This window comes from Martes martes (genome assembly GCF_963455335.1).
Source record: "Martes martes genome assembly, chromosome: 7".
In the NCBI taxonomy this organism is placed as follows: domain Eukaryota; kingdom Metazoa; phylum Chordata; class Mammalia; order Carnivora; family Mustelidae; genus Martes; species Martes martes.
Window position 1 is genome coordinate 1,298,852 of NC_137894.1, and position 139,511 is coordinate 1,438,362.

Genomic DNA, 139,511 nt, shown 5'->3' on the forward strand with positions numbered 1-139,511 from the left:
TCCACCCGACCTACGTTTTCTTGTCTACACTTCTCACCGTCTCCTAACTCACAACACAAATGCTTATTACGTGTTTTGCCCATTAGAATGAGACCTCGAGGAGGGCGGGCCTCTTTGTTTTACTCACCACGCTTCCTGCATTAATAGAAAATTGAGACCCAGGGAGAATGTGGGTATGGCTCACTGTCACTGAGCCAGAAATGCGTCTCAGTAAGGAGACTAAGGGTGGCCCAAATCCTAAAGTCTTTCCATATAGTTCTACTACCCAGTGATAAGAGAGCAGTGAACAGCTGAGAGGACCCCAGGCTGCGAAATTATCGTGGCACCAGCGGAGCCCACCGCATGGCTATAACCCACCGTGTCGTTCCTTTCCCTTCCATCATGGCTTCCCATTTCCCACCGAGCCGAGTCAAGTACTCAGTCTGGCTTTCAAGACTTGGAGTCCTTGGCCCTGAAACGTTCTCTAGTCTAGTATCACCTGGTCTCCAAGGTCAGAGATGTGACCTTTGGGCAAAGCCCGCCTTCTCTGGGGTTAACCCACCCCTTGCGGTCTGCGTTGAAAATCCAACCTGAGTGCCTGTTACCAACACCCTCCCAGCCCCTTTCGCCTCCCGCGAGCTCCCGCTTACGGCCGTGCCCGTCCTACCGCCGACGCCAGGCTCAGCGGCGCACGGGACGCGCGTCACCCCGCAACACAGGGGACTTCTTCAAACCCCGCGTCCCGCCCGCCCGCCTCTGTAGGACGGCGGGACCCTGCTGCTCTCCGTTCCCGGCACCGCCAGGCCTTACGCGCTCCGCGGCCAAACCCCAAGGCCGCTCCTCCCTGGAGAGCCCCGCGGCCGGTAGCTTCGCCGCGGTTCGCCGCTTCGTACCCCAGGTCTGTCTGCAGAAGACCCGCTCTTCGCGCTGCGGGACCCGCCGAGACCCCCCCCCAAAGCAGGCCGCGCGGGGAGGGCCGGGAGACGCTCCCTCCAGGCACCCGAGAGCTCGGCCGTCGGGACGAGAAGGTCCCGACGCGGTACCGGTCACCGCGAACGAAACATCAGATCCAGCCCCGGCCAGGCCCGGCCGGCTCCTACCTGCCGGCCCGCCCTCCCTCGGGGTGCGACCTCGGCCTCCCGCTGGGGCGCCGCGCGCACGGCTCGGCGGGCCCCGGGTCTCCGGAGGGCGCGGGGCACCGTGCGCGCGCGCTCCCCTCGGCACGCCGGGGCTCCGGAGCGGGAGACGCGGCGGCCCTGGAGCTCGGAGCCTGCGCTCGCCGGCCGGGGACACGGGGTCGCACGTGGGCCGGCTCGGAGCTCCCTCGGGCAAGGCCGACGGGCGCCACGCACGCTTTCCGGCGCGGCAGTCCGGGGCGGGAGCTCGCCGGGCCCGCGAGGGAGCACAGGGGCCGCCCCCCACGGCCACACGACACGCCGCCCGCCCGCAGGCGCCCCCGGCCCGCGCGCCCGTGCCCGCGCGACGCCGGCGGCGAGGGTTGGGAAGCGGCTCCCAGCGCTCCGCCCCGCCCCGCCCCCCGCACGGGGCGCCGGCCAATCGCCGAGCGCCGAGGGTCCCGGCCCCGCCCCCAGCCCGCGCTCCGCCCCGCGGCCCCGCCCCAGCCCGCGCTCCGCCCCGCGGCCCCGCCCGGCCGGTAACAATTAGGCGGCGGGCGGGGCGCCGCGTCAGCGCCGGGCGCGGGCCAATCGCAGAGCTCGGGCCCGGGGCCGCGTCACAGGCCGAACCACCAAACAGAAAAGTTTAATAAACAGCGGACGGAGGCCGGCGGCGGCGGCGGCGGGGCCGAAGCGAGCAGGGGTTCGGCGGCCTCACCTGTCCCCACTCTCCGGCGGCGACCGGCGGCGGCGGGCAGCGCGGCGGGCGGGGAGGGCCGCCGCCAGGTGAGCAGCGCGGCGGGGGCCGGGGGCCGGGGGCCGGGGGCCTGGGGGCGCGGGGGCCGGGGCCGCTCCCTTCCCCCACCGGCTGAGGCGCCGCTGAGGCGCGGCCGCGGCGCTCCCCGCGGGCGGACGGAAGCCAGGGCGGCGGGCGGGGGGCAGGGCGGGCCGGGGGCTGCGCTCGCGGACCCCGGCCCCTGCTCCGAGCAGTTGACAGGCGGGGCGTGGGGGGGCGGGAGCCGGCCTCCACCTGCTGCGCCCGCGGCCCCGGTGGGGCGGTCCCTCCTGTCACGGCGCGTTCCGGCGGCGCGGGTGTGGGCGGGCGGGAGTCCCGCAGGCCCCCACCCCCGTCCGCGGCAGCCGCCCCTCCCGGGGTGTGGGCGGGCGGGGGGGTCCCGAGTGCCCCACGCCCCTCCCCGGCAGCCGCCCCTCCCGGGGTGTGGGGGGGCGGGGGGTCCCGAGCGCCGCACCCCCCTCCCCGGCAGCCGCCCCTCCCGGGGTGTGGGGGGCGGGGGGGTCCCGAGCGCCGCACCCCCCTCCCCGGCAGCCGCCCCTCCCGGGGTGTGGGGGGGCGGGGGGTCCCGAGTGCCCCACGCCCCTCCCCGGCAGCCGCCCCTCCCGGGGTGTGGGGGGGCGGGGGGTCCCGAGCGCCGCACCCCCCTCCCCGGCAGCCGCCCCTCCCGGGGTGTGGGGGGCGGGGGGGTCCCGAGCGCCGCACCCCCCTCCCCGGCAGCCGCCCCTCCCGGGGTGTGGGGGGGCGGGGGGTCCCGAGTGCCCCACGCCCCTCCCCGGCAGCCGCCCCTCCCGGGGTGTGGGGGGGCGGGGGGTCCCGAGTGCCCCACCCCCCTCCGCGGCAGCCGCCCCTCCCGGGGTGTGGGGGGCGGGGGGGTCCCGAGCGCCCCACCCCCCTCCCCGGCAGCCGCCCCTCTCGGGGTGTGGGCGGGCGGGGTGCCGGGCGGGGCCTCCCCGGGACCCAGTGCCCGCTGGAAGTTGGGGGCCGTGGGCGCCCGCCCTGCGTCTGGCGCCGGGGCCCGGAGCGAGGGTTCGGCGGGGTTCGCTTTCCCGACGGAGCTGCGGCGACCTGCGAGGTTAGCCTGGGGGCCCATTGCCTGCCTGCGACTCACGGGCCAGCGCTCCGGGGGAAAAACGCTCTTTTCCTGCCAAAGGTGCCCTTTGCGTTTCTGCAGCGGGTCGCTCCCGCACTCTGCTTCCTGCGCGTCTTCCAGTGCCCGCGGGCGGCGGCGGAGGGGGAGCCCGAGGGCCAGGGAGCGTCCCGGGGGCGGGCCGTCTCCGAACGCGCAGGGGAGCGGACGCGGGTCGGAGACCCGGTGGCGAGAAGGGCCGGGACGGCGGACCCCGCCGCGAGGGCGGCACCAGCCCGCAGCCGGCCTGCGCTCGCGGGGGCCTCCTCGCCCGGCACCTCGGTGCGTCCGGTGCCCCGTGTTTATCACGGGCTCGCGTCGGAGAGAAGACAGGGGTTCGCCCGTACGTGCGTGCGCTCGGGCTGCGGGCTAGGGGTGCTGTCAGCTCGGTCCGGGCCGGGGATTTGGGGGCGGCCTCGCGCTCTGTTCGCCCCTTGTGGCTTGTGCTTTGGGCGATCACAGCCCTCAGCAGCGGGGCCCCGTGGGCGCTGCTGGGCTCCCGCCCCCGGCGCAGGCCTGCCAGGGCTCCCGCCGGCGCGGAGCCGAGCGCGCCCGACACGGTATGGGGCGTCCGGGGGTCCGGGCCACCGCGGCAGGTTCGCAGTGTGCGAGCGCAGGCACGGACCCGGATTCCCGTCGGCGAGCGCGTAGCATGACTCTTTCCTCGGAGGTCACAGCGGGAGACGTGGGGCGCTAGTGGCCGTCTGCTTCCGTGCAAACGCAAATGTAAGTGCAGAAAGCGCTGGGTTGTGTGTGGGGTAAGTCGTGGTCGTGTGCGGCCCCTCTGTCGTGTGGGCGGGTTCCATCCAACTTCTCTTCCTCCTTAGCACGGGTCAGAGAACCCGCCCTCCCTCTGTCCTTACAGCTTTGCACACTTTGGTTACGGGAAGCCCCCATCGAAGGGCAGAGCGTTCAGGGAAGAGCACGAGGACCGAGGTGCTCTTTGTGCAATGACATGGAGGGTGGCCCGGACACTTCTGGAGGAGGACGCGTGGTGGGCTTCAGGATATGCTCAGCACACATCTGAGAGCTTTGTCGTTCCCCAGCCTCAGACTCGGGAGTGCCGGGACAGGTGTGCTCCCAGAGCCGCGCTGCTGACCAGGCCCGCAGCCGCCCCCCTCCGCCGGGCAGCGTTCATTTCCGGAAGCCTGCGTCAGTCCTGGGAGTTTATAGACGGCTTCAGACACCTTGTTTGGAAGGTGCAGGAGTGCAGATGCTTTGTTGCTGTAACGAGCATGGGTAGCTCGCGCACAAACAGGAGGCTGCTTGGTTTTGGTCGGGCTGTTTTATTATCCTGCTTCGAAGCTTTAAAAAAGCCTCAGTTTTGTATTACGGGCGATGTGTTTTTGGTGTGTCCCGCCCTCTCCCCCACTCTTACAAGGAATAGAAGGTTACAGAGAATAAATAACCGTTGTTAAAGTTTCGGCAGGCACACCCCCAGTCTTTCCGTTTGTGTGTATTCTAAGAAATTGGGAGTGGGATTCTGAACGATTTGGGGTTGCCTCTGCCTTCAAAGCTTATCCCGAATATGAACCGTCTCAACACCTTGCTGCACCCCGGATGGTAACAGCAGTCATCTAACCCGTCTCCCTGCCTCCCTGCCTCGCTGTCGCTCTCCTGCAGTCTGTGCTGTTCCTGTGGGGGAGCGACCATTCAGTGGGTGAATTCGAGGCTCAGCACCCTCCGGTGACTTCACAACACGCAAAATGAAATGAGAGCTTTTTACTCTGCTGGCTTTACCCTAGACCTGCAGTGTCCAGTGGAAATGTAATGGGAGTCACATAAGTAACGGAAGATCTTCTGATAGGGGCACCTGGGTGGCTCAGTCAGGCATCTCACTCTTGACTTTGGCTCAGGTCATGATCTCACAGTTGTCAGATTGAGCCCCGCGGAGCGCTGGACCCTCAGCGGAAGTCTGCTTGTGATTCTCTCTCCCCACCGCCTTTCCGCCAGCTCCCAAATACATAAGTCTTTAAAACCTTCTTATAGCCACATTAAAAAGAAAAGAGAGAAACGGGATAATATAAATCCCGATAATAAATAACAATAAAAATTTAAAAAAAGTAATGTTTTGTCCCAAGATATTATTATTTCAATAAGTAATTAGCATAGGGAATTATGAATGGGATATTACACTTTTTCAAACTGTCTTCAAAATCCAATATATATTGTCTGCTGACAGTGCGTTGGGGACTGGCCCTGTTTGAGGTGCCAAATAGCCAGCCACACAGTACTCGTGGCTGTGGGGTGGATGGAGCCGCTCTAGCCTGTCCAGCCTTGCCGGCTTTCCCCTGACTCGGCACCTCCAGCTCTACTGGTCTTTTTGGGATTCTTGAGCATGCCACGCTTATTTCCTTAAAATTGTTGTGCTTTTCTGCCTGTCACATTCAATTGTATGTCTGCTCAGATGTCATGGCTTCAGAGATGCCTTGACCAAGTTCCCTCTCCCTGGGACTCTGCTTCATTTCTTTATGGAACCTGTCATCCAAAGTGGTTTATTGGGTTATTATCGCTCACTTGAGGGCAGAAGTTAGATCCACATACGTAGGATTCTGTAAGGGTGCACAGCATTTCACCTTCCTGTCATGTGTCACTTGTTGCTTCATCCTCTTGTCACTGTTCGAGTGTGGTGAAGAGCTAAATCTTTCTACATATTTCTCATTTCTTTGGGATTCAGTCTGTCTTACAGTAACTGAGTCAAAGCACATGAACATTTTTTTGTCTTTTTATAAACGTTGTCAGATCTTTTTAAAAAAATTTAACTAACATAAAGTTGACCAAATCTGTATGAGGGTTGACAAAAAATGTGAGAGAATACACATTTCTCCCTATCTTTGCCAACACTTGAATACTGTCTTTCTTTTTCATAAGACTGATTATACATTTCTTAGCTTAATTATGATGATGAATGGGGAGATGGGTGTTGTATCTTCTAGTTTGTCTTTTGCTCACTTGGAGCGTTGTTCTATATTTGTGGTACCCTTTTTATTCTTTTATACATTTAGGATAGCAGTCCTTTGTCACATCCCACAGATATCTCCCCTGGCTCTTTGCCTTTTACTTGATTAGGGTATTACTATTTTTTTTTAACTTGAAAGAGTTTTTACCTTTTAAGAAATTTAAGTTAATACCACCTTTCTATGGCTCCTCCTTTACTTTCATATTTAATGGGTTCTCCTTGCCCAGATAACTGTTTTCTTCTAGTTCTTTTATGCTTTCGTTTTTCAGTTCTCTCTCTTCCTGTTCTTCTGGGATTTGTTTTGACATCATACATGAGGTGAAATAACTTCCTTTACTTTTCCTTAATAATTAATCAGTTGTTTTAGCCCCATTAACAAAAATCTTATTTTTGGTGCCTTGAAATAAAGCTACTGTTCTTATATACTAAAAACATATATTTTTATACTTGGTTCTTAGCTTTTATTCAGTATTCATGATTTGATACTAGTGCACATTGTTTTAGTAATTGGGAGTAATAATGTGTTTTCATTTTGTTACTCTATGTCTCCTTCCCTTTTCCTCCCTAAATTTTTGGCTGCTGCTTTGTTCTCAAGTTTTTTTAGTTGATTCCTTAGGGTCCGGTGTTTTTGAGTTTTTAAATTAAAAAACTTTTTTTAAAAAGATTTTATTTATTAATTTGATAGAGAGAGAAACAGCGAGAGAGGGAACACAAGCAGTGGGAGTGGGAGAGGGAGAAGCAGGCTTCCCACTGAGCAGGGAGCCTGATGCGGGGCTCGATCCCAGGACCCCGGGATCATTACCTGAGCCCAAGGCAGACGCTTGATGACTGAGCCACCCAGGTGCCCCTAAAAAATTCTTATTTCTACAACTAATGTTTTATGTATAATAAAAATATTTAGTGCCATTAAATTCTTTTTTGCATGTAGTTTCAGCTATGTTCCTTAAATGTTGACATGTAAAAATATCTGTATTTGCTTGCTTGTCCCTCATAGCTGCCGTTGCTCCTTGCTGCCTGGACTTTGTGCCCAGTGCTGAGGCCTCCTCGGTGAACACACAGGGCCTTTGCTTTCACTGAGTTCAGAGTCTCTGGGAAAGCTAACCGAAGAACAAAGGGTTTTCAAATGTTGACAAGTGCTAAGAAGGAAAGAAATATGATGTGCCAGTAGAGACTGGAACGTGCTAATTGGATGTCCTGAGAACGTTTCTGTGAGGATGTAACATTTAAGCTTAATGGTGGAACCAAGGTTTGTTCGGGGAGTTTCTTTAAGCAAATCCTGGATCTGTCAGAACATTTAAAACAAACAAAACAATGGCACACTGAATTTCTTTTGCAAAATTTTTTTTGTAAAAATTGCCTTGTAAACAGTTTTGAGCCTGAAGCTTCTCCTATGGAAAATTCGAAACTGTGATTTCGAGTTCTAAGATCAAGAAAGAGCCGGGGGAAGTTTTTCAAGCGAAGGGAACTGCTAGCACAAACAGGACAGAAGAGCTTGGCTTGATTTAGGATTTGCCAGTGGAGTAGAATGACCAGGGTTCATCCATTGAGTAGTGTGGGTCCAGCAAGACTCCTTGGGGGGACTTACATTATTTCCCGGAGAACCGGCTGCTTCGACTTCTCTGCCTTCCTACCCTATTTGGATTCTGTGACCCAAATCAATCTCCTACAAATAATTTAAGATGGTTTCACCCCTTGGTACTTCCCTTCATTATTTCTACTGTATTTTCCAGTTTTTCTCCACTCAAGACCTTTGCATACGCTGTGCCCTTTTGCTTAATTGTGATTTCCTTGAAGAATCCTTCCCTAATGCTGGCAAAAGAGGTTAAACCCTCTGTTGGCTATATTTACTCATTTTATATTGGACATTTCTTGTGTAAACACTTGTAATAACTGCAATTCATTAAGTGTATGTGATTTGTTTCTGAGTTTCTTCGGCTAGAGCTGTTACTTCCAAGCTAGCAGATAGCCATTTGTGGCTATTTAAATCCATCAAAATTAAGTAATATTAAAAATTCAGTTTCCCAGTCATGCTTGTACATACCAGTTGCCCAGTAGCCACATGTGGCTGGCGGCTGTTGTACCAGACAGCGGAGATGTAAATTTAAGCAGCCACTGGCTGTTGAAATATCCCAAGTCTGAATGATTCTGTAAGCATAATATGAACTGACTGGATTTCTACTACCAAAAACAGAGTAAAATCTCAATTTAAAAATGATTACATATTGAAGTAATGCTATTTTATATGTTTTGTGTTAAGTAAAATATGTTACGACAATTAATTTAACTATTCAACGTTGTGATGTGGCCACGAGAACATGCAAATTACCCATGGTTCCTATGACATTGCTGTGGGACAACAGCGGTCTGACCCTAAGTCTCCACATTGGGCAGGACAGTGCACCATGATGTCCACAGCAGGTGGCAGTACCCAGCATGCAGGAGGCGTTTCTGAACCTCATAAACTCTTCTGTTGAGTTTGAGCATTACTGTGTGGTCCCGAGAGGGTGTTACCTGTTTAGCTTGTTCTTTTCAAAATTGTTCATTTTCTGTGACTATGATTTTTACAAATTTTCCATGACTGTTGAAAAAAGCAGCTTTTCTTTTGATAGGTATATGAAAAATTCATTTTATTAAATAGAGTGGATCATTTATTTTTTCATCTTTTATTTCTTTCTAGCTTAGGCTGCTAAGGAGAGAGGAGGGAACTTGGAGTCTGCCAGTCTGTTTTCCATCACCTTTCTCTGTCTCAAAGTTTACTTAGATTGACGGGGTATGATACTTGGCACAGGAAAATTTATGGCTATTAAGTCTTAATAATTGAGTATTGGGAGTGCTTTTTCCTTATACTTTGGTCTCAATATTGTGATTCGTGTTCCTTTTCAGTCTGCGTTTGTTGGTGACCTTGTTTATCCCTGTGGACTTAAACCGATTGTCTTATAGAAAGGTACCTCCCCTTGGTTTATGCTTTCTTATCTGTTTGTTTCCTTTGTGCTCAGAATTTTGCTGAATGGGCCCTTACCCTTCGCTCTCGCCCGCAGTGCTCCCCTACTCCCCTTGTGGTGTTCTCCCTTAAGAATTGGCAGACACAGGGCAGGAGTTGCAAACTCAAATACATGCCTCACTTTTGTGAGCAATGTGTATTTGTCAGGGAAATATTTTTCTAAATTTTTTTTCCGCCCTTAGATGGTGGTTTTGGGGCCATATCTTTAGTGATCTGGTCATGCTTCGTTGAATGTCAGGCTGGGCCTTTTATCAATTACTGCATAAACCCACCTGTTAGCACCCAGGGACGATGCCGAGGATTAATTTCTGTTGTGTGAAGAGTAGTGTGAGCTGTTCTCAGTCCTTTACAATTCTGAGGAAGCCTTCACCCTGTTCTGTACCTACAAAAGTTAATCCTAATAGTCTAGGTACTTATTCCTTGTAGAGGGTGTTTTTAAAGTGAGATGAGACCTAGTTAGTTGTTCTGGCTTGTTATCTTCCTCATGGTTAGTTGATGGGTTTGGGAAGGCTTCTGAGCTCATCCCCCTCCAAGAATACACAGTACATCCTTTGGATACTTGAGGTTCAAAACGTGGTGTTGTCACGTGCAGTCAGGGAGCCTTGGAACTTTTGCAGGCTTCCTGTTTCTGTGAAGCAATATTGTTTTCAAATAATCTCGGCTGTGGCGTTGCTTTCCTTTCATTTGTTGTTGCTGTTTTCTTCTGCTACTGATTTAGAAGTAGAATAAAATCCCCTAATTTTTATTCTGTGAGCCGTCTAAAATGATATTTATCGCAGTGATAAATATATATAGGTCCCAGAGATCTGTGAACAATCTGATATAACCACATCTGTATTTCTGTTATAGATTGGGAGTGGGCCTAGTGTTATTTCAGTGGATGTAATGGGATCTGTTTTATACCAATAATTAACTCTGAGGTGAAACACTGATATCGGAGCAAAGGTTTTTTGGGGTCCCGTAACTGTCTACTAATTTTGTGCTGGCCAAATTTTAATATATAAATGCTTGCCATCTCTTTTCCTATGGCCCTGTCACATTTTGGCCATCTTAAACCTTCCCCCCCCCCCCCCCCCCCGCGTTTGGTGCTGTAACTCAAAGTATGTGTTCTTTTTGTTATTTGCCCCCGTCCCTCTTCTGCTTCCAGCGTTGTTTTGGGAGCGTCCTCACAGTGGGAAGAAAACCCGACCTTGACTCGTCGAGTGCTGGGCTTTCAGAGCCGCGAATCCTTGCAAAGCATTTCGGGGCAGAGCGTCTCGGGGCCGGGCCTCTGTGAACCGGCCCTTTCCGGGTGTCCCCTGTGGAGCGCGGATGAGATGCGCGGCCGCCTGGGCTGCCGCGGGTGCTCCTCCGTACTCGCGTCCAGTTGCAGTTCGTGCCTTTTCCGTCTCCTACACACTTCGCTTTGTGTTCGAGACAAATTTGTTGGCCTTGTGTTCTAATATACAGATTTTCTTTCCGGAAAGATGCTTGCAAGGTTTTGAACTTTGAAAACTATACATTTAATTTTAAAAATTTTTATGTAAACGTATTTTAAGTATTTTGCGAAGAAACCACGTTCAGGTGCACTGCGTTTGGATCTGTGTTCGTAAGCCGGGTGACATGTTGGTGGGGGCGACAGCTGGACTCTGCGGAGCGAGCTCCGCGCCCGGCGGTCGGGTGGTCAGCTCGGAGGCCCAGACGGCCGGCCACGGGGACCCGAGCGGGGCTCGCGCGAGGGGCGCGGTGCACGACGGCGCACCCGGCCGGTCTGCAGCCGGAGCGCCCGCGCGGCGGCCTCTCGGATCTCTGCGGGAGGCACCCCTGGCGCCCCGTGTTCTCCGAGGGGTCTCCCCGCCCGTGCGCGCGTCCCCTGAGTCAGCGGACGCCCGGGGAGGCTGCCAAACCGCGCCTACCCTTGAGGAAGCGCCGCGGGAGTCCGAGAAGGGAACGAACGAGCGGGGCCTCCTGAGCCTCACTGACGGCGCGCGGCCGGCGGTCGGTCGGGCAGCGGTGGGCGTGCGCCCCCGGGGCGGACGCGTCAGACCGGGGTGCGGGTGCCCTCGGAGCAGGAGGGTCGGAGTCGGAGGCCTGGTGTTCGCCCCGCGGTGACGCTGGGGACGGAGCAGCCGTGACCTGGACGGCGCGGGCAGGAGCGAGCCGGGGCTGTTGCCCGGGGCGGAGACGGCTCCGGTTTTCCGTCTCGGGGGAGGACGCGCTTCCGTGCGGTCGGCGGGACTTGGCGGGGCGCCGCGGAGAGCGCGCGAACTCTGCTGAAGCCGGGGGTCCTCCCCGACTCCCCGGGGCCCTCCCGGCTGTGCAGAGCCTGCGGGGACGGAGGAGGAGCGCCGTGGGGGACAGGGGGGCCGAGCCGCAGGCGCGCGGGGCCGGCCGGCGGGGGTCCGGCGCCTCGCAGGGCGCGCGCTCCCGCAGACAAAAGAGCGAGCGGGCGCGCCGCCCGGGGAAACCGAAAGCGCGCCTGCTGTCGCTTTAAGAGACCAGCGTCCCCGGGGCTTGCGGCCGCCGCCGCCTAACCTGCTGGCCGGGAAAAGTTCTTTAAAATGACGGACGTCGGCCGCGTCCAACCGCAGCGGCCGGCCGCCTGCGCGGGGCGGGGCGTGTCCTCGGCGGCCAGTAGGCGTGCGGGGGGCGGGGCCTGCCGGTCAGGCTCGGTTGCCGCGGAGCACGGCTTCAAGTGAAGTTACTCTGAGGGGAAGCAAACAGACCCTTGTGGAGGTTTTGGTGGTAGGATTTTTGTTCCGATCTCCTAATTCTCCTTTATCTTACACTTCTGCTCCTCTGTGCTTCCGGGTGCGCCAGGTTCCGCCATCGCGCTCTTTCTGGGCGAAGCGGCCACTGACGGCGAGCAGGGAAGCAGAACAAAAGGGCTGTTTGGACAGGAAATAGGTGTCGGGAGCATCAACTTGACTTTGTGGCTCGGGTCCCCGGCGCGAGCCCCGGCGCTTCTCCGGCCCGGCCTCCTCGCCGCCGGCCCTGGACGGGGCGTGCCCTGACCTCGGGGGTCGCGGAGTCCACGCGAGGGCGGGCGGCGGCGGCGGCCGGGGCGCGAGGGCGGTCGGGGCCCCGGGCTCTCCCCGCGACTCCGACGACCCCCCCGCCCAGGACCCCGCCTCCCAGCTGCTGTGCTGGGGACTCAGCCCGGTACCCCCGTGACGGTGCGCCCCGGGCTCCCCCAGCCCCTCACCCGCGGCGCGCTCCGGCCGGGGCCGCGGGGGTCCGGCGTCCAGGGCCTCGCTGACTTCTTCCGAGCCGCACACGGGGCGGGCTCGCTGCTGCCTTCGGGCGCGTCCGGCGCAGACGTGGGCCCGGGCGTCGGCCGCAGCTGCCGCGGGCCAGGGTGCGGGCCAGGGTGCGGGCTGTGGGTGGGCCGGGCGAGTTCGTGAGGACCGGCTCGGAGCCCGCCGACTCCCCCGTCGCGCCAGACCGTCGCGGTGGGGCCCGCGGCCCGCGCCGTCCCCGGAGACCGCCGTCCGCGCCCTGCTGCGCCTTGACCCGCGGAGGAAGCTGCTCGGAGCTCCCCGAGTCGCCGGCCACGAGCCTGCGCAGCCCTCGAGCCTGCCGCTGCGCGTGCTGGGCCGCGGCTGCGGGCTGCTGCGCGGGGCCTCCGCGCCTGCTTCTCCGCTCTGGGCTTAGACGCCGCGCGGGGACCCAGGAATGCTGAAGTTAGGGAGAGTCACCGTGCGGAGCTCTTGGGTTCTTTCCTGTTCTTACCTCGCCCGGCTCTGCATTTTTCCCGGAATTGTAAATAAGTGCGGTTTTATATTAGGTTTTTCTTTCACTAAACTATGTCGTCTGTTAAAACTGGTTTAGTGGTAACTGGACGGTTCTCCCAAGTCAGTGGGACCTTCATCGGTCTAGTCTTCTGCCTGTATTACATTTAGATTGTTCCCCATTTTTCACTATTGTAAATAGCATTGTGTGAAACAGACTTCTGTGTGTACTTTAAAAATATTTCCTCCTTTTTCCCAAGATTTTTCTTCTTCTGGAAAAATTCCCAGAGTGGGCTGACCTCGATGAAAGGATATGAACACTTCAGTAGCCAAATTGCTTTTTAGGAAGGTTAGACCAGTTCATATTGCCACCAACAGGATGTGCTTCAAGATTGGTCCAAGGGGTACCCCTTCAATGCGCTATTAAAGTGCGCCTCTGGAGCTCTCTGATTGGGTGATCCGTTTTTGCCTAAACTAACAACCTGTTTAAGTCCCATTTCCCAAGATGTAGATGAATATAAAGTCATTTTCTGGACGTTAAAACCCGCTGAAGGAAATTGGAAGAATTTTTACCTGCTTAAGTGAGGGATTACATCTTGGTCGGACGTTGTATTTATTATCCTGCGGTCAGTGAGTCCCGGGCTTCCTGTTTCACCTCAGCCTTGCTGGTTAGCCCAGCTCTTCTGGTACGTGCGGCTTCTAGTAAGCACGGATCGGGAGAAGTATTTTCTTACCGTTTCCATCAGAAACATTTTTAGAGAAGGGCTGCAGTAGGACCACTTAACGTTCCCTGCCTCTGAACAGGTGGGGACAGCCTTTGTCACTGTGCATCTCGGGTTTTTTATATGGTAGAGAAAGAGAATTAGTATTTGTAGATCTACATTTTAAAATGGTACATCAACACCTTTCCAGTATCTCATGGGTTTTCTATGACCGAGCGCTCACACAACAGTGTAGACTGTGTTGTTCTTGTCTTTGAGAGCACTCCGTTTGGCGGTGACGGCTGGTCCTGTGCACTTGACAGCCAGTGTGTTCCGTGGGCTCGGCGGTACCTGCTCAGCTTATGAACTTGTTAACTGATGCTCCAGAATAAACTTAAAAAGTTGTTTTAAAGCAAAATTCAAGACAGAAATACTAGTTTAATTGGTGAAAGGGAGGCAGTGATAAATGGTGGGGAAGCTCTCACTCACTGATGCAGAGGGGCTGAGCACAGCTGCTGTTTCGTTTATTTTCTGTGAAGTTTTTCTTCAATTACTGATAACGTCTTGTCTCCAACTTGCAGAGCTAATGTTGTTGGTCGTTGTGTTTGTTGCAGGGGAACGCTGTTTTAAAATGTCTGTTTTGTTTGCCAACAGGTGAAGAGTTTGAGTTTTTTAGACCCTTGGGTTTTTCTTAATATTTGGAGTGTCGGAGAAGGGCTTGAAACTCATGTGTTGTAATTAGTGAAATAGTTACCTTGAAACACATTTGCCATGCATTTAAATTTTGTGGCTGTATCAGAACTTACACAGGTAAATTCTTCACTCATGACTAGAACAACTGTTTGCTTTTCACTTGAATATTTACAATTTATGTTGGTGCTTAAATATTTACATCACAAATCTTTCCTTTGTTCTGAATTTGAGAAAATGTATTTAATTTTTTTTTCAGTCTTAACAGATGGATCTTGTTGTTACAATAGAAAAGAAGATAATTGTAAATATAACGATTGTAGCTAAAGTCTTCACAGGTTTAGCTATGGGTGATATTTAAAGGCCACCTGCTCCCCTGGGGCTCTAAGGGAATTGCACGTCTGCCCTGTGCGGCTGGACCACTCTCTGATTGACAGCACTAGGGAGTAGCAACATTTCAGTGTGTAGGTTTCATTCAGAGTAGAAGCCAGTTTTCTAGTGGGAGAAGAAAGCGCTTTAAAATGAGCTAAGATGGAGGCCTAAGAATAGTGATAGCTCTATTTTATTCATTAAGGATTAGGAAAAAAGTGATCTAAGAGGGAACATTAAATGCATTCACAGCGTCTGTTGTTAGTCTCCATTCAAGGGGAATACAGGGATTTTTTTTTGTCTAATGACATGAGGTAAAATTATAATGGGCGGTCAGTTGGTAAAACCGGAGAGAACCTAGAACCAGCAGCTTCATGTTTACCAGGTCTCTCCGTTCTGTGTAATAGAGGGGCTGTACAGCTTTGCGGTGTTCTTCGTGTGTGGCTTCTTTATAAAAAGGAGGTAAATGTTTTGGAAGGTATTTTTTCTTGACAGCTTCTAGGAATTGCTCATTTATTAACTGATGTCTGGGAACCTATTTGACTTCAACCTGATTTTTCGTGTTTGGATGTCATTAGAAAAAAATGAATCGAAACTTTTTTCTTTTTCTTTCTTCTTCTTCTTCTTTTTTTTTGTTTTTGGCAAAAAGGAGCAGATCCATCTCTCTCTCTTTATACTTTTACATTTTCTTCCCAGAATAAGCACCGTCTTCCCCCACCAGCGGATTTTTGTTGAGTGTGTACTTGATTTCTTAGTGAAATTTAGCACTGTTAACTACTTTTTTCTTCTTGAAGCTCTTCCCATGAGTTTAATGATACTGCTCTGGCTTCTTTTTGTGATGTCTGTCCTTTGCAAGTGTTTCCTCTTTATAACCATTAAGTATTGAAATTTCGTAGGCTTCTGACCTAACGTTCTTCTCAGGCTGTCCTTCTTGGGTGACCACCTCCAGCACCACATCTTCAGTTAACTGCCTGTGCACAGCAATGGTTCTAAGATCTGTATCTTAAAGCCAGATTGCTTTGAAATCTTGAAACCCGTGTCCATCCAGCTCACAAAGGTCTCTCTTCCATACCTATGTGAAACTCAGCAAGGCTAAATTTTAACTGCCTTTTGTCACCCTCCCAGCAGTATCCTACCATCCTTTCTTCCCTCCTGGACCAGAAAGTGGGAGGTGCGCAGAAGCCGGGTCGGCTCTGGTTCTTCCTTCTTCGTGCCTGGTGAGCCTCCGCCTCCTAATGATTCTATTCAATTATTTTAAAAGATTTTACCTTTTTAAAAACATATTTGCTTATTTATTTATTGGAGAGAGACAGAGACAGAGATAGTGAGAGAGGGCAGGAGCAGGGAGCAGAGGGAGAAGCACAGTACCCCCTGAGCAGGGAGCCCGATGTGGGACTCAGTCCTGGAACTCTGGGATCATGACCTGAGCTGAAGGCAGTTGCTTAACCAGCTAGGCTACCCGGATGCCCAAGTTTTTACCTTTAAGTAGTCTCTGCACCCAACGTGGGGCTCAGACTCAGAACCCTGAGATCAAGAGTCACACACCCCACGGCCTGAGCCCACCATCTCTCTCTCCTGTCAGTTTTAAATTCGTAGGATCTAGAGTCCATGGCTTCTCATTTCGATGACTAAAACAGCCTCAGCTCCTCTTCCCTTCCGGTTTTGGCGTTCTACAGTACACTCCTCACTGCGAGGTGGTGTCTGTTTTTCTCTGCTTACAGTTCTTTAGTGTTCCTTGTTGCCGCTCGAACTTTCTCAGCTACCTGGGACGAGTAACACTACTGGCTAATTCTGTGCTAAGCATTCTCTTACAGCCGGAATAGGTAAGTACTGTTACCTTCACTTCACAAGTGGGACGGTTTGGAAAGGCTGACTAGTGGGATTTGTGCAGGGTTGACTTCGCCGGTGAGCGGCAGCGCGCTTTGAACTCAGGTGCGCGAGGCCAGAGTCCTGCCTCCTGACCGCTGCGCCCGCAGCCTTCCGAAGCCGGCCCTTGCTTCTCTGCCCTTTTCCCCCCACACCGCTTCATTTCATCCTCTCACCAACTATTTGCCGTTCCTTCGTTTAGGGCATGCTCAGAACTTGTTGCCGAGGTCTAAAAGTGCTGTAAGGGTTCTCAAAAAAACATTTTTGACAGTTTTTTGGAACACTCCAAATGTCTGAGACACTTTAGCATGTCCAGAACAGAAGATGATCGAAGAATGAGATGTAGGCAAGATAGAGGTCGTTTTCCATACGTAGTCGGTTTTGAATTTCAAAGCTGTTGCTTTCTTCACATTTAATAAAAGCTCGAGGCCTGCCTGTGGGAGAGGAAGATTAGACCGAGTGCAAACGGGCCTTATCAGAGCCTTTCGAAATCCTAATGACCTTCACGTCGCTGTTCCTGGAGGCCCCTGTGTGCATGTTCTCAGCCGGGGTGGGAGGCTCGTGCCTGTGAACACAGGGGCCGTAAGCCGCTGAGGATGGGCTGTGTGTGTTCTCTTGCACCCAACACTATATTATCACAACAGGTTAAATACAGCAGCTGATTTTTTGTAGAAAGGATATTGAGGTAAATGAAAACATAGTTGATTTGGAATCACTTTCATTTCAAATATGTCACTTCATTTCTCTTTATCTCTCTCCACCACCCCTTCCAACCTGTTTTAAGGCAAAATGACCTTTATTCAATTAAAAAAAAATAAAAAAGCCTTTCCTCTATAGCTTGGAAAGGATGTGGTATTAAAAGAAAAAGATCATATGGATAGAACTTCCGAAAATATAGGTAAATACTTGGTTTTGAAAACGGTTGAATCTATAACTGGACTTGGAAGCTAATGTAATTATACACTTTTAATTAAAATTCATAGTTGTCTGTTATAAAAGCAGGAGTTTTTGTGGGTTGTTTTGTTTTGTGGTGTTTTTACCATTCATGTATTTTAGAGGTAGGGAGTTCCATCCTGCTCTCAAAAGTTCTAATTTGCCATATTATCCAAAATAATCTTTTGCTATTTTCTTAAATAATAAAAATGCAAACTAATAGTTGATTTAATGAATTTTGTGTTATATATTATAGTAACCAAACAATATATGATTTGAAAAGAATGTATAACTTAGTGTTGATGAATAGAATACACAGTAATTTTCCTTAATTTTTTAGGTAATTGCTTAAAAGTGTGTAGTGTATCTCTTTTCAAATCCCAGTAGCTATAGAACTTTATAAAATAGAATCAGTTTTAGTGGGAAAAATTACTCTTGACAGATTATTTAAAATGAAAACCTATACTGAAAAGGTCTCATTAATTGCTTAAAATAATAGTTTCAATAAGCAAATTCTTCTTGGACTGACCCAGTCACCTAGTCAGGTGACTTTGCTAAAGTGCTGAAAGACCCATCCTTTTCAGTTCCCGTACTATTGGAAGAAATTGGGCGATATGAATATTCTGTGTCCTGTAGGTCAGTATTACGGATTACTGAGTGCCAGACTGTGGTTTGTTATAAATGATTGTGGTAGAAACTCAGCAGGGAGAACGGTCACTGTGAGCAAGGATAATCAGGAAACTCTAAGAAAGTAAAATCTGAAGCATGTCTTGAAACTTAGATATGTTTGAGACCACAGCAGTGACAGCCTTCTTTTCTTTTTTCTTCTTCTTTTTTAAAAATTTTGGATAGAGAGCAAAAGTTTTATTCTTTTCACCTGGAAAGGGGTAACCCTGAAATGGTGAAGTGGAGAGTAATGAAAGCAGAGACCCTTAGCTGGCTTCCGCAGACGTTTTCCTGGTTCGGGGGGTGCCACGTGATTTCCCACTTTCCTAGTAAGCTCCGGCTTCCCGGGACTCGTGAGGTGCTGAAGAGGCACAGAGGGTGCTCTGGTTGTGGGAATGGTGTGACTCTGAGCTGTGTGAGGTGTCAGAGGCTTCTATGCAGAGAAGTGGTGAGAGCAGTATTAGGAGGACTAATGCAGTAATCACAACTCACATGAACACTATCAGACACGTTAACTTTTTAAAAAAGGTTTAATATTTTTAGAGGAGCTTTCAGTTCACAGCGACATTACGAGAAAGTTACAGAAATTTCCTGCGTACCCCCGGGGTCTTCACACATGCATATCCTCCCCCATTACCAACATCCCCCACCAGAGTGGTACACTTGTTACAGCGATGAGCCTCCGTTGACATGTCATAGTCACTCAGAGTCCACTGGCGTTCACTCTTGGTAGTGTATATTCTGTAGGTTTGGGCAAACATGAGATGTATGATCATTATAGTATTGTACAGGGTATCTCACTGCAGTGGAAATCCTCTGTAGTCCTTCTGTCCGTCCATGCTCTCATCCTCAGCCCCCGACAACACTGATCTCTTCGTGGTCTCCATAGTTTCGCTTTTTGTACGAGGTCATACAGTTGGAGTCACACCGCATGTAGTGTTTTCCGATTGCCTTTTTTTCACTTAGTAATAATAAGCGTTTAAGTTTCCTCCGTGTCTTTTCATGGCTTGATAGCGCCTTTCTCTTTAGCACGGACTAATATTGTGTGGACGGGTCATAGTTCATTGATCCATCCACCCTGAAAGACATCTTGGTTGCTTCAGAGTTATTATCAGTCAGAATAAAGCTGCTGCAGACCTCCAGGTTTACCTTTGCTTACGTACAAAGACTGTTACGCTGGATTGTAAAGTAGTTGGTACCGAAGAATCCACCAGATAGTCTTCTTCCAAAGCGGGTGTATCGTTTTGCATTCCCATAAGTACAGCTTGAGCGTTCCTGTCGCTCCACATCTTTGCCAGCGTTTCATGGCGTCAGTGGTCCAGATTTCTGCCACTCTCATAGGTGCGTAGTGCTGTCTCATTGTCTTCATTTGTATTTCCCTGATGATGTATGACGTAGAAGCTCTCTCTGTATCTTTACTATGGTATCTGTAAGGTCTTTGGCCCAGTGTTTGAGTTCTTTGTATATTTTGGATCAGTCCTTTATCAGATGTGTCTTTTGTAAATATTTTCTTACAGTCTATGGCTTGTCTACTCCTTCTCCTGACTTTGCCTCTCACAGAGTGGAAGTTCAGTTTATCAGCTATTCTTCTGTGGATCATGCACTTGGTGTTGCATCTAAAAAGTAATCGCCATTCCCAAGGTCAGTGAGATTTTCTCCTTTGTTATCCTCTAGGAGGGCTGTAGTTTTGTGTTTTACATTTAGGTCCATGATACATTTTGTGTTCATTTTTGTGAAGAGTGTAAGGTGTGTGTCTAGATTCATTTTTTTGGCATATAGGTGTCTGATTGTTCCAGCACCATTTGTTGAAAAGACTGTCTTTGCTTTTGCTCAAGATCATTTGGCTGTGTTGGCTATATTTATATGGGTCTTTTGCTGGGTTCTCTTTTATTCTAATGATCTGTTTGTTTGTCTTTACCCAATACCATGCGGCTTGACTATTGTAACTTCATATTAAATCGAAGTTGGGCAGTGTCAGCCCTCAAACTTTGTTCTCCTCGGACATTTATTGGCAATTCTGAGTCTTTTGCCTCTCCATATAAACTTGAGAATCGGTTTGTTGATATCCACAATATAACTTGCTGGAATTTTGATTGGGATTTCATTGCATATGTAGACTAATTTTGGAAGAACTGACATCTGGACAATATTGAGTCTTCCTACCCATAAACATGGAATATCTCTCCATTTATTTAGTTCTTCTTTGATTTTGCTCTTCAGAGTTTTGTAGTTTTCTTCATATGGGTTGTATGCGTATTTTGTTAGGTTTGTACTACCTATGTATTTCATTTTTGGATCCTAATGTAAATGGTATTGTGTTTTTAATTTTAAATTTACTGCTGATATATAAGATAGCAATTGACTTTTATATATTAACCTTATATCCTGCAACTTTGCTATAACCACTTAGTTTCATGAGGGTTTTTTGTAGTTGTTGATTCAGATTTTCCACACAGGCAGTCATGTCGTCTGTGAACAAAGACCATTTAATTTCCGCCTGTGTAATCTGTATACTTTCTATTTCTTTTTCTCGTCTTACTGCATTAGCTGGTACTTTCAGCACCGGGTTGAAAAGAGGGTACATATTTGCCTGTTCCTGATCTTTGTGGGGAAACTTCAAGTTTCTCATCATCAAGTATGATGCCACCCATAGGAATTTTGTAGATTCTCTATCAACTTGAGGAAGTTTCCCTTTGTTCCCATACTAACTTTTCGAGTCCTCACAACAGTTATTATGAGCCGGGCGTTACTGTCTATGTTTCACAGATAATGATACTGACGCATAGAGAGGCCACTTAAAAAGTCACACAGCTGGTAAGGTGACAGTCTCTGTTTAATTTCTCAAGTCTGACACCAGCGCATGGTCTTGCCGTTCAGATTTGCTTGGAGAAGAAAAGATATTCAAGGTGGAGAAACTGCCAGGATTGTTTGGGAAGCTCCATGGTAAATCCGAGTTATTTTCCTGATCTTCCTGAACTTGAGGGTTGTGATCTCGAGGCCGCTTTCAGATAACTTCCTGGGAGAGGTAAGACGGAGTACTCCTTACCCCAGTGAGTTTCAGATGATGGACGTTCCAGTGGAGTTCCCGCGCTCTAGGGTCCTTGCGGGGATGAGACCGTGCCTTCTCCCCATCTTCCGCTGAGTTCACGTCCTCTGGTTCTTTGATTTCCTATGAGCTCAAAACCAGAATTTTTTTTTTTGAGTAGAGATTTATTAATCAGTCACTCTATCTTTACCTTCCTTAATTTTCTTATACAGAAATTTCTGATGTGGATATGGTACAAATAAAAATGGTGGTGTGCCGAATGCTGTGCTTTCTTCTTATGTTTGTTATTTTTAACCTTCTAGCCCTGCGAGCGGTTGGTGGCGGTAGCCACACTGACAAATAGTCCACAGATCTCCTTAGCACCTGCTAGGTGCTATGGCAGGAATTTATGATACCCTGAGGAAACAGACTCAGGATTGAAATATTTAGTGATACAAGGAAAGAAGACATGAAGTTCTAACAGGCACAGAGAATGAGAGAAGACCGTAGAGGAAGGAGGACTCGGACTAAGTTAGGAAGATACTAAAAGCTAGCCAAAGAGAATAAAAGGGGTGGGATCGGGTAGGCCTTGACAGGAGAACAGAGCACGTGCAGGATGATGGTGAGTAGTGTGCAGAGGCTGAGGGCTTCGAGACCCCCAGGAGGCAGAGCGGCAGGAGGGGGAGGCTGGATAGGCAGGCCAGCAGAGCGTCTTCTCTTAGTGCAGGAGAGCCACTGGATTATTGATCTGGGGAGTGGTCTGATCATGGATATTTGCCTGAGTATTTGCTTTGGCAATAAAGTGGTGGCAGTAGGGGTTCAAGGTTATACAGCTAGTAAGAATCAACTGCAGTTTGAATTGAGGTCACTCTGCCTCTCTTTAAATCTGTTCAAGCCTAGACCTTTTAAGATACCGAGCGTTCGCGTTCATTGGTTAGTAACGTAGGCAGGGGAGATGAGGAGAGTACCCAGGTGGTTTACTGGAAATTAGCTCGGAAGACGAGAGATTAGGTGAGCCTTATCAGGAGATCTGTCTAATGATTGAGGTACAACTGGAGAAGATGTGGGAAGATGTAGGCTTAAACCAGGTGTAATTGCATGAAAGGGTGGGGTGTGAGATATCAAATATGTAGGGAACTACTAATTTGCATTTGAAAGAGGTCAGAATTGACTGGAGTTAGTAAGCCAAGTTGGCAAAGCAGCTGAGAGTGCCCTTGAAATAAATTTAGTAAGTTAGGCAAAGGTATTTTTCAGAACGAGTTACTGAGCTATGTTGAATTTTGAAGTAAATCATTGAGGGTTTTTGACACTATTAGCCTGCGGACGTGGCTCTTTATATTAGACTCTGGGAACACAGAGATGAAGGAGAGATGCTAGCCCAGCCCCTGAGGACCACGTCACGGTCCTCTTGTCTCCTTGAGCCTCAGAATACCTCCTGAGCTACGGGCTGAGCTTGCTGGAGAGTCTTCGGGGCAGTTCGCTGCCACCATCCATGCCTGTTTCGCTCCTGTGCTAAGCGCGGTGCGCTCGGCTTGTGCTCTGCAGCACTTTTCTAGAGAGGGCAAGGCCCTTAGCTCTTCCCAGAGTGGCTCTTCGTGGCCTGCCCCAAACCGCAGCCTCCCGGAGGTTACCACCCTCCGTGGTTCCCGCAGGTGACGGCCGCTGACGCCGTACTCAGTACTCCACAGCGAGAGGTTAAAGGGGACGTGAGGCCTGCGTTTTCTGGCTCCTTTTGTTGTTTGCAGACTGTTACTCTTCCTGAGAAGCCCGTGATCTTTCTGCCGTAGTTCCTTTCCTTTTTGTCATCTTCTCCACATCATTCTCATGTTTATTGAGGATCTGGCAGCGGACTTTCCACTTCTGTGAATGTGGGGATTTCGGTTTGTTTTATCTGTTCCTCAGAGCCTAGTACAGTGGCTGGCTCACAGGGAGTGCTGAATTCTTACTGAATATGTGCATTTTTAAAACTCCCTTGACTTACATACCCGCAGAACTTGAGCAGCCCATTCCAAAGACCAAGCCTCACACCTTACTGCTTGAGGCAGCTCCAACACTGAAATTGTTTTCGAGCTGTGGACGTATAATACATGTTGATTATTAGAAATTTAGAAAATGGATAGACCAAAAAAATTTTTTTTTTCACTCAGAATCTAGCTACCTAGAGGTGAAAGTGGGTCTTTTCCATTTATATCTTTCTAGGCTTTTTTTCCTACGCACATGCAAATGTATTTTTAATTTTTTGAGGAATCACAGTTTCATTTTGTGAGATCTTTCCATGCAATTATTTATTCACTTAAAATACGAATGCCTGCTGTGTGTCAGTTGGAAACGGGTCCTGCGGCCGGAGCGCTGCTTGCGAGAGGCCGGTGGGTGAGGGCGTCGGGGCTGATGGCCACGCGGTGCTGCCCTGGGTTGCTCTGGAGTCCGTTCCACCAGCCCGCGTTTTTACTTTGGGACTGATCTTTTTATTGTCAGAACAGTGTGTTGTGATGATGTTCTTCGGGTAGATTCAAAGAAGAGGAATTCTGGGTCGAAGACTATATTTTAGTCTTTTAAACTTGTTCTAGAGAAGAGTTGAACCACTCTGTATTCTCACCAGAAGGGTGAGCTAGTTTGTGTAAACACTAGTTTATCTGTATCCACACAAGAAAGTATGGTAGGTTTTTTTTAATGATTCTAATTTATATACCGTAAAATTCACCCATTTGGTAAGTGTTCAATTCAATAATTTTAAATAAATTCACAAACTTGTGTAATTACTACCAGACTCCACTTAGAACATTTCCTACAGCCTGGAAAGATCCCTCAAGCCTCTTTGTAAACACGTCCCATTCCCAGTGCCAGTCCTCGGCAACCGGTAGACCTGTTCTCTGTCCTGTAGATTTGTTCTTTCTCCACATGTGAATGGAATCATGGATTCTGATGTGGTCTTTCCAGTTTGCCTACTGTCACCAGCATCCCTGTTGCAACATCTGTCATTAGCTTGGTCCATTTTTCTTTTTTTCTTTTATCTCTTATTTATTTTTTATTGTGGTAAAATACACATAAAAATATACCATTTACAGACGCCTGGGTGGCTCATTCGGTTAAGCCGCTGCCTTCGGCTCAGGTCACGATTCCAGGGTGCTGGGATCGAGTCCCACATCGGGCTCTCTGCTTGGTGGGGAATCTGCCTCTCCTGCCTGCCACTCCCCCTGCTTGTGCTTGTGCTCTCTTTCTCTTTGGCGAATAAATAGATAAATAAAATCTTTAAAATGTGTGTGTGTGTGTGTGTGTGTGTGTACGTATACATATATACATACACTGTGTGTGTATATATATGCCATTAAAATTATTTTTAAGTGTAGAGTTGATTGGTATTAAATGCATGACTGATTGGCAACCATCACTGCTGTCCATCTCTAGAACTTTTCTCATCATCTTGAAGCTCTGTGCCCGTTAAACCGTAACTCACCACCCCTGCTGCTCAGGAATTACTATTCTGCTTTGTGTCTGTGTGAATTCCACTATTTGAAGTTCTCTCTTTTTGGTGGTTCTTTTTTTAAAATAAGCAGAGAGCCCGATTTGGGGCTCGATCCCAGGACCCTGAGATCATGACCTGAGCCAAAGGCAGAGGCTTAACCCACTGAGCCCCCCAGGTGCCCCTCCTTTGTCTTTTTGAAGATAGCTGTCCAGATGGTATGGAGTGGTATCTCATTGCGGTTGTGATTTGTTTTTTCTAATGATTAGTGATGTTGAGTGTCTTTTCGTGTGCTTATTGGTCATACACTGGTATGTCTTCTTTGGGGATACGTCTGTCCAAGCTCTTTGCCGGTTACTGGGCTGGATTTTTTGTTGTTGTGTTGTAGGAGTGCTTTATATTTTCTGCATATTAATTCCTTACCCAATAGTAGCACTTGCATATAGTTTTTCCTCCCTCTCTGTGAGTTGGCATTCTACTCTGTTGATTGTGTCCTTTGATGGATAAAATTTTTTATTTTGGTAATACCTAAATTATCTATTATTACCTGTGTTTTTGGTGTCATATCTAAGAAATCATTGCCAAATCCAGTGTCCAATCTTTAGCCCTATGTTTTCTTATAGGAGTTTTTTAGTTTATTTGCTTAGGTCTTTGATCCATCTTAAGTTAGTTTCCGTACGTGGTATAAAGTAAGGGTCAAACTTCATTCCGTGGCATGTGGAGATCCAGTTTTCCTACCGCTGGTGCTTGTAAAGACTGCCCTGTCCCCCATTAAATGGTCTTGACTTGTCCCTTTTTGTTGCCAGTCTGGGTTCGTCATGTACATGTAGACACCACAGTTACTGCTCTGCCTGCCGGGGCGCGCACGGTGGGTTGTTTGCAGCTTTAGGCTCGTCCTCGTGCTGCAGTGAACACGTATGTGTGAGCTTTTGGGTGGCGTCCGTTTTTGTTTCTCTTGTAGACACCCAGAAGAGGAATTCCTCGATCATTGATAACTGCAAGTGTAAGTCTGTAGGAGATGGCAGAGTGTTCTCCTAAACTCCCACAGTCATTTTGTCCCCAGCAGCCGTGCACAAGGACTTGTTTTTCTCTTTACCCTCACCAGCACTTGGTGCGGTCAGTGTCCGTAAGATACGGGGTGGTGTCTGCCCGTGGGGGACTCATACTTCTCAGACAACTGCAGACCCCTCCCCCCCAACACATGGGATGCGAGTGTCGGTCCTCTGGCTGGAGCCTCCTGTCCCTTCCAGCTCTCCTTTTTTTCCCACCGCTCAGTCTGAAGCTTTATCAAGCCCCCGTCTCTTGTTTCTTCCTTCCTTCCGGCCACAGGTCCGTCTTCAACCACTTTCTTTGTTGCTAATCTTGGACGGGGGGCGGGGGGGGGGCAGCCATGTGTACACGCTGCTCGTAAACCTGAGCAGTTGCTACCACCAGAGCAGGTCACGTACGGTTATAGTTTGATACTGCTGTGAGTTTTTCTGTAACTTTTGTTTTGATTGAATTTCAGATTTAACATAGAAGCTGCATGAATCGTACAAGGAGCTCCGGTTTCTTCTTCCCAGCTTCTCAGTCCTTATGCTCTGTCCTATTTATATATCATATTCCTTTTTCGGTCTGTTTTTCTTTCTGTCTGCATTTGTGTATGTATAAATATACGTACACTCTTTCCTGACTCACGGATGTAAGCTGCACACTTACTCAGGTTGCAAAGCTAATAAGGGGTCAGGCAGGGATTTGAATCCAGATAATTGTGTGTGTGAGAGTGTGTGTGTGCGTGCGCACACGCGCGCGGCGTCTGGCACGTACTTTCGGTGCTCAGGAGATGCCTCTTGAATTGACCAGAGAGCGCAGTTCACCTGTCGGAGTCTGCATCCCTTCTCTTCTTGGGGTTTTGGCATGTGCAGGTGCTTGGGATTTGGAGCCCGACTCCCGGGGTTGGGGTCCTTGCTTTCCTGCCTGCTGGAAGTTTGCCCCGAGCGGCTTCCCTTGTCTCCCTCGGGCTCCGTTTCCTCATCTCTGGAGTGGAGGAGTGAGAGCTCCCGCCTGGGAGGGATATTGTGATGATTAGAGGGGACAGTACAGGGAAGGCACTTAGCACGGACCCTCTCACTTCGGTCTGGGCCAGAGTCCTCTTTGGGAGACACTTGCCCCGAGCTCCTAGGTAGCGCTGTGAGACCGAAGCCTCGCACGAAGAGGCAGGTAACAGGTGCAGGGGTTTTGAGATCCGGTTCCCGGAGCCATGGCACTGTTCAAACGCATGAAACTGGCATCCCAGTTTGTGAAGATTTTTAATTGCCCTTCGAAGTCTCTGGAATATTTCAGAATTAGCAGCTCTTTAGGCCCCATAAAGTACAGGGTCACGCATGTGGAAGCAGTACAGAAATTTGAGGTAGCCTGACATGTGTGCGCCTGTCCTGAACGCCTCTCAGAGGTACGTGTTTTCCAGCAAAGTCTTGTGTCTTGTTGTTGGATCACACAATCTAGGTTTTTCTTCAGAGGAGAAGTCTCTGTAACAGGCGTGACCCCGTTTGGCAAGTAGAAGGAAGAGAAAGTCATCAAAGCAAATAATTCCAAAGTAAGATTTCGCTGGTCTTGTCTTTTTAGTCAGTAGAATGTGTATAGTAAACCTATGGGGGTGATGGGGGTTTTTAACAGTGAGGTAAGGGGGTGCACGGGAAACTAGAGGCTGCGTGGAGGGTAAGGGGGAGCAGCACCGGCATCTCTGAGGAATCTGCCCGTCTTTTGCCAGTCTGCGTGTGTCTGAACCCTAAGCCATACTTCACTCTTCTATAACTTAGTTTTCTCGGAATAATTAAATACCTCTTTGAAGGAAATGGTTATGAGCACCTCTTGTCTGATTGTTTTCACCAGATGAGTTTCATTTAGGTGAAATTTTTAATGTTAATGTTTTGTAGTGCCGTCTTAATTTCTTAAGAGAATCAAGAGTGAAATATTTTAGAGAAAAATAGCACTGAGGGTTGCTGATTGGTCATCAGTACCCTTGGTCCTTTTGTCAGCCTCTGCGGAGAAACGGGTCCCAGCTTTCCGTGTGGCATTTTCTGATGCTGTCATCCGTGTATTTGAGAAGCAAGGGTGGAAAGGTTTTATAGGGAAATCGTGTTTGGAGATCAGTTCAGGAGAACTCTTCAAACCTGCTTTTCTCTTGAAATTTTGAATCCTGCTCTCCTTGGGTCTTTGCTTTTGGGCTGACTGAAAGCCAGGTCATGGGGACTCTAACTTCCTAGCGGTATATTGAGGCCAGCGCTGGAGTCAGTTGGACTTTTTAAGATTTAAGACCAAGGAGCTGTTACAGGACCCATCGTTGATGAAGCAGAAACAGTTCTTGGCTGAATGCTCGATGGCTTCAGACTCTGGTGGCGAGCAGTTTATTCTGTGTTTTATAACCACACCAGAAACAGGAAAGTCTGGCCTTGGGATGACGGATTCAGGCCTGCCTAACATTTTCAAGTCGGTATCACGAACATAGGAGCTTCAGTTACCAAGACGATCTCTGCGTGATGCGGAGACCACAGTCGACGCATGTTCTGGGGTCAGTCACTCCTAAGTAGCTCTAAAGCTAATGCGCTCTGCTTTTGTTCTACTTTTGTTCCTAGTTGAGGAAGATCTGACAGTCGAGTCACCGACACTTCCTTTGGCAGTAGAGGTGGCGGCGGTATACACGTGGGTATTTTAATGATGTGGGATAGAGACTGGTACGCAGATCGTGCTTGTGTACAGGGAGCCCTGGGCGCCGTCAGTGCCCTGAAGAGAAGGGTGAGAAGGTAGGAAGCCTTACACACAGGCTCCTCATCTGGCGGGCTATTCGTAGGTTGCTGTAGTTAATCTGCTGACTGTTTAAGGGCCTCAAAGGAGGAAAAGTTGCTAATTCAAATCGGTTTAGTGTGTTCTACACTGTTCAGCCATTCTCCGATTGATCCTGAGCATTAAGATGAAAAAGACTGGTAATTTGGTTTTTACCTGGAGATTGAATTTCCTCTGATGGGTCTGTAAGAGGCTCAGGGTTGGTTCTTGTGGTGTGGATAAGTGCAAGTCACACGTTGATGTGTTATGTGAACATTTGAGGGCCTGGAATACCTGTTTAATGCAGCTGTGTCAGGTGTTAGAAATAGAGTGGAAAGACAGATGGCTTCTAACATTTAGTGTTACCAAATTGTTATGGGCCAAATTAATTACAGGGTTTAACTTTGAGAGGGAAGGTGACTTATGTATTAACATGTGCTGTGTTTCTTAGCAGTGCTGTTTTTGTATTTACTTTTCTCCATATAGTTTACCCTACTTGCAAGAGATAGTATTTATATGCAAGATAATTGTTAACTGGGTTTTGAATGAAAGGCTTTGTAGAAAAAAAGATTTCATGATTGCTGGAAATTAAAAAAAATTCCATCCTGTATTCTCTATGAACAATATAATAAACTAAAAATAGTATTTAAAGCATCAATTATTCAGGGGCACCTGGGTGGCTCAGTCAGTTGAGCGTCTGTCTTTGGCCCAGATCATGATCCCGGGGTCCTGGGATTGAGCCCCCGAGGGGGCTCCCTGCTCAGCGGGGTGTCTGCTCCTTCCTCTCCCACTGCTGCTCCCCCTGCTTGTGCTCACACACTCTCTCTGTCAAATAAATAAATACAGACTTTAAAAATAAATAAAATAAAACATCAGTTATTCAGTAGTAACATTTTTTATTAGATGGGTAGTAACAATTTATTCAGACTTGTAAGTGGTAAGAATTACGGGAGAAAGAAGCCCCCCTAACTCATCGAGGCTGGGTTTGTGTGTTCCATTGTTTCATCCCTCACAGCTCTGCAGAGCAGCGGATGGATGAGTGGGTTCGCGAGAGGTGTATGCCTGGGAGTGTTGTATCTTGGTAATATTGGTCTGACCATTACACTAAGAGAATGGAGAAAAATTGTTTAAGTTGAAAGGCTACTCAAAAAATAGCTATTATTTTGGGCATTTGAACTTCGTGGTAAACAAGTTAAAATGTTTGAAATGAATTACAATTTTTCTTAAAAATACTTTTAAATTCCTTTTAAGTTCCTGAAGAAGTCTCTTGGCTCAAATTACCTAGTTTACTATAAGTTTATCTTTAGGTTTTATATTTGAATACTGGTCACTGATCTTTTTCAAGAGAAAAATCTTTTTTTTTTTTTTTTTTAAATGGAAGCTTTGATTTGAGAAAACTCTTTAGGAACATGAATTATTTTGTAACATAACTTTAATGACTGAGGAAGGCAGTGTGAGGAAACTGCTTTCCCTCTATGTTCTGAAGAATCAGTAAACATTCAGAAGCAATTCCTGATGAAAGGAACGAGCTGTATTGCCTTTATTTGGGAGGCAGCTTTTGTTGAAATGCAGTAAATTCATGTCAGTTGTACTTGAAAATCTAGGACCAGGAAATAATGTTTAGTAGAATTTGTTAGAATTGTAAGCTCCCTCCCCCCAACTTTGAAAATTGATGGTGAATTTGTTCAAGCTTCTATTCATGCCTTATGCTTGTTGTAAAATAATAACGTGTGTTATTTATAAAGCAATCCCAGGGGTGCCTGGCCGGCTCCGTCAATGGAGCATGTGACTTTCAGTCTCAGGGTGGTGAGTTCACGCTTTTTGGGCATAGAACTTACTTTATTTTCCTATTTTTATTTTTATTTTTATTTTTTTAAGTAGGCTCCATGCCCAGCGTAGAGCCCAACACAGGGCATGAACTCATCCCCTGAGCTGAGATCAAGAATCAGATGCTCAACCAACTGAGCCAGCCAGGCACCCTGTGTAGAGCTTACTTTAAAATAAAAATAAAAAATAAATGAAAAGCAGCCCAGGTTGATCTTACTCAAGGTACCAAATCGTTTTCAAGGTAGTGACAAGATAAAAGAAGTGGATAGAGATAGAATAGGGATAGAGATAGAAAAGGAAAGTTTTTTTCTCTGCTTATATCTAAATGAGGACGATTATTTAGAAAGTTTTTTCAAGATATTAAAAAATAAAATAATGACTTAGTAGTACACAGATACTTTCAGGAACTTGAACTCATCAGTTATGTGGCTCCTCTTGGTGTAACTTGAACTCGTAATATTTAATTGTACCCCACAGAGCTATAACTCACTCACGTCTTAAATCAGAATGGCTGTTTCTTTTGTCCTATTTCATGAAATCCGCTCTACTGATGGACGTTTGCATACAGTGACATTTACTAATTTTTAGCATGCAGTTTTAGTTATGACAAATGAATATATTTAAAGCACCACTGTAACAATCATGTTGTGGGGCATTTCTGTTACCCAGAGTGTGTCCTTGGGTCCCTTTGGAGTTAACCTTCTCTCCCACGCCTAGCCCCTGGGTCTCCATTCTGTCTGGTGGCTATTTCTAGCATTTCCTCTGATGTGGATCACATGCTAGGTGGTCCTCTGTCTCTCTTGAACTTAGCATAGTGCCCTAGAGACGCAGCCGCGTGGCCCGCTCGTCAGTGTGTCACTTCTTTTCATTGCTCAGTAGTGTTCCCCAGTGCGCGTGTGTCACAGTTTGTCCGCTCACCACTGGACGGCTGTCTGGACCGTTGCCACCGCCTGCTGGCATAAATAAGGCCGCCGTGAACATTTGAGCGCAAGCCTTTATGTGCACATGCGTGTAGAAACCTAGCGGTCGGGGCTTCACTCAGATGTCAGTCTCCGTCTCATAGTTTTGGGAGGGAAGACAGAAAAACCTTATACAGACCAAAAGATAAAATTTGTCCTTGAGAAAAAGTTGAATTGTCAGCTGTTATTCTCTTATTCTTTATACTTTTGTTATAGTCCTTATCTTCCTTTCCCCGAAAAAGCTACTACCTTTGATCTTCTCTATAAAACCTCTTCTTAACTGGTATTCCTTATTTAAAACTCGCTTAGAAGAATAAGCTGAATTTTAGATGGGCTTGTTGAACCGTGGCTATTTTACAGTACTTCTGTCCCCTACCCCTTTGTATCTCTACCTCATACTAAGTTTTATTTTTTGGAGCCTTTTTTATTTCTTTCTACAGCACCTCCTCTCTGAGAGTTGGGAGCTACATAGTATGGTCTGAGAAGGGTCTACATAAGAAGCTACAGGTAAAGGCTTATGACATTTTATGTATATATGCCTATATATATATATATATATGATGGGGGTTGCTGGAAATTCAGCTGCAGGCTCTGTTGGTCTGACTTAATGACTAATGAAGCGTAATATTTGCTAACAAATGCATGTTATAATCTCCTCAGCGGTGTGGCTCAGAGTCAGTTTAGGAATCAAGGGATGCCTGAAAACTCGCTTCATGCCCTCCCAGATGTGTATGTATATATACAAATGTCCACAGACACATTCCATGCTGCTTTTTTTTTTTTTTTTTTAAGATTTATTTATTTGGGAGTGGGCAGAGGAGAATCTCAAGCAGACTTTACACTGAGCACTCGTGGCCTCAAGATCATGACCCAGGCCAAAACCAGGAGTCAGATGCTCAATGGACTGAGCCACCCATGTTCCCCTCACATCCCATATTTCTTAAATTAGGGATTTGGGGTTCAAAATTGATTTAAATTTTAGGTTTGAGTTAGTCATCTTTCACAAGGTGGATTATTCTGATTCTTTTATTAAAAGGGCATCAACCTGCACCATTCAGAGGCTAGAGTTTGAATTGAGATCAGAGGAAGGTTTAGAAAGCTAGTGCATAGATCGGTGGACAGAGGATTTCCAAACGTGCTGTGTGAGAAAATGGTGTCAAACACAGGGATGGGGTTGGGGTAAAGTACCTTTGCCTGTTTTGCCATTAGGCATCTGTAAGGGCCTGTTAAGTGCTTTCTTTAAACAAGGTGGTGTTTGCTGTTGGGTTACAGAGATTAATCTGATAGAGAGCCTGCCCCAGAGAAGGCCAAGCTCTGTAACAGAGCTGATCTGGAATTAGCTAAAAAACAGTAAAAATACTGTGCACAGGGCACTCCAGTCTGATGGAAAGTATACTGACTGTGAGAGACTAAAATTCATCCCTTCTTCCCAGGTCATCTTTGCTCCACCTTGACTTTCTAAATTTGCTGGTTATCTACCCCTCCGATTCCTGCCTTCTTTGTTCGACTCTGAGCTAGTGATGCCTGCTATCATTCCGCTCCTTTCCCAAGCGAACTGTTGTACGATCTCTCCGAATAGAGAGACTGCTGTTCTGTGGCTCTTGACAAGCGGGGGGGGGGGGTATGGGTATAAGATGTGGATTGTTATACTGAAGTCAGCCGTGCTCCCACAGCTGTGAGTCTCACGAAGACCCTGCAGTAGGCGAGCTAGAGGACAGAGGAGGACTAAACCGAAGTGGAGTGTGGAGGGAGAAATAGGCCAGGACACCGGGGAGGAAGGCGAGTGGGGTGTTGGCAGTGTGCTCGCGTGGGGCCGTTCTCACTTTTCATGTTCCCTCTCGCTGTTTTCTTTTCTCCTTTTTATTTTATGGCTTCACGCCACTGCAGTGTTTGCACATTACCCGTTTGGGGCCTGGCTAGCTTCTCCTTGATGAACGTTCTGTTAGCTTGTCTTTCCAGGTGCTCTGTAGTGAATGTGTCCTTTGTCAGCGTTTTGTTGGCATTATCGCGTTTTATTTGTTTGGGGAGGGACATTTATTCTGCTGTTTTCTTGCATGTTGTCGGTTGCTCATCTCCTCCGCTGGTTCTGCTTTGTAAGCAGAAGTTAACTAATCGTGGAGTTTTCAGCGAGGAGGCATCCCTTCTGTCTTCTGCTATGTTCCCCGTTGAAGAGCAGTCGCTCGGTGGGAGAGGTCTGTTTCCCTCACCGCGCTGTGGTCTGGGGAAGGCCGCGGCAGGCTGACAGGGTCGGGAGGAGGCGGACATGCACAGGGCTCAGATCCATGGAGTCAAACCTGTCATCAGTGTGGAATGGCACGTGTCATGCAGCACTCAACATTGGATGTTTTAAACCCGGGCACTATTACAAGTCACTACCTAGGTCATCAGATGACTTTGGATTGCTGTCGGATTGGACTTCGAGTATATGGAGATCAGATTGGGACGATGACCCACTTGATAGGTATTCAGAATCTTTAGAACATCAGCTTCAGATATTTATTTTTTTCTCAGGTTTTATTTTCACGTTTATAGAAAGTTACACTGATAATACAGATAATTCCCATATACCCCTTGGCAAGATTTGACCACTGTTAACCCTTTGCCACATTCACTCTTACTCTTTATCATATTATTTTTTTCTGAACCGTGTGACCATAGGTAGTGTGCATCCTGTCCCTTTATGACATCATATTTACATATTCTGACAAGGCCAGTCTTGGATTTTCAACAGTAGTTCAGTTATCGAGTAAAGGAAATTTAACACTGATCTGATAGAATTCTCTACTCCAGTCCACTTTTGGATTTCTCTCTTTTTCCCGACATGTCCTTCCTTCATTAATTTTTCTCCAGTCCAGGATCCAGTCCAGGATCCAGCCCAGAATCCCTTACTGCATCTAGTTATCATGCTTCTCCATTCTCCCTGAGTCAGGAGCGTTTCTTTCCCCTTTCCTTGTCTCTTAGGACGCTGGCGTTGTTTGAAGAGTGACCATTTACTGACTGAGTCCCCTCAAGCTGGGCTTGTCCGGCGTATCCTTGTGACTCAGTATAGGGGCTGTGGTGTTGACAGGGTTGTGTCGCTGGCGACGTGTGCTCCTCCGTGCGCCGCGTCGGTGGCAGCATGTCCACCTGTCCCGTCAGCGGTGATGCCCGCTTTTGATCTTTCGGTTGAGGTGGTATCTGCCAGGTTCTTCCGCTGAAAGCATTATTATTTTTCCTTTCCTAATACGCAGTGTGTGGGGAAGTAACTTCGAGACTCGGTGCACACGATTCCCTGTCAAACCTGCACCCACAGCGAGTTTGATCTCGCCGTGGTCGTTGTGTTTGAGCTGATCATTGCGGCGGCCGTTGAGGTTCAAGTACGGAACGGCCGGCGCAGACTCCGTGGTCTGGAGGGCGTCTGCTCCAGCCGTTGGGTTCCTTCGCATCCGAGAGGGTCTCGTGTTGAGCTGGAACCCGTCTTCCGAGACTTGCACGCGCGGCTGCAGGTTCCATACTTTGTACCACGTGAGATAAGGCTGCGCTGTTTCCCTCTTGGACGGCCCTTCAGAACGCGTTCCTTTGTGACTTTTCTCTAGGTTTCTCACAGTCGCGTCTTGTGAGAGAAGAGCTTCCTGAACTTGTAGCCATCCCGTTGGTTGCACGGTGGCATTCATTCATTAGTGTCACCCTTCCTGTGGGGAGCCACGTCCGGGTTCCCGTTCTCGGTGTGGCTCATCAGGACCCGGGACTGCTGTTGCTGTGATCTCAGCTGATACCTGAAGCCCCGGGCTTCGGAGACCAGTTCGGAGACCAGTACGTCTGGATGCAAGGCCTGTCTCTGCTCTTAGCTCTGTGATCTTAAACAAGTTCCTAGCGTCGCCAGGCTCCTCATGTTGCATAATCTAGACAGAGTTGGTAATCACTGCACCCACCTGTTAGGGTGGAATGAGGAGTAAGCGTGCGTGTAAATCCGTCAGGACGGGGCCTCCTGCCCCGTGCTGAGCCGTCAGACGTTTGTCACTGTCACTGTGCAGAAAGCAGACTGCGGTGGTACAGCCCGAGACTTGTTCCCCCCTTGTTAGTGGCTGTGTTTGACGGTAGGCTCCCTCAGGAAGCTCAAGTTCTGCCGCAGCAGGGGACGCTCTGGAACACGTGCTTCAGCTCACGTCAAAGGCGCTCCGTCAAGCTACAGCTTTCATGAGGCTTGAACTACTTCCTAAGTCATTTCTGTGCACAGTATAAGGGGAATATAAACATGCTCTTTTATAGCAAAACCAATGTACGGTAGCTCATTTCAGTGTTAACTAATAATTTAAAAGTTAGTGAAATTTAAGAATTGGGATGTACTTCTCATGGTATTTCTAAATCATGTTGCTATTATAAATAGTAAGTTTACTCTGTGAAGTGCTAAAGCATTTCCTAAAACTTTTTGTAGAAATCTGAGGTCCATATGACACATGTAGGGGAAGTAGTTACCTGCATATCCCAGGACGTTTTGTCGGATGCAGTTCTGTTTTCCAGACAAGCCTTCTGACACTTGATCAGTCTGCAGCAGTAATGGTCCTATAGGAATGTGAACCTGTGGGTAAATGTGCTGTAAACGTTCATAGTAAATGTCGGAAACCCTGGCTCTTACTTCTGTCGGAACAGGACCAAGGATCTCATTCTCCCTACCCAGGAGGGTCCCAAGGGATATTGTTGGGGCCCCTGAAGTCATTCCCATTGACTGGTTGTAACAGTTGTTCTTTAGTTCTGGCTGTTCATGCTAAATAAATTAAACTTTAGAGAAGTGGAGAAAGACCAAGTTTTGCTTATTTTCGGTATGAATGGCTATATAAAAAATAATTCTTGCTCACCTCGCCTGGGGCCAGGTGAAGAAGAATCTGTCTGGTAAGGTTACATATTGCTGTATTTTACGTTGGTGTCAAATAGCAAGTGAAATGTTTTTATTTCTTAATTTTATCTCAACAGCCCTCTTTATGTAGCCATAATAGTGAAAGCACTCCTAAAAATTTTAGACAATTAAAATGTACACAGTCAATTTTAACTGTCTCAACTCTGTTTCATGTTAAATGTGTTACAGGAATGAATCTGAAGTCTGCTGCGGTAAAACACTGAAGGCTTTACAATGTTTTCTTGCATAAAACCCAAACTTTAAGTAGCTGCTTATGAGGCTAGGGAAGGCAGGAGGCTAATGTGTGTCTCGAGATACAGGACAGCTGTTTGCCCATCAACCTCAACCGTGTGAGTAGACTTAACGCGTAGCCCAAGGTCGCTGGGGGTAGTTAAATTTAAGTGAAGAGACACTTAAGTCAGCATGATGACATGTTTCATAGGGTCTGTTTTTTTCTGGTGGGTAGGATACGGAGGGTGGAGTGGGTGGTAGATTTTTATAAAATATTTTTGAGAAAAACCGTAGCTAAGTATCATTAGTGACCATGCATCTTTTTTTTCAGAATTATTTTAAGCATTGGAATTTGCATTACTAATCTTACAGTGAAGCAAAAGGTTATAATTCTTAAGATTGCAGTTTGTTTTGTAGTTGGTTTCAGCCATTTTACATTACTGTGTTTACCAGATAACCATAAAAATGTATTTTGGGAATATGATGTTACATATTAATGTAGGAAATTGCTCTTGGGAATAATTTCATAATTTAAATTACAGTTAAATTTCATAATTTTTAAATAGTTCTGTTGAACCACAGAGAGCATATTCTTCCCAATAAATAAACTCCTGTTCCCTAGATGCAGTTTGGAAGTCTTTTAAACTTGCCAGCTTTTTATGTTTTGAAAGTGCTTTGATAATCTTAAGTACCTATTGAAGAAAAAAATTATTTTTCTTTTAGTATAAGTTAGTAATCAACTGCCTTAGTAATCAACTTGAGGCCAGCAAGGGTGCGAGCTGATTTTTTTTCCCCCGTCATCTCCCCGTTGTGTTTTTGTTTGTGTTTTGTTTATTTTTTGTTTTTGTTTTGTATTGGGGTGGTTTTTTCCTACATGGATTTAGGAATAAGACTCTTGAATGGCTTCCCCCCTTAGAATAACACATGGTACATATAGATGAGGTGATTAAAATACAAGACGTTGATGTGAGCAAAGTGATGGGCATATAGATAAAACTTGACAAAATCTTACTAACTGTTCAGGGACACATGGAATGGAATGAATGGTATTTTCATGAAGATGAATTTACTTTCTCTTTCACATCGCAAATATCTTAGTGGAAGGGAAGTCAGGATTGACAGGATCGGTGAATGAGAAGGCCTTCGGGAAGCCCGTGAGGAGTGCGTCCCGAGCGTGGCTGTTCTCGTGAAAGTGGTCAGGGGGCACGGGGCCGAGATAAAGGGTGTGTGGCCGCCTCTCAAAGCAGCAGAAAAGTCGAGGTTCCAGTGTGCGACTATCCGGGGGTTGTCTCGTTCCTGATCCTTCAGTAGCTCTAAAGAAAAGCTCTTAGAATCGACTCGTGTGGTGGTGACTAAGGCCTGCAGTGTGAGCTTGAACTCTCCACTTGGAGTCACGTGGCGCCTCATGGGCAGAACCGGGAGCTGGTGTTCTGTTCGTGGCACCCCCGGCACGCTCCCCTCCCCTCTCTCCAGATAGGGCCCAAAATGAAACTCGAGGTGCAGGGAGCCCGCAGAACCTATTAATGAAGCGTTGATTTTTAAGATGAGATCGGGCAGAAAGGACACACGGCGGGGAAGAGACGCTTCTGCAGCCGTGGAGGGTTGAGAAGGGAAGTTGTGCAGTGATCGATTGGTCCCGGGCTTTGGTGCTCCTTGCACGTCTCTGAGCCCCGCCGTCCGCGTTCTGTGTTCGTCTGGTGCCGCGCAGGTAGGGGACCGTGCTAAGAAACAAGTGAACCGTGCTGGCCAGGAAGTGCCTGCTGGCGGCACACGCACGCGGCCCCGTAGAGCCTCGCCTCTGCCCTGCTCACCCTGCCCCCGCCATGTCACCCTGTCACTGATCTGCTTGCACGTCTGTGACTGGGTGTCGTCCAGTGTCACTGCGTCCTGACTTGTGCTGCTGTCCTTTGCAGTGCACCTTAACCTTGAGCTGCTGGGCTGTGGAAGGCCATGTGACGTGGCGAGGACTCAGGCCGTGCGGGGTCGGGTCCCAACTCTGTCCCTTGTCACAGCGTGTTTTTTTGAGCAAGTGATTTAAAACCTCTCTGTGCCTCAGTGCCTGTAATCTGGAAGGCAGACATTATCATTTGGTGTGGGATCTTGAGTGAGCGAGTCATTAATTCTAGGAAAATATTGTTACTACTGAACGTTTGTTTCTTCTTCAAGAAGAGGAACACTAAGTAGTATATTCATCCTCAGAGGAGCAGATTTTAAAGGCTTTGGGACTAAGTTTGGAGAACATGAAGTAAGGTATCTTCGGGCTGGTCTGGCAGGAGCCGTTTCCCTGGCGGCAGAATAGAAATCCTCGGCTGGCCTGCACTCTTGCTCCGGGCCAGCTGTGAGCGCCAGCCCCACTTCCGAATCTCGGCAGCCGTAGGTGCTAGTGTATTTTCTAGGTCATTGGATTTGAATGTATGTAGTGAAGTTACATTAAACATGACATTTCTCGATGACACAAAACTCTTAATTGCCTGGAGCACAAAAACTGGCTCTTACATCAGACTTAAGTCCACAAAGGAAGAGGAAAGGAAGCAAAAATGTTTCTTGAAAAATCTTGGTGAAGGTTAGGTATATTTCTTCCAGTTTTAGGTAAAGTGATTTTTAGGCAATTTATAAAAGTCCTTACAACATTTTTATAAACACAGAGGAGCAGTGAGGGGCCAAGCAGTGTTCCAAGTGTTGAGTTCTGTCTGTAGCGACCGCTGCATGGTGAAGCGAGCCATCTTTGATGTTTAGGGGCCGTGGAGTGCTTTGTGATCTCGGAGCACCTTGAAGGGCGGTGGTGTGGTGGCATGTGAGTCTCAAGTGTCTCGGGAAGGACTGGCTGGCAGTTTTATCGGGGACTTTCTGTGGGACAATCCTCCCGACGGCTCATAGTAGTCTGGATTTCAGCCTGATGATCACTCTTTATGTTTAGAAATAGTGCAGGAGTTCGGGGGTGTACCAGGAAGTAGAAACACAATCCTGGGTGGTACAGGAACGCACTGTTCACTAGCTTCTCATCAAGGAACAGAATGCAGTTGGACAGATACCTGTTCTAACTAAAGACAGTCTAAAAGAATGAAAAACCCTATGGAATTGCAAGAAGTTTATGGCCTTGGTGTCTTTTTTATGCTGTGGTGTTCTGCCTCTTCCCATCCGCACAGCTGACGTAGGGTTGGTTCATGGAGTCAGGGGATCAGCCAGGTCTAGTTGGCTCGTCCGGAGGTGTTCCCCGTCGCACGAGCAGGACAGCAGGAGCTCGGAGCTGTGGGCAGTACAGAGTGTATGAAAGGGGGACAGCCACAGGGAGGCAGTGACTGGCCTGTCTAACTTCAGTTTCCTTAACTGATTGAAAAGCAGGGCTTGGGGGTGTGATCCTGTAACCTCCTTCGCATGGATACGGCGGGAACTGAAGGAGATACTTCCTGTGAGGCCATAGCACAGGGCCTCGCGTGTGGTGACAAGAGCTAGCATCTTCAGTGAGGGCTTACGAGTACACATCTGAAGTGAGTAGCCTTCTGATCTGATTTTTTAATTTAGGGAGCAGCTTTGGAGAACTTAAGATGGAGTTTCCACCTCTGGAAACCTAGGCCGCATATCTTAAGCCAGAGGGGGAGTGGCCTCCGAGCTGGGCTGGTGGCCTGGTGGCCTGGTGGCCTCTGGAGTGTGGCTCGCCGTCTGGCATTGCGCGCTCGACCCGGGGACTTGGAGCGGATCGCCCGGATTTGTTCCTTTCAGGTATCCCACCTGTTCGTGGGCCGCTGCCTTCTCTGTACTGGCTGCTCGGCAGAGGGGTCCGGCGGATGGCTTCTCATTCGCACGTGTGCCCTGACGGGCACGGGTTTTGCTTCTTGACAACATACCTGACCGCTCCTTGCTTCTCCTGCCATTTTTCCCTGAATGAACCATTTTGCTTCCCGTGTCATGCAGCATGCACGTTTAAAGTCGCCCGAAATCCTTTTCAGAGCAACGGGAGGTCCATAAGCAACGGTGGTGGCGTCCGTGACCTGCTGGCGGCGCTGTCCTTCCCATCCCAGGGGCAGGATTCCCTGTGGCCTGCAAGTCCACACGCAGAGCCACTGTCACCTCCCCCCGTCCTGGGCCCCCGGGGGTGTCGCCGCCCTGGTGAGACCACGGCCTGCCGCTACCCTTCCCGCACACTCGGGACACTAAGGATGAGCCCTCGGTGACTTCGCCGGCGTATGTCCGGAATAGCGTGTGTCCTTTCAGGAGCCTCTGAGAGGAGTCTCGGAAACCGCGCGCTCTCCCTTGTGGTCCAGAAGTCGGGCGGCTCCCCGGGCTCAGGTCGGTCTGCGGCGAGGGGTGTTCAGGGCTCGGCCAGTGGGCGGTCGCCGTGTGTGGGGAGGGCGCCCCTCGTGCGCCGGCCCGCCGCTAGCTGCGGCCAGTGCGGGCTCTCGGCGTGATCACGGCCACTGCCCCCAGCACGCGGCACTGCACAGGGGCCTCGTCGGAGCTGCTCAGTCGGAGGTTTGTGTCACCCTTAACGGGGCACGAAGTGTTCTGCAGTCACAGTCTCTTATGCTGTCCCCGAGTCCTGCAAGTTAAAAACGATGAGTCATCACTAAACATTAACACGAGGAACCAGGCCCCTGATCTGAACTGAAGGTGGCAGGGTCAACACCAGCTCCGAGATCGTCCGTCTGTCGCTTCCGCTGTGCCGCAGTCCAGGGTGGGCCGCCCTGCGCGGGTGCTGCTGTCTTGTGATGACTCGTCGTTAGGCCTGTCTCCCCGTGTATTTGTTATCCCGCACCTCCCTGCCCCGCGTAGTGCGTTCTAGCGGAAGACGGAGAATCAGCGTCAGGAATCGCTTGCAGTTATTTCGAGCATCTGTGTATTGTTTAAAGCCCCCGTGAGAGGAGAGCACCAAACATATTTTTGGTCTGCTTCTTAGCATTGTGTTTTTGCGGCTGATGGGGCTCATTGTCATTGTCATTTTGCATATCGTTGTGACATCGTGCAGGTAACACACAGGAGTATTCCTGTCCTTACGCATCTGTTGATCATAGAGAGCAGAGCTGGCTCCTGACTTCTGGCTGACCAGGTCCTGGCGGATCAGGAGGCACCACAATAACCATATCAAGCAGGACAGCCTTGCCCGAAGAGCTGTGGCAAAAGGAAGTAAAACGGACTCAGTGTTGGATAATTTTGCTCTCTTTCCTGATAATGTTCCACCTAAAGCATTCTGGAAATCATTCACTTGTTCATCCAACGTCTACCTTAGAATCCCCTGTGTGCCTGGCATTTGATCTAGAACTGGGCCTGGCATACTGTGGCCCACAAGCCAGACAAGCCCTATTGGCAACCTCTTTTTGTAAACAAAAGTTTTGTTAGAACACAGCTAGGCCCGTCCATTTTTAGAATGTCGGCAGTGCTTTCTCACTACAAACGTGGAACTGAGTAGTCGTGACACACTGTCACAGGGTACAGCCTAAGTCATTTACTCTTGGGCCCTTTAGAAAAACGTTTAGCAACCCCTTATCGGCTCTGCTGGGGATACAACCCTGAAGACGCTAAGTAATTGGCACGTGTATTTAATATGTTTTTTCTTTTCTACGTTACTCTCCATCCTTACAGACCACGTTACCTACTCATCGTTGGTGTTTCAGTTCATATAACAGAACGGCATTGATTCCTGTACGACACTGTCCGTTCTTTCCCTGGAATCGGTGTGGATGTGTTTCCTTATGAGGCCTTGCCCCAAGATGAGACCCGGAGTGCTGGGCCGTGTGCGGACTGGGAGGGTGGCGTGTGGCGGGGAAACGGGCACGCGGAGGACCTTGCTCTGTGGTGCGGGGTGTCAGCGACGGAGAACACGAGGAAGTGTAATCAGTAATAAGACTGGATAGCATCCATAGTTTTATTGCTTCATCCGGAAGACTCGTAAGTGAAAGTGGCGTTTTCTTATTGTGAGACTCTGCGGATGAAGACCTTGGAGGTGAGCAGGCCGCCGGGACGCCCGCTGTCCCGCGGAGGCTCCGGCTGTGCCGCCCCCACCGCTCTTGCACGGCCTGTCGGCACCGTAGCACAGACAAACAGCGAGTCCACATCTGACCTCCTGAACTGCCACGGGACCTCCGGGGTCCCCAGGAGTCTGAAGAGAAGCCCTGGGAACCTCTGACAAAGAGCACGGGCTCCAGCCCGACAGCCCGGGGTGGCTCAGCTCCGTCCCTTAACCCGCTGTGTGGCCTGCAGCCGTGGGCCTGACCTCTCCGGGCCTTGCTTCTCTCATTGGCGGAAGGAGGATGGCGACAGCCCCCACTTCACAGAGTGGTTCTGAGGACTCAGGGAGTGGATATGTGTAAAATTCTGCAGTGTTTGGTACAGAAAGTGGTGTACGAGTCATGTTCATAAAAGGAAATGGTAAAGCCAGTTACTCATAAAAGGAGTTGGAGAGCTCCAGGGGGAACAGGGGAGATTGAAATGTGGAGGTTGGCCACATCACGCAGAAGAAGTCTGGGGGAGAGATTCATTTACAGATACTGGAAGCCGAGTTGGAGACTTGCATTAGGGGAGGAGTGTCCTGGGAAGGCTCGGGGCAGAGCAAGAGGTTCAGTCTGCGGGGCGACTTACAAGCGTCAAGGTCGAAGAGGAGAGAATTTTGAAGAGTGGTCTTGCACGTGGCTCTTGCATATCCAAAGACGTATTTTGTATTAGTCTCTCTGAGAAGAAAAGCTAATGAGAGCCCACGAATGTGGAGCCCAGTGGGAAACTATGAGTGGGTCCCCTCCCCGCCTTTTGCAAAGAAAGGGACTGGGTTTTGTGCAGATGACACCCGGGTCTTGATTGTTTTAAGGTATGCGGTGTGGAACCTAAATCAGTTTGAGAACATAGAATTGAGGGCAGCTTAAGTTTAGTTACAGAATTACGACATTTGGTATACAAATTGTTAAGTGAAGTCCTCTCTGAGCAGACTGAATTGGAGAAGACGTCCACAGGCATGGAGCTCGATGCCGGTGATGGTGGTTCAGTACACACACGACGCTCGTGTATGTAGTGTCCCCCGCTGGCAGACTTAGATCTCTTCCCAGACAGCAAATTCCGTTTTTTTCAGACCGGGTTTCTTTCCGTTTCTTGCCCTGGGGTCAATATTTGAGCACCCTGGGTTTTGTGCTGGCACGGCGGCAGGCCGCTTTGCCCGTGTGTGCGTTGCGCAGACACGGCGTGCCCACCGCGTGCCAGACGTGACTCAAGCAGCAGTGAGCAAAGTGGACAAAATCCCTGCCATTACTGAGATTTTCATCTTAGTAGGGGGAAGACAGACGAAGTAAGTGTAAGTAATAGTAATAAGTAATAAGTAATAGTAAGCTAAGATTGAAATTGAGGGTGTTGAAGACAAATAAAACTGCAGGGCTAATGAAGGACGCTGGGGCGATTTTTAAATAGAGTAATGGGAAGTAATAGATAATGGGAAGTCCTCCCGGAAAGGGTGGCATTTGAACAAAGACCTGAGGGAGGTGAGGGAGCCTGCTCGGAAGGATGTCTGGGGGGAGGGGACGTCAGAAGTACCAAGTCCTCGAGATGGGAGCAGCCCTGGTGTCGCCCGCGGTGTGTGTGGTCAGGCCGTGGGGGAGCCGATGGTGACGAGGAGTTAGGCGTCTACTCTGGGTCATCGGACGGCAGCTGGAGGATTCTCAGCCGGCGGCGTGACGGGCTCTAGGTCCTGACGGGAACACAGGCTGCCGTGTTGGAAGTAGGCTGGAGGGGACAAGAACAGAAGCCGGGGGACGACGTTCAAGTCATGCTATTAGTTGCACATAACAAAGTGCCTCAAAACTTTAACGACTAAACGACCAGTGGATGATCTCTCACAGTTCGTGTCGGGAATAAGGGGGAGGCGGAGCTGTGTCCTTCAGGTGCTGGGTCCCCTGTGAGGTTGCGGTCCTCTGACGACGTGGCGGGGCTGGAGGACTGCCTCCCGCGTCCACTCACACAGCTCTGGCCAGAGGCCTCGGTTACTCGGCTGGGCCTCTCCTTGTGCCATGGTAGCTGCCCCGCCGCCAGTGGGTGGTCGGAGAGCGAGAGAGCAAGGCAGTGGGCACAGTGTCTTTATGACTAGGTCAGAAGTGGCACAGCGGCACTTCTGCCGCCTGCCGCGGACCGGCCAGATCAAGACGGATACAGTGGGGAGGGGGCCGCGGAGGCCTGAGGGATCACGGGGGCCACCCTGAAGGCTGCCGGCAAACAAGGAGAAATGAGATTTTTTTAGAAGATAAACACTTAGAGTTGATTTTAACAAATCACATGCCTAGGGGATGTCTAGCAATACGTGAGACCTGTTCATGAACACTGTGACACACTGCAACGCGCTGCAAACTTAAAGGAGACTGAAATAAATTGAGGCATATGCTGTGTTTGTACACCTGGAGATTGAACACGATCGTATCAAGTCTTTTTTTTTTTTTGATAGAAATTGACAAACCAGATCTAAAATGTGCATGGAAATACAAAGAGCCAAGAAGAAGCAGTACAGCCTTGAAGAGTAAAACTGATGCCAGATACTTGAGCCTGAGCTGATACCAGATATCCAAAATCTAGAGTAGTTCAGAGTGGCCTAGACAAAGAGTCGAGGGGATGAGGCGCGAGGGTCTGGGAGAGGCTCCGACGTACAGGTGCCCAGTGCGCGGACCGGTGCAGCGCAGTTGGGAAGGGTAGTCTCTTTAATGAGTGGTTGTAGGCTGATCCGGTGGCCAGACGCAGAAATGCTTGAGTCTGAATCCCGGCCCGTGCCGGGCCGAAACCCCGAGTCCAGGTGGATCGCAGGCGTCCCGGGGGAAGGTGAGGCACCGAAATGGAGAAGGTAGAGGACACGTTTGTGAGCGTGGGGTAGGCGCAGACTTCCCCAGTCACTGAGCGCACAGGGCAGCTTCTCAGGACTGTTAATAGTCCTGCAGGAGGCGCTTCAGGCAGGAGGACGGACCCGCACTCGCCAGTACACGGCGCAGACGTGCTCCGCGGCCTTGGCCGTCCTGACGGTGGGACGCACGGGACGGCTGCGGCGTCACCGCCCGGCCGCGAGGGCGCCCCACGTGGAAGGACACGCGCTGGTTCTCAGTCTGCCGAGACGAGCTACCTCAGCCTGGAGGCTTAGCAGCCGCGCGTGTTCTCTCTCTCACGGCTTTGGAGGCCCGGAGTCCACGCTCAGGTGTTGGCAGTGCCGTGCCCCGGAGAGCCTTCCCTGGCTCGTGGCCGCCTCTCTCCAGCTCTGCGCTCCCCTCTCCGTGCGTCCGTCGCAGCACTCCTTCCACCCCCTGCAGTTGAGGCCACCAAGGAAATCCAGGGGAAGCGCCCCTCTTAGAAGGTGACGTTCACAGGTTCCGGGGGTGAGGATGTAGACGTGTCCGGGGCCACCGTTCAGCCCAGCGCCGCGGGCTGTGCCCCGTTCTGGTGAGGTGTGGAGTAGCTGGACTGCGGCTCCGTTGTCAGCAGCGTGTGGACGGGCCTGACCGTTTTGGGGAACCGGTGCGGTACCTGCCGAGGGCGAACACGCATGCGGGCTCCCACCGTCCACACGCAGAGCGCGCCCGCAAAACCTTCTGGAAGCTGAATGGGCTGCTCTGAAGGCGCCGTTTCCATTAATCATGCGGAGGATTCTCGGAGCGGTTCCAGACCCAGAAAATCATCTCGCTTAGGCTCTTCTGGTACGTCAGGACACGCTGCTAACGCGTGCACACCGTAAACCAAGACGGAGCGCAGACGCTCACCGACGCGGTGCCAGACTGTGGCGGCTGGATGCCGAGGTGCTGTGTGCCGTGGTGCGGGAAGGGGCTCGGGGGACCGCTCTCGCGATGGGGGTGCACACTGCCCCTAGAACGGCTTGCTGCAGAGTAAGCTCTGAGCGCTGTTTCCACTTCGTGCCTTTTCTCAGAAAAGCAAAAGTCATCTTCAAATTTCTCAACGAAAACAGGTACTGATAAAGGTCTTCCGAGAAGTTGGAATGACAGGACACAAACCTTCAAAAACCGGGGACATGTGTGTGCCCTGTGACCCGACAGTCCTGGTGTGTGTATATATAGTCAGCAGGGATGCATATGTATGTCAGTCAAAAGACGCGCAGCCGTGTTCACCAGTATTTGTCGTGCTGGTAAACCCGAAAGCTCCCGATCCCTCTCAGCGTTAGAGCAGAGAGCGGTTCCTGCGCACAAGTGCTCTAGCGAGCAGGAAGAATGAAGGGACCGTGGTTAGACACGGTAGCCCGGCGGGAGCTCAGAAACGATGTGTACACACTGTGCAGTTCCGTTTATAAAAGTTGGAGAGCGGGAAGAGGGGTTTCAGAGCCGGCACAGTGACTTGGGAGAAAGGGTGGTACCTGGGAAAGGGTGTGAGGAAGCATTTGGAGAGTCCTGGTGGTGGTCTGGTTCTTACGAGGGTGCCAGTTGCAGTATTCAGTTTGTGAAAGTTTAAGCTTTATATCCGGGACTCATATAGGGTTTGTTTGTTTTTTAATTCAATTAATTAACACACGGTGCATTGTCAGTTTCAGAGGCAGAGGTCAGTGACGCATCAGTCACGTATAAGGCCCAGTGCTCATTACTTCAAGTGCCTTCCTTAATGTGGTTCCCCACTTGTCCCATCCTCCCCAGCCCCCTCCCTTACTTACATGTTTTTCTCTGTGAAAAGATTGATAAGTACTGGGAATTCTTGGGTTTGGTTTTTTTTTTCCCTGTCTAGGACATCTCAGTTGGACTAATGCAGTACCTTCATTTTGATATGCACTGGTTCTGATATTCCCTGAAGTTGGAGGGGTTTCATAGGGTTACTGGATTCTAACGTTCCTAAGGACTTTGAATTGCAAGTGACAGCAGCCCAGATGGAACTCACGCAAGAGCAGGATTTGTCTGACGGAACCGGAAGTCTCAGAGGCGGAGCTGCCCTCAGCAAGGTGGATGCCAGAGTTCAGTCCCCGTTTGATCTTGGCTCCTCCCTCCCTCCCTCCCCATTTTGACTTTGCTTACCCTATTTTAATTGTCGTGTGGAGATCCCTTGTGACCCGCATAGCCCCAGCCCCCCGAAGTGTATGTTGTCGGCCTCTTTCCCAGCAGCTCCAGTAAAGTCCAGAGAGGACCGACTGGCCCTGGAGAGGGGCGGCTAGGCGTGCCCCACACAGAGGGCATGTGCTTGCACCATGGGGGAGGTTCTGTTATCTGAAGGGCTGAGGGAAGATGGTGCCAGGCAGACCAGAACTACCCGCTTCAGGAGTACGGGTGTCTTCCGGGGGCGGCGTCACGGTTCAGACGGCGCGGTGAGTGGCAGACCGCGTGCTAGGCAGAGGCGGGTTTGTATCAGGAGCGGTTCTGCCGCTTTCCACGTCATCGCTGCACCTCTGTGTAAACCACGCGCGAGGTGCGGGCGTGGACCAGACACTGCCTTTCCTGGTCCTTTCCCTTCCTGGCAGTAAACACGTACTTAGTTAAGAGGTGAGACTTTACCAAGAGCAAATAATACTTAACGTTTACGTTCAGTTTGGACGAGAACCGCACGGTGGAGTGCCTCTGCCGGAGTCCCGTGTCGGCCTGGCCCCCCTGCCTCGTCCGTGGTGATGCCCTAGAGTCACCTGCTCATTTAATGGACAAGTTGACTTTGGGCTTGTCACCTAGTTTTTTTGTCAGCCCAAGAGCTAATGATAGTTTTCATATTTTTAAGTGGTTGGGGGAAAAATCAGAAGAGTAGCATTCTGTGATGTGAAAATTCTAAGAAGTGCAAGTTTTTGTGGCCATAACCATAGTGTTTTTGAAATTCAGCCCTGCTCGTTGGTGTAGGTGCTGCTTGGCGGCTTTTGCAGGACAGCAGTGCTGAATGGATTTAACAGTGACCATATGGCCTCTGGAGCCCAAAACATTTACTGTCTGGTCATTCACAGGGAAATTTGATAACCCTTGATTTAAACATTCTTGGGCAGAAAGTAACCGATGAGAGCCATGCAACCTCATCTATTAGAAATGAGGAGTTAATTATTGGCTCGGAAAGAATGAATATATAGTTCCCCCAACGACGCGACCCTCACGTGAGCTAGATGGCACCGGCCCAAGCCACAGCGGGGAAGACAAGCTGACCTAGGGCATATCAGGCATAAACGGAGTTTGGGGGCCTAAGTGACTCAGTTGGTTGAGCATCTTCCTTCAGCTCGGGTCATGATCTTGGGGTTCTGGGATCAAGCCCTGTGTCGGGCTCCCTGCTCAGCGGGGAGTCTCCTTCTGCCTCTGCCTCTCACCCTGCTCGTGCTCTGTCTCTCAAGTAAGTAAAATCTTGTAAAAGGGAAAGGGGTTGAAAAAGAAACTTAGGGTTCAGGGGGAAAGGAAGCGTCTGCTAGAGAGCACTTGAGTGATGTCCTGCTGAAGTACCCCAGAAGGACGCGTGCTGCTTTGGGGAGAGAGCGGAGGGGGATTGAGGCAGGCAGAAGGGGACCCAGAAGAAGTAGGACTGGGACGGATCCTGAGGTCAAGATGGTTGTAGGCGTTGCAGAAGCAGAGGGCCTTCCCCAAGAGAGGAGCAGTGTGGCGGGGCTGGAGCCGGCTTCGGGCGGACGGGGGCGGAGGGCGCCGTGCCTTCAGGAGCCACGGAGGAAGAGCGCTGTTGAGCTCTGCCGTGTGCCAGGCTCTGTGCTTCCTGGCTTCTGGAGACGCTGTCTGACGTCATCTGGTTACACAGGCTCCACGCACCTTCCTGGGGAGTGGAGACTTGGACAAGTTTAGGAGCGTGTCCAGGCTGTGACAGGTGAGAAACACGGCAGAGCTGGGGGTCAGACGGACGCCAGCCTGACCCCATGCAGCTCGCTTTCTAGGGAAACTGGGTTGCTTGCGGTAGATTATATCCAAGACACACAGGCTAGGTCTAGCGCTCCTTTCTGGAGCCATTCTACAGTAACGAAAACAGAAGTAGTATGAGAACGGGGCACTTTAGGAGAATGTAAAGAAATGTGTTGGGAGGAGAGGCAGCAGAACAGAAAGAAAAGACTGGTAACGTGGCTGTGGAGTGCTGAGCGCCAGAACTTGGAACGGAGGAGAGAGTACGGGACGTTTCGAAGTGCAAATGATGGGAACCCAGCGACTTGAACTCTAGGGCACAAAACAGAGGAAAGGAAGTTTAACTGAGGCATATTTGCAGTTAATAATGGAGTCTGTGTTATATCCACTCACTGCTGTTCTTTTGTCAGAATTTTCATAATTGGTCATGAATTTTCTTTGCAGTCTTAAAATATTTGATCTTGAGTTTCTTATGCCAGTGAGAATTTCTTAGGTAAAAAGACTTGAAAAACAAATTTTCTCAAGAGCTTGGTTAAGCTAATTAAAGCTGCATAATATCTTGAGGTCGAATAAGTGAGTGAAAATTTGAATTATCTTTAAATGAAAAGAATAAGAACTCATGAAGGCTCACAGTGCTATAGCTTTCAGTAGGGGCACGATGGACTCTGAAAGTCATTCTCTTTGTGTTCTAGGAGATAAAGGAAAAGACACCCAGCTGCTTCTTAGATAAGTGACCTTGGGCAAGTTATTAAATCTCGTTGAGTATCAGTTCCTCATTTTTGAAACAGGGACACCAGTAGCACCAAGACCAACAGCACAGGTCTCCAGAGAGAAATAAACCAGGAGAAATGGTTCTTGGCCCACAGTCAGCTCTGAGTAACTGCTCAGTACCATCTTAGGGCAGAGAACATAATTGGCTCCTGTCCTGATTACAAATAGAGTCAGAAACCACATTTTCTGAATTTTCTGCAATTCATAGACATTTGTTTTAAAATTACACCATGCTAGTGAACTTTCCTGTTTGTGTCTGATCATCTCATTCTTTATGGCCTTGACTTTGCAGCTTTGTAATGCCACAGTGTGGCAGCGAAGGAGTTGTTCTGCGTTCTCCTTCCCTCCCCTGCTTCCCTCCCGAGCGCCAGACTGATGGCCCGCAGAGTCCTTAACCTCCGTCCCTCCCGAGCGCCAGACTGATGGCCACAGAGTCCTTGCCTGCGTGCAGGTGCGGCAGTGGGAAGGCAGGACTTGGTTTTGCCACTGCACATCGGGATAAACTAAGGTGCCCTTCTATGGTGGTGGTTCTTTTTTGTGTCTTCACAAGAAGGTACATTTTGTGGCCTAAAGATGAATAAATAAGGTTGTCTTTTTTTTCTTCTTTTTAAATAGCCTATGAAATTCTTTGTGCTTTTTACCTGCTAAGATAACGGTTGGTTGTTTTTTTATAAGAAAACTCAGCTTATGACAATCATTGTTAATTTGCTGCTGTGTGTCTTGGGAGAAATTGCTAGTGCTGTGTGTTTTTTAATTTTATTGCTCGGAAGCAGGTATTGTGGATAAAAGCTTGGTGGTCGTGTTCTCATCTGTGATTATTTTTTTAAAGAACTAGAACATTTCCCTTTTCTGGGTGCTTGTGATTGCCAGCCGGATGCCGAAAGGTTTTCCCGTGCCACTGAAGGAGGTCCCTTCGAGTGCCACCTTCTCTGTATCGTCCTGGTGTCGGTAATAGACAGCATAGGATAATGGTGGTTTAGAACAAGTGTTTCTTAATCTCGCTCTTTTTTTAATTTCCTCCCTGACAAAAGCCTTTTTAAGGTAGTTTTTTCCTAATTGGCCTCCACCTCCATGAAATTTTAATTCCGCAGATATACAGTATTTCTATTTGTGTATTCCATGTATCTGTGTTTCTACATGAAGAGCAAGGTATTTTGTGTGCCTCCTTCCCCCAAAGAATTGGTGTTTGTCCCCTTGAAGTGATACCATCTACAGGGGGAATGGATGATTTACAGCAGTGGATTTTCAAAATTTTTGGACTTTCATATTCTCTGAAATTATTGGGGATCCTGAAGAACTTTCATTTATGTGTTATATCTAGTAATATTTATCCCATTACAAATTAAAGATAGGAAAAATTGCAAAATATTAATTTTTAAAAATATTTTATTAAAAATAACCATCCCTTCCCTCACCCCTGCCATTACCCTCAAAAAGGTTTAGTGAGAAAAGTGGCATCGTTAGACATTTTGCAGACAGCGAGATGTCGTAGTTGGCTCTGCTTTTAACCTGTTACAGAAGACAAGCTGGCGTCATGCAGGTGGGTCAGCAGGAAAAGAGGGGATGTTGTAACAACCTTTCCAGATAATAGAGATACTATACCAAAACTCGGCAGTTCGTCGTTTCTTAAAGGGTTAGTTGCAGTCTAGAATCTCAGACTGTATATAAAACTTTTGTCCCATTACTTTAAAATTCACTGGTCTTTCACTTTGAATGGATCCTTTGTTGATGAATCGTTTTGTACCGTCATACACTGGTCACTGGCAAACACTGGTTTTCTGACAGTACCAGCCACTCACATGTCATTAATATCATTACTGATCTTACCAGAAACTCTAAAATTTGGAGATACTTGTCAAGCTTTATTTATGTATTTATTTATTTTGCTTGAATGTGGTCCTTGGCAATAAATACTGTTATTTTTCTTAAAGTGACAGGCTCGCTTTGTTCATTTTTGAGAAAATGTCTGCTCTGTACGGAAGTCTAAATAACCAGACTTCGACAGTTTCTTGAAATAAAAAACCTCTGCCATGAAAAAAGTGACAGGGGCAGCCTTCAGGTTGAGCAGCTGGGCGAGTGTGTCTGCTCCTGCTGTCTTCACACTTGCGTATGCAGCAGGAGCTCTCTGCGGACTTCCAGTAACCTAAAATACTACCAAGATGTGTGTTAAGGCTCCAGATTTAATAAAGCTGGTTGTGTTGCGGTGAGAATGTCGTGCGGGGGGAGACAGCTAGTACTGGGGCCGTTCTCCTGATCAGGTGCCTTGAGAGGGCTCCTGGCATGTGACCACCACTGCACATGGCAGCACGGTGAGAAGGGGCCAATAGCTATTACCGTTAGCGCGGAAACAGTTCTGACCTCCCTGGGGGTCCACGGAAGCACACTTTGGAAAACACTGATTCAGAACAGGAGCTTAGAGCCAGACTAGCTGATTGAGTCGAGCTCCATCACTTACTGGCTACTTGCATGACCCAGAGCGCTTACCCTGACAGCCAGCACCAAACACACTGTCCCCTGGGAGAAGAGGCCACAGATCCCCACGGGATGTTTCCCATTAGTTTTCTATCCCATCTTTGTTACTTTGTTTCGTTTGGCATGTACATTTATAGAGCTAGGGAAGTAGCCCATGCAGAGAGCAGAGCAGCGAAGATTGGGTTCCAGAGCGATTTGCCAGCATGGAGTAAGAAAGAGGTTTGTCCAAATCCCAGATTGTATTCCGAGGCTAAAGGTTTAAATATTCCCCCGTAGTTTTAGGATAGTTCTTTTTAAAGGCAAATGCAAAATCTGCTGCCTTGTTTTGTAATCCTGTCAAATGCATTTTTGTTCTTGGTTCAGGAATTTGCGTTAAGTACACCGCCACCGCCCGCCCCCCAACAGTCAGTTCAGGTGAAGAAAAACTGTCAGATAACCGCGAGCGCTTTCCCTCGTTGTCGATTGACTCAGGGCAACTCAGGGCAAAACCTTGTCCTCCTCTGGTGGTTCTTATCCCTACAGTCTTTGCATGGACTCGTCTTTAAATATGCGTACACCCATTTTGGAGTAACCTTCATTTCGTCTGGGAGGGTTGGGGTTTTTTTTTTTAATAGTCTGGCGTTTCCTCCTCGTGTTACGCCAAAGGATGCCTCACTCGGCGGGGGAAACGGCACACGGGGCCTTTCCGTCTGCTGGGATTGACGCCCGCCGCGTGCGGTTGCCAGACAGCCACTCTTTCATCTTAAATAAATATTTCGTTCCCAGTTAAGCAAGTTGTACCTTCATTTAAGAGGATTTTAAAAGTTAGAAAAATGTACAAGTCAGAAAATGCCATTAGCTTTGCCACCCTTGGATACGTTGTTTCCCGTCCTTCTTGAGGGTTATAGATTCTTTTTGTCCTCATTGACAGCTTATCATATATTCACTTCATGTTGTGTCTTTTCATTCGTTGCCAGCATTCTCCTCTGCCTAAAGATCTACTAAAATGTTTCAGGGACCCGTAGCTTTTGGAAAAATGCCCTCTCCTGATGTTGAGCAAGTATTTGAAATGTACTGACATTATCAGTAGTGCTATGATGCACGTCCCTTGTGTGCGTGGATCTTTTTTCTGCTTCTACCCTGGCTGTTCTGTTGAAGACCTGGTGGGGAGTGACTGGTGCTGAGTGCAGTTCTGTAAGGCTCTTACAGTGAATTGCTGAATTGTTCGCCAGAAAGTTTAGGCCAGTTCCTCATTTCCCCCACATTCTGCCCGTTTCTTCCTGACTTCACCAGCACTGGTGTTCTGTAAAATGCCTTTTCAACAATAAATTATACAAGTATGCTCAGTGAACTTGGAGCAAAAGTGTTAATGCTTAGTAATTAATAGTAGAACACATAGCAAAACATACAACGTATTTCTTATTATTAGGAGTCCAAACTGAACTAGCCTTAAAGGGTCTTCCTTAACATTCTGGTGGCGTGGAGTCTTCTGAACAGAACTATCCCTAGGGTCATTTATGTTGTCTAAGCCAGTACACACCTTCTTGTGTTTATTTTTTGGTCATTATTTTTTCTCTCTACTTTAGCTCTAGGTCTTGAGACAGGTGTGTAGAATGATTTGGGGCAGGAGTATATGTAGGTTTTCTTTTTAATCATATAAAGCAAATGTGGATAATGTGTGGCTGCAGTGTGTCTGAGTTCTTTACTAATTCTGTGTCAGTTTCAGGTGTGCGACAGAGGAACATGGCTCAAGAAACTAATCACAGCCAAGTGCCTATGCTTTGTTCCACCGGCTGCGGATTTTATGGAAACCCTCGTACGAATGGCATGTGTTCAGTGTGCTATAAAGAACATCTTCAAAGACAGAATAGTAGTAATGGTAGAATAAGCCCACCTGGTAAGTAATTCTGTCAAAACCCAGCAGTATTCATCACTGACCTAGATTTGGGTGGCACAGTGCACCAGATACTTTTTCCTACTCTCACATTGTGCTTCTATCACCACATTTGTGTCAGCAAACTCCCTTCTTACGTGTCTTCACTATCAGTGGTATCCTTGCCCATTGGAAATAACCAGAACAAATCCATTCCATAGCCTTACTTGCTGTCCGACAGAACTCTGTTCTCTTAGGAAAACACAGGCCTGCTCCGAGTGTATGTAGGTATCCAGTGAGTCAGGTGTAAGGGAGGGAGGGTTCACGAGGACCTTGGTTATTTTATCTTGGGTGACTTTTGAAGCCAAGATAATTGTAGAAGGAAAGCGTGGGTTACAGGTGGCCACAGCTGACTTGAGAGAGGACTGTACACTGGGAGGAAGGAGCGGTGCCTCGGTGTGACTGAGAGTAAGGGGTGTTCAGCACCGGCTCACTTGAGTTCTGGGTGCGCTCTGTGTGTCCACGGATTCTTCTGGGGTTGTGGAAGTGGGTTTTTGTGTCCGTGGTTGTACTGGAAGGATCGGGAGGATTCTGAGTGTGGGCTTCACAGAGGTGTAGCAGTGAAGGCCGTTACTTAGTTGATGTAAAATTCTGCATGCGGCCTTTCACCTTGTTGCTTCGTGTTCAAGCCAAAAGCTAGAACCATTGAATCACAATTTTTCCAAATTTTCTCAAGGCCAAAATCAAATGAATATAAATTGTTTTTTAATCAAATCACCATCTACATTTCTGCCTTATGAAGAACAGGGAAAAGAATGACCTGATGCACTGAGCTCAGATTTCAGTTCTGAACTCGGGTTGGCCTTACCTGCTCCGCATTTTGTCTCAAATATTCTGTGCACTAGTGTGCACGAATGCGTGCGGCTTCCGGGGCGTGAGCGGCCCGCCGTCCTGGGAAGCACGAGCTTACTTTATTAGTACCTACCATACGTATGTGCTTGCTTTCTTGGTTTCAAGTACGTTTTCTTCCACTGGAAAATTACTGAAAATTTGTAAATAAAAGTAGCGAAGCAGCATATGACAGGTATCGTAAACAAGATTCGTCCGCTCTGTCTCGCGTGTAGGTGTTCTCTGTTTTAGACAGGGCGTGGGAAAGCCCGGAGCACGCAGTCCCTAATCCGCGCTGTGCTTCTGTTGCAGCAGCCTCCGTCAGTAGCCTCTCGGAGTCTCTCCCCGTCCAGCGCCCGGACGGCGGTGGCCCCGACGCTCAGTCCCCGCTGGACGCCGCGTGTGCGTCCGCGCAGCCAAGGTAAGGTGCGGGCTGCGAGTGGCGGGTGGGAGGCGGGTGCCGGAGGAGGCGCGTGCTCTGTCTCGCGGGTGCCGTGGAGGAGGGGGTCAAGTCTCCGGAGGGTCAGCCGGCCGAGCTCTGTGTCCGTCTCACCACTGACTAGTCCGAAGAGGCTTCCTGTGTTCACTTTGGGAAGGAGCCGGGAAGGTGTCTTGTAAGTTCCCCTTTCTTTTGAGACAGCCTTTCCTTTACTTCTCCTCCTGACACGTCCTGCCCCCAAGTCTTGACTTCAGACGCCGGCTCCGTGCGGGGCCGGTGTCCCCGGGGGCCGGTGTCTGCGGGGGCCGTGCTGTGGCACGGGACCAGCCTGGCTCTGCGCTCCCTGGCCCGGGCTGCGCCCTCGCGTTCCGCTCTGGCTGTGAAGTCCTGCCACGTAGAAGCCTGAAAACGTAGAAATACTTGCCTCACTCGTCCTCTGCTGTTGGGAAGCGAGGATGACGTTTCTGCTCCAGCCCTTTCCCCAGTCGGTGACGGGAGACGCCCGGCCCGCCAGCGCGTCCCTTCCCGTGTCGTAGCGAGGCTCGGAAGCCGGGCGCGGCCGCACGGATGTTCCCGGGGTGAAGCCGCGCACAGAGACCACTCGCTGTCGCTCCTCTTGCTAATGCCGGGAACTTCGGTGCACACTGGTCTCTGGTTTCCTGGCGCTCTGGTTGATGCGGAAGTCGCCAGCACCTCCGCGCTCACGCGTGTGACAGCGTGCTTACACGTGCTGACCCTGTGTTTGTTACGGCCCTCTAGTTACTGTTCCTGCATGCGGATCACATTGTAAATCTACGTGTTTTTGCTTTTCTAGCCCTGTATCAAATCAGTCACTTTTATCAGAATCTGTAGCATCTTCCCAAGTGGACAGTACATCTGTGGACAAAGCAGTACCTGGCCCAGAAGACCTGCAAGGTTTGCATACGAGCTAACTCGCTTCCGTCGCTCACGTAGCGGTCAGGGATTCCAGGCCGGGCGCTGTCCTCGGAGCGCAGATTCTCTTAAGTTGCCTGCCTCAAAAATATTTTTAAATTTATTTTCTTTATGAGCAGAATATTTCATATCTTTAAGTATTTAATGGACGGAAATGTTGGGAGCCGCTTCTGCTGATACGTAATTGTGTCATCAATGTAAATGTAGCGAATTGTAAATGTGTTTAGTTGGAGAACTGAGTGAGTGAATAGTGGTATTACACTGTTCTCTTCTACCGTAACTTTTACCAGTTTAACCTAAATCTTAACTTCTCTGTGAGCAGCTGCGGCTGCAGCATAGGGGGCATCTCTTATCTTTGGACTCAGGTTGTCAGAGACTGACTTGACTGGCCGTCGTCCCTCTCCCCCCAGGTGGGGCTGCGAGGGCAGCCATCAGGTTCACTTTCTCGTCCTCACGGCACGGGACCTCTTATTCTTGCCCCCGCTCTGCGTCCCCATCGTGTGGGTCAGAACGATCTAGGAGGGCTTTCTCGCGGGCAGAGGCGGTGGACAGATTGAGGAGGCGAGTGGATAACCCGTGCTTGTGTGGAGACGGTGGCTTATACCCGGGCCAGGGAGACCTTCCCTCGAACATGGTGTTCACGTGGTAGCGACAGATGTATCTGGTGATCTTAGCTAAGGTTGCTGAAGTTTGATTGTGACTGAGCTGGTTAGTTCCCCGTGCTGGGTGTTCACGCCCAAGAGATGATTAGCATAATTTGCCTGTTTGTAGATTTTGCTATAGCAAGAAAATACACTGTCTGGCCAACATCAGTATTCTCTTCCATATAGCATATTATTGTAAATTAATAAATATTATAAGTGAGAATTTTTTATTTTTTCATTAAACAGGAAAATTTTAGGAAGGGCAGAAATGGAAAAATCCCTAAGATTTAGTTGTCCCTGGGGTGTGGGAAGTAGGAGAAGGCCGGTAGAGCTTTCGGTTTTGTGATGGCGGCAGTGGCCAGCTGCTTTAGGCAGGGGCTCGAGGTGGTGTCACCAGACAAGATGTGCACACGGCAAGTTGGACGGGATCACATTTCAGAATTAGCTCCACTGGAGGCTGTTGGTAGATAATCGGTATTCAGATGTGTGAGGAGTATTGTGTCTGCGATTTGGAAGTCCCTGATACGTTGAAAAATGAGGTGCTAAAGTGAGGAGGGGCAGGTCGGAGGATGAGTCAACAAAGGAGTACGGCTCCTGGGCCCTGGTTCATTTCAGCCCACAGGTGCCCCTGTCGGAGAGTTTCTAGAAGCCAGTGTTGCTTAGCAGTTTGGGAAGAGAGCTAAGTAAGGAGAACAGGCTGCTGATCATGAAGGCATGTCTCACGGCAGAGCAAAGCTTTGAATGTTGGTCGTAAACGAAATGTGTGCCGCTTAAGTGTACGGTAGCAGTTACTGTACGAGTCTGACAGATGAAGAGAGGTGGCTCACCTATGACTGTGAAGCGCTTTTATACCATTTGTGGTGTATGGGGAGCAGGGTAGTGTTCTGCGCCCAGCCCTGAGGACAGGCGTGCAGAAGGTGGGCTTGAAGGTGTATTACGAGAAATCGTTAAGGGGTTTTAAAAATTTATAGACTCCTTTTTTCATGTACGATTTCAATGACTTTTTTTTTTTTTTAAGATTTTATTTATTTATTTGACAGACATCACAAGTAGGCAGAGAGGCAAGCAGAGAGAGAGGGGGGTGGGAAACAGGCTCCCCGCTGAGCAGAGAGCCTGATGCGGGGCTCCATTGCGGGACCCTAGGATCATGACCTGAGCCGAGGTTAGAGGCTTTAACCCACTGAGCCCCCCAGGCGCCCCGATTTCAATGACTTTTAAAGTTAAACCAGTATTAGCTTACAAGTACCTCTTAAAAACTAAAAAACCTCTTAAAAACTTAGCATTCATTATTTTAGCATTGCAGAATCTTTGAAAAATTCGGTATAAGTTTCATCTGAGTTTGAGAGGATTCATTTTCAGTGCATAAAATGTCTTAACAGCCTTGTTTTTAAAAAGGCCTTGCTTATGCTGTTGAATTAAGAATGTCTTCTTTTATAATAAACATATACACAGATACAGGTTTCCCTTCTATCCAAAAGTAGAGCATTTTGGTGAAATGTTTTGTAAACTAAAATGGTGTAACGAAGCAATTAAAAAAGCGGAAATTCTCTTTGACCAATATCTTTCTGTTAGCAAAACAGGTACTAATGTAGGTTTTTCATAAAAGTGAAGGGACATAAAGCCAGTTCTCAGTAGCTGGGGTGTGTGTGTGTGTGTGTGTGTGTGTGTGTGTGTGTAGACTCGTAATGTAAATGTACTTGTGACTTCCCTATTGGATAGAAACGAATACAGAGGGTATTTTTTCCATCTATTTATGAATGGACAGACACCAGCAGAAGCAGTCTTGGACTCCAGTGCTGTGGTCGTTTGCACTGGAATAGAAACCCAGGCACCTGACCGTGGGCCAGTCTTCTTTCCCCAGACAGTCGTTGTGCTCGCTAGACTGGGACGTGCAACCCCGCCGTTGCCAGGGTAGGGTCGTCTGGTTGGTGACCAGCCAGGTGTCTACTTTCTCCTGTATTACTCCATTAGCGTCCCTCAGGGAAACTGATTTAGATGGGAAGATCATCCCGATGGAGAGGGCTCGTGAGTAGCAGCCGTGCGTCTCCGCCAGCATTTCCTAACACTCTTTCTTGGAGCTTTCAGATGAGTGTCCTTGAAATAGCTTCTCTCTCTGTAGGTACTCTGCTTCGGAGTGGGCTGTGTTGCCACCAGGGGGCTGGTGCTGCTTTCATTTGTCCTCGTGACTCTGAAGAATTTTTCTTCTCTTTGAATGAGAATGTAGCATATTACAGCATGTTTCTCTTGTAATTATTCTTTTTAATTTAACAAGTAGCAACACCTCACATAGTCTCACTTAGGAATATCAGATTTTCAGTTCACAAAAGCTAGTTTTAAAAACATTTTTTAGGGGCGCTTGGGTGGCTCAGTGGGTTAAAGCCTCTGCCTTCCGCTCAGGTCATGGCCCAGGGTCCTGGGATTGAGCCCGCCTCAGGTTTTCTGCTCAGCACGAAGCCTGCTTCCTCCTCTCTCTCTGCCTGCCTCTACCTCTTGTGATCTCTGTCTGTCAAATAAATAAATAAAATCTTTAAAAAAAAAACAAACATTTTTCGAAGTGTTTGGTGCACTTTACACCATCATACTTGATTGCCTTGCTGCACGTTGTACTTCGCTTTGGTTAACCTCTCAGTGCCTGAGATCCTGAACCTTAGTGAAAAGAAATGGAATTTGGATCAGAGGTTTTATTTTCTTTCTTCCTCCCTCCCTCCCTCTTTCTCTCTTTTGTTTTTTTAAGATTTTATTTATTTATTTGAGGGAGAGTGATAGCGTGTACGAGGAGGAGAGGGGGAAGCAGGCTCCCTGCTGAGCAGAGAGCCCGATGCGGGGCTCCATCCCAGGACCCTGGGATCATGACCTGAGCCGAAGGCAGGCGCTTCACTCACTGAGCCACCCAGGCGCCCCAGAGGTTCTATTTTCATATGTTGACACCCCCACTTCTCTGAGCCGTATTTTTATTAATTTAAAGGAGAAGAAGTAACAGCCACATCCAGCTTACAGGGTCCTGGAAGTCCGTGAAGTGATGGAGGCGAAATGCGTTTTAGGCACACAAAGGATCCTGTCCGTCCGTACAGTGCCGCAGGGATGTGGCGGTTACGGGAGGCTTCAGGGACCTGGGGCTTGCGCAGCGTCCAGCAGTAGCGCAGGGTGAGACGCCGAGCCCGTGGTCCGTGTGTCCGTGGTCCGTGCGCCCACCCGGAGCGCTGAGCTACGGTCGGAGCGGTGCGCGGGGCTTGCGGCCCAAGGTGACGCGGCGAGCGCATTCTCCGCTCTCCGGCTCTTAGGGATGCTGACTTCACGCAGAGTTGAGCGGGCAGCTTGATGGCCCAGAACAGTCCAAGAGAAGCAATCCTGGTAGACTAGTTTGAGAAAGCTGTCTGGATTAAAACTCAAAAGATTTCTTCTGGTTCTAAAGCCTGGGTGAGAAGAACCAAACAGTCCTGGGAAAAGTAGACCGGAGCCACAGGAAGACTAACAGCTCCTAGTGGCGAAGCTGCCCACAGGCTCCAGAACCTGAGACTGCGGGTGCGGGCGTGAGGACGCGCCTGCCGACTGGGGGGCAGGCCCGGCGTCCAGAAATAGCCGGCAGCTGCGGGCAGTTGGTTTTCAACACATGCGCTGACAGCATCCAGTAGGGGAGGAGCAGGCTCCAGCAGATGATGCCAGATCGTGAAGAGTAGCACTGGACCTCTACTCCAGAAGAAGTTATACAGAAGTTTGCCCCAGAATACTAGACTATAGGAGCCACAACTGTAAAACATTGAAAAGACAAACAGGCGTACGTCTTCATGACCGTGGCTCAGGCAGTGCGTCCTCAGGTGCGGCACCTGGAGCTCAAGCAACCGGAGGAAAACAGACATGTTGAAACCTGATTGCTTCAAGGGACACCATCAAGACCATGAAAAGGTCCACGGAATGAGAAAAAATATTTGCGAGTCATATATCTGATAGGAATATATAAAGAATGTTATAATCCAATAATAGACCAGTTTTTTAAAGGGCGGTGGATTTGAAGAGATGCAGATATGCCACGGTCAAGTGCGAAGGGTATGGAGAAACGAGAACCCTAATACATGGTCGTTGGGGACATGCAGTGGTATGGCCACTTTGGTAAACAGTGTGACAGTTACACGTTGAATTTAGGACGTCCGAGAGGTACCCTTATGCCCCAGAAATTCCATTCCTAGTTCCGGCGGGATTGAAAACGCGTCCACGCAGAAATGTGTGTAGGAGTGTGCACAGCAGCACTGTTCGTAGTCAGCAAGGCACGGAAACGGCCCGGATGGCCATCGGCAGGTGACCGGATGGGTGTGGGCTTTCCATACCCTGAAGCATGCCTCAGCCGGGAAGGAGTCGAAGCTCTGATGCCTGCCACAGCAGCGCTGAACTTGGAAAAGACGCAGAGGACAAGAAGCCAGGCACGGAGGCCACAGGTCGTGTGGTTCATTTATACGGGAGGCAGGTGCGGTGAAGAGGGCTGTCTGCGGCACACAGCGCGCACACGGTGCCCTCGGGGGCGGCAGCAGCCGCACTTGCTGGAGGGGCCGGTTCAGCGCGGCTGTGTTGGAGCAGAAGCCGAGAAGGTTGTTTAAAGGAAGTCATGGAAGATTCCTGAGGTACTGGGTTCTCATCGACAGGGGAAAGAGCCTTGTGAAAGCCGGCTGCTTCTGTTTGGTTTTTTTTTTTTTGAGATAACAGAGTTGTGTTTTAAGAAGATTAATGTGACACTTCTTCGCCCCAGACAGCTGCCGATAGACCGTGCTCTCCTGCACAGAGCTGCTTTGTCCAGAAAGGTGGCCGCGGGTCTTGGGTAGCCCTTGAGCCCTTCACATGTGGCTGGGCTGGAATTAGTGCAGGGCGTGTCTGTTCGCTAGTCGTGCAACGTAGACGTAGGTTTCAAAGAGTGTCAAAAAGATGAGAAATATCTCATTAATACTTTAAATGCTGATTACATTTTAAATGGTAATATATATTAACTTTGCCCTTTTATACTTTTTAACACAGTGGCTGGAAAATACAACGTTAAATCTATGGCTCGGTCTATTTTTTTAGACCCTGCTGTACTATAAGCCTTACTTTCCCTTGAATATTTAAAGTGTTCTCATTTGGTAAAGAATTTTTGAGCTAGGAGTAACTTAACGATCATTGGGTTTAACCCCTCATGTTGCATAAAATGGAGTGAAGAGGAGGAGGAGGAGTGTCCTCGCGGTGTCCTCGGAAGAGGGCGTGTCCCTCCAGTCTGCTGGAGGGCTGGGCGGTGTCCGCAGTGGGTGTAAGTGGTGAGCAGAAGCCCCGAGCACTGAGCTTCATCTGACCCCGAGGGGCTTGTGGGGGGACTGGTCCTGCTGTGTGAGAAAGACGTGGGCATTACGTTTCGTGGGGGCTTTGTCAGCTGCCGATGACTCCTGGGTTGCCTGTCAGTATTCATCATGTGTATTCATATGCTTCCAAATAGAGTTAATGCTAAGTAGTTTATGTGCTTACTGTTATATTTGTGTATTTTTTTAGCAGGCCCTAGAGCAGAGGGTTTGTGAAGTACCTTAAAGTTACTGGCCAGTAGACTTTGTCTAGTTGGGATTCCCATGAAAAATCAAGTTTACTTCCCAGCCTTCATGCCTAGGCCTCCCAAACAAACAGACCTTGAGGACCAGCAGATAGAAAGTAGGCTGCTGCCGTTCTCAGTCGTTAACAAGCAGCTGACCTTGTGTCCGGTTCTCCTGTCACACTGTGAGAAACTGCCTAGCTCTGAGGACACTTCTTATTTTGGCTTCAGGTTCAGTGTGTTTATGGCCCTTTTAAAAGATGGAATTGTTTCCTTTTGCATAATTAAGAGTTGGGAAGGCGTGCTTTGGTAGTTTGTGGTGTTTTCTCTCTGTCGTATTCTGCTATGATGGGAGGTAATGTAGTTAACAGACGCAGGTTGGAATCCATTCCACCAAATGCTTGAGCTTGTGCTGTATAGTTCACGGTGGTGGGTGCTGGAGATTCGCACGGGAAGTCAGATCCCACCCGGCTTCCTTGGGGCCCGTGACTACACCCAGCCACAGTGGGTGAGCGCTGAAGGAGGGCAGCTGAGCGGGTTTTGTGGCACGCCGGCCCCGTGGTCAGGGGTGCTAGGACAGGCACTGTAGCAGGAGTGGAGAGGACATGGCCTGCCCTGGAGGAGCTCACTGCTCAGCCGGGTGAAGACGAGGAGGCCGTTACCATCGTGAGGGCACTACTAGTGGGGTGCATGGGAAGGTTCTAAGTTGGTGGGTGGAGGATGGAGTAAGAGTTGGTGGTATGAGCTTGAACAAGAAAGACCAGTGCGAGTGAGCCAGGGGAAGAGTGGGATAGGAGGGGCGTGGGAGAGCATTCCGCACAGAAAGGCCGTTGGCAGGAGCTCAGCGATGAGACGCCTCGGTGTGCTTCGGATGGGCTGTAGACGGGGCTGGCAGAGGCCGGATGGGCTGTAGACGGGGCTGGCAGAGGCCGGCTCTGCAGTGGGGGAGCAAGAGTCCTCCGGGACCAGATGCTGAGAAACCCCGAGACGGGGAGAGCTTGGCTGTGGTAGTCACTGCTCTAGAGCGAGGTGTCGTGTGTGCGTGCTGGGTCATGTGACAGACTCTGGCTCTGGGGACAGCGTCCGGGGACAGCGTCCAGGGACAGGAGGGTTCACATTGGTTCGGATGCAGGCACGGCGATTTGACTGAATCTCGGTGCGGTTGGCCTTGACTTTGCTACTAACATGCGTCAATTTATTATCCTAATTAAAACATTGTAATAAAATTATCTTCCTAACATATTAAAGGTTTTATGTGAAATATTCTGAGAATTGTAAACATAGTGTTCCACCTCATCTTGGTTTCAGCCCTTTTTGTCCTTGTTCTCTGAGAAATCGACATAGTTCTGACCCCAGCAATATTTCAGAGTTAGCGTGTGGCCATTTTCTTACGCACTCCCTTAGAGGACCCAGCTAGTATTTGCGTGGGCGTCAGATACATGATTACTAGAAAAAAGAGGGAATACAGCGCTAGACCTCTAGAGTCACTGTTAACATACCAGTATGTATTCTAGATTTCCTGTGTGTGTGTGTGTGTGTGCACGTGTGCGTGCCCAGATACCTAACGTAGGTACCTACATTGAATGAAAAGGGTGTAGTGTTGTGTATTCTACCTTGTAACTTACGTAAGCATCTTTCCATGCTCACGGATTCCTCAGCTCTCCTCACGGTGACAGATCACTGAGGGTGGGTGGGGGGACAGCCGCCACCAGTATTAAAATCTTCCTGAATAATTAAATTCTACCACCTTCCCGTTTTTGTCAGCCTCAGTCTCCGATACGGCACAGCAGCCGTCTGAAGAGCAGAGCGAGTCTCTCGAGAAACCAAAGCAAAGAAAGAATCGCTGTTTCATGTGCAGGAAGAAAGTGGGACTTACTGGTAAGGGCCTAAATCCATTGGTTTAAACTTAAGATTGTGTTTTAAAATAACGCGCGGCTTACTGTTCCTGGCTTCAATGGAGATCAGTTTTGTTCCCATGAGAGTTAATACTGGATACACTTCAGCTTCTGAATTTTCTTAAATAAAGTAGTTTCTAATTATAGACCTGAAAGTAAAACGAATAGATTTTCTTTTAAAAATTCATAGCCCCGGATTCACGAGCCTCAGGGCGGGTCAGGGTGCCGAGCGCTGAATTGCGTGGCTCCTGCGTGGCGGAGCCCGAGTTGGGCAGCGAGGGCAGTGGCGGGGGCTCTCTCCGTGCCCAGCGGCTGGCGGTGGCGCCGGTGGCGCTCGTGAGGCGTCAGCCCCGCCCCGTGGTGCGGCTGCAACACCGCCGTGAGCCGGTATCACCACCGGGAGAGGAAGAAGACATATTTGAAGCGTTTTTTGGGTCTTTGGCAGCCGAAGCGGGTTGAGTGCGGTGGGTGGGTCACTTCGGCAGTTCAGGGACCGTATCCCGAGTCTCGTGGCGGAGAGGCCGTCGCGGAGAGCGTCGAGGGGGCAGCGTGGTTCAGCCGGCTCTCCAGAGACGAGAGGGACTTCCAACGGACGGAAGCAGGGCCACCGAGGCAGAAAGATGAGCTTGAACCGAGGGTGGAGACAGGAAGGGACGGGGCATGCTGAGGGGCCCGAGCCAGGAGGGCGGCTGTGGCCCGCGGCCTGGGAAGAGGGCTGCCGTGGGCTGTGCCCTGCCGTGGGCTGTGCCCCGCCGCGGGGAGCGGGCGCGGCCGGCGAGGGGTCCCGTTTATTGCTCGTTGCATGCCCGGCACCGTGCTGAGGACTCCCCAGGAATTTGACTTGGGGATCTCAGGAAGGTTTCTCCGGCCAAGGAACAGGTTGTAGAGAGGGCGGAAAGCGGAGTACGGTCTGGTATCCAAGGCATTGAAGACTGGCCCATACTTTGGCAGATGGGTTTATTTAAAGAATACGAGCGTGAACAAGTTAGGTGGCGTAGAATATGCATATTTAGTGTCCAGTATAGTCCTAGGACATCTCGGGAACTCTGACTTCATGATTGAGAGGCTGAGACTCAGTAAGTCCCGTCTTGTCCAGCCTGTCGGCCTGCTGTCGTGGTCAGCTTCATTTTCCACTCCTTAGCATGAAGCGACAGGAGATGTCCCCGAAGCAAGAACAGACTGTGGTAGAGGACGCCCCCATCAGGTGTCAGCGTGCGACATACTGATTCCTCCGCTCCGTTTCCAGCGGTTCCGTCCTATCCTAAAATCTGAGTTCTGGGAAGCAGGACTGGTTTGATAAGGACTGTCCTCTCTCTCTCTCCCCCCCCTCCCCTTTTCCCCTTTTAGCTTCAACTCTTTGGGCATTTCCCTAAAATAAATAGCATTTATTGCATGTTTACTAAATGTTAAGCACTTAACACATTTCGTCATTTAATTCGTACAGTACCTTATTATTCCAGAATTACAGCTGCAGAACCCGAGGCTCAGAGAAGCTAAGCAACTCGCCCGCGTTAGGAGGCGGCTTCGCGCGGAGGTGCCAGCCTCCAGAGCCTGCTCTTACCCGCCCGCAGCAGCCTGGTGGCCTCCGCACCGGAGTCCGCGCGGGAAGCCGGGGTCCATGCTGTGCTCTCCCTTAACAGTTCTGCCAGAAGTCTCGTTACACCTGTCTTAGATGTTAAGGTTGCCTTCTGACGGTGTGCTTGTTTTCACATTTAGAATGTGATTTGAGAAACATCTTCCGTCCCACGTAGCAGTCCTGATTTTGGCAGGGAGTGTAATTGTGGCCACGCCGCAGTAAGGAGGCTGAGCTCAGAGAAGCGGCGAGGCTCTGCGGTGGGACAGACTCTGTAGATAAGGAGTAAGAAAGGAAGCTATCAGCTAGTGAGTCCTGAAACTATCTGGAATGGTTCTTTAGACGGCTGCCCTAAATACCTGATAGATTTTATCATTAATGTGCTAAGGAGCTTACCACTTAGACCTTCCGTGCAACTCACTTGTGTGTACTGATCCGTTTGCAGGGTTTGAATGCCGGTGTGGAAATGTTTACTGTGGTGTACACCGTTACTCCGATGTACACAATTGCTCTTACAATTACAAAGCTGATGCTGCTGAGAAAATCAGAAAAGAAAATCCAGTAGTTGTTGGTGAAAAGATCCAGAAGATTTGAACTCCTGCTGGAATACAAAATCCTTTGACCATCTGCAAACTAAAAATTGACTTGAGGTTTTTTTTCCTAGTCCTTGGGAATGTAGAGCAATGTACTTGCATAGACCTTTTAATCATGCATGTCATCAGAAGAATAGATTTTTGTTTTTGTTTTGAAAATGACTCTGAACATTTATTTCCATTGCAGTTTCTGTGGCTGAAAAGACTTAAGTAAACTTTACAAGTATTATCCTTTTAAGATCATTTTAATTTTAGTTGAGTGCAGAGGGCTTTTATAACAGACGTGGAGAAATTTTGGAGGGCCGTGATTTTTCCAGTATTAAACACGCATGCGTTGATCTTGCAGTTTATTTCCCATTGTGTGTGTCCATAGCTTTTCTCTGCAGCACGATCCCTGTCGACGGCGCCCCTCGGGGCCCGGCTAGTTACCAGTCACGGAATGTGTCTTCATCCTTACAGCTGCTTCTGGGTTTTCATTAACAAAAGTTCTACATACGTTAGCATATAGTTTCTTTGCACCCACTATTTATGTCTGAATCATTTGTCACAAGAGAGTGTGTGCTGATGAGATTCTAAGTTTGTGTGTTTTTAATTTCTTTTGAGCGAGGGAAGGAAAAGCTGTGTGCATTTCATTGCCGACTGCGGGCTTCTTTCGGATTACGCTCACCGGTCTGTGTGTACACGGTGTGAAGAATGATTTGAAGTAATTGTGCTGTATTTATGTTTACCCACCAGTCTTTGATTAAATAAAATGGAAAACCGTAACGTTCCCTTGTGTGTTACTTTTTCTCTGTTCTTCCTGGTAGTTCATTTTGACTTTTGGTCCTTTCGTTTTCTACTTTATTAATTTTGTGCAGGTCCTGCCGCTGCTCCCGTATCAATCTGTGACCGGTTTTCTGGGGATGAATCGTAAGCTTAGATTCCATCGAGTTGAAGGTGTCAGCTTTTAACACCAAGAACTGCTTTTTGTCACATAGATACCGAATCTTCTAGCTCTGTTCTACACCCTGTCACGCTGAGTTAGCATCTGCCTAGGAGCTCCTTTTTCTGGTAGAATTAGAGAAACTGGAAGGGCATAATTCAAACATGGCAGCTAGAGGATTGTGGATGAGAAAGACCATTCGTCCTGTTGTTTTCAAACTTACCTGGCAGACCGTCTTTTCTTTTTTTTTTTTAGCATGAAACATAAAACAGGTGAAAAGCGTGAAAAGCAGTGCTCTACAATACAGATTTCTACACCACAGCTTTACTTGTAACTTTTATCTTAGTATGTAATGATGGCTTAGCATGGTGATCTATAAATGTAATCTGTTTAAATGTAATCTGTTAATTTATTACATGAACAGATTAAAAAGAGAAAACTGTTCTCACTAGCCCAACAGCTCCAGGTTAAGTATTTGATAGAATTTAACACCCATTCATGATGAGAACTCCTGATGAATGAGAACTACAGAGGAATTTCTGGAAACTGAAAGCTTCTATGCAAAACCGAACAAACAAATGAAAACCAAGCATCTTCCAAAAAGAGGAAATTCATTCCATATTAAAGTCAGAAAAAAATGCTGCCTACTCTCCCCTGCTTGCGTTCGAACTTGAGTTGGAGATCCTGTGTTCGATAAGAGTAAGTCAAAACAGAAAGTCCTAAGAAGGAGAAAGGAGGAAACACTCAATATTTGCATGTTAGGTGTTGGTTCTTAGAGAAAATCCAAACAAATCCAGACAGAGTACTAGAAATAAAGGGTGTGGTTAAGCAGCTAGATATGCCATTAACTCATAGAAACCAGGTACATTCTTTACAGTGGTAATAACTAGAAAACCGGAAGGCACCTTTCACGGTGGTACTGACCACAGGCCCCTGGGAGATTAACAATACATGTTGAAGGGCTCTTAAAGAAAAAATTCTAGAGTGTTATCAAGAGACGGTAACTAATACCTCAGTAAACGGGGAGAGAGGCATGTTAATGGCTAGGAAGACAATAGAAAGATGTCATCTGTGCCCAGGGAGACCTACAGATGAAAAGCATTCCAGTCAAAATCCCACCAGGTTTTCTCCTGGAACTCGTTTAAGCAATTATAAAGTATAAGGTAAAAGGTAGCAGAGGCTTAGGGTGTTTTGGAAAAGAAAAGGCAGGGAGGTGGGCGCTTGTCCTGGCAGATGCTGGGACTCGATCACATGAAGCCATGTTAATTAAAAGAGCTTGGTATTAGCTAAGGGATGTTCGCATTTCCCAATGGGATAGAGCAGATTGCCCGGAAACGGCACACATGGACTGCACTTCGGTGTAAGAGGTGGCTTGTCACATTGGGGAAAGTTAATTTGATCATTAGAGCTGGAACAGTTGGTTATGTGTGTGGGAAAGGGTGAAAATGAACTCTTTTCTCATGCCAGAGGAAGTTAATGGCTTAAATGTGACACAAAATTTTCAAACTCGGGGGGGAAAAGGTAAAGATCTGCTTTGACCTTGAGATAGAGTCGTACTTAAGACACAAAGTGTTAGCTGGAAGTGTTATTGATAAATTAGGTATTAAAATGAAGTATTTTATACTTAGGAAAATATTAAACCAAGGAGGTGAAAGCCCTGTACTCAGAAGACATGGGCGGAGGAAAAGGGAGCTGATGCAAGTGAGTGGAAAGATACTCCGAGCTCGTGGACTTCAAGAAATAATATTGTTAAAATGTCCGTCCTGCCCAAGGCAATCTGCAGATTTAATGCAATCCCTGTTGATATGTCAGTAGAATCAGAGTAAGTGATCCTAAACTCTGGAGCCCCACAAGAGCCCAAAGATATCTTAAACTATACTCTGACAAAGCAAAGGCAAGAAAAACAAACAATTGGGACTTCATCAAACTAAAAAGCTTTCACACAGTGAGGGAAACTATCAACAAAATGAGAAGGCGATCTTCTGAATGGGAACTCAACACCAAAAAAATTTGATTTAAAAAGTGGGCAGAAAGAAGATATGAACAGACACTTCTCCAGTGAAGACACACAAATGGCTATCAGACACATGAAAAAATGTTCATCATCACTAGCCATCAGGGAGATTCAAATTAAAACCACATTGAGATACCACCTTACACCAGTTAGAATGGCCAAAATTAGCAAGACAGGAAACAACGTGTGTTGGAGAGGATGTGGAGAAAGGGGAACCCTCTTACACTATTGGTGGGAATGCAAGTTGGTGCAGCCACTTTGGAGAACAGTGTGGAGATTCCTCAGGAAATTAAAAATAGAGCTTCCCTATGACCCTGCAATTGCACTACTGGGTATTTACCCCGAAGATACAGATGTAGTGAAAGAAGGGCCCTCTGTACCCCAATGTTTATAGCAGCAATGGCCACGGTCGCCAAACTGTGGAAAGAACCAAGATGCCCTTCAACGGACGAATGGATAGGGAAGATGTGGTCCATATACACTGTGGAGTATTTCGCCTCCATCAGAAAGGACGAATACCCAACTTTTGCATCAACATGGACCGGACTGAAGGAGATTATGCTGAGTGAAATAAGCCAAGCAGAGAAAGTCAGTTATCATATGGTTTCACTTACTTGTGGAACATAAGGAATAACACGGAGGACATGGGGAGATGGAGAGGAGAAGGGAGTTGAGGGAAATTGGAAGGGGAGGTGAACCATGAGAGACTGTGGACTCTGAAAAACAATCTGAGGGTTTTGAAGGGGCGGGGGTGGGAGGGTGGGGGAGCCAGGTGGTGGGTATTAGGGAGGGCACGGATTGCACGGAGCACTGGGTGTGGTGCATAAACAATGAATACTGTTAACGCTGAAAAGAAATTTTTAAAAAAGTGGGCAGAAGACCTGAGTAGACACTTTTCTGAAGAAGACCTACAGATGCTCCCAGACACATAAAAACATGCTGCACATCACTCATCAGGGAAATGCCCGTCGAAATCACAGGTATTGGCGAGGATGTGGTCCCTTCGTGCCCAGCTGGTGGGAACGCAGACTGGTGCAGCCATTGCGGGAAACAGTATGGAGGGTCCTCAGTTAGAAATGAGAATACCATATGGTTCAACAGTTATGCTTCTGAGTATTCACTTAAGGAAAATGAAAGCTAATTCAGAAAGAGAAAAGCAGCATCATTGTTTATTGTGACATTACCTACAGTGTAACAATGTAACACGGAAGCAACCTACGTGGCCATCAGTAGATGAACGGATGAAGATATGGTGTGTATATGTGCACAATGGGATATTAGTCATAAGAAAAAAGGAGGAAATCCTGCCATTTGCAGCAACACGGGTGGACCTAGAGGTTATTTTGCTCAGTGGAATAAGTGAAAGATAAATACCGTATTATTTTACTCATTGGAGCAAAAAAAAAAAAAAAAAAGAATAAATAAAACAGAAACAGACATTAACTACAGACAGCAAGCTGGTGGCTTCCAGAGGGGAGATGGGTGAAGTCGGTGATAGGGACAAAGAGGTACAAGCTTCCACTTACAAGTAAGTACAATGAAAAGTAGAGCACAGTAATGCCGTGATCGCTCTGACGGCAGATGGCCACTGCGCTTCCTCACGGTGGGGAGCATTCTGAATGCGTGTAAGTGTCCGGTCACCGCGGTGCGTGCCTGGAACTAACGCAGCATCGTGCGTCAGCTATTTCAATTTTTAAAAGAAAGGAAAATGAGGTATTTTATGCACTAATACATTATTTAAAGCATCTTCAGAGAAAGAAAAGATGTGTTACAAATTGGGAGAAATTACAGTGCAAATCAATACCACACTGAGATACCATTTTATACCCACTCAATTGGCAAAATTTAAAAATCTGGCAGTATGTCGTGTTGGAGGGATCCCGCAGAACTTCTGACAGGCTGCTGGTATTAAAGGGGGGTTAGTTCTTTAGAAGATTTGGCCGTTACCTTGTATTTTTTTAATTTTTTAAAATGTTTTTATTAAGTAATCTCTGTGCCCAAGAGTCACTTGCCCTTCTCACTGAACCAACCAGGCGCCCCTGGTATTCCTTTAAAGTTGGGCTTTCACACATCCTGTAATCTAGAAATCCCAGTCCTGAATGTAACCCCAGAAAAACTTGCACAAAGATAACAAGGAGACACGAACAAGAATTTTCATGGCATTGTTCACAGAGCACGAAAACTCAGAACCACCCAAGTCCAACTGAGGGATGGATAAATAAGATACAATATAATCTTACAGTAGAATATCGTCCAGTCATCAGAGCTCGTGATCCTGAGTGACACAACGAAACAGAAGGCACGGTGTAAGAGCCTTAGAGGTATAGTGAGCAAAAAAGTCAGAACCCGCAACACGCTCACCTGTACAGATTCTAGTAAGACAGACTGATTTGCAAGTCCTATACCTGTGGTTTAGATGAAGTGATGAAGAGAAAGTTGAGGATGGCACGCTGAGAAGGGTGGAGGTGGGGAGGTGTGCCATGTGGCCAAGCCCCCCAACTCTTGAGAGTAATCAGTCCCCTTTTCTTTGTTTTAAGTAGGCTCCGTGCCCAGTGTGGAGCCCAGTGTGGGGCTTGAACTCATGACCCTGAGATCAAGACCTGAGACGAAGTCAGGAGTCGGACGCTTAGCCGACAGAGCCTTCCAGGCGCGCCCAGAGCGTCAGTCTGCTCGGGAAGCTTAGGCTGGACATCACTGAAGGCAGACCACGTGTGAACCAGTGCAGAGTGTCATGAACCGAACATTACCACTAGTCCCCTCTTCCGTACCCAAGCTCCAAAGTACTAGTTCACGTTTTGAAACTGAGGGTTGTGTATGAAATGGGCTGTTGAATCAGCCCCAGCGTTCAATTTGTATTCTTTTTTTTTTTTTTTTTTTACAAAATTGTCACCAAAAATCCATTCACCCCGGGTATTCCAGCGTCACTGCACACCCAAATAGTAAAGCCATAAATCACGGATTGTCTTGTACTTGGGTCTTCATGTCTAGTTTGTTGGGATTTCTGTACTCAGGCCTTGCACAGTCTCCTTCCTCTAGTTTTCCGGGAACGCTGACTTCCGTGCTGTGCAGCGGGGTCTCGGCACTAGTCCTCCGCCTTACGCTCAAGTCTCAGGAGACCCGGCTCTCCGGCTGTGAAGATGGCTTAAGCCGAAGTGAGAAAGGCTCGACAGCTCCTTCCTTCTAGGTGGTCGAGAACATCCAAACAGGTACTCGAGACCTTAGGGAAGGGCTTCTGTAGTTGGTGGTGTCTCTCCGAAGGCGGGCCTCCTGGTCTTGTTTCTCCCCTTCTGTGAACACGGCATCAAGGGCAGGGGGGAGAGCCGGCAGAGCGGAGGTCGGGAGCGCAGACCCGAGATGGATCTCTCAGCAACATCTGGAAACCTCCGTAGAGGGTGGCCTCCCAGAAGGCCACAGATGTCTGTAGCAGCAAGCAGTGGCTCTCGGAGAGAAAAGAAGCCACTCCTTATCCCACGGGTATTGGAAGCGTAAGGGAATATGCTGAACTCCCTTTCCTCACAAATATGGTAACTTAGATGAAATGGACCCATTCCTTGAAAGACACAATCTACCAAAATGCACACAAGGAGAAAGATGAGCTAACGTGCCGGAATCAAAAGAAACATAATCCACAATGACCTCACAGAAAGGAAAGCACCAGGCCCAGACCAGTCAGTTCTACCAAACACTGAGGGAACGAATTATTATCAATTCTCTGCGATCTCCTCCAGGAAATGAAAAGAGAAGGAATGTTGCCTAACTCATTCTGTGAGGCCTGCATTCCCCTAATGACCCAAACCACACAAAGACATTACAAGAAAACCATAGACTAACATCTCCTGTGAACACATTGGCAAAAATCCACAAAATATTGGCAAATTGAATCCAACAATGTGTAAAAAGAATGCTGCCCCACCACCAAGTGGGATTATTTCATGTGAGGGGCTGACGACATCTGAAAATCAACAAATGGGATCACATCCACAGACTAATGAAGAGATGAGGCTCATTTTGAAAGCTGTGGGAGAAGATTAGCCACATTCAGCACCCACTCATGATTAGAAAAACAAACCCCTCAGGAAACTAGGAATTTGGAGAAACCTTTTCAACTACATGGGGAACATCTATGAAAAACCTGGTTAACAACATATTTAGTGGTGAGAAACTAGATGTTTTTCCCCCAAGACGAAGCAAGACAAGGATGTCCTGTCTCACTACCACTCCTTTTCCACATTGTGCTGGAATTCCTAGCTAAGGTAGTAAACCAAAAACGAGAGAGAGAGAAAGGAAGAAAGAAAGAAAAGGTATTGTATAGATTGGGAAGAAAAAAATAAAACCACCTTTGTTCACAGATGACATGGCTGTCGACTGAGAAGAATTCCAAAGGATCAACATAAAAACCCCTGGAACGAGTAAGCAGTTAGAGCAAGATTGTAGGGCACAAGGTTAATACACAAAATCAGTTGACTTGATAAAGACCAGCAACAAAAAATTTGAATTTGAAATGAACAGACCGTTTTGCATTAGCACTGGCAAAAACACAAAATGCTTAGGTAAAAATCTAATAAAATAATAAGATTAATGAAATCAGGATCTATATAAACAGAGAGCTATCCCTTGTTCATTGAAGGATGACCCCATTTCCTAGGTTCTGCCCAACCTGGTCTATAAATTCCACACGATCCCGATCACAATCTCAGCATGTTGTTTTGTGGATCCTGATAAAAGTGGTTCAGAAGTTCATATGGAAAGGCGATTCAGTAAAATGAGGGCTTGGATTCCTCAGTCTCTCGTGGCTCTCTGTCGGATCACACAGATCTGGAGCACCACCATCATTGCAGGACGGTCTGCCAGACGGTGATGGTCTGGCCCCGGGATGGCATCCAGGGCGCCTGCCCTGGTTTCTGTGGACACACAAGTGGGAGCCCCAGGAACAGATGCAGGAGAACATGGAGGATGGCCGCGCCCCTCGAAAGGGAGCCCAGACATAGTAGGAACTTTCAGGATGCCCCCGGTCTGCCCAGCACGAAGGGATGCATGGGGTTGGGGGGCTTGGGAGTAGAGGCAGGGGAGGCAGATGGCAGACTGGGAGCAGAGCTTTTGGTCCAGAAACCTTAGGTGAGAGAGAAACAGGCCCCCCCTTGATGCTTCATTCCTGGGGAATCTTAGAAGGAGCAAAGGTGTTGACGGGCGATGTGTTCCGGTGAGCACTTCTTGTCACCCAAGGAGAGCCACATTTGGGGGGGGAGGCACCGGGCATTCTCTGCTCCGCACCGAGCGGGTTGCTACGGAGGAGTGCCCGGTAGGTGTCGAAATCCCTCTGCGTTCTGGGCGCGGAGGGGGACCCGCCGCTGTCACCGCAGCAGAAAGGCCCCGGAAAACTCACAGAGGGGAAAGAGACGTCTGGAAGGGGGAAGCTCTTCTTCACTACGCGTTCATGCGAGAGAGCGAAACAAAGCAGTGCCGAGGACCTTGCTGAAGTCACAGAAGCACTTCCACTTCCTTGTGGTGACGGTGAGAGGAGAGGCAGACTCCCTGCCCGCCCCACGGTCTCCCGGCCAGGCCGCTTGCCAGCGACAGTCCCTCCGAGCACCACGCCGCGGGTCGCCTGCGGCCCTTCCAGATCCAGCTGTGGCGTCCCATCAACGCAGGGACACGCTGGTGCGTGGGGCAGAGCGGCCCGAAGACAGACGGACGGTCAGGAGGGAGAAGCTCTGTGGCTCGCCCGCCGGCGCGGGGAGGGCGGGGAGGCCGGCGGCCAGGAAGAGCTGGGCTGGGGAAGGGCCCAGCCCGGGCGGGGCACACGCCTTCTGTCCTTCCTGCCGGGCCGGAGAGCTGCTTGCCCGCGTCTTGGAGTGGACATCTTGTGTTTGGCGTGGAGGTCCTGCACTTTGTCGTCAGACGGGTGTATGTCCCAGGCAGACCCGAGGGACGTTCTGTTCTCCCAGAGGAGGTTTAGGGGACCTCGGGCCCTGGACTCCAGTATCTCGGGCGTGAGCGACAGCAAAGAGGCCACCTGGCCCATCACCGCCACCTGCTGCTCCTCGGAGGGCCCCTCCAGAAAGCCCCTTCCCACTTCGCCTGCAAAGGAGGGAGCGGCACGCCTGTGTGCAGAGCCCCGCAGCCCGCTTCCTGGCCTGGGAGCGTCCACCCCGTCCTCCCTGGGACTCCCCCTCTGACAGCCGTGTTGGGAATCATCGTGCGCGCCGGATCGTCACCGCTCCTTTGCCCAGCCGGTCCCAGGCGTGCACCTTCCTCAGCCGCTGAAACCGGTAATAATGAAACAGATTTGGCCACATGGAAGAACGTTCAGGAGAGACATAGGGAAAGGCTAAGAAATCGCTTCTATTTAGAGTTCATGAAGACAGAAAAATCACGTACGTGCCATTGGGATGAGTGACAAGAGTGGGTGAGGACCGGAGGATGGTGGGTTTGCAGGCCGTTGTTTTTCCTTAAAATTCTTTTTGTAATTGTCATGTACGTGCTCAGCACATCCCCCTCCCCAAAAGGGAGAAAGAGAAGAAATATAGCGTGTTTGCAAAGTGACTTCGCATGGTTTTTTCCAAATAGGCAACAGCTTTGGCGTTTTCAGGCCCGGTGTATAATTAGTGGGTTGGCGAGTCTATTTTAAAGCTCTGAAATCTTCCTCCCACTTCAGCTCTCTCAGGCCCACACCCCCGCCCACACACATCTGCCCCACACCCTTCCCCCAAAAAGGTCTTTGGTTTTCTCTATCCCCCAGGCCTTCGTTAGCGCGTGTGCACCGGCCGCGCCTTGCCCACCACGGCCGGCAGCGCCCCCTCCCGCCGCCGGCACCGCGCGGCTGGGGTCCTCGATTCACAGCCTTTCGTCGTCCCTTTCATAGTTTGTGCTTTCTGGGACACTCACAGAGCTCCCCTTCCGGGCCGGGTGTCCGTCTGGGTGTTGGCCACACCGCGCGCAGATCGAGAAAGACCGTTCCTGCCCACATGCGGAGGGCCAGGGCCAGCACAGAGCATGCAGACGGCCCCTGGTCCCGCAGCTCCAGCGTGCCTGGAATCAGGCAGATCCCGGGTGCCGCCCGGCGGGGTGCGGGGTGCGGGGAGGGGGCCACCTCCGGTCCGGCCTCTGAGCCCAGCTGGAGCGCTCTTCTTCTCCCCCTTCTGGAATCTCCCGGAGCGAGTCAGACCCCTTCTCTGCCAGGTCTGCCCTTTATCCCTCCGCAGGGCAGACCCAACCAAAACGGAGGCCGGACTCTGGTCCGGGGTGAGGGCTGGGAGGTTGGACCGGAGGGGGCCCCGATAGAGTGACGGCTGGTCAGCTCTGGTCACACCAGGGCCTTCTGGCTTCCGGCCCTTCCCTTGGGGGCATCCCGCCTGCTTCCAGCCCCTCCTCCTCCAGGCCCACACCGGCAGCCTCCCCTGCTCTGCACGCGAGGGCTCCCTGGTCACTTCTCACTGCGCTAGGATGCGATGGGACGTCATCCTGCCAGGAGCACCTGTGGCACTCACAGCCTCCTCTCGTATGTGCCCCTTGAGTGATTCCAGATGGCACCTTGAATCTGCCCTAACACGCTTCCTCTCTTCCCCCCCCTCCCTTCCATTCCCTCTGCCGCCTCCCCCCGCCGTTCACGTACATCAGTCACTGGGGGTTTTACCCTCTTCTAACCGGTGACACGGCTGACCTTGCTGAAAAGGCCAAGTTGCCGCAGAGATGCTGAAAGAGCCGGGCAGCCGGGAGGGAGGCACGAGGCAGGCCCGGCTGTGCGCAGGGAAGATCAGCGACGCCGATCCAGGGACGGCGACAGGGGACGGAGGCCTTCGTTATGGGCAAACTTCTTTCCTTGTAGGTCTTTCTGCCTGGTTGTCATCATTACTCATCAAAAATGCTTTTGAAGGAAAAGGGCTAATTGCTCGCCCACCTTGGGATGGTCCTACAGCCTTTAAAGGTTCTTCAAAAACGATTTCCTGGATTTGGGCTTGAATTTGTTTTCAAATTTATTTTCAGGCAGCTCTGCCTCTGTAGCGCTTAATTCACACACATCTCCCCCCAACGCCGCTGAGATACAATTGACACGGGACACTGTGTCACCTGAAGGGCTAGGAAGTGCTGGCTGATACATTTATAAATTGTGAAATGATTCCCAGCACGGGGTCCGCTGCCATCTCCGTCCCAGCACGAAGCTACCGGTCCTTGTTAGGCTGAGAACATTGAAGTTCTACTCTCTTGGCAACATTCAAGCATGCGATACAGTGTTATTAACTGTAACCACCAGACCTTCGAACTTAACATTTTTAATTATAGTATAGTTGACATACAATGTTATATTAGTTTCAGGAGTGAAACCTGGTGATTGCACAGCTATATACCATATATATGATCTACTAGATATATTGTACTACAATCCATACTACGACATGTATATTCATATATGTTTCGTTCTGTATGATTCTCAGGTGCTCCCCGAGGTCAGTGCGGTCGCCACCGGCCACTACAGCGATCGCAGTCTTAGTGACCATATCCCCTGTGCTTCGCTTTTCATCTCTGTGACTTTTTTCCTTTATAACTGGAAGTTGGTACCCCTTCATCCCCTTCACCTATGTCCTCTGCCTCCCTGCCCCCACCCTCCTCTGACCACCACCTGTTTGTTCTCTGCGTTGGTGAGTCCGCTCTTGTTTGTTTTGTTTCTTAGATTCCCTAGGTGTGAAATCATGTAGTATCTGTCTCTGTCTGACTTACTTCACTTAGCAGAACGCCCTCGAGGTCCATCCGCGTGCTTGTAAATGGCGGTCTCGTTCTTTTTAACTTTTTTGTGGCTGAGTAATATTCCTGTGTGTGTGTGTGTGTGTGTGTGTGTGTGTGTGTGTGTGTGTACAGCACATCTTTATCCATTCATGTGTGGATGGGCACTCGGCTTGGTTGCCTGTCTTGCTCAGTGTAAACAATGCTGCCGTGAATGCAGGGGTGCGTGACTCTTTTTGTATTAATTCATTAGCTTTTGACTAATGTAAAAATTCCAAGGCAAATCAACCCAAAGCCAGTGTTTTAAATACTACTTTGTTCCCTGATAAGTATTGTGCAACCGATATTTTTATAATTCTAACATTTTAAAAATTTTAACTCTTTTAAAAATAATTATATTATTATTTCTATTATCTTCTAAGAAATTTGCATTTATATTATAAACGTATTTTCAGTCAGTGATGATGACCCCCTTGCTCTTATAGTAGTGTTCTCTCCTCTTCTGATTGTCTTTTTCATAATGAAAAGCAAAACTCAGGACCAAAGGAGGGGCTAACAATCTGGTTGGACGTCCCTGGAGGGCAAAATTCTGGACTGGGGATGAACTCCCCGCCAGGCCTAACTGCACCATCCTCCCGGCCCCAGAGTGGGCACGGTTCTCGCCCTCTGTTGTGCAGAAGAGCAAACTGATGAGAGCAGAGTTGAACTTGCTCAGGCCTAAGCACTGCGTTTCCGGCCGAGGCCCACCTGCCATCCCCATCCGCTTGGCTGTGACCGCCTGCCCTGGACGGAGGGTGGGGATGTGCCTCCGCTGTCGTCTGTGTCCCTCTCTCCCGTCCTTCCTCCAACACAAGCACCTGTGTCCTGTGTGCCCGGCGCCACTTCTCAGATCCGCTGCAAGGAGCAGGAGCCATGGTCATCCACACTGCCCTGCGGAGGACAAAGCCCGCGTGGCAGAAGGCGCTTAAGTGGCTTGTCCGAGGTCAGCTTGTCGGAGTCGTTTTGAACTTAGAATGTGAAATAGCAGGTGAGTTACACTTTAGTCTTAACTCGCACTAGGTTCAGCCTTCCAGAGGCGCGCCGGTCCCTGTGGGCCGGAGCGGGAGTGTCGCAGCTGCCGGGTCCGCGGGACGCCGGCTGGACGGTCCCAGCCCGGGGCGGGGGAAGGTCACCGAGTCCGGGCCGCCAACCGGACTTCGCGGAGCCCAGGCGGGGGGGGGGGCTGGGTGCCGGGCTGGGGTCACCCGGGGCGAAGCCTCCAGTGCCAGGTTGGGGGCTGCTGTCGGTGGGACCTGGGGCCCGCAGCTGCACGCGTGTCCCCGGGGGGCGGGGCTCTGCGGGGAAGACTGTGCGGGGCGGCGAGGACCCGGGGCGTTCCGCAGAGGGGATTGCGTGCCCCCGGGCTCCGGGGCGGGAGCGGGCGCTGGAGGGGTGGCGGGGGCTCGGGAGGAGCCCCGGGGGCGGGGAGTGGAGCCCCGGGGGCGGGGGGTGGAGCCCCGGGGGCAGAGCGGCGGGGGGCTGGGGCGGGGTAGGGGGGGGCCAGAGGACGGAGGCACGGGGCGGGGCCGGGGGTGGAGTCGTGGAGCCCAGGGAGGAGAGCCAGGGGGGTGGAGCCTTGGTGCCACGGGGGCGGGGCGGGGTGGAGCTATGGGGTCGAGGGGGCGGGACCGCATTGGAGCTGTGGGGTCGCGGGGGCGGAGCCCCAGGGGGAGGAGCCGAGGGGCGGGGCCGGGGGTCGCGAGCGGAACCCCCGGGGCGCGATCCCGCCTGACCGAGCTGAGTGCAGCCGGCGACCCTGCTCACTACTGGCCAGCATGTCCTTCGTCGCGGTGGCCGAGGATTCGGACTTCCCCATCCACAACCTGCCCTACGGCGTCTTTTCCACTCCAGGCAACGTGAGCTGCTGCGCTCGGCCTCCGGGCGGGGACGGGAGGGTGCCCCCTCCGCTGGGACCCTCGCCCCAGTCCCGGAAACCTGTGGCCAGTGCCCAGCAGGCAGGACGCGGGTCTGTGGTTCCCCTGCTGGACGCGCCCCGCGGAGGCAGCCCCTTGCCCCAGGTCACTGAGGGCAGGAGGGAGTGAGAGGGGGCGGGTGGAGGCTTTGGGGTCTCTGGAGGAGCCTGTGGCGCCCAGCGTATGTGCGTCCGTATGTGGGTCCTGGTAACTTTCTGGATGGGCACATCATTGAGCCTCTGGGCCTCAGTTTGTGCGGGTGTGTGCGGGGATTAAATGAGGAAGGAGACAACCCGCAGCTGTCTCTCCCAGGCTAGCAGAGCAAGTGCGGTTGTTGTTTTGTAGGGTTGTTTTAAGATTTTAATTTTTTTGAGCGAGGGAGAGAGAGAGCAACGAGCTCCAGCAAGAGATCGAGCTGGGGGAGGAGCAGAGGGAGAGGAAAAAGCAGAGGCTCCGCTGATCAGGGAGCCTGGTGTGGGGCTCCACGAGCTGAAGGCAGATGCTTACCGACTGGGCCCCCCACCCCGGGTGCCCCAAAGTCCGGCCAGTGCTGCTGAGCGTGGAAGCCCCTGGTCTTACTGCTTTCTCGAGTCACTGCGGTTTGGTACCTGTGCCCCGAGACACTGTATTATGGCTGCTGTTCATCTCGCAGATTAGACCCTTAAACTAGGATCGGGGAAATGTTGAGGCCGTCAGCATTTTTAGTAGCTTAGACCGATGAGCCCTTTGCTGGCCTTGAGCTAGAAGATGTCAAGTTAATCTCCCTCCAGCTAGAGTACTTTGAGCTCGAGGGTGGACTCCCAGGCATTCCCTTGCTGATCAGAAGGAGGCCTATGGTCAGACAAAGGGGCTTTCACTTATCAGCAAATCTGTAAGAAAGTCCCGGGGGGGGGGGTCGTACAGCAGATTCCCTTGAATTTATTCAGGGTATGTTTTGCTCTGTAAACCACAGAAGCCCAGAATCTGCCGGCTCCCAGCAGTGTTCAGGAAATATTTGCTATCTGCACCCCTTCCCCCGGTGCAGACCTTTGACCCCAAGTGGCAGGCGGTCTGTGGGCCTGCCTGCAGCAAATGCCTTGGCCTACAAGAGGCCGTGTGTGGTTTCGCAATGGCCGGGCCTGAGCAAACATTGCAAGGCCCAGAAAGTTAACTCTCGGCCCCCTGGAGGGACAGGAATACAATGAGGCAGGTTAACCCTTGACCCATGTTAGCCAACCACACTCTGCCCAAGCTCTAGGGCAGGTGACTCCGGAGGACTCCAGGATGAACGGCCCTTGGAGGGTGGCTGGTGGCCTTTGGACCTGAGCCCCCGCTGTTGGCCAATTAGAATGTGCAGGGACAGCCACTGAAGAGGCCAGGACAGAGCCCCTTCCCACGGCCTCTGAAAAGCACGCTGCCCCTCGGGCATTCTGGAAGGCTCAGGGTGTCCTCCTGGGGCAGACTGCCTGAAGCTGTCCTGCCCGCAGTGGACTTTGCAGAGCCGCAGAGTCCCGGCTGCCTCTCCAGGCTGGTCTGCTCGCCAGCGCACAGACTCCCCTCCGCACGCCAGCGGCCAGCTCTTCGTAATTTGGGTGCAACCGTAGTGAATGAATCCTGTCATTCCTTCATTCATTCTCTCATTCAGGGAACACCTGAGAACCCCAACTCTGGGCCAGACTCTGGGAGGGGGTCAGGGATCAAAGACACGAGACACCCTCCAGCCACCTCGAGGTGCTTGGGTTTTGGTAGAACGCGGGAGGCTTTGTCTGTGAAGGTGGAAATGATGGCCTTGGTGATGGGGATGCCGCCCGTGGTGGTCTGCAGCCCATGGCTGAGTGGTTAGACTCCCTGTAGTCTGGTCCTGCCTCTGCCTGCTGGCCCTCTGCTGTCCCAGCCACACTTCAGTTTCTGGAACATTCTAAGAGCATCTTTCTGCCTCAGGACCTTAGCAGGTATTGTCTCTTCTGTCTGGAATACTGTTCCTTCTGCCCTCTGCGGGTCTACTTCCCTCTCCCTCTTCAGGCCTCGGCCTCAGTGTCACCTGATCGAGCTCCCTGTTGCCCCCCCAGCCAAACCTATAGCCCGTGCCTTTGCTTCGGGATGGTTGGCGCCCAGCCTTCCCCGGTCCTTAGTGCTTGAGTGAACTTTGTGTCCTCCTGGTGTGGAGGCGAAGCTTCATAATTGTTTTTGTCTGAATGGATGTCGGCCCTGTGGCTTCAAGATAAGAGATTTACAGGTATTAATTGAACTCCGACAGCAAACCCGCCATTACGTTATTGTGCCCATTTCATGGAGGGGGACACTGAGGCTCTGAACGGGTAAGAACCCTGCCGCAGGTCTCACAGCCAGTAAGAAGCGGAACTGCGGCTGGACCCCACGAGGGAGAGCTTCCCAACCCCGTGCTTCTTTGTCTTCGTCAGCCTGGGTGCGGGGTAAAGCTTTCCTCTCAACGCGGTCTGTCGGAGAGAACCTGGAGGCAATGCACGTGCTTTCTCTCACCGTCGGACCGGCGGACTCCCTCTTCCCAATTTGTCTCCCTCACGTTAGGCAGGGGACCCTGGGCCCTGAGAGGACTAGGGAGCCATCCCGAGGGACAGGACGGTGAGTGACAGAGCGGTGGGGACTCTGGTTCTGGATCCTGGCCAGGAGCCCCTTCCCATCCAGCGCTGAAGAGTTCAACTCTCTGCATTTAATTGTTTTTAGTTTTTATTTTTAAAAAGATTTCCTTTTTAAGCAATCTCCACACCCAACGTGGGTATTGAACTCACAAGCCCGAGATCAAGAGTCACAAGCTCTACTGACGAAGCTGGCCAGGTGCCTCCTTCCCTGGCATTTAAAGTAGACAGACCCCTGTTTTGGGGGGCCCTCAGGTCCCAGCTGGGCGCACAACAGCCGCTGTGGGCTCGGCTCACAGCTGGGGAAACTGGCCCCGCGCTCGTCACGAGGTCTCGGAGGTGGCTCTGGCATTGGCCCCTCCCTACCTTCAACGGGCCTGGGGCCACGGTCAGAACGTGTCTCCAGGGTCTTCCCTGCACACCCCATGGCGGTGGGGGGCGGCCACGGGGTCCAGGAGCTCATCCATCGTGTGCGTTGCCATTTACCAAAGGGGGAGGCCGGGGCCCGAGGGGTCGGGAGTGCCGCCGGGAAGGAGTAGCCAGGCCCCCAGGCAGGGCTGGGTCATGGTGTGGCTGTCGTCCGCCCCAGTCCCAGGGCCTGACGGGTACCAGGAGATGGCCACCTCCTCGAATCCTGCTGAAATGAGCAGCCAGTGGGGAGAAGGCCAGCCTGTCATCCCACCTCCAGGCTCTCCAGAGCTGAAACGGCAGAGCCGATCACCCGGGAGAGCTGGGAGCTCGGCTCCGGACAGGGCTCCTGGTGGTTGGGTCTCTGGTTCCTCGTTGACCAGCAAAGCTCAGGGTCCTAGAGCAAGGGCCAGGACTCAGAGCTGAAGCTGGGATTTTATGTCGGGGCCCACATGTTCTCAGCACCTTGGCTTTGTGGCCCCTCATGACCTGAGCTCCGTCCCATTTGAGCCGGAGCGGGCCTCATTTATCCAAGCTCCTGGCCCTCAGCCCCGTGCCTGGGGCACTCTGCTCTGCTGTGCAAAGAAATTCCCCCAAGGGGGGGGGGGCTCAGTTAATCCCGAGAAATAATCCCACTGCTCAGGGAGGTGGTGAGCCCCTCATCACCAGAATCGTTCAAGCAGTACCTGAGGAACTTCTCTGGGGACTTGCCTCCGTCAGGGGCTTGGACGAGGGCTCTTGCGCCTTCCCCTCTCCGAGGGGTGTTGGATTTATTTCCCAGTCAGTGAACATGGATTCTTTCCTTGTCCCGGACGCAGAGAGGGTCCCGGTCCTGCCCGGGCAGAGATCCCTGGGGCAGTTCAGTCCACAGGGAGGCAAAGGGAGTTGGGGTCAGCCGCTAAGGACCCAGTTCCTCAGTCCCTCTCCTTAGAGGGCCATCTAGAGGGCGGACCCGCGGGCTCCTAACAAGCCAGATTTTTCGGATAAAGAATCAAGCCTGCCAAGGCCTTTCCCGGCGCTGACCACACCGTCTCCCTTCCAGCCAAGGCCGAGGATCGGCGTGGCCATTGGCGACCAGATCCTGGACCTCAGTGTCATTAAGCACCTCTTCACGGGGCCTGTCCTCTCCAAACACCAGGATGTCTTCGATCAGGTAGGACACTGACGCGGCGTGTCTGCTGCATTTGTTGCAAATGGCACCAGCCGGGAGTCAGCCTAAAGTCCATGTCCCTGTGGGATGGACGTGACTTTACGGCCACGGAAATGGTCAGGTGCTGCGACGTCCATCCGTTCCGTGGGTCAGGAAGGAGGACGGTGTTTATCGAGCGCGTCCCATATGCGGAAAGCTCCACACACGTCTCCCGTCCCGTCCTCACAGACACCCTCTGGCCCAGGGCTCGGAAATGAGCCACGATTCTCCCATGTCACATGGCTACTAGTATGGGAGCCCCGGGACCACGGTGCTGCTGCTCTCACGGCCCCAGGGCTGAGAACCGCCCAGCGTAGGGGGCGGTGTGCGTGGGGACTGAGCCCCCGCAGATGGAGGCTGTGCTTCTGGGGCAGGAACGCAGCCACCTTCGGCGGTCCCCAGCAGCACCCCGCACTGTGGCTCCCAGGCTTTGCCGATCGTGTGCAAACCTGGGGTGGGGGGGAACACTTTCCCCCGGGCCAGAGAGAAAGTCCTGGCTGTGTGAGGGCCCCGAAGGCGGCCAGCCCCTCTCCCCAGCCTCTCCCATGGGCCGTCTGCCCTCTCTCTCCCCGTGCAGCCCACCCTCAACAGCTTCATGGGCCTGGGCCAGGCTGCCTGGAGGGAGGCGAGAGCGTTCTTGCAGAACCTGCTGTCCGCCAGCCACGCCAGGCTCCGAGACGACACGGAGCTTCGGAGACGGTGAGGGGCACGCGGACGTGACGTGGGCAGGCGGGGAGGAGGGGACAGTGCGGTCACGGCCATTGTGAGCCACCGCTGCATGCCGGCAGTGGGGCTCTGGGCCCGCTGGGAGGCCCCACGTGCCTGGACTGGAGGCTCCCGGCTGGGTCCGGCCCACTCCTGCATCAGCACCTTCCGTGTCCGTGCGTGGCTTTCAGAGAGGGAATAATTTGGCTCGTTTTCTAGAGAGGAGGCACCGTGGCTCTCATGGGCCCATGCCCTCCCCAGGGAGGCCTGCTGCAGCCTGCTCGGATCCAGGCCGGCTTGGGGTGCTCGCCAGAGAGCAAGAGCAGGATTCCCCGGCTGGTTTGGTCTGAGCCTGCAGTGGACGGCCAGAGCAGGGACCCCCCTCCCCTTTTGCGCCTGACCTTGAAGGCCCTGATTCTCGCACTTGACCTTGAAGGCCCTGATTCTGTGTTGCAGGGCGTTCACTGCCCAGGCTTCAGCTGTGATGCACCTGCCGGCCGCCATAGGTACGTAGGGTCCCTGCACCCGAAGCCGCTCAGTGGGCCGGGACGGCTGGAGGGCTGCCTGGCGGGGCTGGGGATGGGGCGGGGTCAGGACTCTACCCCTTCACAGACCCAGGCTAGTCTGAAAGCCAGAGCCCTCGCGGGGGGTTGCCGGCTGCTGGAATCTGCAGTTAGCCCTGGCTCCCTTGACAGCGGATCGCTCTGTCCTCGAAGCCACAGGACGTGCTCCCAGCTCATCTGGGAGTCTGAGTCGGGGGTCTGAGGAAAGAGGGTCCTGGAGGACCCCGTCTGAGCCCCCGGCAGGGGGTCTGGTGGAAGTTTCAGCGGCGAGTTGCCCTTGTGCAGACTCTCTTGGCTGAAGCGGAGGGCGGCCCTGCACCCTCTGGGTGCTGCACGTGCCCCGGTTCCGGGCTTCGGGAACCCAGGACGGTGGGGCCCCGGCAGGCCTTGTGCTGTGCCTGCCCCGTTTGTCCCTGCAGCCTGCGTCCTCGCCCAGCCTCCGGGGGCTGTCCTGGTGGAGAACGTCCTTGCGAAGGACCGGTCCGTGCGTCAGGCCTTACCCCATCCTAGTTGTGCGGGTGAAAGCCGCTGACGCGGGCCGAGCCCAGTGCTCTGGTCAGGCCGCCTACCTCCCCCCTCCGCAGCCGCCGCTTCCTTCCAAGGGCTCTCCTCCTCCTGCCGCCTGTGTTGCTGCTTCGGACAGCTTCTGTGGGGGCAAGTCCCCGCCCCCCGTGAGGACGCAGCTTGCGGGACGGCTGCAGCCCGGCCCCCGCCGCTCCTGAGACACCAGCCCTCGGCCCTGCGCCCACGCCCGGCGCCCGCCGTCTCTCTAGTCCCAGCTCTTCTAGAGGCTTCCCGGGACGGCCTCACGCTGTGCACGCGCCTTCGTGTCCATCCCAGCATCACCCTTACTCTTTCCCTGTGTTTCTCGTAGACTTTGTTTTTTGTTAAGGAGAAACGAGCTTTTAGGTAAGGCGGTCTTATAGAAATGTGTTTGAATTGGGGTAAAATACACATAACACACAAGTTACTAACTGAGCGACGTTGGAGTGAACCGTTCAGTGGCATCGCGCACACGACCCCGTCCCGCCTGTTAGTGGGGCTTTTGGAACTGTTGGAATGTCTGCCGAGAGCCGCGGTGACCCCCGCGGGGACAAGGGAGCACGTCTCTTTAGGGCCTATTATATGTGCCGGGATCGGGACAAGTACTTATTTCTGTATTTATTTGCCAAAGATTCTATTTTTTTTTTTAAAAAGATTTTATTTATTTATTTGTCAGAGAGAGAGAGCACAGGCAGACAGAGAGGCAGGCAGAGGCAGAGGGAGAAGCAGGCTCCCTGCTGAGCAAGGAGCCCGATGTGGGACTCGATCCCAGGACCCTGGGATCATGACCTGAGCCGAAGGCAGAGGCTTAACCCACTGAGCCACCCAGGCGTCCCCCAAAGATTCTATTTTTAAGTAATCTTTACCCCCCAACGTGGGGCTTGAACTCACAGCCCTGAGATCAAGAGTCATACCCGTCCCCTCCCCGAGCCAGTCCGACACCCACCATGATAACTCACTTTGTCATTTCGTGCCCTGTAGGGTGGGACCTGGGTGTGACCTTTCTTGTTTTTGGTTATGGATTTCTCCCCAAGAATCCCTCAGCTGTTACCTCTGGGGTCGGACTGTGAAAGCAGTGCACCCCCTTCTCTACCTCCGGCCCGTAGAACCTGTGTCCTCCTCCTCCCCCTCCTCCTCCTCCTCCCCCTCCTCCCCCTCCTCCCCCTCCTCCCCCTCCTCCCCCTCCTCCCCCTCCTCCCCCTCCTCCCCCTCCTCCCCCTCCTCTCCCTCCTCTCCCTCCTCCCCCCGCCTCCCTCCTGGAGCGATCCTGCCAGCGAGAGTGGGGGAAAGGTCCTCACAGTATTGCTGGGGTTTGGGCCCAGACAAGCAGGGAGCAGGTGCAGCTCAAGCAGAGGCGTGGGGAGCAGAGCCCTGGGCCGCGAGCGGTGAGGCGGGAAGCCCCGGGAAGGGGAGGGTGTCCGTGGTCTCTTTCAGTCTCGGCTCCTTGTTCCTCCTGCTTCAGAGCAAACCGTGAGTGAGGCCCATTTGTGCGGCATCTGGGGCCGGGCTTTGGACGGCGAGGCCGGGGGTGTGCTCCCGGAACCCGGCGTGGCCGAGACGCCCGGTGGTCCCGTCTCTGAGACCGACCCTCCCTGTGCCAGGCAGCCGGCCACCACGGGGCCCTCTCGTGTCTCCCCTGCAGGTGACTACACGGACTTCTACTCGTCCCGGCAGCACGCCACCAACGTGGGGATCATGTTCCGCGGCAAGGAGAACGCGCTGATGCCCAACTGGTGTGTCGGGGCCCAGGGCGCACCCAGCGCACAGCCGGCCTTTCCCCTCCCGCCAGCCCATTTTCCCAGGGTCAAGAAACCAGGGTGGGGTGGGGGACCCCCATGCCTGGGACCCACCATGTCCCACCTCCGAGGGACCGCCCCTCTGTCCTCCAGGCCCCTTCGTCCAGAGAACAGGGGCCGGAGTTCCGTCCCCGAGCATGTGTGGCCCTTCTAGGCTCCTTCCTTCGTAAGCTGTGGATCACGGCTCCGTGGGCCCGCCTCGCCCCAGCCTTCTCCGTGCCTGGAACTTTCTCAGGCGCACCCATGCTCTTTACCCAAGTGTGGTCGGCCCACAGCGTGAGCCGAGTTCATTTCCGGGATCCGCATGGGGGCTGCTGGGGTCTCCGAGGCTGGGACCACCGTTAGCCCGTTTCGTGGGGCGAAAGCAGGCTGAGGAGGGTGCGCTTGCCCGAGGACAGACAGGGCCAGGGGCGGCTCCTGACTCCCAGGTCAAGGCCACACCCCACTGGGAACAGGAAGCCGGATGCTGTGTGGTCCCCTGGAGTGGCGGGGGACGTCCATTGGAATTGAGATGAGGGAGGAGGAGGGACCTAGACAGCAGGTTCATGACCCAGAGATGTGCGGCAGCGAGGCCAAGGCCGCAGCGCAGGGCGGGCGAGTCCGGGGCGGACGGGGCTCTGCGGTGCAGGCTCCGGGCCGAGTGGGGCAGCCGGGCCGTGTCCGCCCGCAGGGGAGAGCCAGCGGGCTTCTCTCTGGTGTTGGAGGTGAGGTGGCCCACGGCTGTGCCCTTCTCACTCTGCACGTGTCCTTTACCACACAGGGTGTGGGTGCGCCCACCCCTCCCCCAGGGGCCAGACTCTCGCCCGTTTTCCACATTCTCCCGCACACGTTCTGGGCTTCTCCCCGCCGGCTTCCCCCTGCGGTCCCTGCTCTCTCATTAGTCTGCAGGAATGTTCTGCAGGTCATAGACACGGACCCCTCGCTTCGGAGCAGGGTAAATGCTTCCTCCCAGCGCGGCGTCCTCTTACTCTGCTGTCTTTCCCCCCACGGAAGCTTTACACTCCCGTGAAGTTGAACACGTCCATCATCTTTTTAAATGACATTCGCTTTCCTGCCATCCCGAGGCTTTATCCAGCCCAAGGACTTGGGAGATAGTCTGCTTTGCTCTGCGCACCTCCTGGAGCCTTACCTGGCACAGGTCTAGACGTGCGGCCCACCTGGAATGTCCCTGTCCGCGCGGTTCTGTCCTGTGGTCCTGGTTCTGCTTCCTGCACAGCCGCACGACTGGGCGAAACCAGTGGCTTCTGACGACAGACGTGGAGCCCTTGGGGCTCTGGGGGCCGGGGCCCGGGGCCCGGGGCCGAGGTTGTGGCCGGGCTGTGCTCCCTGCAGAGCCCTCAGGGGACAGTCTGTGCCTTTGCTTCTCCAGCCCTGGGAGGCTGCAGCTGACCTCCAGAACTTTCTCATCTGGGACAGCTGAGTCCCCGTGAAGCACTAGCTCGCGGGGCCCCCTCCCCGGCTCCGGGTGCCACCACTCCCCACGATGGCTCCAAAGCGGACTCGTGCCAGCCTTTCCGAGCCGGGCAGCACGGTGTCGCCGCGGAACCCCCAAGTCAGGGCGGGGGCCAGCCCCTCCTCCCGCGTTTGTGCTCGTGGGTGGTTCCCGTGCATGGCATGTGTAGACCACACTTTGCTTATCCCTTGGCCCTTGGGTGGACGCTTGGGACGACTTTTGGGTTTTGGAACCACGTGTGTGTGTGTGCACTCCTTTTTGTTTCTAATTCTGGAAACTGTCGGAATCTCTTCTTTGGCGTGTAACGGTCGGCCTCCCCCTCCCCCTCAGGCTGCACGTTCCCGTGGGCTACCACGGCCGCGCCTCCTCCGTCGTGGTGTCCGGCACCCCGATCCGCAGGCCCATGGGCCAGATGAGCCCCGATGACTGTAAGTGGCCCCAGCGCCCGGGCCTCCCTGGTGCCCGCTCCGTGTGCCCACGCGGCCGGTTCCACGGGCCCGGCCCCCACCACAGCCTCTCTCTCCTGCCGCCCTTCCAGCTAAGCCGCCCGTCTATGGTGCCTGCAGGCTCTTAGACTTGGAGCTGGAGATGGTAAGCCGGGCCTCGGTCTCTGTGCGGGTGTCCCACCACAGCAGCGCTCCCCGGGAGGGCCACCCGGGGTCCTTTCCCTGCCTCCGTGTTTCTGAACTTGCTATGGGGTGGCCGGTAACGTCCCCCACAGTACCCGCGGGGCTCGCAGGGCTCACGGGCGGACACGCACCAAGTGAGGGAATCGGAGTGCTGGGCGGGGCGTAGCCGGTGCTCGGGTGTTCTGTTCCTGAGTCACCAGCGGACGCTGGACAAGGTGTCCTTGGACAGAGACATGCAGGGAACAGGGGTCGGGAGTGCTTGGCCGAGGCAGGCCCCGTACCTCCGCAGGAGCCAGGCGTCTGCACCCGCTAGTCCCGCCTGTGTGTTCTGTACGGACAGACTCTCTGTGACGGGGTTGCCCGTCCCAGTCCCCCACCCCCCCGCCCCAACCACCCGGCTGCTGAGCTCGGGCCCATGTAATGTCAGGACTGGCTGTTTCAGGCCTGCAGGTTTTAAATTAAGCTTTTTATTTGAGACACTTGTAGAATGACTCTCAGTTGTAAGAAATAACACGGAGAGCTCCCGAGCACCCTGCACACGCTCTCCCCCGGGGGTCGCGTCCCGCACAGCGGCGCCTACCGTCGTCTCCGCCCCAGGACGCTGGCATTCACCCCCGAGCACCCCCCACACTGCAGGGCTGTGCACTCTAGCAGGGGCGCTGAAGTCTGGGACGTCCCCACGGCGCGGGGACAAAGACAGTGACGGGAGGAGCTGGACCAGGCGGGAAGACTCTGGCGCAGCTCTGTGGGCAGCGAGAGGGCGAGGAGCGGAGCCCGGTGGGCGCGCGCGGGCAGGCAGGCGGCAGGGAATTCCCACCTCCCCACCGTCGGTACCCGTGGTTTCCGGTGGCGTCCCGGGGACCTGAGTGTCCGCTGACGGCAGGTGGAGGAGAAGGGGTTGTGGGGCCGCCTGGTGGGGCTGTGGGAAGCCAGGGCTGGCTGGAGGCAGGCTGGATCCCTGTCCCTCCGGTCGTGCCCTGTGATTCTCAACGGGTACCACCCAGAAGCGGGACGCGTGGGCACTTCCCTATAGCAAGGCCTCCCCAGCCGGCGCTCTGCTTCCTGCAGCGAGGGTGCCCCACGGACCCCGAGAGGAGGTGGGCCGGCCCGGTGACGCCGGAGTGGCGGGGGGGCGGTCTGAGGGGGCCTGCAGGCCGCCGCCCCGCCTGTGTTGGTCCTGTTGGGGGTGGACACCAGGCCGAGCGGTGTGCGGAGAGACGGTGTGGGGTGGGGAGCACGGACGATCCACACTCGGGGGTGGTAAGATTCTACAGAAATTGGTGCCCCTGGTTTTTTAAATTTTTAAATCTTGATTGAAAGATTTGCCGTGTTAAACACTGTCACAGAACAAATCAAACTGACAGGTTTTGCCAATGTCACAGGCGGTTCTGTGTGTGTCTGACCGCTGTTTCCCCCATTTCTCCCTGTGATGATGTCTCGGGCTTCTGCTGGCTTCCCAGCACCGTGTCGGTGACGTCTCTGCAGAGGGGGAGGGTGGCGGGGTGGGGGCAGTGGGGGATGCCCTCTCTGGCCCTCCTGGCTGCGTTACGGAGGCAGGCTTCTGATTTTTTGTGACACAAGTACACACCCCGAGATTTCTGTCCCCCATAAGCCCGGCATAGCTGTCATGCAGAAATGCCTGTCGTTGTGCGCCATAGCTGAAATGCAACCTGTGGGGTGGGTGCAGATGTGCAGGGGAAGGGGCACAGCGGCCTGGGGCTTGCTGGGGGTGGGGGAGCGGGGCAGTCACAGGGTCCACGGAGGTCAGGAGGCCGTGGGTGGTCCCCACTCTCCCAGGGAGAGTCCGCTCAAGCACATTCATGACTTAGAAATGCAATGGATTCATAGCCTAGCTGGGTCCCCGGTGGCAGTCCCGGTCCCTGGCCCGGGTTGGAGATGCCTGACTCTGCCCTCCAGGCCAGTGCCCCCACTCTGATCAACGTCTCCCCCGCGTCAGGCTTTCTTTGTAGGCCCTGGGAACAACTTTGGAGAGCCGATCCCCATTTCCAGGGCCCACGAGCACATTTTTGGAATGGTCCTTATGAACGACTGGAGTGGTAATTACTGGGGAGTGCGCGTCCTGAGGTCGGGCTCCCTGTGCGCGCCCTGCTCCGGCTGAAGACTGGGTGCCAGGGCCGTGTCTCAGCAGCCGTGGGTGGTTTCGGGGTCTGGGGCTGGCCAGAGGTGGGGAGCGTGGCTCGGGTGTCACGCAGACGTCTCGGCTCTGAGTCCCGGGCCTGTTACCGCCCTGCTCTGATCTCCAGTGTTCCTGGAAGCTGACCGGGGACGAGGCTGACGTTTGCGAGTACCTCTGTGCCCAACCCCCACCGGGTGCTGGGACCCCGTGTGCCCCCGTTCACAGGGAGGGGCCGGGGCTCAGAGGCTATAGTTAGTCGCTGAGCAGAGATTTCAGACGAAAGCAGCTCGTTGTTGCAGCAACTCCTGACCCCTGTGCCGAGTGTCTGAGTTCCCGGGGAGCATCTCCTCCCTCCCACCCCCACTTACCCCCAGGGAAGGATGAGCGTCTGGCCCCTTCCTGGGGGGATGCCGGCCTGCCCCTTCTCTTTGCTGTAATCTGGCACAGTGACCTCAAAGGACCTCTGTCCTTGGCCCTGAACGCTGTTGCCCGTGGTTCCCGTGGTCCCGGGCAGCCTGGCCAGGGTCAGGGCTCTGTCCGGTGCTCCTCGGTGGAGGGGAGGACAGAGACTTGGGGCGAGGCCCTGCTCGGCCCTTCTTTTGCAGCTCGGGACATTCAGAAGTGGGAGTATGTCCCTCTTGGGCCGTTCCTCGGGAAGAGTTTTGGAACCACCATCTCCCCGTGGGTGGTGCCCATGGAGGCCCTCATGCCGTTCGTCGTGCCCAACCCGGAGCAGGTAGGTGTAGGCTCTGCGGGAAGCCGCACCCGAGGGGCCTCTGCGTCGCCGGCTGCTTGCCCACCAGCCGTCCACACTGTGGGCATCTGTAGCCAAGCTCAGTGCCCCCCATGTGCCCACGTGCTGGGGGGGCCCCTTGCTGTGACCCCAGGCAGGCCTGGCACCAAGCATTCTGCCTGTGCTTTCCCCGCTCCCCGCACAGCTCTTGGGGGAAAACACAGAATTCGGCACGCTTCGGAGTCCTCGGAGGCCAGGTGGCAGGGAGAGAAGGGGTCCTGCCCATGCCACCACCTTGCACAACTTCGCCAAATTCCTCTCTGTGTGGTGGCGGCCCCTGGAGCCCAACTTGTAGAATGCAGCCTGGAGCCCGCCTGGGTCCTGGTCTCAGCCCCACTTTCCAGGCCTCCTGCCTTGTGACCTCTCCTGCCTGGACACTTGGCAGCCCCCCGCCCCTCCCCAGCGCTCTGTCCCCCTGCCTCCCATGTCTCCCCGAGGCCTGGATGCTCTCAGCCCTCTGCTGTCCCCCCAACTCCCTCCTGGGGCGCCGGCACCCACACTGCCCTCCCGCACTCGCATGTGTTGCGTTCAAAGCTTGGAGCCCCCTGCGAGCTGATTCCTCATGAAGCAGCCCCCCTCTCGCCTCTCGCATCCCTCCCGCCCCTCTCCTGTCCGCCTTCCTGGGAGCCGGCCCTTCCCAACATGTCTCCGCGGGGCCTGTTACTTATTTGAAGTTTTCCTTTAAAGCAGTTCCCGTTTTTATACTCAATGTATTTAGAAAAGGAAGGGTTTTTTGTTTGTTTTTGCTTTATATCCCTGCCTGTGTCACTAGCCAGCAAGTTAATCATAAAAAGAAACCCGTAACTGTTACAGTTGCCCCAAATTACTCCTGCGTTGCGTGTCCGGGGACACTGCGGTGGGTGGCCGTGTGGACTCCGTGGCCTGGCCGTGGGGCTGCCTCCACAGGGCCTGGTCCCTGGCTTTCTGGGGCTTCTCTGGTCTGACCCCTGTGCCCTTGAGCTGTGGGTGGTCCTCCCCCGGCTTCTTTCCTGAGCCTGGACTGTGAGACCACCCTGGTCCCTGCTGTGTGTGGGGTCTCCTGCCGGGGGGACTGGGGGGGCCCCATGCTGGGGGAGCAGGTGCTGGTACACTGTGGGGGCCCCCCCAGGCTGGCACCATCTGTCAGCAGCCCCTGTGCTGTGCTCTGCCCTCATAGGACCCCAAGCCTCTCCCATATCTGCGCCACGACCGGCCCTACACGTTCGACATCAGCCTCTCTGTCGCCCTGAAAGGTACTGCCGTGGAGTCGGGGGGTGTGTCCAAGGCCTCTGTGGGCTCAGGTGACCGTGCGCCATTGCCCGATTGCTCCTGAGTTCCTGGAGGGCGGGGACAGGGCAGGTAGAGGACAGCACCTGCTGCGGGGGGTCCTGCAAAGGGAGGAGAGGGGTGGGATACCCTGTGCTCAGAGGACACCACAGGGGCCCGCAGGACTTCAGCGACCTGTCACTGCCAGACGGCACGGAGTCGGGTCCTCCCGCCTCTGCCCGAGTCCCCTCGCCGCCCGCCAGCCAGGACCCGCCCAGCCTCCGCACACAACCCACGCTCCGTCCCGGGCCTGTTGGAAAGCCTGGCCCTGCTCTCTGGGGCCGCACAACGGTCCCCCACACCCCACCCTGGGTCGGCTCCCAAAGCGTCGCAGGTGGGGCCTACGTGCGCTGGAGGCTCTTCGTAGAACATCAGTGTCAGGAGCGGGCCCTGAAGGCGTGGCTCGGGCCCACCCCGCCCCGCCCCTGCTCAGCTCTGGGGCTCTGCCTCTGCAGGCCGCGGCTGAGTCTGTCTGCCCCAGGGTGCCCTCTGTCCTTCCATGTTACACCGTGGGAAGACGAGGCTCAGAGAGGACAAGGGGTTCACCCCAAGTCACTTCGGGGGCTACTGGCCAGGCTGAGAGGAAAAGCTGGTGTCCTTGGATCTAGGCTGGTCTCTTCCGACCCATCGACCTGCTCTGGGGCCCATTTCTGTCTTAGGTTCATCTGTCTGCCTAGAAACACCCACGGGAATGCCCAGTGGGGGGAGGGATGACTGTCAAGGAGGCGCAGGGTCCAGAGACATAGAAAGATCTAGAGGGGGAGGACTGAGTTCAGGGATGGCTTCCAAGACCCCGTCCCTGCCCCAGTCCTGAATGTGCTGTTCTCATGGCTCCAGTTGGGATCTGGGTGACAGCTGTGGCCTGGGCAGGCATGGGGACCCTGACCTGACCTCGGCCAAAGAGCACACCTGTCCTGTGCACTCTCGGAGGGGAGGCCAGGGCCAAGGTTTCTGAGGGAGTGAAGGGTTTTCCTAGGCGTGAGCCCGGCTGAGGAACAGAGCCGCAGTGGCTTGGGGTCCCAGCCTGGTTCATCAATCCTGCTGATGTACATCGTGAGCCTGGCGCTGCCCGTCGGTGGGAGAGGCAGACGGCCTCCGACCTGCACACAGTGTCCCGGCGCTCGCCTCCGGGCAGGTCCCTGCTCCGATGTGCTGTGAGCTGCCTGTTTCATGGGCCACAGAACCACTTACCTTACAAGTGGTCCCCCTCCCCGATCCATGGAGTCACATCCCCTTGTCAACGCTGCTCGTGTTTCCAACAGGAGAAGGAATGAGCCGGGCAGCCACTGTGTGCAAGTCCAATTTTAAGGTGAGCTTTGAAGACTGCTTCTTGGAAGGGTGGGAGGTGGGGTCGTCCTTCCGGGAAGGAACCGGAGGCCTGCATCCATGCTGTGATACGGTGACGGCTCCGCGCATGGGCCCGGAGCTTCTGTGGCCCTGTTCCTTCCCAAAGAGACCACGAGGCCACAGAGACCCCTCCAGATGCAGGCCGTGTGGACATGACTGGTGATTTCCTTGGGGGAGCGATCGATGTTCATGTAAGGGTCTATGGGCTTCTTCTGTCCTGGCGGGGAACGGATCGATCCGAGTGACTTACACCTGCTTTAACCGAGCTTCTCATCGAAGCAGAACACACACACAGGAAAACGTACAAATTCACAGAGTCAACATCCCTGTGTGGCCAGCAGCCGGGCTGGGGGACGGGAGATTTGCAGGCCCTCCACTGCCCCCTGCCACCCCCCTCCAGTCATGTCGTCGTCACCCCCTCCCCCTGCAAGGGGACCTTTCTCCGGACTTGTGTGGCCGTGCGTGAGCTCGGTCTGCTGTTCAGTTTTATGGAAGTGGAGGGTACAGCGCGCGCTCTCTTCCCTCCGGCTTCCCTTGCTCCCGAGTTGCGGCCGTGCGGTTGGGCCGGGCGGCTGGTCCTCGTGGCGCTGCCGTCCGCTGTGGTCCGTTATTGTAGGTCCACCGGACTTTCTGTCTCCGGAGACGGTCCAGCACCGGTTCTCCGCTCCATGCTTGGTGGACGCGTGCGTTGTTTTCCTCTGGGGCGAGGACAGACTCCCTGGGAACAATCCAGTACAGATATGGGTGTGCGTGGGCACTTTCCGGTGGGGTGTGTCCAGGAGCGCCGCCGCCGGCTCGCAGAGCCCGTAGGTGTCTACACTCAGGCGCGGTCCCCAGGAGCTCGAGCCCGCCCGCACGCCCCCTGCAGCCCGTCCCCTCCGGGCGGCCGTTCGCTGCTCGTCCTGCCCGGTGGGGCTGCCCTGCACCTTGGCCCTCGAGCTGCTCCAAGTTCTGAGCGAGGCGTTTGCGTCTCGCTAGGGAGTCACACAGCTGGGCACCTTTTCATGGGTTTCCCCAACATGTGAGCATTCTCTGAGCCACAGAGTCCTGCCCCCTCTAGTCTCCCTTCTAACGGGACATTGTTCTGGGCTCCTTAGGCAGCTCAGAAATCAGGGGGCAGGAGCCCGTCCCAAGTTCTCCTGCATCTGGACGTGTGGTTCCAGGAGCAGCAGATCTCGGCGGCTGTGGGCTCGGAGAGGCGTGGGCGGGCCCTGCATCTGGGCCTCTGGACGGCCCCGTGGATCTCGGCCCTCTTCCCCAGGCGGAGCCCCCCTCTTGTTCCTTCGTTCCCGGGCCCGCCTGACATCCTGCTGGCTCCGGGCTTCAGAGCCAGGGAGATTGGGTAGACACGGAGTATGGGGCGGGGGTAGGCAGAGAAGCCTCTGCTTGTTGAGGCCCGAAAGCACGCCAGCTCGGGACCCCAGGGTATTCACAGGGCAGCAGGCAGGTGGGCAGGTTGTGGACTGAGCATCTGAGCAGGGAGAAGGTCGGCCTTCTTGGAGAAGGCGGGCTGGGGACGCCTGAGGGAGCAGGGGAGCTGAGGCCAGGGCACAGCCAGGATCGGGGGGAGGGGGAACCCCGGGAGGACAGCTTGTGGTTGTTGTGAGTGACCGGGGCGAGCTGGCTGGGGCACCGGGAGAGAGCCCGGGGGAGGCCGTCGTCACGGGTGCTGTGCAAGCCGCCAACCAGGAGGCTGGGGTGAGCCACCTCCCTGTCCCCGTGTCCCTCCCCCCAGCACATGTATTGGACAATGCTCCAGCAGCTGACCCACCACACCGTCAACGGCTGCAACCTGCGCCCCGGGGACCTGCTGGCTTCTGGAACCATCAGCGGGCCGGTGAGTCTCTGAGCCTTGGGCGCTGCCCGCGTAGACAGCCTACTCTGCACACAGACCTGAGGCCCTGAGCACGTCCTGCGGAAGGGGCTTCCCCCCAACCCCGGGGCCGCATCTTAAAACTCCTCCTTCGACAGCTTTGTCTGGGGTGGGGTGCATGAGGGGTTTGCTTGCCAGGTGCTGACCTAGAGACACTGTCAGGGTGGGAGGCCGCCTCTACTTGGGGGACAGAGTGACACATGGGGGGAGTCAGGGAGTGGCCGTAGCGTCTGGCCGTAACCTGCTCACGTGCACCCTCCCGGGATGAGACGGCCCCTCTGCGATTGCCCCAGGCCCCCCGTGCCACCGTGAGCCCACGGAAGAGTCGTAGAACCTTGGGGGATGGTGCCTGTGCCTGTCGCTTCCTGCCGGGTCCTGACCGCAGCCTGCGGGTCGATGGGAAATCTCTTCCCAGTGGGAGGGCGTTGGGCATGGCAGCATCTGGGTTCGCTCGCTGCAGCCCCGGGGCGGGCGGAGGCCTGGGCGCCCTGTTCCAGCGCTGCCCGAATTCCGAACAATGCCAGCAGGGCACAGGGCAGAGGTCCCACCGAGGCAGGGTCTTTGAGGGGCACAGCACCCCATCCCCGCCCGGGGCTCCTCGACTTTGCCAGGCGTCTGCTCTGTCCCTGACACGCTCGTCAAGATGTAAGTACATATGAGGCTTCTCTCCCCTTTGCTGGGACGAAGGAGCCGGAGAGCTTCGGCTCCCTGCTGGAGCTGTCGTGGAGGGGGACGAAGACCATCGAGCTGGGGGACGGACACACCAGGAAGTTTCTGCTGGACGGCGACGAAGTCATCATAACAGGTGAGGACAGCCCGGCCTCGCGGCTCTGTGCGTCTCCCCCTCGCCTGCGGGCCCTGTTCTGGCCGCGCTGTGCTCCGGGCGGCCCGGAAACCCTCCGTCCGATCTCGTCCCCGCTCTGGCTTTCCCAGGCCGTGTCTCCTTCTCGTGACCTTCCCCCCAACCTCGGCCACTGGGGACTTTAAACCTCAGACCCCGGGACCGGAAAGACCCCGGGAGTCCCACTCTGCCTCCCTTCCTCCTGAGCAGAACTGGGGAGCAGCGGCAGGCCCCCGCGGGGCTCTGGGCTTTGCCGTGCCGGGACCCCGTGTCCCGTGACCGGGCTGAGCTAGGCCGCTCTGCCCGCCGGATGTTATCACTCGAGGGGAAGGCCCCGCGATGGCCAGCAGCACCCCGAGTGCACCCCAGGTCCCACTGGCGGTGTGACCCTCACTGGGTCATTGACCCTCCTGGACTCCACTGCCTCGTCTTTACTTATGTATTTTTTATAAGATTTCATGTGTCTGTTGGAGAGAGAGCATGAGAGGGAGGAGGGTCAGAGGGGGAAGCAGGCTCCCCACGGAGCAGAGAGCCCCACGCCCGGCTGGATCCCAGGACCCGGGGATCATGACCTGAGCCGAAGGCAGACGTTGAATGACTGAGCCCCCCAGGCACCCCTGTTCCTTTGTTCTCGCACAGCTGCTGTGAGGCCTGTTCTGGGGTTCTGGTCATGAGTAAGACAAACGCAGGGTCCGGTCTTTAGGAGCCCCTGGCAGGGTTAAATCGCTCGCCGGGGGCCTCGCTGCCAGCAGGCGCTGGGACTGAGGTCCCCGCGCGGCAGCTCTTGCCGGGACCCGACTCCCAAGCCCTTGTTTTCCTCCCCAGCATCGTGCATCTCTCCAGACCCGTGTGAGAACACTCGCGTGCGGGTCCGTGCGCACCCCCAGTGCTCGTGCGCACACCCTGAGCTGAGCGTCACACTGTCGCCCTACTTCCTTGGCCCCGTCCTCGGGCCGCTGTCCTCTGTGGGCCACCCCCGACCCCATTCTGTGGGTACAGGGTGCTGAGCGGCCTTTCAAAGCCTCATGGCCCCTCTGTGCGGCTGCCCGCCCCACGCCACCCTTCCGTGCCGGGACTGCCACATCTGTCCTGCCGTTGGAGACCGGCCTCAGGTCTGCGCTCCCGCCCCCCATCTGCTCCGGGCCGCCTCCTGGCTCCCTGGGGCCTCTTGCTTCCGGTGTGCACCTGCCGCCTCTCTGATGCTGCCCCGCATTTGGGGGAGCCCCATCGGACACCTGCGTGCCTGTGGGCTCCCATCTCACTCAGCCCCGGTCGTGCCCTTAAGACACCGAATTCCGGTTAATTGCGTGAGTGTCCGGCTGGACTAGCAGCCTGGATTCCTTCCTCGGGCTGCTGTCACAGACGGCCACACACCCGCTGGCTTAAAACAACAGAAATTCACTCTCTCCCAGTTCCAGGGCGCAGAAGTCTGAAACCCAAGTGTCGGCAGGGCGCCCTCCTTCCAGTGGCTCTCGGGGAGAGCCCGCTTCCGCCTCGGCTGCCTGCTGGTGGCTCCCGGTGTCCCCCCGTGGCCACATCCCCCCGGCCTCTCCCGCCGTCCTCACCCGGATTCTTCCACGGCTGCCCGTCTTGGTGGCGCACTCGCAATGGCTTTTAGGGCCCGCCGGGGTCATCCCCACATCCAGGACCCTAACTTACTCACGCTTGCAAGAAGTGAGGTATGAGGGCGCGGTCAGGGCTCCAGAGCCGAGCGCCCGAGTTCTTCAGGGCCGTCGGTCAGCCGATCGCACGGTGCTGCCAGGGCCGGCGGCGGCCCCACGTGTCTCTGCAGACTGACTGTGTGTGGACACACAGTGGGAGTCGTGTGTTGTTGCTTGAGTAAGCGAGGCGGAGCTGGTAGAGAAGGTGCAGGCAGAGCTCGGCCCTCACCATCCCCATAGCCCCGTCACGGCCTGACTCCAGCTCCGCCGAGGTTTGCTGAGAACCTGCTGGGGACAACCCTGTCGTAGCGCGCATGCCGCCCTGACTCCGTCCTACACTCGCGGGAGCCCCCGGCCCAGGACTCGTTGCCCTGGTTTATAGAGCAAAGAGCTCAGGTTGACAGCAGGTGGGTTGCTTGCTGGGATCACGCTTGGGGGAAGCTGGGGTGCAGCTCCGGTCCTCTCTGTGGCCGTGGTCCTCTCCATGGCCGTGGTCCTGTCTGTGGCCGTGGTCCTGTCCGTGGCCGTGGTCCTGTCTGTGGCCGTGGTCCTGTCCGTGGCCGTGGTCCTGTCTGTGGCCGTGGTCCTGTCCGTGGCCGTGGTCCTGTCTGTGGCCAGTTCTATCTCCAGGGTTTCTTTGCTGCTTCTGGACCCATTGCAGGCCCTTGGCTCCCCTTTAGCGTCTAGAGCACCAAGCCCGAAACGTTTTCTGGAGTTCTGGGTGGGGAGGGAGAGGGGATGGGAGAGGAGGGGATGGCAGCTTCAGGTCCCTGTCCCTGCCCCGGGGCCCGCACCTAGCCATCAGGCAGCGGCCCAGGCCAGGGGCCCCTGTGGCGGTGGGAGGGTCTCGGCCCCCATCGGTGCAGCCGCACCACTCCCTTGCAGCCCCGCAGCTCAGGCTGTGCGTCTGTTTTCTCTCCGCTCTTGCTCCGCGGCTCCCCCAGCCCCCGTGAGCGCCGCCGACGGTGTCCATCCTCGTGCTCCCTCTGTGGCCCACTTTTGGGCGGGGAGGCCTCCTCCGTCTACGGACCGTGTCCCCCGTTCTTCCCCCCGTGTCTCCGCCCCCACAGCCCAGTCCTCTGCAGGATTTCCTTTTTTCTGGTGTTGATACAGACTCTTCCCTGGTATCTATTACCTTGGACCGTTTCCCCAGGAACATAGGGAAGGAGAACGTGATGTGTGGAATCAGCCCCATCCTGAGCCCGACGCTCTCGGGGGCAATCTCGACGTCAGACGCAGAGCTGCACGAGGAACGCAGCAGCGCGGTGGTTTAGGGGGCGCGGGCCGCGTGCCAGGAGCCGCGTGTTCCCCGCACGCATCGCCACCTGGGCTCCCGCGGTGCCATTATTCTGGTTTACAGATAAGGCCTCGGAGGTCCCGGGTGGTCAAGGACTTGGACCAGAGCCACACGGTTTGCAGGTGGCCATCCCAGAATGCAGCCAGTGGCCTTGGGACACAAAGCCCACCACTGTCGCCCCCCCAAAGGTCGCGACCCGCCCCCATCTGCTTTCCGAGGTCGTTTCCTGTGGTTTGGTTCAATGCCGTGATGCGGTTGGGCCCTCCCGATGCTCCAGCAGCAGAGAAACCCCTGACTTCAGGCCTGGCGCTGCTCCCTGAGGCTGGTCCCATGCCCTCCGGGCTCTGCTTTGGGGGGACAGTGTGTGCCTGGAGGTGCCGGCAGGAGCGGCCTTCTGGGAAGCTGGGGGACCGGGCTGCATCATGGATTCGCACCCCCGTTGGTGGGACGGAGCGGCGAGTGGGCGCAGCTCAGTGTCCAGGGAGGGCTGGGGAGGTCAGGACACGCGGCTCATATTCTAGAGAAGGGGGGGTATGCTTTCACTTTTGCTCTCAGAGTTGGTGGCGGCAGGGGAGAGGCAGGGGAGCTGGCTCTGACCTCTTGGGTCCCTCTACCCCTGCATGGACACACCTGTCCCAGCTTCTCCTCTCTAGACCCAGGAGCAGCATCCTGGGGGCTTGGGGACGCTCTGGGGTCCCTCCCCGGCCGGGTGTGGCTCCTTTTGTCCTCTGGGCCCATGGGCTCAGCCAGGACAGCTCTGCCCTCGGGACATCCCACAGGTCCGCAGATAACCTTGGTTGTCATGAGCGGGAGTCTGAGATGCCGCTGAGCGTCCCATCGTGCACAGCCAGCCTCGCTAGTGGGTGACATCCGGCCCAAGCTGTCACCAGCACTGTGGGGGAGAACCCATCTCGGCCACCTGCTGTGGAGTGTGCGGTGGGGAGGGTGTGGCCGGCCTTGCCCACGGGGACAGCTGGTGGGGAAGGGAGATGATGGAGTCGTGGGTCTGTGTCCAGGAGGTGGGTGGTGCCCTCGTGGGACCAGGGCAGGGGCCATGTGATGGACTGAGTCAGGGAGGAGGACAGGCATCAGTTCCTGCGGCTCGCCAGGAGGAAGGCCCTTGGCAGAGGCTGCCGTTCTGACTTGGTCGCTTTGATGTTTATGTTTTCTCATGGGTGCTGGACCCTTGTCTCCTCGTATCCCAACCAGGCACCAGAAGGCACAGCCCCAGACTTGGGGTCTCCTCCAGCAGGTGGGGGTGTCTGGCGGTGGGTTTGTGTGACTCAAGGTCATGGCCAGCCCCTGCGGGAGCCCCTGGCGCCACCCCCTCACCTGCTCTGGCCTCCAGGAGGCCCAGGGCCTGGGGGGAGGCGATGCAGGCTGAGTGGCCTGGGCCGAGGCCTGACCGTCCTAAGTCTGGGCATTTCCGCCTGCCTTCTCTCTGGGGCCGCCACAGCTGTAGCTGTCATGTCTCGCCGGAAACTCCTCTGTGAGCCGCAGTGGCCTCAGAATCAGGCTGAGTCCTTAACACGGCTCGTCAGGGCTCCCTGTAGGCAGCCTCTCTGGGGCTCACGCGGCGGCTTCGTGGGACCAAGGCAGCACATGCGCCCCTCGCCTGGGGCTCTGTGCCCGCGCAACTTTGTTCCCACGGTGGTGAGCTCTCACCCACCCTTCAAATCCCAGCTCAGATGCTCCCTCCTTCCTGCTCCCGGCTCCTCCACGCCGGCCTCTCGGAACCGTGCACACCGCGCCCTCTACTCCCATCTAGTCGGGCCTCCCCGCTCTCCAGATCCCCCCGCCCCCGCCTTCCCCTCATCCTGTAGAAGTGGCATCGGAGGCTGAAGCCCACATTGGTTGAACATCAGGCGTCTGTGGGACTCAGGCAGTGTGGCCTCTGGTGAATTCGCAGACCTGGGCTTTGAACCCAAGCCCCCTTGGGGGAGGGGTGACCCCCGTCAGGAAAGCCGCGGAGCCCGTGCTTCCGAGGGCCCCTGATGGCAGGGCGTGCCTGGAGTGCCTCTCGGTGCCCCCGTGGCTCTGCTCGGCTTTTGGGGACAGTAGTTCTTCTGTTGAAAATATGTGTTTGTCGTTCCTGCGTCGGGCCCAGCGGACTGGGCTCGGGCTGTGCTTCCCCCGAGCCCGGCAGTCTCGTGGCTAACCCTGTCCTTCTCCGTCCCAGGACACTGCCAGGGGGACGGGTACCGCATCGGCTTTGGCCAGTGTGCCGGGAGAGTGCTGCCCGCCCTCTCGCCCGCGTGATCATCTCTGCGTTGCTGGACATGAGGAGCTCCCCACCCTGTCTGGGCGTCAGCGGCCGTCTGTGGGGCTGTGGGCCTGGTGCTTCGTGCAGGGGTGAATAAAGCCCGTGTGCCCGGCCTTCACACTCTGTGCCTGTGCTGTTGTGGTGTGTGAGCGCCACTCGTGCCCTTGATCTGCTCCGGAGGGTTCTTGAGAGACACTCGTCTGTTTCCTCATTCTCGAGTGACGCGCATCCACGTCCTTCCCATCACACATCCCCTGGAGTATGGAAGAGAGTGGCGCCTGCGCTGGTTAGCGTCCTCAGAGGAACAGAAACGGGATGTGTGTGTGTGTGTGTGCGTGCGCGTGTGTGTGCGCGTGTGCGCGCGCGCGTGTGTGTGTGCGTGTATGTGTGTGTATGTGTGTGTATGTGTGTGTGCGTGTATGTGTGTGTATGTGTGTGTGTGCGCGTGCGTGTGTGTATGTGTGTGCGTGTGTGTGCGTGTGTATGTGTGTGTATGTGTGTGCGCGCGCGTGCGTGCGTGCATGTGTGTGCGCGTGCGTGCGTGCGTGTGTATGTGTGTATGTGTATGTGTGTGTATGTATGTGTATGTGTGTATGTGTATGTGTGTGCGCATGTGTGTGTGTGCGTGTGCATGTGTGTGCGTGTGTGTGTGTGTGCATGTGTATGTATGTGTATGTGTGTGTATGTGTGCGTGTGTATGTGTGTATGCGTGTATGTGTGCGTGTGCGTGTGTATGTGCGTGTGCATGTGTGTGTGCGTGTGTATGTGTGTGCGCGTGTATGTGTGCGTGTGCATGTGTGTGCGCGTGTGCGTGTGCATGTGTGTGTGCGTGTGCGTGTGTATGTGTGTGCGTGTGTATGTGTGTGCGCGTGTGTGTGTGTGTGTGTGTGTGCGTGCGCGCGTGTGTACAGGGATGTGGCTCGTGTGATTGTGGAGGCTGACACATCCACAGTTCGCAGGGTGGGCCGGGAGGTTGGAGACCCAGTGAAGACTTTGAAGGTGGTGTGGAGCGGAATTCCCTGCTCCTCTGGGGAGATGGGGCCTTTGTCTCACAAGGCCTTCAACTGATTAGACGAGGCCCACCCACATTATGGAAGGTTTTACTTAAAAGTCCACTCACTCAAATGCTAATCTCACCTGAAAAACGCCTCCGTAGCAACATCTAGACCAATGTTGGACCAAACATGTGGGTATCATGGCCCAGCCAACTCGACACAGCACCCCATAAACCCAGTATTCCCTGGGGGCTCACTCATGAGGGTACATGAGGTAAGGACTTGGTCCACGGGCTCTGCAGCTGTCTCAGCACATTGTAAGCCTCGGGCAGAGGCTTACACAACTCCCGGTTGTGGACACACACGCCTGAACTTGGAGAGACCAGAAAGGGGGCTGGTGGCTTGCTTTGCTTCCCTTGTAAGCCCACAAGAATCAGGAGAGTGAGCCCTACCCGCGGCAGACGGGCAGCCCCAGACCCAGCTGGGTTCCTGGTCCACGGTGACTTCTCTTGAGATGACGGACCTCACAGCAGAGCCTGGGAGCGGGGCTGAGTGTGCAGAGCCTGTCCGTCAGATCGTGCCATCCATTCGTTCCTGAAATCTTTGTGGGGAGCCCCCTCTGTGTCGAGCACCGTTCTAGGCACAAGAGACACAGCAGAGCACAGAATCACCCACCCTCGGCTCATAGGGGGCCTTTCCAGTAGGAGGGAGACAGACTGTACGCAGAGGGGCAAGGAAGACAGACCACGTGTGAGGTAGCAGTGAGTCTCTGGGACACTGGGGGGTGTGGGTGTTATCATAAGCAGGTGGTCGGGGGAGGCTTAAGTCTCAGGTTCTCAGCGCTTTCCTGCCAGGCAGCCAGAGGGAGGGAGCCAGCTGGAGGGCTATCTGCAGAGAGAATGCTCCAGGCCGAGGGACTCGTCAAGCAAAGTCCCGAGGATGGGGTGTGCGTGTCGCTTCTAGGAACATCGAGGGGCCGGCGTTTCTCCTGTGAAAGCATTCCGGGGCCGGGAAGTCTGGCGTTTATGACAAGACCAGTGTCCTGGAGAGCCCACAATGCCTATCCTCAGCATGTGGTTTTCATCCTCAAGGCTGCCTCGTGGTACGAGAGGCTGCTGGAGCTCCAGCCACTGTGCCCAAGTTCCAGGCCGGCAGAAGAAGGAAATCAAGAGGCGGGGGCTGGGGGTGGAGGATAGAATACCCCCTTCTGGCTGAGTTATGTCAGTTTGAGCAGCCTCCCTCTCCCTGCGATGAGTTCCCCATCACACTCCTCATCCGATTCCTTGGGTAGGAACTGACTCATGAGACCACACCTCATTGCAAGGAAGTCTGGGGAAGCAACCTTGGAGCTGAATGCATTGTTTCTTCAGTTAAAACCAGAGCTCAGCAGCTAAAGAAGAGGAGGCAAATGGATCCTGGGGGGCCGCTGGCGTCTCTAGAGCCTGCAGGCTGGGAGGCCACACACTCGGACCTGCTCTCGCGTAGCTGACTCTGACAGTCGAGCCCTGGGCCAGAGTCTCCAATCTTGGCTGATTTCAGTGGAAATCCAGTATCGCTCAGATGGCCAAATTTTCTTTCTTTAACAAAGGTTTGGCATGAATTAGAGGCTTTTTGAACCTGTGGACGGGGTTGGCAGATCTGGTGGCTGGTCCAAGGATGAGGCTAGCCTCGGGCCAAGACCGGATTTTGGGGGACAAGGGAGCTTTAGGATTTCAGGCACCTTATTGATTTTATCTCAAAGACTCCGGACACAAAATGCATCTCAAAAGTGGTTATATTTTTCTTTCTTTAGTTTGGAAGCGTGTATTTTTAACACCGTCGGGAAAAATTACCGTGACAGGGTTGCCTTCCGAAGCATGACTCTATCTCCTGTATCTGCCCTTTCCTGTCCCCTCGGCAGGACCCCCAGGCCTGGGGGAGAGGCAGGAAGGGCTCAGAGGGGCCACTGACCTGAGGGAGGCGGCAGCAGGTAGGGCTTCCTGGCAGAGTCTGCTGTTCCGTTTGGTTTCTCGAGCTCTCAGAGACCACGACTGGGGCCAGGATTATTCCGAGACTGAGCCAGCAGCTGGGGCGGAGGGTCCGTCCCTGCAGCGGGATCGGGGCGGAGCGTCTCGTGTCTCTGACCGGTGCCGTCTGATCATTCGAGCCACGCCTGCCTTCTGCAGAGGCTGAGCTCCCGAGGGCAGTGACCTGCCGCTCGGGAAACTTCCCCGCGAGCTCGCACAGGGCCTGCCCAGCTCAGCATCTGTCTGCTTAACGGATGGATGAGTATCTGGGAGATCACAGGGGCGGGTTACGCCTGATTCCCAGGTCCGCCCCAACCCGGAGACACCGGAGACCCACTTCCGCCTCAGTGTTTACCAGGTGTGAAATAAAAGTCATCCTGTGCCCCTGCCTCGACGTGGCATGTTTTCATAACGACACAGAAGTAGCTGCAAAACCGTCTGTGGTGTTTGTGGGATTGAAGATTGGCATGACATCAAGCACAGCAGTTTGCTTGGTTTTCTTTGCTTAATTGAAGCGTCATTAACATACGGGGTTCTGTCAGTTTCGGGTGTAGAGCATAGAGACCCAGCGCTGGCCTGCCTCCCCCGTGCCCGTCACGACGGGGTCCTCTTGATCCCCGCCCCTGGGCCACCCCGACCCACCCCTCGCCGCCCTCGGACCGTCAGTCTGGTCTCCTGTCAAACAGAACAGTCCCATCATTGCACGTGAGCAGAGCTGGGGAGAGTTTGGAATGAGCATGAGCGACCTACAAATTCGTGAGTTCTAAAAATGGTTTTAAATAAAATTTTAAAATTTAAAATGTATTGTTCTTGCCTTAATTTCATTATAACAGCTAATTATTTTGTCATAACCAAGCTTTTGACATAACTCGGGTTTTACTGAGAGACAAAATGATGAGAAAATAAAGTGAATTATACTCAAAATGTACAAAATATTAAACAGTCTCACAAAACTCCAGTGTTAAAAGTTGCAAAATTAAATTTATTTTATATGTACTTTTCAGTTATTTTTCTTTGATAAGATTCAAAATCTCCTTTAGAGTTAAAGGCAAGGTACAAATTATAATTGAGGAACATTAACATCGCATATCAAAGTTATCTAAATCAAGCTGAAATGTTTAAATTAATTTTTAAAAAACTTCATTAAATCCTTTCACATACTTTCCGTAAAAATAACACGATCTGCCAGCCTGGCGTTCGGTGTTTGTCTAGTGGCCACGGGGAATACTTAGTAACACTCTTCGTGTGCCTTGAGGAGGCCCGACGTATACAAATGAGTCAAAGAGCAGGAAAACCAGGGCGGGCGCATCTGGGAAGGCCCCTGCTGTGGGCCTGCCGCGGCGGGTTTCGTGCTGGGAGTGTTGACGCAGCCGACCACCGTCTCGCCTTCGCCCACTTTCTCTTTACCGCCGCCCCGCCTCCCTGCGCCCGGGGACAGGCCCCCCTCCCACGGTGGCCGCGACCCACCGCAGAGCCGCGCGGCACGCACGCCGGTTCCCTTGCACGGGGTGCAGGCATGGGGAGAGGCTGCGCCTGGGGCCCGGCCGGCGTCACTCAAGGGAGGGGCACGTGGTGTGCGGGCGGACCCTCGAGGGACAGAGGGGACCCTGTGACACTTACGTGAATGTTTGCCTGTCTGTCTGTCGCGTGCTGGGCCCGCTGAAGCATGCGCCCTGGGGAAGGACGCCCTGACCCGGGATCGAGGGCCGTGCGGCCGCCCTGCCTCCCCCTCTGAGCCCCACGTGGTCTCTGGTATTTTTTGTGCAACGAAGACACTTGCTCTTTCCACACATCTGAGTGGGGGCCTGAGACGGGCTCCAGAACGTGCAAGCTCGAGGGCGGCCCTTCTCTCGGCGGCAGATTACGGTTCGGGGTTGGAACGTTGCCCTCGACCGCTAGTTTGTGTGCCAAGCCCTGTCACCCGGGAGCCGCTCCTAAGTGTGGGCGGCCCTGTCTCGCCAAGCCCCCTGCTTTGTGGCCGTGAGCTCCACGCCAGGCTCGTCTCTCAGACCCGAGGAGAGCTCGACCGGTCCCGGGATGTCCCCACAGCCCTGCTGAGGGAGCCCCCTTCTCGGGCTGACTGCTGCGTGCCGGGGCTGGCTTCTCATATCGGGCGGGATGACCGGGGGGTAGTGACCAGCCACTTTCCTGCGTGGTCGGGCTGCAGGGTTCCCGGTTCTGTGGTCCCTCTGGACTACGTGTGTCAGGCAAGGAGAGCCCTTTCTCTAGGAGAAAGCAGTACCGCAGCGCTCAGCCGGGGTGCCCTGGCTTTGGGGCAGCCGGCTGGAGAGAGCGAGAGAGACAGCGAGAGGACAAAACTGCACAAGCAGCGCAGGGGGCAGCGAGGACGGCTGATGCCCGCCTCCTTCGCAAATATTCCGTTAGCACATCAGCGGGTGCCCTGGCTGGGCCACGCCTCACATCTGTTGTCAAGGAAGAACTCCAAGGGCCCGATGCCGGTGACGCTCGGTTTGCCTCCCCAGATCTCTTCTCCATCCTTCCCTGCCCCGCTGTGCCCCCCGGGCCGGGCATGATCTCTGGGGATGACAGCACCCAGGCCCACGGCCTCGGGCTGCTCGCTGAGAAGGGGCGGCGGAGGCTCAGGCCGAGAGTGGGATGCGGAAAGGAAAGAAGCTGGGACCCCTCGTCTCCTCACGTCCTCCCTTCCAGGCCGTTTGGGGAGGCCGTGTCCCGCTGGGTCCCTCTAGCCGTGGCTCCCAGCTCCTGCGGGCAGCATGGCCGCGCCCCCCACCCCATCCCCAAGCAAGGGCTGGCGGTGGCTTCTGGTCGTCATCGATCCTGGGTTATTCACCGTCCCTTGCTGGCTCTTTTAAGCCTGTCTACGCTTCTGGAAACGGTCCCTAAACGAAACCCCCCTCGGGTATCCTTGGCGTGCACAAAGGACCGTCTGGGATGATGTCTGCACTTTCCCGGGAGTGGCGCCGAGGGAGGGGTCTGAGGCTCAGGGAGGTGGGACGTTGGAGTGAGGCCATTCCGCGCGACCGCCTGGTTCAGTCACCCCCAAAACCAGCCTCTCCAGGGGCCCTGAGGCCGATGCCATGGCAAAGACATTAGGAACGCATGAGTGAGGGGGCGGGTGCTGGGACAGCTCTCGCTCGGGTCGGGGACAGTGGTGAGGGACGAGGTTCCCAGAGGCCAGTGCCACGTGATGATGGGGTCCCGCGGGCCGGGAGGGGCCACGTGCTACAGGGAGGGTCTGCGGCCGACAGGGGTACCGTGCGACCTTCTGACCACCCCGGAAGGAGAACCCGCGCGCCCAGTGTGGAAGGTTCTGGAAGAGAGGCTTCAGGGCCGTCCTGGGAGACGCATGTGGAAGCACGTCTTTGGACGGGTCTTGAACAGAGACGCTCATGTGCCGATGGAGTGCCCGTCAGGTCATCCAGGCTGGGCAAGGCCTCGGTGATCAGCTGTGGAGGTCGGCCCTCCCCTCACCCACCTGGCGCTTGCGCAGTGGCGTGAACACAGCGGCCACAGTGGACGGATGGGGCCGTTTAGGGGCTCAGCAGCGGGGCTGCCCCCCACTAAGCCTCCTCTGTTGCCATCATGTCTAGATCTGCAACCCGCCGATGAGCGAGGCCCACGTCCGGCCCCGGTGGGACCCCACTCCCCAGGAGCGGGCTGTGGGAACCGGCCAGCCGCTTGGGGGTGGGCTGATTTCCCCGGGACCCCTTCTGTCACGGAGGGAGGCGGGCCGAGCTCCACGTGCCGGCTGCGGACTTGCCGCGCCCGCGTCCCCAGCGTGTGCAGGGCTTCATTCATCTCGTGCATCTCAGCAACACGACCTTCTGCAGAAGAGCTCGTTTGTGACCGGCGTGCCGCAGGGGCTCTTCGTGTGGTCCCTGGGTCTCCTCTTCCTGACCCGGGGGGCAGAGGAGGCGATGACTGCACGGTCAGACTGATCGGTCCCAAGGGCCAGTGGGAAGTGGGGTGCTGCTCTGCAGTGGGGGCGGGGAGCAAGGGCGACTGGTTCTGGAACCCAGAGAGTCCCTGGGGAGCCCCTCGTGACTCATCCCACACGCCCCAGTGACGCCGATGTTACCCATCCTGAGACCATAGCTGGAGTGACACTGTCCCAGAGCTCCTGTTCTCTCCGAGCAGGGGAGGCCTTGAAACCCTCTTCATGTTCTTTGTGGGTGGTAGAAACCGGCAGCCCAATGAAGACAGGTCACCAAGAACGGGACATTCTGCCGGGGGAAGTACTCCAGCAGCCACGGGAATGCTGGAGGGTGGCGGGATGTGGCGTGGGTGGGGAGGAACGACGTGGTGGTCATCGAGCTGGGCTGGTGGCCGGCCACGGAAGGGAGGGCGCTGGCGGCCGTGCCATGTAGGGATTGTTCATTTACTGACCCGGAGGTGGCTCAGCCCAGCCGGGAGTGGGACTGCACCGGCACGGTCCCCCTCCACCAGACCCGTGCTGAGTGACAGACCTTGATGTCTGCCCCGTGCAGGGCGTGTTTACCCTTTTTCCCATCCAGGCGAAGTTCACGGACGTGTACTGAGTGCTGACGGGGCCGGCTTGTCCTGGTTACATCTGGTTCGCCCCAGAACGCCGACAGCTGAACCGCTCCGCCCAGGCTCCCCCGACCACGGGGATCTGTTGTTTCGGCCAATGAGGGACCCAGAGGAGAGACCAAGGGCCGAACCTGAGAGCACAAGGTGCACCCCCCGCAACGTGGTCCCTGCTGGGCTGAGGTCTGGGCAGGAAGTTCCCATTCTCTCCCTGTGGCCGCGGCCCCCGTGGGTGAGCCCTCTCCCGCTGCTGCGGTCCTGCTGGGTCCTGAGAGGCCGCCGCCTCCCACCATGGGCCGCTTTTCCATCTCGTGTTGTTTCCCTTGGGCCTGTCCAGCCCCTCAGTACCCTTTGGGGACGCCCTCAAAGCACAGGACACTTTGGGCGAGCCGTCCCTGTTCTGCTAGGAGGCTGACCGACTCGGGTCCCAAAGAGAGGCTCCGCAGGAGGGCGGGCGGGCCTCGGCTGGTGGCCATCGAGGATACGAGGCTCTGGGGGCAGGGCCGGGGTAGTGGGGGCCACTGGCCCCACTGGACGCAGACGACCTGCGTTTGGACAGAATGGCTGGAAATGTTGGTGAGGACCCGGGGAGGGCGCCTCTCAGCAGACAGGGCCGGAGAAGCCCGTGCAGAGTCCGTGCGCCTTGTCCACCTTCCCGGGGGGCCGGGCCGCTCTTCAGCAGGAGACCGTGGGACGCGGAACCCCGGCCGTGGGCACAGCGGCCGTGGAGCTCTCTCCGGCGGGCGTTTGGAAGCATCCTCGGGAGCTGGCTGCTGGAGTTTGGGGCCCGTGTCATGGGCGAGGGAGACCTGGGCCTTTTCAGTTCGACAAAACCTTGGTCGACGTTTGAGCAACTAGTTGGAAGGAATAAGAGGCGGTGGGAAGTGATACTTCAGGCTGGCGAGGCGCGTGTCCTGTTTCTCCCATCGGCCTGTCTGGGGGGGTTCTCGGGGGCCGTCCTCGACTGCCGGCCTGTGTGGGCTGCCCACCTGTCCCTTTCCAGGTTGCATTCCCTCCCACGGCCCGGCGTCCAGATGCCCTTGTCGTCCCCAGATGCCACTGCCACAGAAGGGACGGGGAGCTGACTCTCCTGAGAGTCTGGAGGGACCCGGGGGGCTGAGCCGAGCACAGTGCGGACGACAGCCCAGGGTGGCCCCCGGACACCACCGTCTGGAATGTCCTCCGTCCTCTCTCCGCGGCGGGGACTTTCTGGTCGTCTTTTCCCTGAAGTCCCGGACTGTGGCCGGCCTCCCAGGCTGTTCTCGCCAAATCCTCCCACTTCTCTGCCGGGTTCCAGGCATCAAAAATTCCGTTTATTTCTTTTGCTGGGCAGTTTCTCCCTCCACCCACAGCCCCACACCACACCCGGCCGGCCAGGAGCCGGAGCAGAAGCCCACCCCTCATCCCGAGCCCCGGAGAGCTGCCGCAGAGGCTCCCCACGCCCTTTCACATGATCAGATGCTACGTGTGTCTTAGGCCGACGGGCTGGGGTTTGAGTGTCTCCTCCCCACTGTCTGAGCCCACACCCAGCGCCCGTCCCACCTGCCTCTATCCTTTGGTCTCGTGGTGCACGTAATGGGGAGGACGAAAGCCACCGAGTACTTAATCGTGGGAGTGTGGAGAACTGCACGTGCCGGATGGCACGTCCTGTCGCCGCTCAGACGCCCAACAGCCAGGTGTGGCAGAAACACGCTCAGGACGTGATGCCAGGGGGGACTGTGGCTCTCAGTGATGTAACCGATGACGTTTATGAAAAATATATCTTGCATTTGGACAAGGATTAGAGGGGAGCGCGTGCGTACACAGTGGAAATCCCTCTTCCGCTAGAGGCTCGGGTGGGGTGTGATTTTTTTTATTTTTCATCTTTTCTGAAATGTTATTTCCCCTTGCCACCAAAAAGAAAAAAAAAGTCCAGAGAAATATCAGCAAATCTAAGTGTGGAAAAGAATGAAGTGGGAGCCCGGGCCCCCCAGAGCCGTGGTTCTCAAACTCCAGGGCACTCACCCGCCGCTTGGGGGCTCTGCCGGGCAGATTCCCGGGCGCCGTCCCCAGAGCCCGGGACCCTGGAGGTCGGGATGGGGCCCAGGATCCTGGATTTGCAGCAAACTCCTCACCACTGCCGATGTGACCCTAGGGCACGTCCTTCCCTCCAGAGAACCCCAGAGTATCTCCAGGAGAGGCCTCCCCTCCGTTCTTGGGCTCTGTCCCTAACGGCCCTCGAGCTGCTGCTGATTCCCACGGTAGCGCACACCGCCGGGGTTCCACAGCAGTGCTGGGGGCCTCTGGGGTAGGCTGCAGAGCCAAGGCGGCGGCTGGGCCTGAGGCGATGCCCAGGGTCCTTGCTCTAGACCCCTCCTTCCCCCAGAGTCCAGCGCATCGCGGTTCGCTGCCCTTGCCAGCCGCCCCTTTGTGCCTCCCATAAAGTGGGTGTGTGCTTGCGTGTGCGGTGGGGGGACGGCTGGACCCACAGGCCCTGGACTGTGCCTAAACAGCTGTGGCCTTGCTCGCTTGTAGGGTCACCGAGTGGTGACAGTGCTTTGGAAACCCGCTGCCCCGGTGCCCGGGTTGGGGTGGGACCCAGGGCTGGGACGCAGGGGCGGGAAGGGAGCTCGGCCCTTCCTCACAGGCGCAGGCCTCTCCTGATGGGGAGGGCGGGTCATGCCTCCGAGGGAGGGGTTCTGGCGTAACTTCATAAGGTGTGTGGTTCAGCAGATGACAGTGGTGTAAAGGGACAGGCACCCTATCCCTTGAGGTCAGGTGCTAGGAGAGGTTGCTGTGAGTATCCCTCTGACCAGGGGTCCTGGCTGGGAGAGCTGGCCCGGAAGGGGTCCTGGGAGGTTGAGGAAAGTCCTGGGGTTCCGGGCTCTGCTGGGAGGGGGAGGGGCTCGGACCCCTGGCTTCTCCCGGGGGTGGAGTCAAGGAAGGACACCGATGTGGCCCGGGTTCCTTCCTTCCGTCCTCACAACAACCTAACAACCTCGTGAGGTAGACGCGGTTCCCTCCTGCTATGGAGGAGGGAGCTGGGGCTCAGAGAGGCCGAGAGAGTTATTCGGGGCGGCACAGCGGCATGCAGGGGCGCTGGGACGTGTTCTTGCTCAAGGTCACAGACAGAGGTGATGGGGGAGGAGGGAGGCCCCGAGAAGAGTCACTATCAGCAACCTGTCCCTTGCCCCCCACCAACCCCTCCCATCCTTCAGCTGCAGGAGCCGCACCCAAAACAAAGAGGCCAAGTCTCCCCCCCCCCGCCCCCCTGTGGTGACGTGAAGGGACAGAGGCCGGCACAGGGGGCGGGACTCGCTCACAGTCACGCCGACTTCGGGTCACTGAGGACGAGACCCAGGGCCCCTGGTCCAGGGCTCCCCCCGCAGCGTGTGCGCGTCCGAGACCGTACCGCGTGGAAGAGGGTCGTGTGCGGGGACGTCACCGACCCGACCGAAGCCTGCGGCCAAGGGCGGTACTGAAGGAGCCTCCCTGCCCGCTGAGATGACGGGACGTGACGGGACCGGAGAGCGTCCGTGCCCTACGACCAAGTGGTGCCACGTCGCGCGTACGGTACAAAGGTGACCTTTAAAAAGAGACGCGTAAGAAAAGCCTGGGGGAGACGTATCAAAACGGCCGCTTCCGGGAGGTGGGGTTGTGTCCTTCCTTTTCTGTATGTTCCCAAATTCCCAAAATGCACATTTCATTTATGACGGGGAAGACAGACCCCTCCGTGTCTTAGTTTAAACAATGCAGCTGGGAAGCAGGCCTGTGCCTTGTGCCAGGGTTGGGCGAGGCCCCTTCCGTCCGCCGTCGACACCCCTGCTGCCTGGTGGGCCGGGCTCGGGCTCAGGGACGTCTGTGCCGGAGCTGCGGGCCGTGCTTGTGCTGCCTTGCATTTTAAGGGCAGACAACGTCCTCAGCGCGAGAGCACTGTTGTGTGACGGAGCGGGTCTGCCCTGGACCCAGTCCCAGAAGGTGCACAGGAGCCGGGGAAGGGGACCCCCCCATCATCCCACAGGGACGGCCCGGTGCGGACCGGCCTCCTGACCCTGGGCCCCGGGCTGTCATCTCCAGGCCAGCCCCCCGCGGAACCCCCGCGGCCCCTGACTGTGATGCCCGGAGTGGGGGGAGCAGGTGAGGCCCCGGTGAACCTCCTCCGTCCATGGCCAAACCCATCCCCGGCTGCACGGGCTGGCTGGCCGGTGGCCCGGGGACACGGAGGCCCCCACCCCGCCCCGCCCGCACCTCAGTCATCCAGGTGCTGCTCCTCCCAGGTGGAGGTGGGGATGGCGCTGTAAGGGTCCATGATGACCTTGGCACAGCGAATGATCATCACCACGAGGAAGAGGCAGAGGAAGACGAAGCAGGCCAGGGTCAGCCCCTTGTCCACATCCACGTAGACGGGCTCGGGCGTGGGCTCCTCCATGTCGGGGCTGCGGCGGCGGGCTCCTCCGGCTCGGGGTTGACCGGTACCATTTTCCACCCCTGCAGAGAGCCAGGCCGTGGGGAGGCAGGGCCACACCCCTGCCTGGGGCGGGGACACAGGCCCCTGGGGGACAGCGTGGGGCCTAGCCCCTCCTGAGGGTCCCTGCCCTGAGCCGCGGGGGACTCCCAGCCAGTGCCTCGGGGGGACGGGGGGCGGCGGAGGTGGGGGGGTCCCAGCGGGGGTGGGGCTGGGTGCAGGTGGGAGCCTCGTAGGGATGGCGCTCCCACCCTCGGCCTCCACCCGCCCCGGAGCCTCGGGAAGGACGGTATCGGGATGCTTTCAGCTCCGCCAAGCCGCCCCCAGGGTGACGGCAGAGCGCTAACTAGAGTCCGTCAGGAGCAGGTCCGGGCGACAGCAGAAGCCGGACGGGGAGCGGCGGGTAGGGACGGGCTGTGGGGACACTGGGGTTAGGGAATGACGGTCTGCGTCCCCTCCCCACCACGGGGACCTCGGGGCCTCCCCGGGGGTGTCTGCCGAACCCCCGCCACAGGGTTCGGAAAGCACAGGTGTGAGGGGAAGACGGGTTTGGGCAGCCGCAGGGACCCCATCTCCACCCAGCAAGGCCTCGCCCCGCAGGCCCGGGTGTAAGGCCACGTGGTGACTCCATGGGCCCGGCCTGTGCCTGGTGACAGCATGCAGGTGCCAGTCCGAGGGGGTGGGGAGGCGGCAGCAGTGTGGCCCGCGTGGCCGCTGGCCGGCAGGTGGGGAGGGCTCTGCGTGGAGTGGGGAGCCGCCTGCAGCAGGACGAGGCCACTGCCGCTCTTCCCCCCGCCGTGACCGTCCTCACCGTCCCCCGGGATCTTCCCAGCACTGGGGCTGTATTTGTCCCTTCGCATCTGGTTTGTCCTTTCCTCCTCACGGCAGCCCCGGGGGCCAGTCCCCGAGTAGCCATGGGCCTGTCTTATCAATGGGACGACTGAGGCCCAGACGGGAGTGAGGCACCGCCAGCTCCCCAGGCCTCTCCGTCCGCGGGTGTGAGGCCGGTGGGCTCCGTGCCCCCCTACCCCACCTGGGCCCTCAGGAGGACACCAAGGCAAGCCTTGGGTGGGCCGGTCCTGGCATATCCGTGACCACCGGTGACCGCGCTGTCCCCTCGCTCAGATCTCTCCCACCCCTCCCCAGGGGGCACTGACCTGCCGGTGGGAGTGGTCAGCACGTCATAAGGGCCACCGGGGGGGCCCCCACTCTGGGTCGGGCTGCTCCTGGAGGGCAGGGGAGAGGCCGGATGTCACCGTCGCTAAGAGCCTCCCAGTCAGAGCACAGGCACCTGTGCAGGCGGCCGCTGAAACAAGACGACAGACCGAGGCGGTTACTTCCCAAGACAGGCAGCCCCAGCCTCGACCGGGCACAGGAAGAATGGGGGCTCCTCCCCAGGCGTGGCGGTAGGGCCCAGACACTTTATTCTTTCTTTCTTTCCTTTACAAACTATAGCGTCTTATTTTATTTTTGTAAATATGCATGACATAAACTTTGCCGCCGTCCCCGTTGCCGCGTGCCCGCGTCAGCCGCCCTAAGGACACCCACACTGCCGGGCAGCCGTCCCCAGCATCCATCCCCGAGCTCTTGGTCCTGCAAAACTGAAACTCGGACCCCATTCAACAGCCGGGCCCTGGCCCACCACCTCCTTCCCGCTTCTATGAACCGGACTCCTCTGGGGACCTCATACGAGTGGAATCCTGCGTATCTGTCCCTTGGTGACCGGCTTACTTCGCCGGGCACGGTGTCCCCCGGGTCTGTCCAGGTTGTAGCCGGCGTCAGGAGCTCCTTCCTGTTCGGGCTGAGTAGTGTTCCCGGGCATGTGTGCGCCACATTTGGTCTATCCATCTGTCCACGGCTGGACACGTGGGCGGTCTCACCCCCTGGCTGTCGTGGACAGCGCCACCGTGACTGTGAGTGTGTAAATACGTCTGTGAGACCTGCTGCAATCCTAATGCCCAATGGCTGGGTCGGTGTTATTCTATTTTTAGTTTTCTGAGGACTAAATTTTTTTTTTTAAAGATTTTATCTCTTTGAGAGACGGAACAGGAGCAGGGGGCAGGGCAGAAGGAGAGGGAGAAGCAGGCTCCTTGCTGAGCAGGGAGCCCGATGTGGGGTTCGATCCCAGGACCCTGAGATCATGACCTGAGCCGAAGGCAGACATTTAACGGACTGAGCCACCCAGGCGCCCCAAGGCCTAAATTTAACATATTTGTACAAATAATACTTGTACACAGTTCAAAATTCAAAAAGCATGAGGAGAAACAGTGAAAACTTCCTGCAGCCCCGCTCCTCTGCGGGGGGACGGCCCCCGGTCCGAGCGCCTTCCCATCCGAAGGTCTGTTCCGTGCACATGCTCAGAGATCTTTATGTTATTTGCACAACCGTGAGTCTGTCACAGAAACTGTCCCCGGCTTACTTTTCACATAATTGACCTTGGAGATGACTGCGCCTCGACACGACGAGGGTTGCCTGTTTCTTGTTCGCACCCGTGTCACGTCTCTTGCCTGGGTGTGTTATGGCACACTTGACCCTTCTTGTGTCGGTTAGACGTTTAGGCGATTTCTCCCCTGTCGTTTATCAGGCAGCGGTGGAATTTGTGTCACTCGCACACGTCTGACGACACCGCAACCTAAATTCTGTCGGGCACAACCTCCCCCCCCCCCCCGAGGGTCCGCCATTTGAATTCCAACCGGAATTACTCTCTCCACAAGTCTGTGCCTACGTCAGCGTCTCCTACGGTCCTGCCACCTTGAAAAAACAAGTTTTTCAGTTTTTGCCAATTTGGGGGGGAAAGGTGATCCGGAGATATTTTTTCCTGAATCTGAGAAAACTACAGAGTGAACAGAGTCGCCCCCCAGCTCTACCATTGTTAACACTCCGCTGTGTTGATTTCATTTCATCGGGCTGGTCTCTCCGTCCTCACGTCTCGGGCGCCGGTCAGAGAAAGAGGCAGGTGTTCGCACACGTCACTGAAGACATCTCGGGGTACGTGTCAGTAGTTAGGATTCAATACCTGCTTAAAGCTTTCTGAAAAGTAAAACGCACCGACGGCGAGACGCTCGGATCTCAAGTGTCATTGCTGGGACCTGGCAAGGGCGTGTGCCTGTGTAACTCTTGGGAGCACCTTCATGTTTCGTTTCTGTTCGCGAAGGAAGTTAAACAGCTCAAGATCCATTTGTGTTTCCTTTTCGTGAAGGAAAACGGTCAGTTTACATCTTTTTTAAAAAATATTTTATTTATTTATTTGACAGACAGAGATCACAAGTAGGCAGAGAGAGAGAGAGGAGGAAGCAGGCTCCCCGCCCAGCAGAGAGCCCGATGCGGGGCCTGATCCCAGGTCCTGGGATCTTAACCCGAGCCGAAGGCAGAGGCTTTACCCACTGAGCCACCCAGGCGCCCCCAGTTTACATCTTTTATCTATTTTTTCTACTGGATTTGGGGTCTCCTTTCTGACCTTGGAAGTGGAGAACTGAAATAAATCTGTTAATTTTACTTGTTCGTCTGATTTTTATTTTCTTTTGTTTGTAATTGTTTCTTTATGCCTGATTCCTCCTCCTAGTTCTCTCTTCCCCCACCTGGTTTGAGTCACTGGAATTCGCTCTCGAAGGGTTTCTTCGTTCTTTTGGACGCACTTACGTTTCTGTAATTCGAATCGCCAGCGTTCGGCATCTTTTGACCCCCGGCCGCTCCAGACGAAGACGCAGGGAGCTCACGCTAACTTCCGCCTCCCCCCCAGTCTTCCCCTTTCCGTCGGCTCCGTCCTCCTCCCGCGGTGAGAGCCCACGGCCTTTGTCTGTTGTTTTAGCCTCGGTTTTCCCGTTGGACACACTCAGTGCCCCCTGGTGCACCCCTCCAGCATGACTTTTGGGAAGGAGGGGCTCGTGGCAGTAATATTCCCTGAGGCCTTACCTGCTGGCGTCTTTGAAGGAAATGTGCCTTCTTCTCGGACTGCCCGGAAGATTTCCTCTTCGTCTTCGCTCTCCTGCCCACGAGCCTGGGCGTGCTGCTCCCTGCGTTTTCCTCCTCCGGTCGCACTTCCCGTCCCATCAGTTCTTGACGTTTGGCTCTTCCCCTCCTGAAACACGCGCCTGTCCTATCCTCCCCCTTTCCCCTCTCTGGCTCCCCAAATGCACGTAGACCTTCCGGTTGAGTTGATTCGTCTGCGAATCTTCGTCTCTGTTTTGTTTTTCCTTTTCATGCTGTGGTTTGAGCGCTTTCCTCCGAAGCGGCTGCCAGTCCAGTAATCTCCTCTTCTGCTCTGTGCAATTAGCTGCTAATCTGCCGATTCGAAGTTCCACTTAAATCACACTTCCCAGTTGTATAACTTCCATTGGAACCTTTAGAAAGTTCCAGCTCTGGGGCGCCTGGGGGGCTCAGTCAGTTAAGCATCTGACTCGTGGTTTCGGCTGCGCGCGAGATCTCAGGGTCCTGGGATGAGCCGTGAGTCAGGCTCCCCGCGCCGCACAGTCTGCTTGAGAACTTGTCTCCCTCTCTCCTCCCGCTCATGGTCATGCTCTAAAATAAATAAATACATCTTAAAATAAAATAAAATAAAAAGGAGTCTGAAATATCTGTACGTACACATGCACGTGTCAGGGGTGAGGGGCTAGTGCCCCGCGCCCTGCTAGGTCGAGACCTGCTCCTGCCGGTGATTCCGAGTGTGGTGTGTACTTTCCGTTCTGGGCGTCCGTGGAGATCCGAGGGTCCCGTGAGCCATACTTTGAAAACACATTCCCCTCGCAGACAAAGCGACTGGAAGGAGGGAGAAGTAGTTTGCTCCGGATCTCAGAGCAACGGCAGAGCTGAGCCTGGGCCACACGGGCCTGGTGGCGCTGATGTGTCAGGGTTGTCGGTGGCTCTCGGGCAAGGACGGATGTGCCGGACTGTCACAGTGGGACTCAGTCTGGCCTCACGGGCACAGACTCAGAAATCCCAGGCCCAGGGTCTGCCCTAAGTCATTACTGATCCCTGCAGAGCCGGCAGAGGTCAGACCTCCGCAAAATTGCCGCCTGACTCCCCCTGTCTGGTCTGGGGCCAGGATTGGGCTCTATAACCTTGAAACGGGCCCCAGAAGAAGACTGTCAGTGTTTTCTGGATCCTTCCGGCCGGGAGGAATGCCAAGGATGTGGACTCGAAAAAACAGATTCGCCTTTCCGCCCTCCAGATGGAGAGCTCTCATTAACCTTAATTAGCGGGCAGGCACGGGGCCGTCCAGCTCTGCTGCAGAGCGAGGACACGACACCTAGGAGAGACTGCGACACAGGACTTAGCTGCCGGCCCCGGGGGAGTGGAGGGGCTTCCCGGAGGCCTGCTTGGTGGGGGGCGGGGGAGGGTCCCAGCATCTCAGAGCCCTCCTCCGGCGGCAACAAGTCTGCCCAAGCTGGGGGACCCACGGGCCACTTCCGGGGAGGCTGGAGGCGACCCTGCCTCCGAGTCAGGGGTGCTGGGTGGCGAAGGACCCTCAGGGAACCTGGCATACTCCCCGGAGCGTGCGGAGAGCACGGCTTTAGGGCTGAGGGGTAGCCGATCCGATCCCAAGATCCCAACGGAGAGGAGTCCCGCCCAAAGCCACAGTCCGCACACAGCGCCCGGGAACCAGGACCTTGGGGGGACGTCGGGGAGAACCGGCAAGAAGCGGCGGGTACGGGACATGGGCGTCGCGGGGTGGGCGCGCGGGTACGGGACGTGGGTGTCGGGGGGTGTCCCACCCCAGGGCTGGGGCGTGCTCAGGTCCCCGCTTTCCGAGCTGACGGGTTTCTTTTTTTCTGTCCCTGTGCGTGTCTCAGGCTGCAGGGTGGCTGAGGCACCAGATGTCCGTCCGCCTCCCATAGTTCCGGAGGCTAGAAGTCCCGGATTAAGAACCGGCACAGGGTCTCTTCCTGGTGTGCACACGGTCCCCTTCTCACCGTGGCCTTGCCCCAGCGTGCGTCAATGCCAAGAGGGACAGGTTGCGCCCTCCTTTTCTTCCTATAAGGTCACCAATCTCAGCAGAGTAAGACCCTGAACTTATGATCTCATCTGACCTCCTAAAAGCCTTCTCTCTGAATACGATCACCCCGGCTCTCCAGACTTCAACCAATGAACTCGGCGGGGACACAGGTCAGTCTGTGGCCACGTGTGAGTTCCTCGGGGGAAGGGTCCGAGTCTGACCGGGGGTCACAGCCACTCTGGGGCCAGGGCTGGCCCATCCCTTGTGGGCACACAGTGAATGTCGAGACAAGGACCAGAGCTTGGCGAGTAAGAAGACGAGGTGACCAAAAAAGCATGCCGCGTGTTACCGTGGGGCTGGACAAAGGGTTGTGTGGACACGGTGAAGTCACTCACAGGACAAAGGCCGGAGCGGGTCCCGCGCCCTCGTCGGCCGCAGCTGTAAATAGCAGCACAGTCGTTGTGAAACCGCCCGATGCCTGCCCCCGAGGGCGGGTGGGTTAAGTGGACGGCGTTTGCTCGGGACGGAGACGGTGGGCAGCGTCTCAGCCTCACGCCCGTCACACTGTCCCGTGGGACCGCTCTTGGTGGCCTCATTCTTCATCAGCGCAATTAGCCGCTGGCCAGCGAGCAGAGGTGATCAAGACCGTGACGCCTTCCAGGGCAGGGGAGAGGCAGGGAGGGGATGGCATTCACGGACTGTCGCAGCTAAGACGCGATGTCTTACAATGCGGAAGCGTCTCTGAGCTCTGGAGACCTTCCCAGGGCAGAGCGGCAGGGAGCAGCACCGTCTCGGGCAACAGGGGAGGCGACACGACCGCCGAGAGAGGGGCTCGTCACCGCGCCATGTCTCCGCACGCGGAAAACAGGCTGGTGGGATCGTCGCCGTGAACATGTCCCGTCCTTCAGGAACATGGAAGGACGACTCTCAGGAAACAGCCTTGGCCTGGGGGGTGGGTGGGATGTGGACGCCGCGGCCGAAGCCTTGAGCCACAGACCGTTCCCAGTCCTGGAGAATGGAGTTTCCCGGTGGAATTGTGGAATTGCTTGGGACCGACGACCCCTTTCTTTCATGTTTTCTTCCTTTGAAGGGGAAAGTGCGTAACTGTTCTGCTGTGCCTGTCCCTCTGCTGTATTTTCGAGCAGGTAACACCTTTTTCCAGGTCCCCACGGGCGGAGAGAGATTTTGCCCAGGACGGAGCACACGTAGAGGTCACCAGTGCCTGATTTAGACAACTCGGATGGGACTTTGGACTCCGGGCTGATGGTACAGAGGAGAGACAGGAACTTTGGAGGCCAGAGAGGGGGCCAGGGGAGCATGAAGAATGACCCCCCCCCCCAGGAAACCCACAGGGAGCTTGGGAACCGGAGAACGGTATCGTGCAGACCAAAAGGAGCTTCGCAAGGTGACGGAGTTACGGATGGTGCGGTGGGGCCGCGCGCCTGGGCTTTCGGGCCAAGGGCCACGCGGAGCCACAGCCCGTGTCCTGTGGGCGCCAGGCGGGGGCGGGGCGCGGCTCCGTGGGGGAGGGAGGGGACCGCGGGAGCAGCAACGGTGTCCGAGGTGCGGAGGCCGGAGCGTGCTCTCTCCTGCAGCCGCCGGGAGGAAGGGCCTCGCCGACGCTGCGATGCTCCCCCTCCGACATCCGGAACCGCAGGAGCCCACGCCTCTGGGATTCCAAACCACCTCGGTCTGGGGCCGCCGGTTACACGGGCAAGGAGAAGCCAGTGTTGACGCTCACGTCCCATCTCTAAAAGGCATAAGGCTGTTTGCTTTCTTTCCCCAGGATCGGAGAAACGGAGACAAACCAAAAAAGGGCAGGCCAAGAACCCGCCGCCTGGGGTTCTTGGGGCGTGACTCAGTGGCAGAGGGCAGGAAGAGAAGTTTCCTTAAAAGGAACCAACAGCCCGAATGGGGCGCGGACGTAGCGGAGGAGGAGGCGGCGGCAGGGCCGGGGACGGGGGCGGGGACATGGCGCAAAGACGTGGCGAGGTGCTCTGCCGGTCAGGCCGAGGCCGAGCCCGGCTCCCCCCAGCCTGCGGACCACCGCGCACCAGCAGCCCGAGGTCGGAGCAGCAGTGTCGGTGGAGACCCCAAGAGGCCACGCGAGGGGGACTGGGCAAGGCCGCTTCCTGTCCTTACGCGAGAAGATCCGTTCTTGGAGGTGACCTTGGTGAACTTCTGGTCCTCGTAAAATCCCTCTCCGAGAGGAAACGCCTCGAACAAGCACCTTCACTTCCGGAAGGCAGGGCACCCACTGGACGGTGCCAGGAAGGGTGCTGGAGGAACGGGCTCCAACAAGAGGAGGGAGCGTCTACACTGCCCCCCGTACTGGAAGGCACGGCAGCCTCGGGGCAAGCCCGCCCCCGGAGATCGCGGGTGTGGGCTCCAGCCCTGGGTGTGCCGTTTGCTGGTGAGCAGCCTGACGACCCTGTCCCATCCAGCCCGGCGCCCGGGCCTGTGAGACGCAGCCGCGAACGTGGGTCCGTGGGGGTGTCCTCGGGGCCCCTCAAAGAGTGACCCTCCCCGGGCCGCATCCTTCCCTTCGACACCGCACACTCGGAGGCTTTTGCCGATGCCTGGCCGGCTCAGAGCCTGCCTCCTCTCCGCTTCTCCCCTCCGACCTCCCCAGGCGTGGACCTGAGGCTGCCCGGACTGAGGTTGCTTTTGGAGCCCCTCTGCTGGTCCACCACCGTGTTCCCCATCACGTGCTCCACCCGTGGACCCCGTGTGCAAACGCGGACGTGGACTCCAGGCCACCTGACGTGTGCTGTGCCGGGGTGAAGCCCCTTGGCTTCCTGTGTCCCTTACTCCCTGTCCCAGCCGGGCCTGGGGTCTCGCCGCTTGTCCCCACGGGTGACGACAGCCTGTGGTAAGCCGCCCTGCGGTGGCCTGGCCCGTGCCTTCCACTGTGATCCCCCCACCCCGCCACGCCAGCCCCGACACCCCAGACCCCTGGGAGGAGGAGGTCCGGACCTGTCCACATCCTGTGCCACTCACATGCCCCCACATTTCCAGGCTTCCCAGAAATATTACAGGGAAACTTCTGTATCCCACAAGTACAGAAAATCCGAGATGAATGCAGGTCAACCACAAGCCCTTCAAGCAAAATACGATTGCTTGAGAAGTCATCTCAGCCCCGTGAAATCAATCAGAGCGAGGAATTCGGGGGAGGGAGACAGGCAGAGGAGACCAATAAGGCGATCGTCTACAGCACAATCGTGACAAATATAAAACAACACACACGTTAAAAAAAATCTGAAATAGAAGTTATGAAAACACAAAGCCTTTAAAAATATAACTTGTAGCTAAAATTCCGTAGTATTTCAATGAAAAGGAGTAGCGTAGCCGTGGAAGGAAATCAGAACACGATGTATTTTTTAATTGTTTGGGCAATGTCGGTAAATATTACTTTACTGTTGATGGGGAAGGAACGATGTGTGTCTGATCACCGAAAGCCGGCACCGGTAGAATGACACAGAATATCTGAAGAGTGTGATTGAGCAGCCGAGTAGACCTTTTCACTGCCTTCAGGGAATGCACATTATTTTCACACGTTCACGGGGCACTGAGGAAAATTGACATAATATAAATTCATAAGGAAAACCATCCGTGCGTTTTTAAAGGTGGAAATTTTATAGGCTGTATTCTCTGACCACAAAAAATTAAGCAAACAAACAAACCACAAGCCACTTGATTTAAAAAAAAAACGCATGAAAAATAAATAATCGAGTTCATTAAAAAATTAAGCTGCAATTACGGCATATTTAGAAAATCATTCTAACGAGAATGCCGCCTACTGAGAGTTCTGGGGTGAGGTGCGCGGCAGCTGTCCCCGTCCTCCGGGCAAACGCGTACCTTTCGCGACTGAACAGAACTAAATACAGTGACGCGGAACCCACGGAGACACTCGCAGCAGCAAGAAAATCCAGAAGATGCGATCAGTAAAATTAAGAGCAAAAATGGATAATGCCCAAGAACGGAAAACCAGTAGAGTTAAAAATAAACCATTAAAAAAAGTTGTCTGGAATAGTCTGGGCTTGGACAGACGCCTGGTGGGTTCATTCCAGGAACAAGAGAGAAAATGGCCCGCGCTCATCTTCGGGAACGAGGAGGGGACGCGGCCACAGGGAGGAAGGAAGTCGATTAAAGAGCACCGGGCGGGGCTCCGTGGAATTCCGCCGATACATTTTAAAAACCCAAAGCTAAGAAAGTAAATAAAAAATTCAATGATACGTTTTCTAGAATGTGAACGGTCACGTCGGACCCAGAATGTGACCGGAATCCCGAACACGGCGTCCGGGAGGGCTTGTGGAGAGCGTCGACTTGGCGTGCGCTGAGCTGGGTCCAGCGTGACAGTCATGGCGAGCCCTGGAGGTCCCCTGGATGGGAGGACCGGCTCCTGCCCTGAGAGCCGGGGGCAGCCTGGCGGCCACCATCACACTCCTCCTTCCCTTGTACGCATTCCTCCTCGCCACGTAGGCAGGGGCCACCCAACGACACACGTCCTGTGGATACTTCTCTAGCTCCAGCTCCGGGACGCTCTCCTTGGCGTGTGTTTCTTGTGATTCTGAAGTCCCCAAGGTGCTTATTTATGACCAAGGGCGCAGCCGGCGGACACAGCGCGTCTACTGCGGTGTCCGTGGCAACCGCTCCCCTCGGTGTCGTTCAGGGACTTCCCCGCATTCCCCAGCGCTCTGCCGGGAGTTCCTAGACCCCCCCACAGGTGGGCCATGCCCCGGGGCAGGAGCCGGCCTCCGGGATGACCGGACTGGGACTGACCCCGGCTCCCAGAACGTCAGGGTTTGGAACCACTCCTCTCTCAAGAGAACCCAACTCCGGGCAGGGTCCTGTCCCCAAGCCTAATGCCCTTGTCCCCATGAGGCTTTTATTTCAGGGGCTTCGTCCCTCCTTCCTTCCTCTGGGCATCATTCAGGGAAACCGAGATCTACTGACGCAGGTTCGATTGCATCTTACGGGGAGGGGGGTAGAGTCTCCATCCGTTTCCCTTCCAGAGGCTCGTGGGCTCCTGGCAAGGACGCCAGCCTCTCCCCGGGTCTGCTCATCAGCAGTGCCTCTCCCAGGAAAAACGCTGATTTCCCCCCTTTCGACTACCCTGCGACAGAACCCACACGGCATTTGTAAATGTCTGTCTGTGTCATTGGGAAACCGAAGGCTGTACGCGGCTTCCCCCGGGCTGGGGTGCCAGCCAACCGCACGGAGCATATGTCTGCTTTCTTGGCATATGTTAGGCGTGTGGCAAAAAGGGACACTTTCTTTTCATGGTATTTCCCCCAAATGAGTGCACGTCCCCTTTGCAAGCTACACGGATCGATGTCCTGTGTCTGAAGGGTGAACGGACCTAAGCCCGCAGTTCTGAGAGCCCGGGGGGAGGGAGGAGAGGTCTCTTCCGCAGAACGCACTTCGTTTGTTCCCAGCCACGGTGGACTCGCTCCCATTCCCCTCCTCGCCACCCCGCATGTGTCCTCCGGCCGCGCGGGGCCCGGGGGCTGACGGCGGACCCCTCCCTCACCGGGGCCTGCGCTCGGATCTCCTGTCTTCGTACGGAATCAGAAGCGGGATTTCAGAGGTCGCTCAGTCCGGAGCCTGTATTCAGAATTAGGGAGCCTGAAGCTCAGGGAGGCAAGTGACAGGATCCAGGGGCCTCACAGGGGACACGAGCCCTTGACTTGCGGAGGCAGCGAGGGCCTTGACGTCATCGCGGTGCCTCCGGCCGGGCTCTCTGGTGTCCCTGAGTTGCTTCTAGTGGCAGAAGGCGGGCTCCGATGCCAGGACCCGGGGGAGGAAGCTCATCTTGTGTTTCGGTCGTGCCAGTTACAAGCTGGGCGGCCTGTAGCACGGCTCCTCGGGAACCGGGGAACACGCAGGAGATGAGACCAGACTGCCAAGGACGGGGCCTGGCGGAGGTCCTCGCCGGCAGTGGGTGGGAAGCCTAGTCCGACGACGACGACGACGACGCTGGCCGCGGGTTCCTGGTGAAGAATCTTGACCAAGCCTCGGGCGTTTTCTCCGTCGCCGGGACAAAGGGCTTACGGTCTCTCCGCTTTAGTACCTCCAACGGCGCAGGAGGACACGGGGCTCGAAACGTTGTTGTCGGGATTGGAGAAAGCACGTGCGGCTGCTGACACAGGGCCCGACACACAGGAAACACGTGACGAAATGAGTTATTTTTATTAATTCTAGGATGCTCGTGAAGTTCCGGATTTCCCAAGGTGAACCTGCCTTCTTCTCCTTTGTCTCCGAACAGGTATCTTCCCGATGCTCCAAATCTGTTTCCTGGGACAAGTCCTACTTGCCAGATCCCCTTTTCATGCGCGGCTGGATCTGAGTGTGAATGTTTTATCCGGGGCGGTTACAACCATTACTAAGTAAGACGGGATCTGCTGACGCCGTCGTGTGTGCTATCCTGTTAAGTTTTTTTGTATCAAGGTTGTGCTGATTTCTAAGCACACATTGGGGGGATTCCTATGGGATTCTGTGCTCTTTAGTGGCTCAAGGAAGACGAACCATCTACTCCTTAAGTTTTTTATTTTATTTATTTGTGAGAGAGAAAGAGCACAGGCAGGGGGAGCAGCAGAGGGAGAGGGAGAAGCAGGCTCCCCGCTGAGCAGAGCGCCCGATGCGGGGCTCGATCCCAGGACCTTGAGATCGTGAGCTGAGCCGAAGGCAGAGGCTTCACCTGCGGAGACAACCAGGCGCCCCGTTTAGAAGGGTTTTGAACTCAGCCCGTGACCGGGGTTATTTTGGGGGGAAACGGGTGATGAACAACACTGTTCAATTTTTGAATAGATGAGAGTGTTTTCAGATTTTCTACCTCTTCTCACAGCAATTTGGGAAATTTATTATTTTTTTGAGAAATTGTTCATATTATGTACATACTGAACTCCGGTGACACAAAAGTGTATACGATATTATTTTGTGTGTCATTCTTGGTTGCGATTATTTGCTCATTTCTCACTGTATACATCACTTAGCTGTGTTTTCTCTTGGTTAGAACTTCCACAAATGTCTCCATTTTGCTAGTATTTAAAAATTATCGATACTCCAGATCCACTGCGTGATTCCTCTTGCTTCCTGATGAATTACCCTCGTCACGCACTATTTTACCTTTTTAAGTCATTATTGTCTATGGCATTTCTCCCTGTCGATATTTTATGTGAAATAGGTAACCATCCAGAAAATGAGAGAGAGGGGCGCCTGGGTGGCTCCGTGGGTCAAGCCTCTGCCTTCGGCTCAGGTCATGATCTCAGGGTCCTGGGATCGAGCCCCACATGGGGCTCTCTGCTCAGCGGGGAGCCTGCTTCCTCCTCTCTCTCCGCCTGCCTCTCTGCCTACTTGTGATCTCTGTCTGTCAAATAAATAAATAAAATCTTAAAAAAAAAAAAAGAAAATGAGAGAGAGACTACAGCGAATGTCTGTACTACCCAGCTTTAACCAATATTTACATTTTGCCGTGTTTGTTACCTTTTTCAAAAATAAACAAAAGAGTCAATTACATATTTTAACAAAGGCCCGCGCCCCATTTTTGTATTCTTACTGTAGGAACAGGTGTCCGCACACCGCACTGGGCTCTATTTCCTGTGGGTCTTGGGTCTCATTCTTGTCTGTTGTCTGGACTTTGTCCCGTTCTAGGAATCATCACTTCCCTGGTCTCATGCTTGGGAAAATTTCCCCCCTGTTGTGGCTTGTCTTTTAATTTGTTCAAAGAATCTTATTTATTGTTCAGATGTTTTAAATTTCAATGCCCTCGCACTCTTCTCTTCCTGTGGCTCCTGTCTGTCTGTCTGTCTAGTCCCGGTTCTCTGTGGTTTGTGGTATCTCATTCCTGTTTGCATTTTCTGTTTGGCCGTCTTCTGCATATAGGAACGACAGAGACTTTTTATATATACATTTTAAACCCCACCAACTTCCCAAGCTCTGTTAATAATTCGTTTGACTTCTATTTAGAAAATCAGTGTCAGGGCACCCGGGTGCTCAGTCGGTAAAGCGTCTGACTCTTGATTTCGGCTCAGGTCACGATCTCAGGGTTGTGGGAACGAGCCCCGTGTCAGGCTCTCTGCTCAGCTCAGAGTCCTCTTGTCGCTCTCTCTCTGGTCCTCCGCCTGCTCTCTCTCTCTCTCTCAAATAATAATTAAAGTCTTAAAAAAAAGAAAAAAACAGCGTCTGCCAGGAACAGTGTCTTTCTTTTTTTTCTTTTCTTTTTTTTTTTTTTTTTAAGATTTATTTATTTATTTATTTGTCGGAGAGAGTGAGCACAGGCAGACAGAGAGGCAGGCAGAGGCAGAGGGAGAAGCAGGCTCCCTGCTGAGCAAGGAGCCCGATGTGGGACTTGATCCCAGGACGCTGGGATCATGACCTGAGCCGAAGGCAGCCGCTTAACCAACTGAGCCACCCAGGGGTCCCAACAGTGTCTTTCTTTACACATTACCGCTTTTCCTCTTCCTGTCGAATTTATCGTGAGCAAAATGGCCAACTGTGGGGTGACAGTGGGCGTCCTTGTCTTGTTCCTTATTTCAAAGGGAATATTCCTAATCTTTCATCGTAAAAATGATGGGTTGTACCGGTCTGATTTCACCTTTATCTTACCTCATTCTCTTTTTTTAGTTTTTGTTGATCTTTCTTTAGCTTCACAAGATGACAGTTTGATACATTCATTTCCAGTCTTCCTTGTGAAATATAACGATAATTTTCAAAGCTCTGGATTTTTTGAATATGATTTTTTGCTGCATGCATGGAAAAATGTGTTATGGTTTGTGGATTTTATAGATCATTTTTCTTATTTATTGCTATTGATTTTTACATAGTCTCTGGCTTTTATTTTGATTTAAAGGTTGTCTGGAAAGGTGATTTCTTGAAAATTATTAAATAGTTAGAAAATTTTTTTTATTTTAAAAATTGTATTAATTTTTAGTTTCATTGCATTGTGACCAGAAAACACAGCCTCTTTCAGGTTTCAGGGAGATGGTGCCCTGGGGAGGATGCGGGAGAGCCCGGGGGTCCTGCCCATCAGCAAGTCCTCCCAGCTCCGGCGCCCCACGTGTGGGTGAGGACGGCTTCCCGTGGACCCCAGCCCCAGCCACCACCTGCCTTCGGCCACTGAGAGCCCCTGAACAGTAGCTGTTAGTTGCGCCCACCTAACCCCCATCTGTGCGAACAAAATAAACGACTGTTACTGTTTTAAGCCAAGATTGGGGTGTTTCGTTACACAGCAGTCGACTGCCACGACAGTCCATACCGGCGCTCCTCTAGCCCGTTGTCTAAGAAAAACCCTCGTCTTTTCTTTTTACCAACACCGTTTTCTCCGTTCCAGCTGTAGCGTAAGTCTTGAAATCTGCTGGTGTCAGTTCTCCTAACCTGTTTTCAAGATTGTCTTGGATATTCCTGGTTCTTCTCCTGCACACATAAATGTTAGAATCAGCTTGTCGATTTCCACGGAAACACACCTGTCGGGATTTTGCCTGGGACTGCGCCGATCCCGGTCCCCGGGGAGACCATCGGCGTCTTCACAACATTGCGTGTCCCGACAACGCACGTGGCAGAGCTTTATTTCTCTGAGGCTTTATTTCCTCTGAGCACCGACTGAAGTTTCCTGAACGTCTCAAAATAACTTTCTTTTGCCTTTCCCAGACTGTTTTGCTGAACGCAGATTTCTAGGTTCAAGGGGATCCTTTCTCAGAACTTTAAAGATATTGCCTGATTACTGTCTGACGTTTTAGCACTTAATGTTAGAAATGAGGCATCTAGGGGCGCCTCAGTGGCTCAGTTAAGCCCCCAACTCTTGATCTCAGCTCAGGTCTTGGGGTCAGGGTGGTGAGTTCAAGCCCCATGATGGGCTCCACGCCGGGCATGGAGCCTGCTTAAAAAACAAAGAAGTGAGACATCTAATTTTTCTTTCCATTGTTGGCAACAAATATGCTAATTTCTGGTCCGGAAGTTTTATAGGATTTAACCTTTGTTCCTAACATTTGAAAGGATCTAGCAGAAGATTATTAATGAGTGTCTCTTTTTTCCATAATTTTTTCCTGGAGTTGGACGCTTTTTTTAAAAGTAAGAATACATTTTTATTGAGTGTATAACACAGAGATCCGGTGTCTGTCTATAGCAAAACGGTCTCCACAACTTGCCGCGTGAGCATCTGTCACCAGACAGAGCTGCAGATTTTTTTTCTCGTGATGAGGAGTTTTAAGATTTCCTCTCTCATGGGTACGTTCTTGATCCCGAAGTTCAAGCCTTTCTTCAGCTCTGAGAAATTTTTTCCTACTTTTTTCCTTTCCACATCCTCTCGGCTCTACCTTCATGGTCTTATTATGCGGAGACTGGCTTCGGGGCTCTGTCCTCCCTGCCTCTGCGGGTCCTGCAGGTTAACCCTTGTCCCGTCCCCGTGACCCCGAAGGCCGCCCCGGGGGTCTTTCCCATTGGTAATCTGGTTTCCAGCCGGGTTGACCCCGTTCCTCACCGCCTCTGTTAACCCTTCTGGTGTGTCTAGCGTCCTTTGAATTTCAAAGACTTTCCCCCGCGTCTCATACTTCCTCAGGTCAGAGTAGCTTGCTCTTACGTTATGAAGTGGTACTTTCGCTTCATACAATCAGTCCTCCTGAGGACACCCACTAACGTTCCCTTCTTCCTCCTGTTCCCTCACTGCCTTTTTTCCCTTTTAATTCAAAGACCGTTTCTTCTAACTGCCCGTGGTGTTGGGACGTGGGACGGAGGGTCTGGTGCGTCTGGGTCGGTGGCGGATGGGTGGCGGATGGGTCCTCCCACAGCTGCCCCGCTTTGGCCCCTGAGCCAGCCTCTGTAGGAGCGGAGGGGTTCCCAGAGCAGAGTCCACTTGGTGCCGGGACGGGAGGGGGATGCAGGGCAGGGATGCTCGGGGCTGGAGACTGATGCCGATTAGCCCTCCCCTCCCCCCCCCTCAGGGTAAGACGGGAAGCAAGTCCCCCATTGCAGCCACCCCAGCAGGATTCAGGGAGACGTCCTGCTTTAGCAGAAGCTCCGTGCGGGGCTCAGGGTAGAGACCTTGAACTCCCTTCGTTGGTTCTCCGATGCCCAATGCTCTTGAGGTCTTGCGAGCGTGTTTGGGGTAGGATGGAAGAATGTTTTAGCGGGAAACAAGTGAACACCTCCAACGAAGGCAAGAAAAAAAAAATTAGAATATGGTTGTTGGGCACCTGGGTGGCTCAGTGGGTTAAGCCTCTGCCTTCGGCTCAGGTCATGATCTCAGGGTCCTCGGATCGAGTCCCGCATCGGGCTCTCTGCTCCGCGGGGAGCCTGCTTCCTCCTCTCTCTGCCTGCCTCTCTGCCTCCTTGTGATCTCTGTCTGTCAAATAAATAAATAAAATCTTAAAAAAAAGAAAAAAGAATATCGTTGTTTGTGGGAGTTTTCCTCTCCACGCACATTCACTGTGGTGGCCCCAAGTGTCCCCTCTGTCCCCCTGCCCCTGGCCTCGCACCGAGTGAGCAGTCTCCCCGAGCAAATGCCGTCCTGCATTTCGGAGGCGGCCGTGCACGGGGGCTGCGGCTAACGGCAAGCTGGCCCGGCGCCCACCCTGGACGTTTTTCCCACTCCCCATGGCTGAGCGCTCCCACCCCTGCTGCGGGCCGTGGTGCTCCGAGCCCAGGCTCCTACCACTCTGCTGGGGCAGCGACACCCCGCTCCCGGTCGCTCGGGGTCGACCTCCCACACCAGGCTTGAGCGCTCAGGCGTGGCTTGCCAAGCGGCTCTCCGTGCTTCACGGCTCCCAGCACCGCCTCCAGGCCTCGGCCCCACGGGGGATACCCGGACGCGCTTTCCAGCGCTGCCACGTGTAGCGTCTGTGTCGTGTCTGGTCATTGCCGTGCGATGTTCAGAGCAAAGTGAAGGAAACGAAGATTCATTTTGCCATTTTTAAAGGAGCAAGATTTTCCCCGATTTATTTTTCATATTTTACTCACAGGGATCGTGGTTTATTGAGTTTTCTTGAGTGTCCATAGCAGATGCTCTTTAAAATTTACTTCTGGGGATGCCTGGGGGGCTCAGCGGGTTAAGCCTTTCCCTTTGGCTCAGTCATGATCTCAGGGTCCTGGGATCGAGTCCCGCATCGGGCTCTCTGCTCAGCGGGGAGCCTGCTTCTCCCTTTGCCGGCCTCTCCCTCTGCTTGTGCTCTCTCAGTCTCTCTCTCTCTTAAAAATAAATAAGTAAAATCTTCACAAAATTTACCTCGGTTTTGTGCAATACATCATTTCCTACACGTTTCCCCGATTTGAAATTTCAGCTTCTTCCTTATTCCTACAAAAACAAAACAAACACGGTAACCTTGACGTGTAGAGGAAACGCGCCTCTGCTTCTCGGGGCGGACGCAGTGCCCTTCAGGGGCTCCCACCCCGCGAGCAGGAGGGGCCCCGCGCTGCTTACCTGTACCACGGCTCCCGCTTTACCCTGTTTCACGCTTATCTTCGAAATCTATCAGCATTAAAATTTTTATTCTGCCTGGGTTTACCGACACTCGGGTATGTTGATGTTATCCCCATTACAGAATTTTTTTTTCTAAAAAAGAGGACTGCTCTGGGAGGGGCACTGACTTCGAGGTCTCTTGAGGTTTTCATGGGAAATCTAAGCGTAATTACCGAGAAAAGTAAACTGAATCGATGTCATTTTAACACGTTGTTAGGTATAGAATTGCTAAATCATTACAGCACATGCTTCACACTAATTCGACTATGTTAATTACAGCTGAGTAAACGAAAGAATGAAAGAAAGAAGTTTTTAAGAAAAAAATGTCTTTTTTGGACACTGGAAGTAAATCCACAGTGTCCTTCGACTTTAAAACGTCTGCTTTGAGGTTCAGCGTTTGTGTCCCTCTTCCCAGCCCCCAGGGACGATGCCGGTGGCCGGTTCCTTGATCCCTGAGGTGAAGGTGCGCCTGCTCCCGCCTCCCCTGGCAGACGTCCCTGGCGGTGCACCACGACCCCCGAAGGATGACCGCTGGCCTCTGCCTGTTTCCAGGAGTCCGTCCACGGAACCCCTCTCTCCCAACTCTGGACCTTCGTCCCTGTCCTGTTCATGTCCGGGGACACGGGGGATGTCTGGGTGCACAGACGGCAGGAAGCGAGAGCTCGGCTGCAGGCCCGTCGTCCTGCCCGCTCTGTGCCACTTGTCCTGTATGTGCCGGCCACAGGGGGGCTCACGGAAGGGTCCTGCCTCTTCCTTCATGTCACCCCCAGAAGTGTGCTCCTGGGTCAGCGTTCGGGAGCCCCTGATGTGTATCCGTGCGCTCTGAGAGCCCCTACGCTGAGACCCCGAGCCTGGGGTAAGGACAGGCTGGGACCCAAGAGCCCGTCCCCGGACACGCTCAGCCTTTTGTCCCCTTTCTCCTTCCCGAAGTCTCCCTGGCGAGAGGGACCATCCGGTTTGCTGTTTCCTCTGCACGAGTGCTCCACGCCTGCCCTTGAAATTTCCGGCTCACGCGGGGGGAAGCACGGGCGTTCAGAGGCAGTGCTAGGAAACGCTCATAGCGACGTGACATTGCAGTGACATCCAAGGGTGACAACAGACTCTCCTCAGAACAGGACACAGACAGTTGAGTCACGCGGTCCGTGCTGAGCACTGATCTCGCACAAGACCACGGTTGGGTCCAGGACAGATTAGAAATGTAGACGGGAAACCAGCCGGATGTTCTGCGAAGCCCCGCTCTCCCTCACAGTCCCCTTCCGTCCTGGGGCCTCCAGCCCTGTGGCCTGGCTGCACACGGGGCTGCGGGAGCATCCTGTCCATAGGACGGAAGAACTCTGTGACCTTGACAGTCTAATGGAAATCAGAGGGTGCTAGGACATCCTCTGCTCCCCTGGGATTCTGTCTCGACTTGGCTAACAGAGTCAGAAGCTGAACGGGCCATTCTGTTTGCAGTCCCGTTGTCGTGTGCTTTCGGCAGATCAGGGGAGAAGGTTAGGGGCACAAAACCATGAGCGATACCTACACAGACCTTATAGTTTCTCTTGCATTTGTATCTCAAGGCAAGACCGTTCCGCTGAGGCTCGAGTGAGCTTCCCAAAATACAACCCTTCTCCGCTCTCCTTCCACAGGGTAGGCTGAGAGGCCTTGGCAGGAAACCGGCCATAATCCAGATTATTCCTTCCCGACAGCAGGGCAGGTAACTTCATCTGGTAGCAAAGACCACCCCCAAGGTGACAGTTTTATTGCTCTGTAGAACACCGAGAAGTTCCCGTGTAAATGAGCCGTCTCACTCAAGTGGGCTTTCTTGAAAAGTGACTCCCTTTTCCAACTGTCTCAGAGATGGATTTCCATTGCGATGGTCCCGTCATTCGTGGATTAAATAACTCACTGTTCACGTCACATGTTTTCATGAGAGTTGAGATTCCAACTTTCTGAAAATCATACTTGGACAGTTCTGTCGTCCCCTTGGGAACCAGACAGCAAAATGCACAATTGTTCACGCGGGGACGCTGACGTGCAGAGAAAACACGGTGTCTTTATTTTACCTGTGATTTAAGTCATCTTTTTCTGAATGTTACCTACGGTTTGAATTTTATCTGACCCAGTGATTTATTCCAGCACCATGAGGCAATCTGAGGGAAAACGTGTTGTGTACGGGGGAGGTGTGCCCCGGGTCCTGGGGGAAGAGAAAGCCAGAAGCCTCAGAGGGCAAAGCCTCCCCTCTCTGGATCTCAGAGGCCACTGCTTCTGGGGAGCAGTGCTTTTAAGGAAATGTGTGCATTCCTTCTAGATGGTCCAACTCGCCCCATCAAGTTGTTGGTGCTGCCCCCTGGCCATTTTTAATGTCCAAGAATCTGAAGTAACGTGGTCTTCTACTTGCTGGTGTTGGTGATCTACATTTCTGTCTTCTTTTTTCTTCAGTAGTTCATAGGTTTCATCGATTCTTTCAAAAATATAACTCTCAGCTTTGTTGTGTGTTTACTTTCGACCGAACTGATTTCTACCCTCACTTTTACTCTTCTTTCCCTTTGGTTTTCTTTGGGTTTAACTTGCCTTTCTTTTTCTGGTTGGTTCTGTTGGCTGCACACACCTTCCCTCACTGATGCCCTGAGAGCCACCCCTCCCTTTAGCACTGCCTTAGCTGCAACCATGAGTTCAACGCACTCTCTCGGTTGCGTTGTGATTTCGTCTGTGACCCGCGGGTAGTTATCAGTGTTTGCTTAGTTACCAGTTATCACTGTGTGATTGATCCCTACTTCCCCAGGTCTGCCACACAGTCTCCAGCAAAGCTCTCTCATCCCTAAGGGGCAAGGACCCCAGACCGCACTGTCCCTTCGATGGGTCCGAAGCACTTGGCTCCTCCAGGCCTCAGCTAGAAGAAAAGTGGGGAGACGCGCACCTCACTGCCTTTTCTCTGTCTCACACCCCCTGCCGTGTCCGTCCATGTTTTTCCGTCCCCTGGGCTGACACCACCTTGTTGAATGCAGCTGGTGTCTCAGTAAGGACCCGGGCAAAGCTCCGTGGAGAGATTTATGACCCAACACCTCCAAGCCGGGTTGTGATATGCTGAATAAAAAAGGAAATAAGGGAATTTGGAAAATCTCTTCTCAAGAAAATAGCCTGAGTTGCAAGGCTATTATTCTGCCGCATAATCATAGTTTTGATAGGCAGGACCTGAAGAGTAAGCCGCACGGCCTTTCTTGCCGCCTGCGTCCTGTGGCATCCGAAGCTCCTCCCGGGCGGGTCGGTGCTTAGGATGAACGAGGTGAAGGTCACATAACCCAGGAACGGGAACGAGAAAGGCCCCTTCCCTTTGTCAAAGTGCTCCCCACCTCGCAAGAGAAAGTTCTGTGCACGAGGGGAGCGGCCGCTGCGGACGCCCCTGCGCAATTTGTGTTGTGGAAAAGGGTTTCCAGTCGCGGCGCTGGGAAGCAGGGACCTGCGGTTGCCATGGTTACCGAGCTGCGGGCCCTCTGGGTCACCGAGCTGCGGGCCCTCGGGTCAGGGTCAGGCATGGGAGGCTGCGGGGTTCGGGCCGCGGTGGGACCTGGGCGTGGGGCCCGCGGCGGCGCCGGGGACAGCGGGCTCCTCTGGGGGACGGGAGCGCGGGGGCGTGGGGACGGCCAGGCTGGAGGAACGGTGATCTGACGTGACACCCAAGGCCGGACGCGCCGTCGGCCAGCGGCCGGTGCCCAGGCTGGGCGCTCCGACGGGGCGGGAGAGACGCGCCTCGTGGGCAGGGCCCGGCTCCTGGGTCCCGCCCCCTCCCCAGATCTGGGGGGGTCCCCGCTCCCCTCCGGTTGCCCTCCTCCGGCCCGGCGGCCGGAGACCTTTCTAGGAAATGGAGCTAATGTTTCTGAGTTGATGACACTTGTGCCCCCGTGAATGACTGACCTTCCACACTTCGCTAAACCGGGGCCAAGGAGACTCTAGCAGAGTTTTTAAATGGAAAGAATCAACCGTCTTCAAACAATGAAATGCAGTCTGGGGAGGGCATGTGGGCAACTCTGTCCAGCCGCCCTTCCCGGCCCGTGAGAGCCCTCAGCTGCCTCCGGCACGGGGTTCCCCGAACCCGTGCCCGCTCCCTGCGCCCCCTCGCTCCCCCAAATACAACCCAGAAGCCTCAGCAGGATGCTCCTTCCAGGACACAGGCACGCGTGCTCCCCCCCCCAGGTGAAATCAGAAAGCCGCCACTTGCAGAATGCTCGCTTGTCCAGAGGGCTGGAGAGCGGGACGTGCTGCAGTTCACGTCTTGGACACAGTGTCCGGGCTGCACCCGTGGCCCACCGTGCGACGCCGGACGAACGACAGAACTTCAGCCTCTGTATCTTTAACATGGGGTGGTCCCGTCCCCGTGACCTCCCGGATCTGAGAAAGACGAGGACAGAGGCCGCAGTACAGGCCCAGCAGCGGACGCCGAGTGAGCGGGCAGTGGAAGTACTGGCTATCGCATTTATTTCTGTTTTGATGGCTTCCCTCCCCAGGACTCGGTCCCCCAAGCTGTCCGCAGAAGGACGAGATGCTCCTGTCTTCGGCCCACAAACCTCCACCTGGCTCTCGGTGGCGCCTTCCCCAGAACACCGCCAAGGACACAGCAATCGCTTGGTGTCCTCTGACAGGGGGCTGCCCCACAAAGGACGAGTCCCCTGGGGACACTGCCCTCCACCCAAAGGGAGATCAGAGGGCTGGGAGCCGCATCTGCAGGTACGAGGGGCTCGGGAGAGCCCCACATGCTTGCTTCCCCCAGAGTAACTCACAGCAGCAGGGGGGACCTGCAAGGGACGGGCTTGGCTGTCCCCGAGACTGATGAGTCTCCCTGAAATTAACGGTCCCTCCAAGGCGGGCGGCCGCAGAGGCTGTGCGGCTCCAAGCTGCGGGACTGGGCTGCAGAGGCAAAGACACTGGTCAGGAACCCACAGGGCCGGCTGTGGGTTCGGCAAGTGCTCAGGAATGGGGTCCCTGTCGCAGGGCTCCGTGCTACCTCCTCCATCCGCAGAGACAGAGGAAAAGAGCGTCCCTGCGAGCAGGAGCCGGCCTGCCGTAGAGACGCTGAGGGACCTTGAGCCCGGCCTGGTGTCCTTGGCCGCAGAAGGAGCAGGCCGGCCTGGAGGGCTCGGTCCTTGTGGGCAGGGCACCGCGCCGAACACAGACGACAAGGAGCCCCCAGCTTTGTCGCCCCAATGCCTCGGCAGACTGCCGGAGGGGAGGGACGCATTCTGGAGACTTGACAGGCGGGAGGCTGCTCCTCCGAGATCAGGGATGAGAAATCACGGGACGTTTTTGTAAACGAAGCCGTGTGCTGAGTTAGAGGCAGGGTGAGGGTCGGGTGCACGACAACTGGGGCAGGAGACGGCCTCCTGCTGTGCCTCTGGGAAGAGAGCTGCGACCCCGCCCTTCGGCCGTGCTCCTTAGATGGGGTCGTGGTGAACCGCCTGTCACAACGTCCTTCTCGTCACAACCCTGCACGGACGGTCTGCCCCCCGAAGTCCCACAGTGTGCGGTCACCCGGGGCCCCTCTGAACGCGAACCTGCTTCTTGACCGGGGTCCTCTCCAACGAGGCGGGGGCAGGGAGATGCTGAGAGCAGCAGGCCGAGGGGGCAGCCCCAGAGCCGGAGCAATGGCTCTGCCCCTCGGGCGCTGTGTGCAGCCGCGAAGGTCGAATGACCTCTCTGTGCCGGGCGACCAGAGTCTTCCCCCGGCCCCGCACCTGCTCTTCTCCG

At 53.9% G+C, this 139,511-nt stretch overlaps 3 protein-coding genes across 21 annotated transcripts in view; 2 read left to right on the forward strand and 1 right to left on the reverse strand.

Moving 5' to 3' along the window:
* Nucleotides 1-853: 853 nt before the first annotated feature.
* Nucleotides 854-67,198, forward strand: ZFAND6 (zinc finger AN1-type containing 6). 18 transcript variants are annotated; one of them, XM_080807788.1, is made up of 8 exons: nt 11,653-11,700; nt 31,424-31,490; nt 36,046-36,206; nt 53,779-53,949; nt 55,126-55,234; nt 56,067-56,167; nt 64,133-64,246; nt 66,282-67,198. In XM_080807788.1, the coding sequence occupies exons 4-8, from the start codon at nt 53,796-53,798 to the stop codon at nt 66,428-66,430; spliced, it is 627 nt and encodes a 208-aa protein (XP_080663914.1). In that variant the 5' UTR covers nt 11,653-11,700; nt 31,424-31,490; nt 36,046-36,206; nt 53,779-53,795; the 3' UTR covers nt 66,431-67,198. The 18 variants fall into 18 exon arrangements, with proteins under 18 accessions (XP_080663922.1, XP_080663910.1, XP_080663919.1 ...); XM_080807787.1 differs by lacking the exon at nt 11,653-11,700 and adding an exon at nt 15,359-15,663 and having other exon boundaries at nt 53,773-53,949; XM_080807794.1 differs by lacking the exon at nt 11,653-11,700 and adding an exon at nt 15,423-15,663.
* A 12,597-nt stretch (nt 67,199-79,795) lies between these two features.
* On the forward strand, nt 79,796-103,550 carry FAH (fumarylacetoacetate hydrolase). Its single transcript, XM_080808981.1, has 14 exons — nt 79,796-79,978; nt 84,080-84,190; nt 84,804-84,925; nt 85,388-85,437; nt 87,680-87,770; nt 89,617-89,714; nt 89,825-89,877; nt 91,873-91,972; nt 92,658-92,788; nt 94,002-94,077; nt 95,413-95,459; nt 97,233-97,334; nt 98,058-98,175; nt 103,349-103,550. Exons 1-14 carry the CDS (start codon nt 79,898-79,900, stop codon nt 103,426-103,428), a joined length of 1,260 nt encoding a protein of 419 aa, XP_080665107.1. The 5' UTR covers nt 79,796-79,897; the 3' UTR covers nt 103,429-103,550.
* A 3,844-nt stretch (nt 103,551-107,394) lies between these two features.
* The window catches only part of CTXND1 (cortexin domain containing 1), a 46,993-nt gene continuing 14,876 nt past the window's right edge, over nt 107,395-139,511 (reverse strand). Inside the window, exons 2-4 of one of the 2 annotated variants that reach the window (XM_080807804.1) lie at nt 116,565-116,713; nt 115,191-115,430; nt 107,395-114,528 (exon numbers count right to left, since the gene is read on the reverse strand). In XM_080807804.1, the coding sequence (XP_080663930.1) occupies nt 115,192-115,371 (180 nt within the window). In that variant the 5' untranslated portion in view covers nt 115,372-115,430; nt 116,565-116,713 and the 3' untranslated portion in view covers nt 107,395-114,528; nt 115,191. Of the gene's footprint in view, nt 115,431-116,564; nt 116,714-139,511 lie in introns of both variants that reach the window. The other variant, XM_080807803.1, reaches the window with a different exon arrangement.

Bases quoted from the DNA above. Each gene is read 5' to 3' on its own strand.
- FAH (XM_080808981.1), top strand. From the start codon at position 79,898: ATGTCCTTCGTCGCGGTGGCCGAGGATTCGGACTTCCCCATCCACAAC. The intron at 84,191-84,803 runs GTAGGACACTGA...CTCCCCGTGCAG, and splicing joins ACCAGGATGTCTTCGATCAG to CCCACCCTCAACAGCTTCAT. The intron at 85,438-87,679 runs GTACGTAGGGTC...TCTCCCCTGCAG, and splicing joins GCACCTGCCGGCCGCCATAG to GTGACTACACGGACTTCTAC.
- ZFAND6 (XM_080807796.1), top strand. From the start codon at position 53,796: ATGGCTCAAGAAACTAATCACAGCCAAGTGCCTATGCTTTGTTCCACC. The intron at 56,168-64,132 runs GTTTGCATACGA...CGTTTTTGTCAG, and splicing joins TGGCCCAGAAGACCTGCAAG to CCTCAGTCTCCGATACGGCA. The intron at 64,247-66,281 runs GTAAGGGCCTAA...ATCCGTTTGCAG, and splicing joins GAAGAAAGTGGGACTTACTG to GGTTTGAATGCCGGTGTGGA.